The sequence below is a fragment of the Myxine glutinosa genome, chromosome 13 (genome assembly GCF_964187855.1).
Source record: "Myxine glutinosa chromosome 13, kmMyxGlut1.1, whole genome shotgun sequence".
NCBI lineage: Eukaryota > Metazoa > Chordata > Myxini > Myxiniformes > Myxinidae > Myxine > Myxine glutinosa.
Genome location: NC_136273.1, coordinates 98,215,500 through 98,335,049, shown reverse-complemented (window position 1 = coordinate 98,335,049; position 119,550 = coordinate 98,215,500). Strand labels below are relative to the sequence as shown.

The window sequence follows — 119,550 nt, the reverse complement described above, 5'->3', positions numbered from 1 at the left end:
CGAAGCAAATCCCACGAATGGCGAAGCAAATCCCACGAATGTCAAAGAAAATCCCGGAAAAGGCAAGGGAAATCCCGTGAATGTCGATGAAAATCCGTGAATGCATGCCGTGCCAGTTTCAATGGGGAAAAGGGAGACAGCCAATTGCACTAATAGATACTGTGGAGTGTTTTCATTCTGTGCAGTAACTCACGGGGATGACGTGTTATGCAGCTGGCGGAATATCCCGTGAAGCTCTCGATTATAGTGCGGCTAAAATTTGCAGCCATGAAAGCCATAAAAACGCAAAGCACAAAGCAGTGAATGTACAAGCAGGTCAAGCTCGTGGCTCGTAGAAGATGTTTGTTTTTGCGTATGTCCACCTGCTTTATGCATGGCTGGTGAAAGATGGGTTTATAAATGTGTCAAGCTAGCGGCTCGTGAAATATTTTTTTTGCACCCCTGAAAAACCGCGAATTTATGGGACACAGCCGCAAATAGAAAAAAAACCGCGAATTTGTGGGCCACAGCAGCAAATAGAAAAAACCACGAATTTGTGGGACACAGCCGCAAATAGAAAAAAACCCCGCGAATTTATGGGAAACAGCCGCAAATCGAAAAAAAAATCCGCTAATTTGTGGGACACAGCCGCAAATAGAAAATTAAACCGTGAATTTGTGGAACACAGCCGCAAATAGAAAAAAAACACAAATTTGTGGGATACAGCCGTAAATAGAAAAAACAGCGAATTTGTGGGACACAGCCGCAAATAGAAAAAAACCCGTGAATTTGTGGGGCACAGCAGCATATAGAAAAAAACCCCGTGAATTTGAGGGACACAGCCGCAAATAGAAAAAAACCCCGCCAATTTGTGGGACACAGCTGCAAATAGAAAAAAACAGCGAATTTGTGGGACACAGCCGCAAATAGAAAAAAACCCCTTGAATTTGTGGGGCACAGCTGCAAATAGAAAAAAAAAACCGTGAATTTGTGGGGCACAGCTGCAAATAGAAAAAAAACCCGTGAATTTGTGGGACAGAGCCTCAAATAGAAAAAAAAACACGAATTTGTGGGACACAGCCGCAAATAGAAAAAAAAACAAATTTGTGGGACACAGCCGCAAAGAGAAAAGAACCGCAAATTTGTGGGACACAGCCGTAAATAGAAAAAACCGTGAATTTGTGGGACACAGCCGCAAATAGAAAAAAAACAGTATTTGTGGGACACAGCCGCAAATAGAAAAAAAACGCGAATTTGTGGGACACAGCCGCAAATAGAAAAAAACCCCGCGAATTTGTGGGACACAGCTGCAAATAGAAAAAAAACCCGAATTCGTGGGACAGAGCCGCAAATAGAAAAAAACCCCACGAATTTATGGGAAACAGCCGCAAATCGAAAAAAAATCCGCTAATTTGTGGGACACAGCCGCAAATAGAAAATTAAACCGTGAATTTGTGGAACACAGCCGCAAATAGAAAAAAAACACAAATTTGTGGGACACAGCCGTAAATAGAAAAAACAGCGAATTTGTGGGACACAGCCGCAAATTGAAAAAAACCCGTGAATTTGTGGGGCACAGCAGCAAATAGAAAAAAAACGCGAATTTGTGGGACACAGCCGCAAATAGAAAAGAAACCCGCGAATTTGTGGGACACAGCTGCAAATAGAAAAAAAAAAACCGAATTCGTGGGACAGAGCCGCAAATAGAAAAAAACCCACGAATTTGTGGGATACAGCCGCAAATAGAAAAAACCCACGAATTTGTGAGGTACAGCCGCAAATAGAAAAAAAACCCGCGAATTTGTGGGACACAGCAGCAAATAGAAAAAAAACCACAAATTTGTGGGACACAGCCGCAAATAGAAAAAAACCAGCGAGTTTGTGGGGCACAGCTGAAAATAGAAAAAAAAACCGCGAATTTGTGGGGCATAGCCGCAAATCAAAAAAAAACCAGCGAATTTGTGGGGCACAGCTGCAAATAGAAAAAAAACCTGCGAATTTGTGGGACACAGCCGCAAATAGAAAAAAACTAGCGAATTTGTGGGGCACAGCCGCAAATAGAAAAAAACCGCGAATTTGTGGGACACAGCCGCAAATAGAAAAAAACCCGAATTTGTGGGACAGAGCAGCAAATAGAAAAAAACCCACGAATTTGTGGGATACAGCCGCAAATAGAAAAAGCCCGCGAATTTGTGCGGCACAGCCGCAAATAAAAAAACCCGCGAATTTGTGCGACACAGCTGCAAATAGAAAAAAAAACCAGCTAATTTGTGGGACACAGCCGCAAATAGAAAAAAAACCCGCAAATTTGTGGGACACTTTTCCGCGAATAGAGAAACAGGTCGCATTTTATCAACCGCGAATACGCGGAACCCGTGAATAGTGGAACCGCGAAAAGCGGGGTCCGACTAAATGAAAATATATGAATTGATGAAAATAAAAATACAATATCTTACATAGTGTTACTGCAAATTCTCTCACGTGAATGATTTGATAAAATCGATCTTCAGCAAGTTGGCCTCAGCACTAATTTTAGACATCTTTTTCAACAATAGAATCAATTTCTAGCACTTTTTGTTTATGAATACAATGTCTCTACCTGCATAGCATGGCTAAGCTGGCTAAATATGGACGTTTATTTTCCACTACAGGTATCAAGTCTCAAGGAAGGGCTAAATAGGGGTAGGTGGCAGGTGAGCAGACCGATCAAAACAAGACCGGACACACTCAAAACACAGAATGGGAATGGCACGCAGGGAAATTGATAGGTAGTCTATTATGGAGATGGAGGGGCTCATGGAAGGCATAGAAGACATAGATGAGACGTTAACAAACTGAAAACGAAGTAGCAGAGAACAGAAGGGATATTCGATGTACAAACTAATAAAGTCAGCAAATAAAAAATATATATCGTGCGTCGGAATAATGGTGGAGAGATATGACTTTCAATGAATGGAGGAAGCGAGCAAGATTGGCCGGACACAGAAAGAAGAAGAGGAACAAAGGACTTAAGGTCAGTGGAAAGGTATACAGTATTCTCATCTGGCTTATCTATTTTTGGTGCTGATAAGAGGTTCGCATCTTGCGGTGTAGCCTTTGTAATTCTGATGTGCAAGTTTTCTGCAAACGGTAGATTGTGATATTTTCACCGCTGCACTCTGGAGGTTGTTGGTGATGTCACTGACACAGTTGTTTGACGTTTTTTGTTCACAGCTCTGATGATTTGTCTGTCATCAACTGCAGTTATTTTCCTTGGCAGACCTGACCATTGTCTATTACGAAGTACACGAGTGGTTTCTTTCTTTTTCAAGATATTCCAAATTGTTGTATTTGCTATGCCCAATTGATTTTGCTTTGGTTCTAATTGAATTATGTTGTTTCAACTTTCAAATTGCTTGCTTTGCTCTCATCGACAGTTCTCTGCTCTTCATGTTGGTTTATGCCTGCTGACTCAAAAGGGAAAATCAAAAGCTAAAACCAAGACTAGACATTCACAGCTCTTTTATGTGTGAACAATCAATGCAATAAGAAACACATGAGTAACAAGAAACACCCGTCGGTCATCTGCTCCAATACTTATGCTTACCTAAAAGGGGGACTGAACATAAAAAGTGTTATTGTTCTACAAAGACACATCATATATATATACAAATACCAAGAAATAAAAGCTGACCTTCTGTACTATTGCCTTATATTCATCTTTTGATCTAATATCCAGATTTATTGAGTATATAGGAATAATAACAAATTTAACTTAACTGTTCCAATACTTGTGGACATAATTTACTAAAATAGGCTCGGTAATACTAACCCAAACAGGTTCAGATTTAGTCATCTCTGCATACATACATAACCTTAGTCTTTTCACGTTAATTAAGATAACGAGCTCTTAATTAAGATAACCAATGGCCTCAATCATGATGACACTATTATGATACTCAACACTATGATGCACAAACTTCAAAACGCTTGAATACCCACACAAATGATCCCCTTTACCTGGTGTTTCTTGATCACTTTCTTGTAACGCCTTCTTCATCCACTCGGTGAATGATGGAATTTTCTCTTCCTGTAGCAATCCTTCTTCCACTGCTTTCATCACCTCATCATTGCTTCTTTTTGCGTTCATGGTTTCAATCAATACATCCTTGTCTGTAGTTCTGCCCGAAAGCTCCAAAACTTCTTGGTGTTCAACCTTCAGATGATGGAAATAGGTTTCTTCACACTTTTGTCAAGAATGGGGTCAGATTTGACCGCAGGTTATTAACGTTTTTTAAGCGTGTTAATGCACGACTGGTACATTTTTAGATTGGAAAACATTCTGTTCCTGTGAGTTGAATGATACTTGTACAAATGTAGTGCAGCAAATATGTATTTTGCATTCACAGAGAGCAATAATTCACAAAATATAAAAATAATTCATGTGAATAATGTTCAGTAAAAGCTGAAAAAATATGTGACACATAATGTTAAAAGTCATGTGGTTGGAACAGAATTTTCTTCCTGAACTTCACTGCACTGAGAACACAATTTTATGGTTTTTTTGAACAGGGGAAATAGGGTCCCATGTAACACCATGGGAATATTACATTTTGGTTAAGGATGTCACATGACCTGTCCTTGCTGTCAAAACCAGTGAGGGCCAGGTGAGGTCGAGTGAAGTAACCCCCTTGAGAGTCATTTATACGAGGTCCGCATCAGCATGCTGGCATCATGGCACCCCTTTTATTCCTCCCCTCAGTGAAGAAGAGGGCCCGAGGTCTAAATGTCACAGCCGGTGTGAATGGCATCACAAGGGGGAGTAGCCCACAAACGGAATAAGGTCACTCGCCACACCGCTCGGGCATGTGTATTTTTTGGCAAACGCGGTTGTGTGACGGGTGGCATCCATGTGATTTTATATAGGTATATATGTATGTATGTATGTATATATATATATATATATATATATATATATATATATATATATATATATATGTTGATGATATGGAAAGTAAACGGACACTGAGCCATAAGAAGCATAAAATTCTTTGTTTAAAATCTCGAAGTTTCAGAAGATTACTATCTTCTGTGCTCAGAGGTAATGGCTGTAATTAAATCACCTGCACTTTAATATGTCCGACGTTTCGCTCACATTAGTGGATTGGGCATTTGCAGTTCCGTCAATGACCATGTACAGAAACATTACTGACTTTCTGGTGGGGAAAGCTGCAGTAAAGCAAGTCATTCACGAACCGACTGTCCATTCCTGACATTCAACTGAAGATAGCACAGAAAAGTCGAATTTACTGGTTCATGGTTTGGCATTCGCGGTTTTTTGTTTTTTATTTTTGTATACAAGATCGAGGCTCATGAAAGAGCTAACATTAATCACAGAAAAAATCAAACAGACACATAAAACATATAATAAGGGGAGCGGTAGACAAGATGGGGAGAGAGGGGGGAGCAAACAAGTACAACATTTGAGAGCAGGGACATCGGGAGATCTGTGGGAGGGAGAGGGCTTGGGGGGGAGGAGGGAGATGTATAAAACATATGGACACTACAAGGACTTCCAGGAAAGAAGTTGGAATTTCAAAAAAAGCGGATCTGGGGTGAATTAGCGGGGGTAGAAAAGATCAAGGTTTTTGATGGGGTAAGACAAGAGATGGTGGTGAACAGCTGTTTTAAAGACCTGTAGGGAGGAGTGGGATTGAAGAGAGTGGGGGAGTTTGTTCCAGAGGCAGGAGAAAAGAGGAATGAAAGAGTGAAGGTGAGCAGAGAGCCTTGATTTTCGCAGTTTAACCATGAGGGTTGCTGTAGGATCTTGTGTGAGCTGTAGGAATATTTGGGGGACAGAGCACAGAGAGAGCTGATGGGGGGGGGGGGGGTGGGGGGGGGCAAGGCCGGAGAGGAGTCGGTAGAAGACAGTAAGACCACCAACCTGCCTGCGGTGAGAGAGTGAAAGGCCCTCGGAGTTAGCTTCATCGTGGGAGATTCCAATGATTCTGAAAGCTTTGATTTCAACAGCGTGAAGCCGAGCTAGGTGTGAGGCAGGAGCACCAGCCCAGAGGGGAGAACAGTATTCCATTGAGCTGCAATTGAGCTGTTCCCGCATTGTCGGTTTGCTTTCAGGCTCCCACCCATGCTTAGCACAGTTACCACACAAGTGTATACATATATATATACGTATGCATCTACACATATATATGTAAAAGATAGCACAGTGAACAGTAAAACAAAGAAGTACAGATGCATCCAAAGTACACTGCCCTCATGCCAAATAATGAAATATCATCCAGCGCGGCATTGCCGGGGCGCCTCTGGCCTCCGGCAATACCACCTTGTAGCTCATAGAGACTGTATTTGGAGGGAAATGTGCACAATATTTGATTGATTAATTGCATAATTAAAATCAATAAATAATAATCAGAAAATATTTTCTGAATCAATTGGCTAATAGCATAACTAAACCACTGGTGCTTCATCCGAAGATGTAACTTTTGTAAATTAATTAAATAAGTCATTAATCGAAAACATTAAATAATTAATTGATTAATCAGTAAATAAAAAAAATACCCTTTACAGTCAAATCAAATCACTTGGTCATTGTCGTGTCCAAATATCAGCTTCCGATCTCAAAAGGTACCTGAGATATTGCTGCCCAGATCAGAAAGGAAATGAATAAGACTTAATTAATTGACAATAATTAAACAACTAATCAAATAATTGATTAATCAAAAAACAAAAAATAACGTTTTTGCCAAAGCACTTGCTAACCATTGTGTCAAAATTTCAGCTTTCGAGCTCAAAGGATGGCTGAGATATCGCCCGGACAAACAAGAAAACAAACAAACAACCAGAGTGAAAACTGAGTACTCCCTGTTGTAAAAACCAGAGTTACAACATTGTCTCAGATTTGTGAGTTTAATTCTGAATCAACCTCTAGCAATACCTGTAAGAAAACCAATAAGCAACATATTGTTGTGGATATGAGAATGGTTTTTTTTTGTTGTTGTTGTAGTGTAAATTGTTGTAAAATATCGCCCTCCTTACTCCAGTGTTGTATAAAGGTCAAAGGGCGTTCCCGTAGTTAGTTCCATAAAGCATACATGAAGGACACCATAATATCCCTGTTCAGTAGTTTATTTCCTTATTATGTGTATTAGGGTAAGGCCTTGTCTTCCATTAAGATGACACTCCATTGCACCAAGTGAAATAAGATAGATTCCCTTTCATGCCCCACTCCCACTCCCAAAACTTCTATTGCCAACTACAATAGCCGCCATTAAGCATGTGCTCAGCTCGGGGAAGAAGGGCGTGCCCACCCATCGTCATCAAGGGTGGAGTCAGAGGGCCTGTGCCCACCAATCAGGGCCGAAGCGAGCTCACCGAGGGGCGTGTCCTGAAGGCCGGCGGCTTGATCGCCTGAGGCGCTATAAAAGCGCGCGCGCAAGAACCGAGTGTGTGGTTGGACCAAGCAAGAGTTGAGTGGTTGGACCAAGCAAGAGTTGAGTGGTTGGACCAAGCAAGAGTTAAGTGGTTGGACTAAGTGAGAGTGGTTGGACTAAGCGAGAGTGGTTGGACTGAGCAGGAGTTGAGTACGAGAAGAGTTTAGTTGAGTTGAGAAGAGTTGAGTAAGGGATCCCGGAAAGAGCAGCTCCAGCCACCGCAAGTTCAGCCACCGCAAGTTCAGCCACAGCAGCTTCAGCCACAGCAGCAGCAGCCACAGCAGCTTCAGCCACAGCAGCAGCAGCCACAGCAGCTTCAGCCACAGCAGCTTCGGGGCCTTGACGGCAGTTTCGAACGGGGCCGCGAAGGAACGGCGGCTGCTAAACGCGCCAATCGAGAAAGGGGCGGCGGCTGCTAATCCCCGACCCGACCGTGCTGCGGGTCCAGCTGAACCTTCCTCCCCCTCCAGCCATCCACCTCCTGCCATTCCTATCATCATTCCCCGCGTGAGTCTGTCTTTGTTTGTTCTGTCCCTGGGTAATAATTAAGACTGTAGGTAAGCTAATAATTGCACTGTGTCTCTGATTCTTCTGTATATTATTTTATTATCCTTCCTTCTCCTTGGTTACTTTGAGCGTGTGAATAGTAGGAATAAATTTAGTCGTATTTCCAACCTTTTTGTCTTCTTCTTCTTCACATCCGTGTCGCCTTTGTCTTTTCCCTATTGAATACCTGTGGCGCGATCCGGCCAACGTTCGGGAATCGGGTTAGTCGGGGTAACTGTTAGGGCCGTGGGGCCATCCGCTCAGCAAACCAACATCTTATCCGCGGTCCGTAACAATTGGTGTCAGGAGTTGGGATTCGAACCTGGGACTAAATTTATTTAGCCCAAATTTTGGGGACACCAATTGTACTATTGGCAGTAACAATTGGTGTCGGGAGCGGGATCGGACCCGAAGCGCGCTTAACGCGCTCAAAATTACGAGCTGCCGAAATTTGTTTTGTTTTAAAAAACCCGAACTTTGAAATCGCACCATGGCTAGTCAAGGCGATTGGATGCCGGTGGGGGAACTAGAAGAGGGGTTAGGGGTAACCCAGGATCAGAGGGAAGAAATGGAGGAGAGCAAGGAGGAGGTGGTTGAGGAGGTGTCAGGCGTGCAAAGTGGCGTCCACGCGCACGTGGGTGTAGCGGCACCAAATTTAGCGGCGCCCATGACCGTAGCAGCACCGGTGGATTCGAACCTTTTTTTGCTACAAATGGGGGCCCTTATGGACAAAATGGGTGAGCGAATAAGGGACGAAGTGAGGGCTGATAGTGAAAAAATGGAAAACAGAATGATGGGGGCAATGAGGGGCGAAGCGAGGGGTACCAGTGCCCAAATTGGGAAGTTAGACAATAATTTTAAGGGGTTAGACAAGAAATTTGAGGAGTTAGACAAGAAATTTGAGGGGTTCGACAAGAAATTTGAGGGGTTAGACAATGGGATAGAAGGGGTGAAACATGGGTTAACGGGGGTGGAAAATAGAATGGCTGCCCAGGAGAATCAGATAGAGGGGGTGAAGAATGGGTTAATGGGGTTAGAAGATAGGATGGAAGACAAATTGCGGGAGAAAGGGGAGCAATCCGCCCGGGAAATCAAACGGATGGGGAACCAGATAGAGGAGGTGAAAATCGGGTTAGAAACCAAATTGGATGCTCAGAGGGATGAATTGGGACAGATGAGGGTGGCATCTACAAAAGAGATGGAGGAGATGAAGGAGGAGATACGACGAGGTGTAAGCGAGGCGGTCTCGGGGGTACGCGAGGAGGTCTCGGGGGTACGCGAGGAGGTCTCGGGGGTACGCGAGGAGGTCTCGGGGGTACGCGAGGAGGTAAAGCGAGGTGAGAAGCGTATGGAGAAAGAGGTGAGGAATAATACGGCTAGGTTACAGGGGGGAATAGAGGGTCTGACGCAGGAAATAGAGCAGCTGACGGTGGGACAAAAAGAACTAGTGGATCAAGTAGAAAAGAACACTGCGGTACTAGGAGGGTTAAAAGTGACACAGAGACATCAAGGACGACTTGATAGCGACGAAGAGGCAATGTCAGATGGTACGTGAGGGACTGACAACGAGGTTGGACGAGGTGACAGAAGTAATGGAGACGAAGGACCGAGAGGTGAGGACGCACATAGAAACGGTTAAAGTGGCGTTAGAGGACGAAATTGAGGAGACGCACCGGGAGATGAAGGAGGTAAAGGAAAAATTAGAGGAGGTGGAAGAAGGGGTGAGTGAAATTAAGAAGAGACGGAGGGAAACTAAAAAGGAGATAAGGGAGGAAGTAATGGAATTGGTACAAGGTCTGTGCTCGAATCATGAATATGTGCTTACTAACCAAATAAAGAGTTTGCAGGTGGCAGAGGAGGTGCGACGACGAGGTGCCAAGATGAGTGGCGATATATTCGGAAATGTATATGATGTGAGGGAAGCTTCAGTCGGCTTGGGGGTTGATTTGGATCCGGGTGTTCGTGAGAGGCCGTTGGTGAAGTGTGCGACAGGTACGGAGTGTGACGGAGGTGTGCGAAAATGTCCGACTCTGGGGTGTGTGAGGAAAAAGTGCATGCCGAGGAGTGAGTGTGCTGTCGAGAGTGAGTTGGTCGTAGCGCGTGTGCGAGGAGGCACATGGAAGCGCGGGATGGGGAGTGTTACAGAGGATGTAACGGATGCATGCACGCCTGTGGTGAGTGTTACGGAGGATGTAACAGGAGAGAGTGCGCAAGAGGATGCGCGAGAAAGGTGTGTAACGGACGGGTGCATGAGGAAAGAGTGCGCTGTCAAAAGTAAGGGTGAGTGCGCGACCGAGTGTGGAGGTGAGAGTAGTGAGAGTGGCACGGAGCGTGAGTTGGTGGTGGCAGGTGAGAGAGGATGTACACCTGGAATGGAGGGATGCACACCTGGAATGGTAGAGCGTGTGTGGGAATGCACACTTGAGTTAGTAGTGAGGCACGTGGTTGGGTGTGCAAGTGAGAGCACACCTGTGGTTGTCACAGAGGAGGTGACAGAGGAGGGGGCGCGAAGAGGTGTGTTGGTGAGGTGCGCGAACGACGAGTGTGTGCAAAGGTGTGCAGTGGTCAGGTGTGTGACCAAGTCTGTGAGCGGAATGAGTGTACCTCGGTGTGTAAGAGAAGGTGCAATGACAAATAGCATGGGGATGGCTGGATGTATGAGCAAGGAACGGGCTGCGGGGTGTAAGCATGCAGGTGAAGCATCGACGGTAACCGGGTTAGCGGTTAGAGCGACGTATAGCCGAATCGGGCCCTCGGTGCGCGCCGGGCAGCTTTGCGTGCCGTGGGGATCCGCGGCGGTTTCAAAAGAACCGCCGTGCGGGATCCACGCCGGGCCGCGCTTTGAACGGCCGCGTCCGTGCTCCACTAGGCGGAGCGGGCAGCCCAATAGGAAGGGTCGTCATGGCGACCCCTTTTTGTTGAGGCGTTCCGGCAGGTCAAGATCGGGCCATTGGACGGCTCTGTGCCGAGATGGTGCGTGGGATCTCGGGCCGGGTAAACCTCCTTCCCTTCACCGAGTGCCGGACGCATCCAGCCGCCGGCACCAAGCAACCCGCATTCATTGCTTGGCTGTGCGAAGCCGGGCTGTAGAAGTGAATTGGCGCACCGAGAGGCTCAATCGAGTAGACTGATGACGAGGATAGTGTTTTGGCCCCGAAATTAGAAAAACAAAATTTAAGGATTGGCAGATTGATGATTGGTAGAATGATTGGCAGATGATTGGCAAATTTTTGATTTGTTGAATTTGGACGAGCAAAATTGGTAGTGAAAGAGATACCCGATGTCGTGGGATGGCAACTCTGCCATCTCTCACAACGGGGGCAAAGGAGCACTAGACTTATGGGGTTTATGGCAGTGTAAGCTTGCCGAGGGAGGGTTTGGATAATGTGTAGGGACCTAGAAGATGACCTTAGGTAACGTTAAGATTAGGTAGTGACAATGATACCTGTAGTGGGGACGCAGGTAGATTAGTTTGGATGATAATGACGTGGTATGTGCTTAGTTTAAAGGGAAGACGGGGAGCACTAAGTTAGCAGGGCAACAGGTAGATTAGATGATGCCGTGTGAGTGTTGGAGGTGTATTCAGAAGTGTATTGTGAAAAGTGTATGGTTAAAAGGTGTGATTGCACAGGTGTGCAACTGGACAGGTGGATGGAGCAGTGTATGAGGGAGTGATGGTGATGTGTGTTGTGTTGACCAAATGGTCCAGGAAGGAAGGAGGGTGCAGGTGGCACCAGGTATGATTGCACAGGTGTGCAACTACAGGTGAATGGAGAATGGTTGTGTGAAATACATGGAGTGTGGAATACATGGAGTGTGAAATATATGGAGTATTGGAATGGATGGTCGTGGAGTGAGTATGGTGGAAACTATGGAGTGGAGTGGATGGTGCGAAGGTGTGAATGGGGGAAGGATGGACCCCCATCACGAATACCCGGGGAGGGTAGTGTAAGTGTTAGGTAGAGGGTATAGGTAAATTGTGGTTGGATATTGGCATCTATGGTGCGGGTGAAAGAATGGTATTTGGATGGGTGCATTAGTGTTGTGGAAATGGCTGGGCGTGTAGCCTGTTAGTGTGTGTAGTTGGTTTGGGCACTCCACCACTGTGAGGATGTCGGCCAGGTGAGGCCGCAGGTGGGCTCTGGGAGCCGTTAGAGTTGTTGTGGATGGGGCCCGAGGATCCGGAGGACGGACCCGGGTAGCCCAGTGCCAGAGGGCACCGAGGGGTGACAGAGCCAGGAGGGGCCTTCCCCAATTAGATAGGTTAGGGTGAGGAGCTAGGTAAGCTCGGGTGGCAACTGCAGTGGTGGAGGTGTGCAGGTGGGTAGACCTGCTGGGAGAGCTACACGCCCCAGTCCTGAAATTGTGCAAGGGCACAGGGAGATGAATCGGGGGAGTGAGACCCCAAATTGTGAAGCACCACAGTTTGGTCAATGGGAATTGGTTTTTAGAATCCATAGTGTAAGTTGGCCAATGGATTGGCAAGGAAAGACCCCGGGTAGTGTAAAGTGTGTTAATGTCATTTAGAGGATAGTTAGGATTAGGAATCTCCTCGCACCATCTACATCCACTCACCTGAGGTGACGTAACTCCGCACCATGCCATGTTTTATTATTTTTATGATGCAGATGTTCGGAATGTGAGATGCATCATGACGTGGGTGTGACATTGTGCTTGTTGTTCCATCTCTTCCTCCTTATGAGGATTGATGATGAATTTGGTGATGGCAAATTTTGAAGTAGAGGGAGTGAAGACGAATTTGGTATAGGGGGAAGATGTGACGGTAGCGACGAATTTGTAAATGTGTAGATTGTTGTACATATGGGGTAAGGGCAAGGGTAGTGTAGGTGACAGGGGGCGGTGACGTACGGTAGGGACGAGCTTTCTCACGTCGCTCTCCGTACGCACTTCGCCTTGCATTGCCTTGATTGATGTGTACCCTTGTGACCTTACCCCTCGCTCATCTGTCTTTTCCCCCTTTTGTCTCCCACATGAGGACCGGTGCGCCACTGGGCGCCGAGGGGAGCGTGCGTGAGTCCGCCATTGTGCGCCCGGAACTCCCAGAACCAGCTGTCTGCATCGATGTACCACCTTATGGACCACATGTCTGTGGCCGAGCACCATTTATGGACCCCATGGGTTGGGGCATGGCCCCTCTGCTGGAACCGGCCATGAAGGCCCAAAATCTTGCTGGCGGACCTTGGCCACAGGGCACCGATGCCCCACAGGTGAACCACACTAGTCGGCCCTGTGGGCCATAAATAAATAAATAAATTAAAATGTACACGTTGGGTGCATTTTTTATTGCAAATAGGCCGCCAGCAAAGAAGATGACAACAACAAGATAGTAATAGCCAGCAGAGGGAGCCGAAGAGCAAGAGACCACCAGCAGGGTTAGGGGTTGTTGGTTTATTTTTATTGATGAACAATGGTGACTGTGCACCGATTGGTGCGTTTTGGGTGCTTTCATGGTGCGTCGATGCAGAGCAGACTGTCTTCCCCCCCCCCCCCCCCCAGAAAGAACAATCACAGGTCCTGGGTTAGTTTTGTAAATAAAGTAACGTCATTGTAAATAATGCTCCCCACCGTCCATGTATAGTTTGAAGACCATTCCGCAATTCGGTTAGCTGTGGGCGTGAATCTGTTAGGCAGGGTGCAATGGAGCAGCGGGACATATTTATTTATGTTTTAAAACTGTCGCACTCAGGGTCAGGTTAAATGTAGAGGGAACTACACCTACGTGCCACACTAAAAGTTAAGGTAAGAGGCCCGGGACGTGCCTAAGAGGAGGAGGGTGCAGTGTTGTGGATATGAGAATGGTTTTTTTTTGTTGTTGTTGTAGTGTAAATTGTTGTAAAATATCGCCCTCCTTACTCCAGTGTTGTATAAAGGTCAAAGGGCGTTCCCGTAGTTAGTTCCATAAAGCATACATGAAGGACACCATAATATCCCTGTTCAGTAGTTTATTTCCTTATTATGTGTATTAGGGTAAGGCCTTGTTTTCCATTAAGATGACACTCCATTGCACCAAGTGAAATAAGATAGATTCCCTTTCATGCCCCATTCCCACTCCCAAAACTTCTATTGCCAACTACAATAGCCACCATTAAGCATGTGCTCAGCTCGGGGAAGAAGGGCGTGCCCACCCATTGTCATCAAGGGTGGAGTCAGAGGGCCTGTGCCCACCAATCAGGGCCGAAGCGAGCTCACCGAGGGGCGTGTCCTGAAGGCCGGCGGCTTGATCGCCTGAGGCGCTATAAAAGCGCGCGTGCAAGAACCGAGTGTGTGGTTGGACCAAGCAAGAGTTGAGTGGTTGGACCAAGCAAGAGTTGAGTGGTTGGACCAAGCAAGAGTTGAGTGGTTGGACTAAGTGAGAGTGGTTGGACTAAGCAAGAGTGGTTGGACTGAGCAGGAGTTGAGTACGAGAAGAGTCGAGTTGAGTTGAGAAGAGTTGAGTAAGGGATCCCGGAAAGAGCAGCTCCAGCCACCGCAAGTTCAGCCACAGCAGCTTCAGCCACAGCAGCAGCAGCCACAGCAGCTTCAGCCACAGCAGCTTCGGGGCCTTGACGGCAGTTTCGAACGGGGCCGTGAAGGAACGGCGGCTGCTAAACGCGCCGATCGAGAAAGGGGCGGCGGCTGCTAATCCCCGACCCGACCGTGCTGCGGGTCCAGCTGAACCTTCCTCCCCCTCCAGCCATCCACCTCCTGCCATTCCTATCATCATTCCCCACGTGAGTCTGTCTTTGTTTGTTCTGTCCCTGGGTAATAATTAAGACTGTAGGTAAGCTAATAATTGCACTGTGTCTCTGATTCTTCTGTATATTATTTTATTATCCTTCCTTCTCCTTGGTTACTTTGAGCGTGTAAATAGTAGGAATAAATTTAGTAGTATTTCCAACCTTTTTGTCTTCTTCTTCTTCTTCTTCTTCACATCCGTGTCGCCTTTGTCTTTTCCCTATTAAATACCTGTGGCACGATCCGGCCAACGTTCGGGAATCGGGTTAGTCGGGGTAACTGTTAGGGCCGTGGGGCCATCCGCTCGGCAAACCAACATCTTATCCGCGGTCCGTAACAATATAAATATTCAGCATTCATAGGAATCAGTAATGGATTTGCAACTTGCACAAGCAAGCCTGGAACAAAGGAGTAATACGCACCATCTAAGTATGCACAACATTACACACGAAAAATGTCAGGAATGATTGTAGCGGTCTGTCTGTCTGAGTTCTTATAACTGCCGCACAGCGGACAGAAGCCGCATAACACCTGGGTTCAAACTTAGGCACAATTTCATGACATTCTCCCCGGCGTTAAAACTACACTTCCCCTAGTGGCGGAGAACAAGCTAGCAAGCTATAGCAGCATAGAAACATCAGTTAGCAGCAGTCCATGTCATTCCCAGCCGAAGCGATCAGGGCGGCGAATTTGTCTTCCGGCACGCGTCCGATAGGCGTCAGGAGTTTCAACCACGAGACCGAATTCCCCCGCGTCGGAATAACCGCCTAACTCGGGTGACGGCGGTGGCTCCACAAAGCCATCTGGATTGGGCGCGTGTGGTGGTGGGGTTGACGGTGGATTCTCTATCATCGGATTAACCGGGCCGAAGTACAGCCCAACAGCATCCCCGCATGGGGCAAGATGGTGCACCGAGACTGTAGACTCACATCCATTTGGCAGCAGCACTCGGGCATGCTCAGAGTTGGCTTGGAGGATACGAACCTCGTCAACGAGAGGGTCATATTTACTTGAGCGAACTGCGCGTTTGAGGAAAGCCGGTCCAGGTTCAGCAAGCCAGCCCGGCAAAGGACGGATACCGCCAGAACAACGCGAAAAATGAAACATACGGTCGTGGGGAGTTTGATTAGTAGCGGTGCACAATAAAGTCCTGATCGAGCTTAGCGCCCTGGGTACCACCCAGGTCCATCGGTCCAGTCCTAGTCCGCGGGACTTAAGGCTCAGAGTAATGGCTTTCCATATAATGCCATTAAATCGTTCCATCTGTCCGTTCGCCTGTGGCCTATATGGAGTAGTATAGCTAGAAGCGATATTACGCTGGAGCAAGAAGGTTCTCACATCCTGGGACAAGAACACCACTCCACGATCGGTGTGCACATAGGCTGGATTCCCAAACATAGAAAACAAGTCCTGCAGACACCGGATAACCGTGGTAGCAGACATGTCGCCGCACGGGAAAGCAAAAGGGAATCTGGAGTACCCATCAACTCTCATGAGAAGATAACGAGAACTACCCGAAGCCGGTATTCCTGGACAAGGCGGTAGACACGAAGGCAGCAGGGGTCCTTTGAAGTCCATTGCCAATCACTCCCACGGCCGGATAGCCTGGACCAGCGTACCCATCCGAGGGTTGTAGAAGCGAGGTTTGAGTTCAGCACAAACGGAACAAGTGTGACATAGCTGACGAATGTCCTCAATGGAGTAGGGCAAATTACGACTGTGCACATAATGAGCTAAACGCGTCATGCCGGAATGGCACAATGTGTCATGAAGAATGCGCATGTCCTCAAAGGAGGTGAGACTTGCACACACCGCTGGCCGTGATAATGCATCCGCTGCGAGATTGTCCCGTCCAGGGCGATATCTGATAATGTAACAAACATCGGCCAACTCAATCCTCCAGCGAGTGATTTTCTCATTCTTAATGCGCTGAGCATGGCACGTGTCGTACATAAAAGCGACACTTTGTTGATCGGTAATGATCTTAAAACATTTGCCAAGCAAATATGGCTGCCAGCGCCTGATAGACTCAACGACGGCGTACACCTCCTTTTCAACAGACGAGTGTCATTTTTCTGCAGAGGAGAGAGTCCGTGAAAAGAAGGCCACAGGTCGCCCCCCTTGAGAGAGTGTGGTAGCTATCGCGTGGTCCGACGCATCGCTTTCCTAAACAAAGGACTTGTTTTCATCAATAGACGACACAGCGGCACCAGCTATGTCTGACTTCAGGCCATGGAAAGCGGCCTTAGCGGCGTGACTCATGGGGAACGCTTTGCAATCCACGAGTGGACAAAGCTTCTCAGAAAAATTTTGAACCCACTTTGAATAATGAGCAAAAAGCCCGAGAGCACGCTTCAAAGAAGCACGATCACGTGGCGGGGCCATGACGAGCAAGGGTCGCAGTCGCTCCTTGTCTGGGGTGATAGTGCCGTGGGTCACGGTGTACCCCAGGAGATCTATCGTTCGAGTGGAATAGCGACATTTAGCCTCGTTCATAGTCAGGCTGTACTTGTACGCAACCCCAAGGAAGCGCTTCAGATTAGTATCATGATGAGCTTGATTGTACCCACAAACCGTGAGATTATCCAAGTATGCAAAGACATCGGTTAAGCTCTCCTTAGCAATGATGTCATCCATGGCCCTTTGGAAGCAGGACCCCATTTGTGACCCCAAAAGGCAGAAGGGTGAACTGGTACAACCTCTGTCCGGATTCAAACCCGGTGTAGATGCGATCTGCCTCAGAGATTGGAATCTGATGATACGCGCTGCGGATATCTAAAGTACTATATACCGAGTACTGTGCCACCTGTCGGACCAGAGAATCCAATCCCGGGAGTGGGTAGGCGTCCAATTGGGTAAACCGATTAATCGTCTGCGAATAGTCGATGACCATGCGTTTGTGGTGAGTGTCGGTCTGAACCACCAAAACTTGGGCTCACCAAGGCGATCGACTAGGTTCGATTATGCCCTCCTTTAATAGCCGTGCACTCTCCTCAGCAATGAATTGCGAGTCAGCCCATGAATAGCGTCGCGATTTAACGGCAACCGGTATACAGTCAGGAGTCACATTGGGAAACAGCGACAGTGGTTCAATTTCCATCCTTGCAAGAGCACACACAGCAAGAGTATCATCCCCACCAAATTCCATTTCCAAACGATCATGCCGACGGAGAAAATCATGTCCGAGCAACACTTCAGCACATAACGCTGGTAAGACCATTAAGTGTACATCCGGAAACATTCAGTCATTAATCACAAGCTACAGCCGGCATTCCCCTCGAGCGCGTAGCCCTAGCCCTTGGGAAGCCATAAAAATTCGGCGTGTTGCCCCGAGAATCGGCCAGCTATGCTTCTGAACAAGTCGTAAATCGACATAGCTATCAGTAGAACCCGTGTCGATTAAGGCGTTCGCGTTCTGCCCCTCAATCATGATTGGAATAACAGCGTTGGACAGTACAGGTGTCCCGGTATTCGTCGAGTCATCCGAGGGGGCGCTCGAGCCACGCGCGTGGACCCGACGCCAGCTCGCTTCGATCGTGAAGCCGAATGTGCCCCAGGTGATGAAAGGATCCCAGTCAAGGGCGTTCGAGTCGAGTGCGGCGCCGATTGTCTCGTCGGCGAGTTCATCCTAGTCAAGGTCGCATGAGCTGCGCGGGGCCCACGCGGTGGGGAGGTGGGGGGGATGATCCCACTCAAGGCGACGTGGGGCGCCGATCGTCTCTCGGGCAGAGAGAGAATCACAGACAGAGTCGAGCGAGTTCGCCGGCCCCGTGACGAGCTACAAACCTTTGCAAAATGTCCTTTCCGAGAACACGAATGACACGTCGCTTCTCTGGCCGGATAAACTGACCTTGAATGATTCCGGTTCCCGCAGAAAAAGCACTTAGCGTTACTTCCGGCTGATGGAGCGGCAGCGTCTGTCACACTTGGGTCGAGATCCTCGAGAGTGTCCGTTGTCCCCGATTCCGGCGGAGGTGCAGCATCCGTTTGCTCCACGATCGTAGCTCTCTCCGGTCGTGTCGCGCCGGTTAAACCCGCAGTGACGTACGGTAGTTCGTACGCTTCCGCTGGTGCCTGTGCTTCTTGGTACACGAGCGATAATTTATGAGCTTTTTCCAGCATCAGATACGTTTCTTCAAGCAATCTCTGTCGTATGATAGGCGATTGAAGACCAGAAACAAATTAATCTCTCATCAAATCATCACATACTTGTTCGTGTGTCCGTGTTTTTCTGTCGTACAGTCCTTTGCTAATCGGCGAAGTTCCTGAACAAAGTGGTCGATGGTCTCCGAAGAGTCTTGTCGCCGAGACGCGAGCAGATATCGAGTATAGACCACGCTCTGAGCCTTGATGTAGATTCGTCGCAATTCTTCCTCAGCGGCGGCGTACGTGGCGCACTGGGATATGTACGTGTAAACTATATGCGACACGCGGGAATTCAACACAGCGAGCCTGGTTGCATCCGTGAGACCCTCCTGGACTCCCGGGTAGCTGGTCAGCAGACTTAGTCAATGCTGGAGCTGCGCAGATGCGTCCGGCACCTGAGGATCCGCTCTGAAGATCGGAACGTGTATCAGCTTATGAGTCATGGTGTTCCCGTTCAAGACAAGAGAAGATTCAGAATTAATTGTTGTAAAAACCAGAGTTACAACATTGTCTCAGATTTGTGAGTTTAATTCTGAATCGATCTCTAGCAATACCTGTAAGAAAACCAACAAGCAACAAATCAATATTCAGCATTCATAGGAATCAGTAATGGATTTGCAACTATCACAAGCAAACCTGGAACAAAGGAGTAATACGCACCATCTAAGTATGCACAACATTACACACGATAAATGTCACAGGAATGATTGTAGCGCTGTCTGTCTGAGTTCTTTTCACTTCGGCGCAGCGGACAGAAGCCGCATAACACCTGGGTTCAAACTTAGACACAATTTCATTACACTCCCTTTCAGCGTTCGTCATTGCCGAGCCCCCTTCGGTGCCCGGAAATGTCGTCATGCAGCACCTGGAGATGGCAGAGGAAAGGAGCGGTGTACAATAAATATATTTATCAAAGCCTGACGCTGAGAACACATAGTTCTCTTCCTTAGATGCGTTAAGTGTGGTGGTGATACTGCATCAAGTTCCGTTGGGGACAGTTTGCGTCATTGATTGATCCAAGTCCTTGTCAATCACAAAGCTCCCTGCATTCAAATTATTCTGCCGCTTTTGTTGATGTAATTGATTGCATAGTGCTTTGTATGTGGGACGCAAGTCGATGTGTCAGTTGATGGAGTTTTCAATGGAGTCACAAGCCTTGATAATCTCGCGGTTCACCCACAATGACCATGTGCCAAGAATAGTAATCCAATTCCATGGGAATGTGTGTAGAACATACTTGGCATCACGATGTTCACATGATATGTTATAGATGACGTTCCTTCTGTGAAATCGGTTCACATGGTCCTGAGGCTTTGACAGCTTTGCTCATAAGGATGCTAGTTACCCTGTGCTCGCGAAGTGAAAAGCAGTGCTAGGCATTCGGTTGCGTACGTGTGCCATGTGCCATACGTGTGCCGTACGTGTGCCGTATGTGTGCCGTACGTCTGCCGTGTCTGCATTTAAAAAAAATCAATTTCTCGGCAACCATTGGTCCGATTGACATGAAATTTTACCGTAGCAGCGCCTCTGCCTGTAGAATTTTTTTCTGATAATTATGATGTTATAGGTCACGTGGTACGGACGCCATCTTGGAAAAAAGTTACACCTCTATATCTCCCAAACCTCTTAATGGAAAAAATTGAAACATGGCTCATTGTCAAGTACTCACCATGGGGAATAAGATATGTTAATGATTATGTCATTGGTGCCTTCGTTATGACGTCATAATTCGACAAGGAGAACACTTGATCCGACCAGTATGTAGAAAAAAAATCCTCTGCAACTGTTAGTCCGATGAACACAAAATTTTCAGAATATGTGCAGCTCCTCCTGTGTAATTTTTTAATGATAATTATAACGTCATAGGTCACGTGGTACAGACGCCATCTTGAAAAAAAATCGAGAAAAGTTGCACCTCTATATCTCCGAAACCGCTCCATGGAAAAATGGAAACATGGCTCATTGTCAAGTACTCTAGCAATACCTAGGAAACATGGAGACAACGTCTCCAAATCTTATGCCCTTGGGGAATAAGATATGTTCATGATGTCATCTGTGCCTTCGTTATGACGTCATAATATGACAAGTACAACACTTATGCGATCATTGTGAATTTTTTTTCTCAGCAACTGTTGGTCCAATGAGCACGAAATTTTCACCATAGGAGCGCCTCCTCATGTAGAATATTTTAATGATAATTATGACGTCATAGGTCATGTGGTACAGGCGCCATCTTGGAAAAACCGAAAAATGTTGCACCTCTATATCTCCAAAACCACTGCATGGAAAAAATTGAAACATGGCTCATTGGAAAGAACTCCATGTGGGGAATAGGTGTTGTTAACTATGACATCATAATTCGACAGGGACAACGCTTCGTCTGATCAGTTTGAAATCTATTGAGCGTGATCTATGCAACAATTATATTAGAGAATATAAATGTATGATGTCATTGCTGACGTGGTCTGGGAGCCATATTGGATCAAAGAAAAAAAATGTTGAAAAACAGAAGAGGTGGCTCGCAACAAGTTGCCTGCACAGGGTAAGTATTCTATGAATACCATCTTTGTTTATCGATGTGGTTAATGTTGTACTGGTGTAGTGTGCAGTGGGTATGGTGGCGGTGGAGGGATTCATGTGGAGCATCTGGAGTCCCGTGGAGGCAAAGTCCCAGGCAAGAGACATGACACAATGGCCCTTCTTAGTCCATGTGTTTCCCAATCTGACCGCATCCCCACACCTCACCTCGTCTACTTCCAGACCAGGTGGAACTTTTGTATTTTACCAACAAATGCTTGCCGATGGGACATGCAGGTCAACGTCTATCTGAGTAATGGCACAACTCTGATGCAACACCCTGCCAGCGAAGCACCAATCTGACGGTTGATATTCGATTGGGAATTAAACCCAGATGAGACAGATTCAAGGTGAGTGTGCAGCCTCTGCCCCATCATGTCAGAATGGAATGAATGCAGGTGCAATAATGTTGATCTTTGACAAAACAATCATATTGAGAATCCAAAGTGTTTCTTGCCATTCCAGACAACATTCAAACCTTGGCCTTCAACGAATCGCTCTCAAATGGTCCAACACTCCGCCCTGTTGCCTCCACCTCCAACTCATCTGGTTTGAAGAATTTCATATTCTTCATCATAGCTGCATTCACAGAAGACAGTTAATCATTCGTGTAAAAAAAAAAGAACAAAAGAAAGAAAACCAAGCACGCACACACAAAATCGTAAACCAACGGTAAGGTAAACCAACGCACGACCTGAAATGCTGCTTTTCAGTAAAGATGGAGTGCAGGGTGACGTTGGCATTTGAAAAGTAACAGGAGACATAGTTGAGACCACCTGGGCACCAGATTCCATGTCCAGTGCGTTGTCTCTTTTTGTAGGAGTGCATGGAACATGTGTCACCACCAGCGATGGCAAGATCTGCCCATCGTCTCCAAATCCTTGTTCTGCTTTCAACTGAAGGAAAGGGGGGAAAATGCACGGACATATTTTTAAGATGAACTCTCTTTGTGTTTTTTTCACCTTTATAGCAAGTATGACCTGCCTTTTGTGCAAGTTCTACAACAGGGAGGTGGCAAAGGCAGTGTGCATGACATGTCACTTTCTCAGCACAAAGTTTTCCTTTTTATCCTTGAATTTTCAGCATGTCTGAAACTTGAATTATTCTGCTGTATTTATTTGGTGGAGAGAGGCTTGGCGGTTAGGGTGCCGGCTTGGGATCCAAGGATCCTGGGTTCGAATCCTGGTGTTGGCTTAGCGGTTCGGGTGCCGGCTTGGGATCCTAGGATCCTGGGTTTGAATCCTGATGTTGGTTAGCGGTTAGGGTGCGGGCTTGGGATCGAAGGATCCTGAGTTCGAATCCTGGTGTTGGCTTAGCGGTTAGGGTGCGGGCTTGGTATCCAAGGATCCTGGGTTTGAATCCTGGTGTTGGCTTAGCGGTTAGGGTGCGGGCTTGGGATACTAGGAGCTTGGGATCCTAGGATCCTGGGTTCGAATCCTGGTGTTGGCTTAACAGTTAGGGTGCGGGCTTGGGATCCGAGGATCCTGGGTTCGAATCCTGGTGTTGGCTTAGCGGTTAGGGTGCGGGCTTGGGATCCAAGGATCCTGGGCTTGAATCCTGGTGTTGGCTTAGCGGTTAGGGTGCAGGATTGGGATCCTCGGATCCTGGGTTCGAATCCTGGTGTTGGCTGAGCGGTTAGGGTGCCGGCTTGGGATCCAAGGATCCTGGGTTCGAATCCTGGTGTTGGCTTAGCGGTTAGGGTGCGGGCTTGGGATCCAAGGATCCTGGGTTTGAATCCTGGTGTTGGCTTAGCGGTTAGGGTGCGGGCTTGGGATACTAGGAGCTTGGGATCCTAGGATCCTGGGTTCGAATCCTGGTGTTGGCTTCGCGGTTAGGGTGCCGGCTTGGGATCCAAGGATCCTGGGGTTCGAATCCTGGTGTTGGCTTAGCGGTTAGGGTGCAGGCTTGGGATCCAAGGATCCTGGGCTTGAATCCTGGTGTTGGCTTAGCGGTTAGGGTGCGGGATTGGGATCCTAGGATCCTGGGTTCGAATCCTGGTGTTGGCTTAGCGGTTAGGGTGCCGGCTTGGGATCCAAGGATCCTGGGTTCGAATCCTGGTGTTGGCTTAGCGGTTATGGTGCCGGCTTGGGATCGTATGATCCTGGGTTTGAATCCTGGTGTTGGCTTAGCGGTTAGGGTGCCGGCTTGGGATCCTAGGATTCTAGGTTCGAATCCCGGTCATTCACTGAATTAACACCAGGGGGGTTGACTCAGCCTGTCAGTCTTCCGAGGTCGGGAAATTGAGTACCAGGTCACTGGTAATTCCCTGTGTGTCGCAAGAGGTGACCAACAGGGTTTGTGGCAGGAAGGCCATCCGGCCATAAAACATTGCTTCAAAAAGGGGACCACGGTGCCCAAAAAAGGCCAACCCCCACTCTGCGGTGGGGGGGGGGGGGGGGCGGGGAGGGAATGGCCTCTAAATGTTTTTAAAATTTATTTGGTGGAGAGGGGGGGGTGTGAGTGGGGGTGGTTTAATGCTACCTCCACGCTAGCTGTTCTGCCCGTTCTCTTCAACCTAAGTGAAACAAAGCTCCAGTATTGTAAGCGCTGTGATTCTCATCTCACCGGTAAGTGCTCTGCAGAGAGAGGAAATGGAGCATCACAGGCCATCCGATTTGAGATGTACGGGCACAGCAGACTTCCGAAGGTCAGGAAACGCCAGAGCAGGCAAAAGGATGGAAGAAACACGAGATAGGTAGTTGCTATGGTGTTCACACGATCAGGAAGTTCAGACAGTTCAATTACATCAAGGTAACAGAGAATTATATTCGTGCGTGCAAGAAAAAGTGCATGGACACCGTCGGTCTGGTCATTCCATTCATGGACAAGAGTGCTCATTTCCGAGGTGGAAGAGCTCAATTATGGAACTTCCCTTATTTTGTTTGCCATTCCCACTTGCAAATCCGTCTCCAGTCTGAACAGACCTGTTGTGACACCTGTTAAAAACCCACTACCGTTTGTATCTCTTACCAATAATGGCAGCTGCAGCCATCAATTCTCACTTCATGACTGCACTGGTTTGCAGCTGGGAGTATGAATACCCAAGTATTGTGGACCCAACAAACAGCCTCTTAAATGTACTACCAGAGGTAGCTTTGACAGTCACAGCCAAATTCCACAAGGTATCAGCACAAACATGGTGACGCAACAGGTATCCCAAGCCAAATTACCTCTGGTGCAGAAACTGCTGCTTCCTTCAAGGTGTTCAACTTGTCACCTGTGGCATACCACTGCAGGCCCCACAGCAATGTGGACATTTTTGCACAAACATTTATGTGGTGTCATTTATTGTGATAATTATATGATTATATTTGCTGCTCGTTTGCTTTTTATGCTTCCGCCGATGAAGTCGCCAGAAGCATTATGCTCTCAGGTTGTCCGTCCGGCTGTCTGTCCGTCTGTCTGTCCATGATAGGTTTTTCTTAACGTGATGCTGAAGGGATCTTAGTTAAACTTGGTGCAGGTATGTATAATGAGGTAGAGATTAGCTGATTAGATTTTGGGGTCACGAGGTCAATGCCATAGGTCAGAGGTCATGTTAGGTAAAAATCCTGTTACCACGATAACTTTTGAACCAGTGATGGGATTCTGACCAGATTTGGGAAACTTATGTAAAAAGATGTAAAGATGAACCGATTGTATTTTGGGGTCACGAGGTCAATGCCAAAGGTCAGAGGTCATGTTTGGTTAAAAAAAAAAAAAATCCTGTTACCACGATAACTTGTGAACCAGTGATGGGATTCCGACTAGATTTGGTAAACTTATGTAGAAAGATGTAAAGATGAACCGATTGTATTTTGGGGTCACGAGGTCAAAGGCCAAAGGTCAGAGATAATGTTAGGTAAACATCCAGGTACCGCGATAACTTGTGAACCAGTGATGGGATTCTGACCAAAGTTGGTACAGGTATGTATTAGGATGAAAAGATGAACATATTTGATTTTGGGGTCGAGGTCAAATGTCAAAGGTCAGAGGTCATGTTAGGTAAAAAATACTATTACCACGATAATTTGTGAACCAGTGATGGGATTCTGAGCAAATTTGGTACACTTATGTAGAATGATGTAAAGATGAACTGATTCGATTTTGGGGTCACGAGGTCAAAGGCCAAAAATCAGAGATCCTGTAAGGTAAACATCCAGTTACCATGATAACTTGTGAACCAGTGATGGGATTCTGACAAAAGTTGGTGCAATTATGTAGAAAGATGCAAAGATAAACCTATTTGAGTTTGGGGTCGAGGTCAAATGTCAAAGGTCAAAGTCTGTAATAGTCTATAACTTGAGAACGGCTGAAGGGATCTAATTCAAACTTGGTACACGTATGTATAACGATGTAAAGATGAACCGATTATATTTTGGGGTAATGAGGGCAAAGGTGAAAGGTCAGAGGTCATGTAAAGTAAAAAGTATGTTGCCATGCCAACTCGTGAACCAGTGATGGGATTTTGGACAAACTTGGTGTAAGTATTTATGATGCAAAGATGAACTGATTGGATTATGGCACCAAGAGATCAAAGGTCAGAGGTCAAGTCAGGTAAAAATGTGATAGCTTGTGAACAGCTGAAGGGATTTAAATAAAAACGTGGTACAGGTATTAAAATGATGTAATATTGTGGGCGGAGGCATATCGGTTGACGTCGTGATGTCGAAGAGTGTTGCTATTGTATTTTTTTTTTTTTTAACTTCGCACCTGCTTTGCAGCATCAGACCCAAACCACAGCTCTCCACCCTACCTTGGGCTAGATGTCGTACTTCTTCCATTACATCATTCTCCACCGTTTGCTTCCATCTGGCGATTGATCTACCCACTGGACCTTTACCATTCATCCTTTACCATTCAAAATTGAGATGCCTCAAAAATCAAGGCCTCCTAAGTTGAACAGAAATGAGCAACAGCGATATTACCAAAGGAAATGAGCAAGAAATCCAAGTCAAAGTAGTTGTGTCAGCAGAAAATATCCGATGGCAGAAAAATGTGTTACACGATTGGAACAAGATCACCCGTAGGGCGGGTACTCTGCTCGTATATATAATAATAATAATAATACTAATAATACTAATAATAATAATAACAAATAAGATAGTAAATATAAACGTAACACTGCAATCCCTTTGTCTTGATGACAAAGTTAATGGATTGAAGCGGTGTATGGTTGGTTCATTGTTGACTCAAAACATATAGAATAAACCAGTGTCTCAATGCAATCTCTTCACTTCCTTGGTGACAGACAACTTGGAGACTTGGAGTACTTCAAAATAATTTAATACTTACATTATTTGCTGACTGGTGTCCCCACCCAGGTCATACTGTCCTCTTCAACAAAAGAATCAAACAAGCCCGGCTACGCCGCTGTTAGACTTTCGGTGTTGTTTTTTTTTTAATATAGAGCCGAGGCTCATGGAAGAGCTATAAAATAATACACTGAACAGATCAGGACACAAAAGGACAAAGGGAACAGTTGAGAGGGGTGGGGGGGGGGGGGGGGACACCAACAGCAGAGCTGAAAGCCAGGATGGAGGCAGACTTGGACAAACACTGGGTGTGAGGAGGAATGAGGGGCAGGACTTGTCTCACTTGTGGTATGACTGGGCCCAATAAGCACATAGATAAGTAAGGAATCTACCGTTAGTTCATTGGTCCTCTGGGCATGTTACAAGTAAAGGATTAAGGGATGTGCTAATTTTATTGCTGTCGATTGTTATTTGCTTCATTATATTCCTGCCCCCGTGCACCATCTCTTTATAAAATCCACTTGGTCTCGGAGTGAATTTGAGTGGTTGTGATTGTGATTGCAATTGGCACACCTGCTGAAGGACAACTAGGATATGGGCCATCAGCAACCGTAACACGACCATGTTGTGTGCGTCGCGACTATTCTTGGTCATAATTAGACATCAGGCGCACAGCACCGATTAGCATGACGTATCTGCTGGCTTGGATGTGGTATCGTGGCAATAGACACGTGATCCGGCCCAGGGCGCCCAAATCAGCCAGCCAGTGTGGCCACTTTGGCGTGGCTCGCCGGGATTCGCACCAGTTGACTGGGACAACGTGATGGCTACAACAACAGCATACGCAACTAATGGGGATGCCTCTTCGCGGTGGTTGAACCACTCAACGCAAGTCAGGGTACAAATCTTCTCCATCATTCAGTGTCAGAGTGTCGATCGGTCCCCATGGACCGGCCCTTTCCCTCTTGTATCTCTCTCTAACTCTGTCATGGCCCTGACTTCTTGAAGGGGGAGAGGAGGTGTACACAATCCTGGATGTGAGGGATCTCTGAGTCACTCCTGAGAGATCGATCGGCTGTGTCTGTGCCGCGGGTTTGTTTGAGAGACCTGTCTGGAGCTATACAACAACTATAGCATATGCATGCATTTGGGGGCTACGCAACAACAACTATAGCCTATGCATGCATTTGGGGGCTATGCAACAACAACTATAGCATATGCATGCATTTGGGGGCTATGCAACAACTATAGCATATGCATGCATTTGGGGGCTATGCAACAACTACAGCATATGCATGCATTTGGGGGCTATGCAACAACAACTATAGCATATGCATGCATTTGGGGGCTAGGCAACAACAACTATGGCATATGCATGCATTTTGGGGCTATGCAACAACTATAGCATATGCATGCATTTGGGGGCTATGCAACAACTATAGCATATGCATGCATTTTGGGGTATGCAACAACTCTAGCATATGCATGCATTTGGGGGCTATGCAACAACTATAGCATATGCATACATTTGGGGGCTATGCAACAACTATAGCATATGCATACATTTGGGGGCTATGCAACAACTATAGCATATGCATACATTTGGGGGCTATGCAACAACTATAGCATATGCATGCATTTGGGGGCTATGCAACAACTATAGCATATGCATGCATTTGTAGGGAAAATGAAGAACTCACCAGATGACTGCAAGAACGAACTCGTGCTGTTCCATGACGTGTACATCATGCTAAAACAGTCCATTACATCGTGCTGAAATACATAGAAATCCATAAAAAAAACTGATGCCAATGTGATGTCTGAATTCGGCAAATTAACGAGTTTGCTTATGAAAACATACTCTTATGGCCTTAACTCTCACGTCAACACTATCTCTGCCATCTTTAATATAAACAAACAAGCCAGCAGGTTTTCACACTATTTAAGGAATATTAGACACTATATGTCTTTAAAAAGATCTAAGCCTCATTGATCCCGTCGCTCCATGGATGCATTACAGCGACAAACTAGAAAGCATCTGAACATACAAAGCCCGTCTACGTCCGCTTTGAATTCAGACTTCTTCCTTCACTTCTTCCTCTTCTTCGCATGCCAAACATGATGAAAACAGTGGAAAAAAATACAAAACAAATGACGATTCCGGGCAACTTTAACCTTTTGACCTCAAAATCAATACCGGTAGGCTTCATGACAATATGCAAACCCTGCTCAAATTTCAAGTCAATCGGATGAAATTAGACGATTTTATGCAACCTTGACCTTTGACCTTTGGATTTAAAAAAAACAATCAGCTTCTATCTTCTGATTGGTGAACCAATTCAGTGACCCAATATGCAAATTCTTAAAGGTACGTGGAATTAAAAAGTTTTTGACATGAATATATCGATTTTAAAGTAATAAACAAACTAGAACGACACTCTTCGACGTCACAAAATCAACCAATATGCCTCCGCCCACATTATTACATAATTATACATATTTGCACCAAGTTTGATTTAAATCCATTCAGCTGGTGTCAAGTATCAGGTTTTTACCTGACATGACCTCTGACCTCACCAAAATTACCTCAATCCTCACCTTTTATGCCAAAATATAATCAATTAATCTATGCATCATAATATATTGTTACTGATCGTGGTTTAGATGTTACGATGGGCCGAGCGGATGGTCCAACCGCGACCTAACAGGATCCCCAATTGGCCCGACTCCCCCAACGTTGACCAGATCGCACCACAGATATTCAATCGGGAAACCTCTAAAGCGACCGAAAGAGAAGGAAAAGAGAAGAAGACAGAGTACGGAGGAAGAACAGATTTATTATACACACACAAGCAAAAATAAATAGCGACCAAAATTATTTACAGCAATGGATGGAAGAAGCAGTCACACAGTGCATCGTTAGCTTATACTATTCAATTTACTTAACCCCAGGACAACGATTAGGACAGATGACGTTCACACTTACACGGGGGATATTGCAGGCAGGTATGGCTTGAGGTGGATTGCTGGAGAGGGAGGCAGGGTCGGAGGCAGCAGCTCTCAATTCCTCGCGTTTTTGGCGGGAAAACCCTCGGCCGCGTATCCGCTGCCGATGCTGTAGACGTCACACGCTGGCTCGGTCACACCTGTTCCTCTCCTTCTGGTGGAGCCGTCTCCCTCCTCTCAGCGCGTCTCTTTAAACCTTGTTTCCTCCCCAAGTATCTCTCCTTTTTGGGTTTGGAGCGTCTCTCGTCTCACAGCTCACAGCTCACTCACAGCTCCTCTCGCAGGTCACCTCTTCTCTCATCTCTTGAAGCAGTCCCTTCCAGTCGCTTTTATTACTCCGGGCGGAATCAAGCCGCCGGCTGCGAGGGCACGCCTACCGGGTCGCTAACCGCGGTGCTGGTTGGCTGTTAGGGCTGTCCGATTCCTCTTTTGATCATGACGACGTGCCACGCCTGTGAGTTGGCGGCTCCTACCCCCCTCTTCTCCGAGATTAGCACATGGGCAATGGCGGCTTGCAGGATTGAACACCACTCGCACCGCTTTTGAAAGGAACTTTGGAGAGCGGAGATGATTGGGGAAATTGAAAGGGCCTACGCTTATTTCGTTTGATACAATGCAGAGTCAATCTAGTGGGAAACACATATTTAGCCTACATAGAATAAGGAAATACACTATTTAAAAAGATATATCGTGGCCTGTGTGTAAGTTTCATGGAATTACCTAGGAGGACGGCTGCGACCATTATTTACATTACGAGGGTGTTACACACAACAAAACCATACTTTTCACATTCGTTACACTTCCTCCAAAATTGTTACACTTCTCAAAAACCGTTACACTTCTCAAATTCGTTACACTTCTCAAAACCGTTACACTGCTCAAATTCGTTACACTTCTCAAAACCGTTACAATATACTTATACCAAGTTTGTTCAAAATCCCATCACTTGTTCACAAGTTGCCACGGCAACATAATTGTTACTTCATATGACCTCTGACCTTTGAACTCCTGACCCCAAAATTTAACGAGTTCATGTTTACAACATTGTACATACCTGTACCAAGTTTGATTTAAACCCCTTCACCTGTTCTCAAGTTCAGAATTGCAACTGCAGAATTGCCGAACAGAAACAACAGTCCCAATGACTAAAAAGGTGTTCTTTGCTAAAAACGTTTCATTAAAAAACCGCGTCTCCGAGCAGTTCCCATGGAAGTATGAATTAAGTTAAAAACGATTATTAAGTTAAATAAATTAAAAAACTATCACAGAATGAGAATCACAGCCTCGCTTTAAAAAATGAATATATACACCGAGTTATAAAATTACACGATATGGTAAGTTTTGTCAGATTTCACTACATATTTGGAGATTATTTAGTCCACAGAATCCAATCCTCATATCCAAATCCAGATTTTGATGATATGCTTCAATTATGTAATGATTAATCGATCGTGTTTCCAAGGCAAGGCATGTTTGAGTAGGCCGAAACAAAATGGAGGCTTAAGAACCCAGCGAGGTGCAGTGGAATGACCAAGATGGCGGGCCGCATATTGGTAAGCCACCACATCGGGTTTTTTTCTGATGAGCACCTCGTTAATCATCTTCAAAAAGGGTGTTATAACAAACCCAAACACCCAGTTTTCATTATTGCAATATGTTGGAGGTCCAGGTGTATGCATGCAAAGTTTGGGGCGCTAGGTTTCATGGTTTTGGAGTTATGGAGGAGACAGATGGACAGATGGATGGACGGACAAACACTGCGTTTTATTATTATTATAGATATCTGTATCAAGTTTGAATTATATCACTTCAGCCATCTTCAAGTTATAGACCTATTACAAACATTGACCTCTTGACCCTAAAATCGAATCAGTTATTATTTATATCATAATACATACCTGCACCAAGTTTGAATTATATCACTTCAGCCGTTCTCATGTTATAGGCCTATTACAGACTTTGACCTTAGACCTCTTGACTCCAAAATCAAATACGTTCATCTTTTTCATCCTAATAGAGATTCCGCTTCCGGTCCCTCGAGCGACGGGGCTTGCTTTGATCTCTCCACGGCATCAAAGTTTGAGTGTTTTCCCGTTTGTTTCTTTGTCAAATTTCCGCTGCGTATTTTGTTGTGTATGTGTTATTGTGTGTTTCTATTTGGTTTTGGTTTTGTAGTTGTTGCAAATTTGTGTGTAATCAGTCGTTTCTTTGTCCGCGCCTCGTGCGGCCTGGTGTCTCGTGCAGCCTCCTCGTCTCGACTTGTGCCCCGCCCCCTATATTCTCGTTTGTTCTTTCACCTCTGCTCCTGCTTTCTCAAATCCACGTTCTCACTTAGAGACTTTTCCTGGATTGTTTTCATGGTTTTGTTTAAATATTTATTTAAATATGTTTAAACCGCAGCGGTGATCCCGCCCCCCCCCCCCCCACCCCAGGATTTCCATGTTTTAAACGTTTCCCAGTGTGTACCCTGCATAAGAATAGGTACGCCGTATCCCTGCGTGTCGTAGGAGGCGACTAAGAGGGTTGGCGTCAGGAAGGGCATCCGGCCATAAAAAACATTGCCTCAAAAAGAGAACCATGACAATTACAACTACATGTGGGCAGGGTACAGCCCGAAGTGGAGATCGGTTTCTGAGGTTTGGGACATGGAATGTAGGGACAATGACAGGGAGATCAGGAGAAGTGGTGGAAGTATTGGTCAGAAGAAGAGTGGACATATGTTGTGTGCAAGAGACGAGATGGAAGGGAAGTGGTGTGAGAATGGTGAAGGGTAGGCAGGGACAGAAATACAAGTTTGTGTGGCAAGGGTGCCCGGAGGGCGTGAATGGTGTTGGTGTCCTGTTTTCTGAGGAGTTTGTAGACAGTGTGGTGAGTGTGACTAGAGTGAGTGATAGGTTGATGATGGTGAAAATGATGATTGGAAAGCTCTTGGTGAACGTCATCTCGGGATATGCTCCGCAGGTTGGTCGGAGCGATGAAGAGAAGGACAAGTTCTGGTGTGCGATAGAGAAGCTGATGGAAAACGTGAAAGATGAGGAAGTTGTTGTGGTAGGAAGAGACCTAAATGGACATGTGGGAAGGAGTATGGACGGTTTTGAGGGAGTTCATGGGGGTTACGGATATGGTGTGAGAAATGGAGAAGGTGAAAGGATTTTGGAGTTTGCTGATGGAGCTGATTTGTTGATTTGTAATACTCAGTTCCAGAAAGAGGATAATAAGCTTGTTACATACACGTCAGGTGGGTCGACGACAACCGTTGACTACCTGATGGTGAGTAGGCGAGATAGGGGGCACCTCCGAGACACAAAGGTGATCCCGGGGGAGGAGGCTGTTTCACAGCACCACTTGGTTGTCTGCGACGTCAGGGTGAAAGGTGCGAGGAGAGCTCGGCGGGTGAAGTACCAACCGAGAATGAAGGTGTGGAGGTTGAAAGAGGTGACAGTAAGGGAGGCATTAAAAGAGAGGCTGAGTAGGGTCGAGGATGATGTGGTTGAGCTTGAAAGTGGTTGGATGTCAATGAAAGTTGTCTGTTGGGAGCCGTTGGTGAGGTATGTGGATGGACAAAAGGACCACCGAGGCACTCGGAAACATGGTGGTGGGATGATGAAGTTGGAAAGAGGATTGACGAGAAGAGGAAGAAGTTCAAGGAGTGGCAGAAGGCGAAGGGTACGGGAGCAGAAACAGCAGAGCATGAAAGTTATAAGGCAGCCAGGAAGGCTGCAAAGAAAGAGGTAGCAAAGGCGCAGGAGGCATGTAGGAAAATGTTCGGAGAACGCTTGGATTCGGAAGAGGGTCAGAAAGCAGTATTCAGGATTGCAAAGCAGATAGCGAAAGAGAGGTGTGATGTGATGGGGGTGAGCTGCTTGAAGGATGAAGTGGGACAAATCGTTGTCGACCCAGATGGAATTAAAGGAAGATGGAAAAGATATATGGAAATGCTGTTGAATACAGAGAATGAATGGGATGGCAACATAGAGAGTAACCCAGTTTTAGGACCGGCAGAGAAGATAACTGAGAAGGAAGTTGAGGAAGCGATAAAAGCAATGAAGGGTAGAAAAGCGGGAGGGCCGACGGGAGTTGTGGGAGATATGTTGAAGGCAGCAGGAAGTTGGGGTGTGAAGAGAATGACAGAGATCTGTAATCTGGTGGTGAAAGAAGGCCGCATTCCAGTGGATTGGGAACTGAGTACCCTCGTCCCTCTATACAAGGGGAAAGGTGACCCTCTGGAGTGTGGCTCATACCGAGCGATAAAGTTATTGGAGCATGGAATGAAGGTATTGGAAAGGGTGTTGGAGAGGAGGATAAGGAAGAAAGTGAAGATCGACGAAATGCAGTTTGGATTTATGCCAGGAAGAGGAACGACAGACGCACTTTTCATTGTGAGGCAGTTGCAGGAGAAGTACATGGAGAAGAGGAAGAAGTTGTTTCTTGGGTTTGTTGATCTGGAGAAAGCATTCGATCGGGTTCCACACAAAGTATTGACATGGGCATTGAGGAAGTTAGGAGTGGAGGAATGGTTGATCAGAGTAGTGATGGCAATGTACAAAAGAGCGCGCACAGCTGTAAGGACAAAGGACGGGAACAGTGGTGAGTTTGAGGTGAAGGTGGGAGTGCATCAGGGGTCGGTACTAAGTCCACTACTATTTGTAGCTGTGATGGAGGTGCTGGCTCAGAACGTAAAGGAGGGTTTACCGTGGGAGTTGTAGTATGCAGATGATCTGGTGTTGATTGCGGAAAGTATGGATGGACTGAAGGAAAAGATGAACACGTGGAAGGAATGTATGGAGACAAAAGGTCTGAAGGTGAATATCGGAAAGACGAAGGTGATGGCAAGTGGTAAAGCATGTGGTGAGGTGGAAAGAACTGGGAAGTGGCCCTGTGCTGTGTGTAGGAAGGGTGTCGGAGTGAACTCCATTCAGTGTACAATGTGCGCTGAGTGGGTTCATCAAAAATGTAGTGGTCTGAGAGGGTCATTAACCAGTGTGGCAGCTACATTCAAATGTAAGGTGTGCACAGAGGGAGCTGCAGATGGAGGAAATGTTGAGTTGGATCTTGGAGACGGCGTGAAGCTGGAATGTGTGAAAACATTTTGCTACCTCGGAGACATGCTGAATGGAGAAGGTGGATCGGACTCGGCAACGGTTGCTCGAGTGAGATGTGCATGGAAGAAGTTTCGGGAATTGAGTGGCGTGCTGATGATGAGGGGAGTGTCGTTGAAGCTGAAGGGAAAGGTGTATGCTGCATGTGTGAGAAGTGTTATGATTTATGGGAGCGAGACATGGGTAATGAACGTAGAGCAGCAACGAAGGTTGGAAAGGGTGGAAATGCGAATGGTTCGACGGATGTGCGGAGTATCGTTGAGAGAGAGGAAGACAAATGATGAATTGCGAAAGATGATGGGAATAGAGCCTGTGATTGATGCTGTGAAGAGGAACAGGTTGAGATGGTTTGGTCATGTGTTGAGGAAGGATGAAAGTGACTGGTTGAGAAGAGTGATGGAAATGAATGTAGAAGGAAGTAGAAGACGGGGAAGACCGAGAAAGACTTGGCTAAAGATGGTGGAAGAAGAAATGCGGGCAAGGGGGTTAACAAGGAGAGATGCAGAAAATAGGGCAAAATGGAGAAGATTGTCATGGGGACCGCAAGGCTAACCCCCGCTCTAGCAGGGAAAATGGCCTTTAAAATGCATGTTGTTGTTGCATGTTGTTTTCATCCTAATACATACAGTCACATGAAAAAGTAAGTACACGCCATGTAAAGTTTTGACTTTTTCAACATATTTCAACAAACAGCTATTTGATCTTCATTTCAACAATATTGATAGATAAAGGTGATATAATATAACAAATATCATGAAACATTTACATTTTGTAGTCCATTGTATAATTTAAATAAACATAAATGTAAATTTCGCATGTGGAAAAAGTAAGTACACCCCTACATTTATCACTACTTCAAAAACCTAAATTAGAATCAGGTGCACCAGCTCAGGTGCAAATGATTAGAACATCGTTAGAGAGGATCTTGGAGGAACCTGTCTTATTTAAACCTCAGACATTTAGTTTGGTTTGCTCTTTGTTGTTGAAGTGTGCGGCATCACCATGCCTAGATCAAAAGAGCTCTCTGAGGCTGAGCTCATGAGCTCATCTTGAGGGCAAGATAGAATCGATCACTGGGATGAAAGTTTTAAAAGTCTGACGTATCAAGCTCTCACTCGAGCCCATCATCGGAGACAGAATTAAACCAGATGGTATTCATAAAATACTTCGTCTGTGCAGTCAACTTGGTGCGAGCCAACTGTTCTGTTTTTGAAGGTTTTTTTTTTCTTTGATCCAATATGGCTGCCAGACCACGTGAGCGATGACATCATAAGTTTATATTTTCTAATATAATTGTTGCATAGATCACGCTCAACAAATTTCAAACTGATCAGACTAAGCGTTGTCCCAGTCGAATTATGCCGTCATAATTATGGCACCAATGACGTCATCGTTAACAACACCTATTCCCCTCCCCATATGAAGTTCTTTACAATGAGCCACGTTTCAATTTTTTCCATAGAGCTGTTTTGGAGATATAGAGGTGCAACGTTTTTCGGTTTTTCCAAGATGGTGACTGTACCACAAGACCTATGATGTCATGATTATCATTACGATATTCTATAGGAGGAGGCGCTTCTATAGTGAAAAATTCGTGTCAATCGGACCAACAGTTGCAGAACTCAGTGTTTGCACTGGGCTCCAAGGGACACCATGGTGTCCAGGTTCAGAAACCCACCAATCAGGGTGAAAGGGACGGAGTTACGGGCTCTATCAATCTGGAGCCAGGAGACCTCCAAGATTTACCCCCTCCCCCTTGGAGGGTGAACAAAGGGATTTTAAAAGATAAAAATATAGTCACGTGAAAAAGCTGAATGCCTCAAGTCTGTGTTTGCCTCTAAATCTTGTGTCCCAAACCCATCCCTCTCTGTACCCACTGTACCCAGTCGTACCCAGCTGCACCTGGACTCTGTGTCCTTTCCTCCTGACAAGGTGGAAAAGTTTCTGTCAACCCTCGACTCTGATTCTGCAACTGGACATGGCGGCATCAGCCCACGGGTCCTAAAATCCTGTTCTTCCGCTCTATCACACCCTCTCTCTGTTCTCTTCACCCTCTCTTTTGCTCAAGGTCATCTACCATCTGCTTGGAAATCAGCCAACATCACCGCCTTACACAAAAAATGTGCAAAAACAGATCCTTGCAACTCCAGCCCAATCAGCCTTCTCCCATTTATCAGCAAAGTCATGGAATCCATCATTGCTTCGGATATGAAATCTTTCCTCTTCTCCAATGGCTTGATCTCTGATCATCAATTTGGTTTCAGACCAGGTCACTCTACTCTGGACATGCTGCTTCTGCTGTCTCAACAATGGATGGAGGTCCTCAATGCCAAACAGGAAATTGGAGTTGTCTCCCTTGATATATCACGTGCCTTCGATATGGTCTAGCACCCAGCTCTGCTCACCAAACTCTCCTCCTTTGGTATCCATGGAAATCTCCACGCATGGCTGGCGGACTTCCTCTCTAGTCGCAGTCAACGTGTGGCCCTGAATGGGTTTCTCTCATATCCTCTTCCTGTTCAGGCTGGAGTTCCCCAAGGCAGTGTTCTGGGCCCTGTGCTTTTTCTGGTCTTCATCAATGATCTCTCTGACTCTCTTGAAAATCCTCTCTATCTCTTTGCTGATGACTCTACTCTCTGCCGCTCCATTCCTCATCCCTCAGATCAGCAGTCTGCAGCCTCCTCACTCTCTGCAGACCTGGACAAAATCACAGACTGGGAAAACAAGTGGAACATGTCTTTCAATCCTGACAAATCTCACACTCTTACGATGTCTCTCCGAAAAGACCGACTGGACAACCCTCCCATCCACTTTCGGAATAATCCTCTCCAAGAGGTTCTGTCACTCAAGCTTTTGGGTCTCACTATCTGCCATGATCTTTCCTGGGAAAACCACATTTCCAAGCTGGCCTTCAAAGCCAGTCGTCGACTGGGCATCCTCTGTCATGCGAAGTCCTTCCTTGGCACACCTGAGCTCCTCACAACATACAAGGCTTTCATCCGCAGCTCAATGGAGTACTCCTCTCCCCCTCTGGGCTGGTGCTCCTGCCTCACACCTAGCTCATCTTCACGCTGTTGAAACCAAAGCGTTCAGACTCATTGGAATCCCCCGCGATGAAGCTATCTCCGAGGGTCTTTCACTTACTCACCGCAGGCAGGTTGGTGGTCTTTCCATCTTCTATCGACTCCCCCCCCCCCAGCTCTCTCTGGGCTCTGTCCCCCAAATATTCCTACAGGTCGCACAAGATCTGCCTGCAACCTCTTATGGTTAAACTGCCAAAATCAAGACTCTCTGCTCACCTTCACTCCTTCACTCCTTCATTCCTCTTTTCTCCCGCCTCTGGAACAAACTCCCTCACCCTCTTCAATCCCACTCCTCCCTCCAGGTCTTTAAAACAGCTGTTCACCACCATCTCTTATGTTCCCCCATCCAAAACCTTGATGTTTTCTACCTCCGCTAATTTCACCCCAAATCCACTTTTTTGAAATACCAACTTCTTTCCTGGAAGTCCTTGGTGTCCTTGTGTTTTATACTTCTCCCACCCCCTCCCCCTTCCCACGCCTCCTCCCCCCAAGCCCTCTCCCTCCCACACATCTCCCGATGTCCCTGCTCTCAAATGTTGTGTTTGTGTGATTCCCCTTCTCTCCCCATCTTGTCTACCACTCCCTCTTTTTATTTATTTTGTTTGTCTGTTTGATTTTTTTGGGGGGGGATAAATGTTAGCTCTTTCACGAGCCTCGATTCTGTATTTTAAAAAAAACAAACAAAAAAAAAACGCGTACCTGGCTGGTATCAAACATACGGTATCAAACGCATACCTAGCTGGTATCAAACATACGGTATCAAACGCGTACCTCGCTGATATCAAACATACTGTATCAAGCGTGTACCTGGCTGGTGTCAAACATACGGTATCAAATGCGTACCTCGGTGGTATCAAACATACGGTATCAAACGTGTAGCTGGCTGTGCAACCTCGAGTAATCTTCACCTCCCGCCGTCTGCTCACGTCAGTCAACAAGGATGTGCGGCCCACCTCACAAATGAGCAAAGTTATCTATGAGTTTAAGTGCTGATGTGAAGCTCGGTACGTGGGCCGTACAACCTGAAGGTTTGCTGATCGTATCAAACATGTCCGGGTGTCCCCTTGGCGATTTTAGGAAATAACTTGGGAGTGAAGACTCAACCGGGACAAGCATGCAAGAACGTTCAGGGACTGTCGAACATTTCTTCTTCTTCTTCTGCCATTGCACTGCACTTGGATGCCAACCCTGATAGTGCAGACCAGTACAATGCAGATATGTTCAAGATATTGAGCCGAGGTCGGAGTACGTTACATCTACGTGTTGTCGCGTCCCCGGGGTTAAGACCCCTGGGTGACGGATGACCGAAACGAGCTTTACTCCGAGGCGTATTTCGAACTTGGCAGGATTGTCTTTGGCACGCGCAGGAAAGGCCCAAAGCCTTATCTGATTGGGAACACATGGGGTTAATCTGAACCCACAGAACAAAAACGAAACAAGATACACAAGTAAAATCCAACAAACATAAATTTATTTACAGTAATGTAAAAGACAACGAAAGGTGAGGTAAACTAAAATTCCCAGGATGAGGATCCTCCACTCCGACTCATATACAGACAAGGGAATCATAAAAGAAAAGAAAATAATGTTGGTCATGCAGCCACTTAGCTCTGGTCGCAATGCAGGGCTTGGAGGTCGTCGCCTCGAACCACCACGCGGGAAACGCACAAATGGTGCGGAGTCGCTTTTTCATCACACACTGACCTTGAGGTAATCCGTCAGGCAGCCCTCCTTCGCTAACAGGGCTCCGATGATCTCTCCGGCGCAGACAGACGAGCGCCCGTCGTCCTCCCACGCAAAACAACCAAGTGACCGCCACAATCAAGACCAGGACAAGAGCAGAAGGCAAACACAGCCGTTCTCTTGAAAGCCAGCACAAAAAGGGACTGTGACCGCCTCCAACGAACGCCAGGACCAGAAGAGGGGGGAAAATGTCGTCTCCTCTTGCTTTTTCTCAGAGCGTCCCCATGACATCATAGTCTTGACCAATCGCCCAGCGCCGTTGAATCGTCCCAAACAATCGTTCTTCGGGGCGTGGCCTCACAGCCATTCTTGACGCCTAATGACGAAGCTCGGGGCGTGGCCTGTCAATTCCGGTCCTCCGAGGCGGAGACTAGCCGTCCTGAGGGAATGTTCGGATGACGTCGGGATTTACTTGCCGATTGGCAAATGTGCTGGTCTATGGCGGCGTGGTTGGCTAATGGAGCCCATCGCCTGGCCAGCTGAGTTTTATAAGAACATTAGGGAAAAATCACAGGGAGGCAAAATACATACTGGGGATTATTAACCATAAGCCCTATAATTAATTAGCACAAAACTACCCTCCTTATGGCGACATGCAAACACTCTTAACCTGAATATTTACGCTGCTTATGTACAGTAAAACGGGCTTTCCACGAGTTACATGGTCCATACTAAAACCAACACATTCCTACTTTCCGAAGATATTTCATGCCGACCTCCACAAACGTAACAAACGCCCCCCCAACTCCCCTCAGAACCGTAGCTCTTGCAAAGTTCAATGCAGGCGTTTACCGTTTCAGCCTTAACACTCAACGAATCACACTTAATTAGCCTATGAAAGGTTAGGAGGGGCTGTGGGAAGCGACACTGCACAGATATATGTAGAGAGCGCACACACACACACACACACACACACACACACACACACACACACACACACACACACACACACACACACACACACACACACACACACACACACACACACACTATAACGATATGATCAGTCGCACAGTCGGCATTGAAAGAGACAACAAAAGAAGGGATGTATTTCAGCCACTGTCACTCACGTGAGAAGACCATTCCCACCTCGTTCTGTTCAGTTCAGGTGTGCATCAATGAGCACACCGTCACCATCACCTGGCACGAATGAGCACACCGTCACCATCACCTGGCATGAATGAGCACACCGTCACCATCACCTGGCACGAATGAGCACACCGTCACCATAATCTGGCACGAATGAGCAGACCGTCACCATCACCTGGCACGAATGAGCACACTGTCACCATCACCTGGCATGAATGAGCACACTGTCACCATCACCTGGCAAGAATGAGCACACCGTCACCATCACCTGGCACGAAAGAGCACACCGTCACCATCACCTGGCACGAATGAGCACACCGTCACCATCACCTGGCATGAATGAGCACACCGTCACCATCACCTGACACGAATGAGCACACCGTCACCATCACCTGGCACGAATGAGCACACCGTCACCATCACCTGACACGAATGAGCACACCGTCACCATCACCTGGCACGAATGAGCACACAGTCACCATCACCTGGCACGAATGAGCACACCGTCACCATCACCTGGCACGAATGAGCACACCGTCACCATCACCTGGCACGAATGATCACACCGTCACCATCACCTGACATGAATGAGCACACCGTCACCATCACCTGGCACGAATGAGCACACCGTCACCATCACCTGGCACCAATGAGCACACCGTCACCATCGCCTGACACGAATGAGCACACAGTCACCATCACCTGGCACGAATGAGCACACCGTCACCATCACCTGGCACGAATGATCACACCGTCACCATCACCGGACACGAATGAGCACACAGTCACCATCACCTGGCACGAATGAGCACACCGTCACCATCACCTGGCACGAATGATCACACCGTCACCATCACCTGACACGAATGAGTACACCGTTACCATCACCTGACACGAATGAGCAGACCGTCACCATCACCTGACACGAATGAGCACACCGTCACCATCACCTGGCACGAATGAGCACACCGTCACCATCACCTGACACGAGCCAGTACCGGTAACAGGAGTGTTGAGGCGTCAATGAGTCAAATTTAACGTTTGTAACGTGTCAGACTCGGACGCTTTCCCAATGGATTCCCATGAGTAAATCAGCCGAATATGTTGACTAAATGACCGACTCACTGGTGCTATGAGGTGTTCACGCAGGTGAGCACAAGACACCTGTGAATTTGGGCCAATTTCCTGGTTCGAACTCACAAGTATCGAAGAGCATCGGCCCCAAAGTAAAACAAATCGTCCATCAGGCCAAGGTAAAAAATAAACAAACAATAGGAAATAAACAAACAATATGAAATAAAGAAACAATAGGAAATAAGGAAACAATAGGAAATAAACAAACAATAGGAAATAAACAAGCAATAGGAAATAAACAAACAATAAGAAATAAACAAACAAAAGGATGTAAATAAACAATAGGAAATAAACAAAATATAGGAAATAAACAAACAATAGGAAATAAACAAACAATAAGAAATAAACAAACAAAAGGATGTAAATAAACAATAGGAAATAAACAAAATATAGGAAATAAACAAACAATAGGAAATAAACAAAATATAGGAAATAAACAAACAATAGGAAATAAACAAACAATAGGAAATAAACAAACAACAGGGAATAAACAAACAATAAGAAATAAACAAACAAAAGGATATAAATAAACATTAGGAAATAAACAAAATATAGGAAATAAACAAACAATAGGAAATAAACAAAATATAGGAAATAAACAAACAATAGGAAATAAATAAACAATAGGAAATAAACAAACAATAGGAAATAAACAAACAATAGGAAATAAACAAACAATAGGAAATAAACAAACAATTGGAAATCAACAAACAATAGGAAATAAACAAACAATAGGAAATAAATAAACAATAGGAAATAAACAAACAATAGGAAATAAACAAACAACAGGGAATAAACAAACAATAAGAAATAAACAAACAAAAGGATATAAATAAACAATAGGAAATAAACAAAATATAGGAAATAAATAAACAATAGGAAATAAGCAAAATATAGGAAATAAACAAACAATAGGAAATAAATAAACAATAGGAAATAAACAAAATATAGGAAATAAACAAACAATAGGAAATAAACACAATAGGAAATAAACAAAATATAGGACATAAACAAGCAATAAGAAATAAACAAAAAAGGATATAAACAAACAATAGGAAATAAACAAAATATAGGAAATAAACAAACAAGAGGAAAAAAACAAAATATAGGAAATAAACAAACAATAGGAAATAAATAAACAATAGGAAATAAACAAACAATAGGAAATAAACAAACAATAGGAAATAAATAAACAATAGGAAATAAACAAATCGCGAGATCTTGGAGACAACGTCACGGATTTTCGAAGCTCCACACGGTCTGCACGTTTTCAAAGTTAAGTCTGTTCACAATTGTATTTTGTCGAAACTGTATTTACCATGTTCACCATGTGAACCTAAAGTGTTGTCCCTTGGAAGTTGCATGGTGTTTATCTTTCATAAATTAATCGTTTTCTCTTTGCCGTGCCGCGTGTGAGGCCTTGCAGCCTTAGGCTTCCCCCATCGAAGTTTGTTCCTTCCTTCGCTGGCTTTGCAAGGTTTTTTGATTTTCCCTTCTCCCCCAAACTTCACCGAACATCAACTCTTTGTCTGACGTTGTAACCCCCCCCCCCCCCCCCCCTAAAAAAAAAACCAAAAAAAAAACCTTTATTTCCCTTTCTCCTCGTGTGCTTTTGTCCCATCGTGTGCTTTTGCCTCTGCCCAAGTGCGCTGTCTCGCCCCACCCCCATTATCCCTTTGCCTTCCACCTTTTGCCCTGTTAAAGTGACTCGTGGTTGTCCCTCTAGGCTCCCTCTTCCCATTGGTATTTTTGTGAATATAAGATTGTTCTTCACGGTTCTGTTTAAATATGTTTAAACTTTCCCCTGGAGTGTTTTATTCAGTGGTTTATTACAACACGCTGTTTTTCTTCCTATTTAAAAGGCTCCTTTCAATTTCCTCTTCAACTCATTCCATTTCAAAAAAATATTCAATCTCTTATAATTCTTTCTCACTGCATGCTCTAAATTCTCATTCATTCCACCCCTCCTCCATCGTTCTTAAACGGATCGCTAACTTGAAATTCACAACAAACCCAATTTGTTATAAATGTTCATCTTTCATTAATCATCCACTTTCTAAACTCCCCCCTTGCCCCTCCCCTCCAAATCTCCCCCCTTGCCCCTCCCCTCCTAAACTCCCCCTTGCCCCTCCCCTCCTAAACTCCCCCCTTGCCCCTCCACTCCTAAACTCCCCCCTTGCCCTTCCCCTCCGAAACTCCCCCCTTGTCCCTTCCATTCAAAACGCCCCCGCAACCCCTCCCCTTCAAATCTCCCCCCCAACCATCCATCCCAAATTCTCCCTCAAAGCTACCTCCTCCCCACTTCGTCTCCCTTCTATCTCATACCTCCACCTCCCCCAACCTTCTACTTTCCTCTGCCCCCCCCACCCCCTCAAACAACCCCTCACTGTGCCTCATCCCATCACCATCAAACCTTTCGTCCTCCTCATCCTTCCCTTTCTTGTAACTCTTCTGTAATCTCTGACACACAATCAACTGCTCTTCCTACCTCCCCCTCTCATCCTTCATCTGACCCTACCCCTCCCCTCCCCTGTCCTGCACCCAATGCTCCCCCTCTCTCCTCATTAACGGTATGGACCTCAAACATCCGGGGCCTTCGCTCAAACCTGATTGATCTCTCCATTCAGGTTGCTTCTGACAATCCAGACTTGATCTGCTTAACAGAAACTTTCCTCCTTCAAGATGTCTCTGATTCCTCAATATCTCTTCCTGGTTACTCCCTCCTCCGGTATGATAGACCTGAGCCTCGTCCTGGTGGTGGGGTGGCTATCTTTATCAAAAACTCTCTTCCTCGTTCTCCTTGCAATTCCCTCTCTCCACCCCACCCCCAGGAGTACCTCTGGCTGCGGCTTCCTCTCCGCTCCCACCTTTTGTTCATATGTGTTCTGTACCATCCTCCAAACAGTGATGACTCCATTTACATTTCGCTGTCGGACAACATGGACCAACTTCTATCAACTCATCCAAACTCTCTCTTCCTCATATGTGGCGACTTCAACTGTCACCATGCCATCTGGCTGGGTGTGGGTTCATCTCTCACCAGCCATGGCACCTCAGCAAAGGACTTCTGCGACTCATTGGGACTGACACAATGTCAATTTCCCGACCCGGATCTCAGTCAATGGAGTATCTTCTCTTCTGGACTTGGTTATGACTAACTTCCCTGCAAATGTCTGCTGCTCTTCTTCTGCTCCAATCAGTTCTTCTGATCATGTGCTTGTTAAAGTGGACATCTCTCTGGCCATTCTCAGCGCCGACGAGTCTGGCATTTCACTCAGGCTGACTGGCTCGGGCTGCAAGCAGCCATCAATCACCTGGACTGGTCTCCCATCTCTACTGCCTCTGACATCAATTCTTCCTGGGAATTCTTCCAAAGCAAACTGCTCTCTCTCATGCACAGATATATCCCATCTCGTCTTCAGTTGTCTTACCCTTCCTCCCGTCCATGGTACACTGAATCTTGTGGTGAGGCAGTTGCCCTGAAACAACTTGCCTTTGCCTCTTGGAAGGCTAATCCAACTGAAGGCAATCTCAGTTCCTTCCACCTAGCTCAGAACAAGTGTGTGTCTACCCTCAGGAGTGCCAGGAAGCACTATCTCTCAACACTCAAGATTGAACTCTCAAACCTGTCTCCTTCCTCCAAATCCTGGTGGCGTCTGGTCAAATCCGTTTTTGGTGTTTGTTCCCCCTCCATCCCCTCCCTTACCTCAAATGGCTACACAGTTAAAACCGCAAGTGACCAAGCCGAATGCCTCAACTCTGTGTTTGCCTCAAAATCTTGTTTCCCAAACCCATCACTCTCTGTTCCCACCTTTCCCAGTCGAACTCAACTGCTCCTGGACACAGTGTCCTTCTCTCCTGACAAGGTGGAGAAGTTTTTGTCAAACCGCGACTCTGATTCTACAACTGGATCAGACGGCATCAGCCCACAGGTCCTAAAATCCTGCTCTGCCGCTCTATCTCAGCCTCTCTCTGTTCTTTTCACCCTCTCTTTTGCTCAAGGTCATCTGCCAGCATCTTGGAAATCAGCAAACATTACCGCTTTACACAAAAAATGTGCAAAAACAGATCCTTGCAACTACAGACCAATCAGCCTGCTTCCAATTATCAGCAAAGTCATGGAATCCATCATTGCTTAGGATATCAAATCCTTCCTCTTCTCCAATGGCTTGATCTCTGATCATCAATTTGGATTCAGACCAGGTCATTCTACTCTGGGCATGTTGCTTCTTCTGTCTCAACAATGGATGGAGGTCCTCAATGCCAAACAGGAAATCAGAGCTGTCACTTGACATATCACGTGCCTTCGATACGGTCTGGCACCCAGCTCTGCTCACCAAACTCTCTTCCTATGGTATCCATGGAAATCTCCACTCATGGCTTGCGGACTTCCTCTCTGGTCGTCGGCAACGTGTGGCCTTGAATGGATTTCTCTCATCTCCCCTTCCTGTTCTGGCTGGAGTTCCCCAAGGTCGTGTTCTGGGCCCTGTGCTATTTCTGGTCTTCATCAATGATCTCCCCGACTCTCTGGAAAATCCTCTCTATCTCTTTGCTGATGACTCCACTATCTGCCGCTCCATTCCTCATCCCTCAGATCGGCAGTCTGCAGCCCCCTCACTCTCTGTAGACCTGGACAAAATCACAGACTGGTCAAACAAGTGGAACATGTCTTTCAATCCTGACAAATCTCACACTCTTACAATGTCTCTCCGAATGGACCAACTGGAAAACCCTCCCATCTACTTTCTCAACAATCCTCTCCAAGAAGTTCTGTTGCTCAAGCTTTTGGGTCTCACTATCTGCCATGATCTTTCTTGGGAAAACCACATTTCCAAGCTGGCCTCCAAAGCCAGTCGCCGACTGAGCATCCTCCATCGTGCGAAGTCCTTCCTTGGCACACCTGAGCTCCTCACCACATACAAGGCTTTCATCCACAGCTCAATGGAATACTGTTCCCCCCTCTGGGCTGGTGCTCCTGCCTCACACCTAGCTCGTCTTCACGCTGTTGAAACCAAAGCATTCAGAATCATTTGAATCTCCCGCGATGAAGCAAACTCCAAGGGTCTTTCACTCACTCACCGCAGGCAGGTTGCTGGTCTTTCTGTCTTCTACCGACTCCTCTCCGGCCTTGCTCCCCCAGCTCTCTCTGTGCTCTGTCCCCCTAATATTCCTTCAGGTCGCACAAGATCTGCCTGCAACGCTCTTATGGTTAAACTGCCAAAATCTCGGCTATCTGCTCACCTTCACTCTTTCATTCCTCTTTTCTCCCCCCTCTGGAACAAACTCCCTCACTCCCTTCAATCCCACTCCTACCTCCAGGTCTTTAAAACAGCTGTTCACAACCATCTCTTATCTTCCCCCATCCAAAACCTTGATCTTTTCTGCCCCCACTAATTCACCCCAGATACACTTTTTTTTTTGGAAATTCCAACTTCTTTCCTGGAAGTCCTTGCAGTGTTCATATGTTTTATACTTCTCCCACCTCCCCCCAAGCCCTCCCCCTCCCACATTTCTCCCAATGTCCCTGCTCTCAAATGTTGTGTTTGTGTCCTTCCCTCTCTCTCCCCATCTTGTCTACCGCTCCGCTTGTTTTTTGTGTTTTGTGTGTCGGTTTCACTTTTTGTGTGATTAATGTTCGCTCTTTCACGAGCCTCGATCTTGTATACAAAAAATATTTTAAAAAATAATAATAGGAAATAAACAAAATACAGGAAAAAACAAACTATAAGAAATAAACAAACAAAAGGATATAAAGAAACAATAGGAAATAAACATAATATAGGAAATAAACATAATATAGGAAATAAACAAACAACAGGAAATAAACAAACAATAGGAAATAAACAAACAATAGGAAATAAACAAAATATAGGAAATAAACAAAATATAGGAAATAAATAAATAGGAAATAAACAAACAATAGGAAATAAATACAATATAGGAAATAAACACACAATAGGAAATAAACAAAATATAGGAAATAAACAAACAATAGGAAATAAACAAACAATAGGAAATAAACAAACAATAGGAAATAAACAAAATATAGGAAATAAACAAAATATAGGAAATAAATAAATAGGAAATAAACAAACAATAGGAAATAAATACAATATAGGAAATAAACACACAATAGGAAATAAACAAAATATAGGAAATAAACAAACAATAGGAAATAAACAAAATATAGGAAATAAACAAACAATAGAAAATAACCAAAATATAGGAAATAAATAAACAACAGGAAATAAACAAACAATAGGCACATTTAGTCCATAACATCGGGACAAAGTCCCCGAGCAACACCCAATCGTTTTAGGCTATGAGTATGCGTGTCAGTTACACCTTGAATATCACCTGAAACATCAAACAGTATCTTACCTGTCTCTCGCATTGACAACGACTCCTTTCAATGGAAACAAAATGCAAACCGTCCGTGATGTTTGTAACAAGACAAGGTTTTTAACAGTCGTTCAAAGACGACGGGGAAACGACGTTTCAGCCTCGGAGTTCAAAGGGATTTTAAAAAAAACCTGAAAACCACCGATGATCACTATCGGCGACTACACCGCGAAAGTGAACATTAAACGCGATGGGAAAACATTCAAAATCAGCATTAAAAACACGAATCAGCACAATACCATCTGGGAATGAATTAAAACGACGAAGTTCAGGTTCAGAAACGAGTCACAGTGAACACTGAAGACGTCACATGTCAACGGATTGAGGTTAATAAACAGGTCCCAGTGAAGATGTCACATGTCAGCCAAATGAGGATAGTAAACAAGTCACAGTGAAGAAGTTACATGTCAGCCAAATGAGGATAGTAAACAAGTCACAGTGAAGAAGTTACATGTCAGCCAAATGAGGATAGTAAACAAGTCAGAGAGAAGATGTCACATGTCAGCCAAATGAGGATAGTAAACAAGTCCCAGTGAAGATGTTACATGTCAACCAAATGAGGATAGTAAACAAGTCCCAGTGAAGATGTTTACATGTCAGCCAAATGAGGATAGTAAACAAGTCACAGTGAAGATGTTACATGTCAGCCAAATGAGGATAGTAAACAAGTCACAGTGAAGATGTTACATGTCAGCCAAATGAGGATAGTAAACAAGTCCCAGTGAAGATGTCACATGTCAGCCAAATGAGGATAGTAAACAAGTCACAGTGAAGATGTTACATGTCAGCCAAATGAGGATAGTAAACAAGTCACAGTGAAGATGTTACATGTCAGCCAAATGAGGATAGTAAACAAGTCACAGTGAAGATGTTACATGTCAGCCAAATGAGGATAGTAAACAAGTCACAGTGAAGATGTTACATGTCAACCAAATGAGGATAGTAAACAAGTCACAGTGAAGATGTTACATGTCAGCCAAATGAGGATAGTAAACAAGTCACAGTGAAGACGTCACATGTCAGCCAAATGAGGATAGTAAACAAGTCACAGTGAAGATGTCACATGTCAGCCAAATGAGGATAGTAAACAAGTCACAGTGAAGATGTTACATGTCAGCCAAATGAGGATAGTAAACAAGTCACAGTGAAGATGTTACATGTCAACCAAATGAGGATAGTAAACAAGTCACAGTGAAGATGTTACATGTCAGCCAAATGAGGATAGTAAACAAGTCACAGTGAAGATGTTACATGTCAACCAAATGAGGATAGTAAACAAGTCACAGTGAAGATGTTACATGTCAGCCAAATGAGGATAGTAAACAAGTCACAGTGAAGATGTTACATGTCAGCCAAATGAGGATAGTAAACAAGTCACAGTGAAGATGTTACATGTCAGCCAAATGAGGATAGTAAACAAGTCACAGTGAAGATGTTACATGTCAGCCAAAGAGGATAGTAAACAAGTCACAGTGAAGATGTTACATGTCAGCCAAATGAGGACAGTAAACAAGTCACAGTGAAGACGTCACATGTCAGCCAAATGAGGATAGTAAACAAGTCACAGTGAAGAAGTCACATGTCAGCCAAATGAGGATCGTAAACAAGTCACAGTGAAGACGTCACATGTCAGCCAAATGAGGATAGTAAACAAGTCACAGTGAAGTCGTTACATGTCAGCCAAATGAGGATAGTAAACAAGTCACAGTGAAGATGTTACATGTCAGCCAAATGAGGATAGTAAACAAGTCACAGTGAAGATGTTACATGTCAGCCAAATGAGGATAGTAAACAAGTCACAGTGAAGATGTTACATGTCAGCCAAATGAGGATAGTAAACAAGTCACAGTGAAGATGTTACATGTCAGCCAAATGAGGATAGTAAACAAGTCACAGTGAAGACGTCACATGTCAGCCAAATGAGGATAGTAAACAAGTCACAGTGAAGACGTCACATGTCAGCCAAATGAGGATCGTAAACAAGTCACAGTGAAGACGTCACATGTCAGCCAAATGAGGATAGTAAAGTCACAGTGAAGCCATCACATGTCAGCCAAATGAGGATAGTAAACAAGTCACAGTGAAGACGTCACATGTCAGCCAAATGAGGATAGTAAACAAGTCACAGTGAAGATGTCACATGTCACCCAAATGAGGATAGTAAACAAGTCACAGTGAAGACGTCACCTGTCAGCCAAATGAGGATAGTAAACAAGTCACAGTGAAGATGTTACATGTCAGCCAAATGAGGATAGTAAACAAGTCACAGTGAAGATGTTACATGTCAGCCAAATGAGGATAGTAAACAAGTCAAAGAGAAGATGTTACATGTCAGCCAAATGAGGATAGTAAACAAGTCAAAGAGAAGATGTTACATGTCAGCCAAATGAGGATAGTAAACAAGTCAAAGAGAAGATGTTACATGTCAGCCAAATGAGGATAGTAAACAAGTCACAGAGAAGATGTCACATGTCAACAATGAGGATAGTAAACAAGTCAGAGAGAAGATGTCACATGTCAGCCAAATGAGGATAGTAAACAAGTCACAGTGAAGTGGTCACATGTCAGCCAAATGAGGATAGTAAACAAGTCAAAGAGAAGATGTTACATGACAGCCAAATGAGGATCGTAAACAAGTCAAAGAGAAGATGTTACATGTCAGCCAAATGAGGATAGTAAACAAGTCACAGTGAAGATGTCACATGCCAGCCAAATGAGGATAGTAAACAAGTCACAGTGAAGATGTCACATGCCAGCCAAATGAGGATAGTAAACAAGTCACAGTGAAGATGTTACATGTCAGCCAAATGACGATAGTAAACAAGTCACAGTGAAGACGTCACATGTCAGCCAAATGAGGATAGTAAACAAGTCAAAGAGAAGATGTTACATGTCAGCCAAATGAGGATAGTAAACAAGTCAAAGAGAAGATGTTACATGTCAGCCAAATGAGGATAGTAAACAAGTCAAAGAGAAGATGTCACATGTCAGCCAAATGAGGATAGTCAACAAGGCAAAGAGAAGATGTTACATGTCAGGTAAATGAGGATAGTAAACAAGTCATAGAGAAGATGTCACATGTCAGCCAATTGAGGTTAATAAAGAAGTCCCAGTGAAGATGTCACATGTCAGCCAATTGAGGTTAATAAACAAGTCCCAGTGAAGATGTCACATGTCAGTCAATTGAGGTTAATAAACAAGTCCCAGTGAAGATGTCACATGTCAGTCAATTGAGGTTAATAAACAAGTCCCAGTGAAGATGTCACATGTCAGTCAATTGAGGTTAATAAACAAGTCCCAGTGAAGATGTCACATGTCAGCCAATTGAGGTTAATAAACAAGTCCCAGTGAAGATGTCACATGTCAGTCAATTGAGGTTAATAAATAAACAAGTCAGGTTCACGATGTTAACAAATATAATTTCGTTCAAAATTTTGGTAGATTAGCAAAACTATACATTTTTGGAATATTCAGAGCATGAGGAATCCAAAAGTTAATGTTTACATTTGCCCAGACACCTTTGCGAAAATGACACTCAGGACAGTGATGAAGATAGTCAGGTTCACGATGTTAACAAATAGAATTTCGTTCAAAATTTTGGGATGAGCAAACCTGTACATTTTTGGAATCTTCAGAGCATGGAGAATCTGAAAATCAATGTTGGCATTTTAGGCTATGAGCCAGACCCCCCAAATTGACCGGTCGGTACCATACAGATGGAGTAAGGCTCATTGTGATTTTTAGCAAGATATATGTCCCTAGATATGAAAAAAAAGTGATAGCAGTGTATAACTCTCGGCCATCTCTGTGTTATCACCCGAAATATTATCATACGCCCGCTTCCCTTCGCCAAAAAATGTGATATTTGCTAAAATTGGAATAAATATGTTTTTAAGGACCACAGAGTGCCGAGATCGAGATCGAGATCGAGATCGAGATCGTATTTGTTCGAGAGATCATGATAAACCTAGAGTGTGGAGCAAGTTTGCATGCATTGTGAAATATAATGTAGCTGATGTTACAAACCTACTTTAGGATACTAGCTAATACCAAAAATTACACCGAGATACCAAAAGTAGGAGACGAATAAACCTAAAATGTTCAAAAGCTATGTTTCGTTCCACAATATCAAAATTAGGGGGTATGGTTGAACATATTTTGAACTTTGCCAAAATATGTGCCCCAAACAACCACCATATTACAAAGTAATGATATATTCCAATGCAGTGGTTCCTTGCGAAGATTTTGAGGGGTCAAATGTTACTCTGGGAGTTTTCATTTTTAAAATATTGACAAAAATGTACAATGTGAATTCTGAACTCGAAGCGATTTCGACCACTTTTTCACGAAATTTAACATATTTTTTGTCATTATATCAATATTTTGATAAATAACCCCCACAAATGTTCTATATTTCTATTACTATATTAGTTGGCATCCAGTATGCAAATTATTGGCACTCTGTGGTCCTTAAAAACATATTTATTCCAATTTTAGCAAATATCACATTTTTTGGCGAAGCGAAGCGGGCGTATAATAATATTTCGGGTGATAACACAGAGATGGCCGAGAGTTATACACTGCTATCACTTTTTTTTCATATCTAGGGACATATATCTTGCTAAAAATCACAATGAGCCTCACTCCATCTGTGTGGTACCGACCAACCCCCTTGGCTCATGGCCTATTTGCACAGACACCTGCATGGCCGCCATTTTGGATTTTGAAAATGGCCGCCATAAAATACATATTTTGCGCGATCTCGGCTTCTAGTCAACCTAGAGACTTAATTAAATATGCTAATCCTATGTTTTCTGGGTCAAGGAATCCAATAAAGGCCTCAAAGTAGTGCTCAGGATTATAGAAAAGCAACAAACAAAGGTAATTGAAAACCATTGTCTTTATATTTGTGATATAACTGTATTACATAATACATGATATTGCAAGTCCTTTGAAGTTATAGGTTGTTATAGGAAGTTATAGGTAGTATCAGATTGAACTATAAGTCCTATACACAGGATCTACGAGGTCTATACCATTCAGAAATATGCTTTTACACATCTTCATCACTGTCCAGAGTGTCATTTTCGCAAAGGTGTCTACGCAAATGTAAACATTAATTTTTGGATTCCGCATGCTCTGAATATTCCAAAAATGTATAGTTTTGCTAATCGACCAAAATTTTGAACGAAAAAACATCGTGAACCTGACTATAAGTCACAGTAAAGATGTCACATGTCAGCCAAATGAGGATAGTAAACAAGTCATAGAGAAGATGTTACATGTCAGCCAAATGAGGATAGTAAACAAGTCAAAGAGAAGATGTTACATGTCAGCCAAGTGAGGTTAATAAACAAGTCACAGTGAAGATGTCACATGTCAGCCAATTGAGGATAGTAAACAAGTCCCAGTGAAGATGTTACATGTCAGCCAATTGAGGATAGTAAACAAGTCCCAGTGAAGATGTTACATGTCAGCCAAGTGAGGTTAATAAACAAGTCACAGTGAAGATGTCACATGTCAGCCAATTGAGGATAGTAAACAAGTCCCAGTGAAGATGTTACATGTCAGCCAATTGAGGTGAATAAACAAGTCACAGCAAAGATATCACATGTCAGCCAAATGAGGTAAATAAACAAGTCACAGCAAAGATGTCACATGTCAGCCAATTGAGGACAGTAAACGAGTCACAGTGAAGATGTCACATGTCAGCCAATTGAGGACAGTAAACGAGTCACAGTGAAGATGTCACATGTCAGCCAATTGAGGATAGTAAACAAGTCCCAGTGAAGATGTCACATGTCAGCCAATTGAGGTGAATAAACAAGTCACAGCAAAGATATCACATGTCAGCCAAATGAGGTAAATAAACAAGTCACAGCAAAGATGTCACATGTCAGCCAATTGAGGACAGTAAACGAGTCACAGTGAAGATGTCACATGTCAGCCAATTGAGGACAGTAAACGAGTCACAGTGAAGATGTCACATGTCAGCCAATTGAGGACAGTAAACGAGTCACAGTGAAGATGTCACATGTCAGCCAATTGAGGTAAATAAACTAGGCTCAGGGAAGTTGTTTATTCGACTTTTGCAAATGCGATTGATGGATTTCTGCTCTCCCTCTTGGCTGGATCCCTTGCCTCACATCGACGCCATGAAAACCAAGGCCTACAACATTTTTGGAAACTCCCACGATGAAGCTGAGTCTATAGGGCTCCCAAGTTCCCATCACAGTCAAGTCGGTAGTCTCTCTGTCTTCGACCATCTCCTTTCTGGTCTTGCACCCTCTGCTCTTTCTGTGATTCTCCCTCCCTTCCCGTCCCCATCATATTATTCCAGGGCACACATTTTCCACCATCAATCCCCTCCTGGTGAAACTACCGAAATCTAGAATCACTGCTCACCTCCACTCATGCGTTCCTCTTTTTCCCATTTGTGGGACCAACTTCCACGTCATCTTCAATCTCATTCTTTCCTCCAGGTCTTCAAGACAGCTGTTCACCACCATCTCAGATCATCCTCCATTTAAAACTATGATATTTTGTTCCACCATTAACCACCCTCCCCGAACATCCAAGCCCTATTTCCAAATTTCCATTTTTTCCTCCACAAGAGCCTTCCTCTGTTTTATCCCTCAACCCCACTGTTGGTATGTTTCCCCCTTTCTTTTTGTCATTCCTTTTGTTCTGCTGTGTCACGATCCATATTTTCGAGCTCCTGCATGAGCCTCGACTTTGCAGCCCATCCTCATTTCCCTTCCCAACTTCGACATGAACGAGGAAAGTGACATGTTCCTTGCGGGCAAAGGACTGGCTTGCTGGTGAATGCGTGGCATCGATGTGGTTCGAATTATAGAAAGAGCAATGCACATTACAGACGTTGAGCACGAACCTCAATGGTGGATTTCAAAACAAAGTGGAGGAAGTGACCAAAAGTGCTTAAACAAAAACAAAAACAAAACTTTATTGTAAAAAGCTCATGTTTCAGCAGGACAATACAGGAATGAATTTGTGTCATCTGTTGAAGATAATGTACAGAGTATCCAATCCATAATGCTGGCTCAAGGTTAACCGACACTTTTTGTTTTAGGTAACTTGAAAGATGTCGAAGTGATGTATGAGGTTCCCCAAGAATTGCTCCTACCTATATTGAGATGTCCTCTTGCGGCGAATGATGTATTAATGGCGGTCGCATGTCAGTGCTTACGATAGGTACACAGCCATGTCAGAATACCTGCTTTCCCACTCTCATCGCTTTGAAACTCCATATATTGAAGAGATGAAAGTCACATTACGACAAAACTGGCCTTAACTTCCCATCGCAACTGCTTTCTGATCAAATGGAGCTTTTTGGAGGGGGAGGAGAGGATGGACTCTCTCTTCCCCACCACCTCCATCGTGCTTACTTTGAATTTGATGTGAGATTCCATTTTGGCTTCCACACTTCCAATACTGACACGCAGTTCTGCTGTACCTTGATGCAGTCAGTGGTTATCAAAGAAATGGCCTTCTGGAACAGACCATATTTGCATGTCACAAAACATGCTTGCCCGCACACATTTGCATCCATTTTGAATCTTTTACGTCATTCAAACACGTTTCTGTATCATGGCGGACATGCACGGCTTAAAGATATGTTGACACTTTTATTCACCCAAAAACTTCATTTCACATCACCGCCATCTTAGCAATTCCCAGAATTCTTTGCACAGCTGTGAAATCATTTTCTACAAGAATTGCTTGATGTTGCGAAAAACACTCCACAGCCATTCAGTGCTTTGTCATTCTTTTACATTTTGCAGAAAAACTGCAGGTTAACATCGAGGCGCTCATATTTGAATACAAATGTCAAAACCAAAAAATGTTGTTCCCCAAAATGCCACCTGGCAAAAATGCATGCCTTCTGGTCACTCAACTTATTCTCCACATTCTTTTTCAATCTCTCCTGTTCCAGAAGCAAATGCATCCTCATTTCCAATCCCATCGTCCCCCTCATCCTCCTCCTTCCCCTCATACTGCTCACATGAATATTCTTCTCCCTCATCATACTCTTCCCTTCCCTCGTCTTCCTCTTCTTCCTCCTCATCATCCTCATCCTCTTCCTCATTTTTCATGCCCGACTCGACTGCAGACTTTGCGGTCCTCTGTCTATCTCCTGTGCTGCAGTCAGCATCGACGACACCGCACATCTCTTCTTGGAATGATTCTTCACCATGATCAGCACCATCTTTGCCAATTCCCCTGGTCTTGGCTTCCTCGGCTTCCTCAACATCATCCATCTCAGCCCAAGGGTCTTCACCCTGTTGGAGAATATACATCCGATCAAGTCATCACAAAGTAACATTACAGCTTATTCATGTCACAGAGTCATTCCTCAAGTATTCAAATCTCTCGGAATGATGAAAAAGGTCAGGTTAGCATCTAACTACCAATAACAACACCATGCCCTCCGATCTAAGAGAAAGACTCCGATTCAAGTTTGCCACATTTAATGAGGTTGATAACATTATTTAAACCAAACCCACAATGAACGACAGGCAATAAGTACTTGACCACACCAAACTGACACGATATATATCCATTAGGGTGGGCCAAGCAAATTGATGTACGTACGTTCTTGAACTTCTCGTACAGACACTTGTAACGCATATTTGTGATCATGAACTGAGCGACATTTTCAACGTAGCGAGAGGCATTGTCCCAAAAAACCTGTGAAAAGACAAATCATGGTTGAGGACATCATCACAAGTGGATCAAATTTTAGAGCTTGACAAAACAATTTAACCACCATGTGTACTCGGGGCTGGTGAGTGTGCTCATATATCATCATATAGCTTAATATTGCGTAATGATGAGCAGAACGGAAACAGGACAGGAGAGGGGAAAAAAAAATGTAGAAGAGAAACATGTTCTAAGTAGTAAAATAGAGGGTTGGTGCCTGGGGGCCTGGGCTCCCCACTGCCTATTTAATTTTGGCTCCTCATTATGGGGTGGTGCTGGATGAGGAGGGGCACGGATGGGGGAAGGGTGTGGGAGGATGGGGGCGAGATACCTTAACGGTACGCTTATTTGCATCTGAGCTGTCTCACCTTGGGTTCGAATTTTGAACCTGCTATACGCCGTCACCCTGGTGTTTCACGTGCAGGGCAATGCTTCAACGTGCACATCATCCATTGGAAGGACGTTGGGTTTGGAATACCTGTCTGACAGCACTGGTTGTAAGTGGGCACGAGTAATGGCCAAATTCCAAATTCCGGTCCAGCCGCCGGTTTGTGAAAGACTTTGGCCAAAATATATCCCAGCCAACTCCTTGGAAGTATAAGTAATTGGGACCAATAGAGCAGCAGCAGTAACAGCAGTAGTAGTAGTAGTAACAGCAGTAGTAGTAGTAGTAACAGCAGTAGTAGTAGTAGCAGCAGCAGTAGTAGTAGTAGTAGTAGCAGTAGTAGTAGTAGTAACAGCAGTAGTAGTAGTAGTAGTAGTAGCAGTAGTAGTAGGAGCAGTAGTAGTAGCAGTAGTAGTAGCAGCAGTAGTAGTAGGAGTAGGAGTAGTAGCAGCAGTAGTAGCAGCAGCAATCGTAGCAGCAGTAGTAATCGGAGGAGTAGGAGTAGTAGCAGCAGTAGTAGTAGCAGCAGTAGTAGTAGGAGCAGTAGTAGTAGGAGCAGTAGTAGTAGCAGCAGTAGTAGAAGTAGTCCATAGGGTGGTGCTCCTGCTTCTCATGTCCTCCTTGAGGCTGTGCATTCTAAGGCCTTCTATGTCATTGGCATGTTACGACAGGAGGATGGGTCTTGGTCTGCTTCTCACTCAACACAACAGGTTGTTGGCATTGCAGTTTTTTTATCATGCATTTCCTGATATAGCTACTCCCACTGTATCACCTTTCCAACTAATTCCTGCCTACTGCAGGTCGCACACACTATTTTAACAGAAAGTGCTCTTCCCTTGTTATGGTCTGCTATCGCCTAAGCTTAAAGCTCATCTACATTCATTAATTCCCCTCTTCCTCAATTAAATTCCCTCCTGCGGAACCATCCATTGCCTCGTGCTCTTTCCTCCAAGCCTTCAGGTCGACGAACCACCACCAACCATCTCAAGGTATCTTCCCTTACTTCCTCTGAGCTTTACAACATCCACTGCGATACTGTCCACCTTTCACCTTGAATGACAACTTGTACTGTGGTACTTCCATGTCCACCTGCTTCATCTACACCCAACTCTATCTGCTCTGCTCTTCTATTCTATTACTCTCAACGGATGGATGTTTTTTTAACCTAAAAACCTATTAACTTGGTGCTGACATCCCAATTTCCCAGTCGGGAATGAATCTAGACAGTTGATTGGCTGATATAAAACCTGTTGGTAATCTAGACCCAATTGAGTCCGTAAACTGCTTGTAGAGTCCTGCAGCTATGTAAACTGTTTCTTCACCCGGTGTTTCGTTGACGTGGAAATGGGCAAAGAAGCATTTGCTTGGACTTCAAAGCGGCAAACCCATGCATGTCAAGGAGAGACATCGCCAATTACTTTTAATATTTTGATCAGTTTCGTTGCAATGGATATATTAATGTTCTTGAGGTAATTAACGGAAGACCATATAACAATAACAATCCTGCGATTATTGGTATCAACCAAGACGACAATAATCCCATGACAGTTAACCTTGAAAAACCACCCAGCGGAATATCATGAGGCATCTGGCATGGCAAACGCTCGACAACAGTCCTCTCGACTGGGTGAAATGGAATAAAAGTTGGAAATAAACGTAGGTGTCATCTTACTATAATTCACCAAATGTCCGTCCGTCCGTCTGTCTGTCTGTCTGTCTGTCTGTCTGTCCGTCCATTCGAAGGTACCGCAAAAACCGCTGAACCAATCGCAACGATATTTTGGGTGGGTAATCCTGGGATCTCCAGGAGTAAAATAGGCTATTTAGTTTTCCCAATTTCAGCTTTAGTCTCCAGCATTCTTAGGTTTGGACTCCCGCATAACATTCGCGTTCGCATAACGTTCATTGTGACGATGTTGTTTTCCCGGGTGCCGCACAAACGGCTGCACCGATCGCTGCACGGCTGCACCGTTCGGACTCGGTGACCTCGGACAAAGACCTTTTCTAAGGACACGGGTTGAATCCCTGCTTGAGAGAATTCCAACCCCCTCCCCGCCATCACGGCCGTCTCTCCAACTCACAATCCCACGAGATATGCGGAAAGGACGACCCAAAACCAATATAAACATCATTCGCATATAAACATCATTAAAAGTAGAAAATGACCTCGGCCAAAGTTCAAACGACGTTTATTCTCTACATGAGAGAATTCCACATAGCTATTTGGGCAGTGTATACGCGAACAGATCGCTGTCTCCATCGATCTTCCCAAGGCCGTAACACCTATCGGCTCAAAATCCTATTAACTCTTGATTTGGTACAGTTACATGTATCGGGAATTTGGTACACGTATCGGGAGTACATTCGACATAGCGATTGTGAACGTGACAGCTCTGAGGCATCTTTCGCTTCGCATCGCAGTGACGGTGAGCACAAATATGGCGGCTGTAAGATTAAAATCTGGCTTCAAGCCCCTCACCACCGAAAGCCTTCAACCAGACATATTAACACGCTCCTCCCCCTTCATTCCCGTTCTTCAAAGCAAAGCGGTAAAAATTGTTGTATCGCCATTGTTGATGACGAGCAACGGTACTCGCCCTAAGGGCGGGGCTTCATTTGGGAGGCGCGATTTATTTTAACGTCCGTTAAATATCACATGCAAATCATCAAAATCGAAACTATATTTAGAATTTCAATAAAAAGACCACATCACTCTGATTTGATGATTTGCGTGTGATATGACAACGGATATTTATATGAATCGTTTAAAATAAAATAAAAACCCTTCAATTTCTGATATTTTGCCTTTTCATTTGGGCCTCCCAATTGAAGCCCCGTCCATAGGGTGGGTACCGTTGCTAGTAAGCAGAATTGCAAGACATCCATATTATATTCTCCGTCGGTGATATGTCTGTCCGGGGTTGTGGCTACACCCTGTCTGGGAGGGGCTTCAAAAACAAATATCCACCAGCCCATAGGGTGGGTACCGTTGCTAGTAAGCAGAATTGCAAGACATCCATATTATATTCTCCGTCGGTGATATGTCTGTCCGGGGTTGTGGCTACACCCTGTCTGGGAGGGGCTTCAAAAACAAATATCCACCATTTTATTTACTCGCATAACTTTGAGGCCTCTTTTGTTCGGCCCGCGGTTCGTCTTGCTCTCTCTCACAGTTTTATTTCAACTCTAATTCGATATCTCATTTCATTTTTCGCAGTCGCTAACATGGTTTTAGACTCGGTTGAAAAAACCGGGAATAAAATTCGATGAAAGTTACCGTTTATAGAACGAAATGCATTTTCAAAGGCCTGTAATATAAAGGCCATTCATTGAGTCTCCCTCATGGCTTTATCACGACTAATTCACCATCTGATTTCATTTTTAATCGATGGTCTTGGACTCGGTTTCAGCACTAATTGAGAAAATTCGTGCACACACGGGAAATTGCTGGGACAAGAAATTCGCCGCACGGTACATAATACACCGCCTAAAATAAGACAGGAAAATGCCGATATATTAAAAATTCGCCGCGGACTTTCCCATTTGATGACAGTCATCACAAAAAGTCAATGTGGGGAGAGGGGCAGAGCTTTGTTCACGTATCGCCACAGACGGTAAATTGCCGACATATTTATTCGTTCTAATTTCATTCATCATTATGATACAGAAGTAAAGGTTATCCTGTTTAAACACTCAATTCATTTCATCGATGTTTTTTTGTTTTTTTTTCGCATGACTTTTCAAGGCTGAATCGTGTTCACGTCCATGATTAAGAAAGAAACTCAATTTCACGTGTGCATGGACATGCATGCAATTCACAGATGTGAAACAAATAAATAAACACAAATGGGAAATTGCCAGATATTTTTTCGTTCCTATTTTATAAGCTATGTGCACATACACATTAAATAAATTTATTTGAAATCTTTAATTTTAAAAATGTAATTTTGTATGCTGCAACGAAAAGAGTAACTTTGGTTTTCCCTGGACAGAAAGGTGTAAGGTAATGTTCTTACACACCGTCCAAAAGACTTTTTCCCAGGGACGTTTCCATTTGAGCTGTATTCTTTATATAGTCGGAATATTTTATTCTTTACACGTCGTCACAATAAAAAGTTACAATTCGGTACTCTGCACGTGGGGAGAGGGGCGTAACATCGTTTACGTGTCGCCACTTAATCGTGGTAACAATTACGCGTCGTGTTTGTACATGCTATTTCCAAAATGAATAAAATAATGAGGGAACAGAACGAGACCGCCAATGAACGTTAACCCAGACTTGCACGGGATGCTGAGCAAAAAAGACGTTGGAGGGTAATGTGTGCTCAGCAAACATATAGAAGAGCAGCTGTAATGAATCCGGATGAAGTATCGGAAAATATTGTTGAAGATCATCATTGTGGTGCAAGTCCGATGACGTCACCACCATGCGTGTATTGTTCTGCGAAACATTTCACTAATGAATGAACAGGACAAGGGGGCGGATTTACACTATGTTGCTCCAAGAGAAAAGTTAAATTACCTCTAACATTTGCCATACCTGCTCGATTGGAACAACTGCCGGAGTGAGTGGTGGAGAGGAGTAAAGGGAAGAGAAGAGTGGTGAGAAGTTGGAAGGGAGTGAGGGGGGAGGAGTAAAGGGAAGATAGGAGTCAGGAAGAGTTGGAAAGGAGTGAGGGGAGAGGAGTAAAGGAAAGAGGAGTGCAGAGGAGTTGGAAGGGAGTGAGGGGAGAGGAGTAAAGGGAAGAGAGGAGTGGGGAGGGGTTGGAAGGGAGTGAGAGGAGAGCAGTAAAGCAAAGAGAGTGGGGAGGAGTTAGAAGGGAGTGAGGGAAGAGCAGTAAAGTAAAGAGAGTGGGGAGGAGTTGAAAGGGAGTGAGGGGAGAGCAGTGAAGCGAAGAGAGGAGTGGGGAGGAGTTGGAAAGGAGTGAGGAGTTGTAAAGGAGTGAGGGGAGAGGAATAAAGGGAAGAGGAGTAAGGAGGAGTTGGAGAGGATTGAGGGGAGAGGAGTGGGGTGACAGGGGAGAGTAGGGGGTGGTAGGGTGGGCTCGATGAATGAGGGGGAGAGGAGATGAGTGAGGGGTAACACGTTATCAGAAGTAAATACATTGTGTAGATTACATCATTTGTGGATCTGATAAATTGCCAATGACCATTTTGTAAAACTGAATGTGCAGCATCAAACTCAAGATGTCCAAATGCATGCCCGTGGGATTCCCACGGGTGACCCCACTCGTCTATCTGCATTATAAAAGGAGCCGTGTTTGTCTGTCTGTTTGTTTGTTTGTCAAGTTATAACTTGAGAACGGATTAACGGATTTCAATAAATCCAACTATGGTGGATTCGGGTAACTCCCAGGAGTATTTTTGATTCAAATTTTTTTTTCCATGGGTATATGAAGCCTGGTGTTGGCTTAGCGGTTAGGGTGCCGGCTTGGGATCCCAGGATCCTGGGTTCGAATCCCGATCGATCGCTGAATTAACGCCAGGGGGGTTGACAGCCTGTCATCCTTCCGAGGTCGGCAAATTTGAGTACCAGCTTGCTGGGATGAATGATCACGGTGTGTACCCCGATTTAGAATCGGTACACCGTATCCCTGCGCATCGTAAGAGGCGACCAAGGGTTGGCGTCAGGAAGGGCATCCGGCCATAAAAACATTGCCTCAAACAGGGAACCATGATTGTCATGGGGCCCGCAAGGCTAACCCCCGCTCCAGCGGGGAAAATGGCCTTAAAACGATCATTAATTTCATTCATTTTATGGGTATATGGACACGCGTGTCAAAACTGCAAATGCCAACATGTGACCTTGGTTATCCCTGCATGGAGAGCAGGATCTCCCAGGAATCCTTTTCTTTTTCTTTTTTTTCTTCCCCCATAGATTAGCCATCGCAGCAAAGATTGGTATTTCCGTCAGCGAAGCGACAGGTCTTATATTCTAGTTGTTAATTATACGAGTAACTACAAAGTTTGGTGACAATGGATAAAACGGTAAGAAACGACACGGCATCCATGACATGCAAACACACCATATAATTTATATTACTTTTTGGAAAATCAGTGAAATAAAGAAAGCATTTTAGAAGAGGCTAAGGGTGTCTGACGACTGCGAATTTTAAGCTATTTTGCAAAATAATTAATGAACAATTGCACAAACAAACTTGAGGCAGTTCTTGAACAATCCTTTTCTGTGAAGTCAAGGTGTACCAGAAATGCCCCAAAGCATCGATATCGAGAGCCTTGCCTCGTGGAGTTCTTCATGTCCATGGTCCTTGAGATGAACTTCCACTTCAAGCATGGAACTGGGCAGGAACACCCTGCAAGCATTACACTTGACCACCAGCATTCGTGTCATGCAATCTGGCAGCTCAATGCCTGCGCGCGCACGCATACACACACACACACACACACGAGCACACACTTAATCCTTAACCTACACCCTGCGATATTAAATAAGGCAATTATCCATGTATGTACAGTAAGTCCTCGCTTATCAAAGCCCAAACCTTCTGTAATGAGTTCCAAGAGACCCGCCAGACCTTCGCCAATCACACCTCATCTCAAGAAACAATGAAAGACTGTTACATTAGAGGTGAAATTGAATATAATTAAAAGACATGAGAGTGGTGAAGGAACAACGGAAATTGGCCACACATATGTGATCGCTGCACGACTGTGCATTCAATCGTGAAAAGTTTGGCAAAAATCAAGGAAATATCGGAGAACGACCAGTTTGAATGCTAGGAGACTAACCAGAGTGAGACACAGTGCCCTGCAGAACATGGACCGTTATTAAGTACATATATATATATATGTACTTACTTTTTCCACATGCGAAATTTGCATTTATGTTAATTTAAATTATACAATGGACTACATAGTGGGGCGGCTTAGCCCAAATATTCAAAAGAATTGTGCATTTTGTGATACAAGCACCAAATTTGGCACAAATGTACATTAATATGTTGCGAACATTTTCAGATATTGGGCCACTTGAAATTCCGTAATTGTTTTTTTCAAATTTTTTCAAATTTCGTAATTTCAAATTTTTCGGGTGACACCGTCACAATTTCGGTCTTCGAGGCCGGCCGATAGGCAAAGTGTGACCGGAAGGGACGAGGTTCTCCTGACCACGTGGCCCTCGATCTGGGAAGCGAGAGGCGTTCCATTAGTGGACGCGCCCCTCACGCCCGACTTTTGGGCGGCCCCGGCAGGCTGTTTGTTTTGACGTTCCGTGACAGGCCCCGCACCCCCACCTCCGGGCCGACCGGAAGCTTGTGCTGAGTACATCATACCTGAACAACTCAGTGAGGCAGAACACAGCAGTGCACACCAGGGTGACCCCTTCAGTGCATAAACCAATTAACCTGTCCACTGCAGGGCATATAGAAATGAAGTTATTTTCTGCATATAATAATAATATAAGTTCAGTTCTATGTAAAAATTTCTGTTATCACCACTACCACTACAACTACCACTACTACAAGCTTTGTCTGGAATTTTGTGGACTAACAGACAAACAGACATACAGACAAGCTGGGATCAAAACATTACCTCCTTCCACCATTGAGTGTAGAGGTAAACATCATGGAAATTATATCATGCCCTAGATTTAATTCATGCTTACCCGTGTATTTGCTTCACTGGTTCACAAGGTCTTTTGCATACATGTAATTCAGACTCTCGTCTTCATTGCTGACCACACAATGTTCGCAACATATTAATGTACATTTGTGCCAAATTTGGTGCTTGTATCACAAAATGCACAATTCTTTTGAATATTTGGGCTAAGCCGCCCCACTATATCGGCCGGCCTCGAAGACCGAAATTGTGACGGTGTCACCCGAAAAATTTGAAATTACGAAATTTGAAAAAATTTGAAAAAAAAAATTACGGAATTTCAAGTGGCCCAATATCTGAAAATGTTCGCAACATATTAATGTACATTTGTGCCAAATTTGGTGCTTGTATCACAAAATGCACAACAGGTTTGCTATGCTGCTACACTAACAAAATGTAAATGTTTCATGATATTTGTTATATTGTATCACCTTTATCTATCAATATTGTTGAAATGGAGATCAAATAGCTGTATGTTGAAATATGTTGAAAAAGTCAAAACTTTACATGGGGTGTACTTACTTTTTCACGTGACTGTATATATATATATATTGTTACGGATTCGTCACTTCCGCTGTTTTGGTTTTCCTCCACTTGAAAGATTTCTGATTCTATGTACTATTATTGTCTTCCAAAGGTTTATTGTTTATGAACAGTTATTAAAAGTTAAAAAGGTTAACTTAAAATGATACAGGAACCCGAACCGGAAGACAATGAGGAAGAGGAGGAGGCGGTGAGAAAAAGTCGGAGAAGAAGCTGGTTGCTTTGCGTTCTGGATCGACCCGTTGTCGAGCAAGAGACACGAGTGAACTTTGGGGTTTCCTGGAAAGGGATTCAGCGATAGAGTTGTTATCGATGTGACTGATCAAACCTGCGTGTCAGGTTGGCGTTGGATTCGGAGGAACCATCGTCATGTGATTACGTCTCAAGTACGAGCCGTCCGCCATTTTGACTCATGCGCTTCGCGCGTCGAGCAAACTTTCCTTGCTTCGTCAACCGTTTCCACCGCGTTCAGACGTATCTGTGGTGTGTGTGTGCACCGAGGCTTCTGACGATTACTATGCGGCTCGCCGACCGTGAAGTGAAAGTTCGTACCTGGAGGGGGCCTTTGGATTTCCCAGTCGCCATGAGTGCGCCTTTGTGCCACTTTAACCACATGACCCTTTTCTCCGCTTTGGGTCGCGTGCGCCTTGGTGACGTTTTGGGTGGCGTGTCTGTGCCTGCCCTCGGAACGAGATTCTGGTTTAGAGTCGACATCGTTCCGTTGATCACTGGAGGGGACCAACTCTGAGCTCGAAGACGGGAATATAGAGACATTGGGGAAGGTTCTTTCCACTCACTTGGAACACTGTGAGTTACTTTATGCATGCTCGCTGATGGAATAGAGAGTGCACTCTTAATTGTCATTTGTGGTAATGTTATTCCTGTGTGATTTATGATATATTATTGGTTTGTTCGTAATCATTCGTGTTGGTTCCTTATTGATTTCGACACGGAAATATATATTTTTCTGCCGTGATTCCTCCCGGGGTTCGGAGGTATACCGAGACCAGGAGGTCGGGGAGGAACACGTAACAGAATTGGGGGCTCGTCCAATCGACTCGTGGGCTCGAAATTGGGTCTGCGTCCGGGATCTAAAAATCCCCTAAATTTAGTCCGGGAAAGAATTCCCTAACATTCCCAGAATTCCCAAATTTGGAACTTGTTCCAACATTCCCAATTTTTTCCAAAAACAAACAAAAAATTTTTTTTGTTTTTTTTAAATTTCTTGTGTGAAGGTTAACAGGATTAACAATAGTCACCATGGAGTTTGACGCAGAGAAGTTTGCAGTGACCCCTAGTGAAGCACAGTTCAGAGCATTAGTAAAATCGGGCCTCTTGAAATTGGCCAAACATTTTAGCTTGGAGGTCCGAACTAATATGAGGAAGGCAGAGATGCAGACAGTGGTGATACAATCTATGGTGCGATTAGGAGCATGGGAAGAGGTAGCCTGGGATTGGTTACCCGAGGAACAAGAAAATGTGGAGCTCCAAAAAATGGAGATGCAATTGCAGAGCGAGGAAAGAAGAGCAACACAGGAAAGAGAACTCCAGGAAAGGTTAAAAGCAGAGGAAAGGAAAGCAGAAAAGGAAAGAGCAGAACAGGAAAGAGAACTCCAGGAAAGGTTGGAAGAGAAAAAAGCAGAGGAAAGAGCAGAGGAAAGGAGAGTTGAAAGAGAACTCGAGGAAAGAAGAGCAGCACAGGAAAGAGAACTCCAAGAAAGGTTAGAAGAGAAAAAAGCACAAGAAAGAGCAGAGGAAAGGAGAGTTGAAAGAGAACTCGAGGAAAGAAGAGCAGCACAGGAAAGAGAACTCCAAGAAAGGTTAGAGGAGAAAAAAGCAGAGGAGAGAAAAGCCGAAAGGGAGTTAAGGGACCGTGAAATGGCGCTTCAGCAGGAAATTAGACTCAAGGAGCTGGATGTAATGAGAGAACGGGGAGAGGTACCATCCATGCCGACTGGTTCGACACCGAGTCAGAACACCTGGGATGTTGGCAGACATGTGAGGCTTGGTTCCACCCTTCAATCAAAAGGAGGTAGCCAATTTCTTTTCACACTTTGAGAAGGTGGCTCAACTGCTAAACTGGCCTGAGGAGTCCTGGACCATATTAGTGCAAAGTGTTCTGGTGGGTAAAGCTCAAGATATTTATTCGGCTTTACCGATTGAGCAATGTGCAGATTATGAGATAGTGAAGAAAACCATTCTCAAAGCCTATGAATTGGTACCTGAAGCTTACCGGCAAAAATTCCGGAACGCCAGGAAGAGGGAGAATGAGACCCATGTGGAGTTTGCCAGAATGCAAGAAACCATGTTTGATCGGTGGTGTGATTCAAAAGGAGTTGGGAAAGACTTCGAACTACTGCGACAAATGATCCTGGTGGAGGAATTCCAACAGTGTGTCCACGAGGACATTAAAGTTAATCTGGAGGAAAGGAAAGTACCAAAGCTGTATGAGGCGGCAGCCATGGCTGATGACTATGCCATAACCCACAGGTTGGGGTTCCGCAAACCTAACTTCTCGCCTAGACCTAGCCAGGAGAGCTATGGTACATCAGGGGCAGAGAACGAAAATTCAGGGGGGCGACCTCGAGATGAATATGAGGACCACTCTGATACCACGACTTCTAGGAGTCCGAAGACAGCAGCTCCAAGGCAGGCTTACCCTCCGGGGGGCTCGAGACAAACCACGAGGTTCTCCTCCGGGCCTACTTGCGCTTTTTGCCATAAACCTGGACATTTGATGTCCCACTGTTATGCTCTGGGAAAGGAAAATCAGGAGCGGAGTTTGACTAGTACCACTCCGAATGCAATGGCAAATGTGAGTGGTCGCCCTCAAAAGGGTTGCCAACCATTTATTTCAGAGGGGTTTGTGTCACTGGATGGAGCCTCGACTAACCGGAGACCTGTTAGGGTATTGAGGGACAATGGAGCACATCAATCTTTAATGCTTGAAGGCATCTTGCCATTGTCAGAAGAGACGGCAACTGGTGATAGTGTTCGTTTCCAGGGGATTGGTGGCTGTGTTAGAGCTCCACTTCATGCCATCCATTTGGAGTCCGATGTGGTGTCAGGACCGGTCACCATAGGTTTACAAGCCACTCTTCCTGTAGAGGGAGTATCTGTTGTTATCGGGAATGATTTGGCCGGTGGTCAAGTTTATGGTAACCCGATGGTTGTTAGAAAGCCCAGTAGGGAAAAAAACACCACACCAGTTAGGGATGGCGACAAATTTAGCAAGTTATTTGTAGGTGGACTAAACTTCAAAACAAAGGAAGATGTTCTGGAGTCTGCCTTCAGCAAATATGGACTGCTTTTGGAAGTGCTGCTGATAAAAGATAGGGAGACACAAAAGTCAAGAGGGTTTGGCTTTGTCACGTTTGAAAACTCAGAGGACGTCAGAGATGCAGAAAAGGATCTGAATAGCAAGGAGTTGGAGGGTCGGACCATAGCAGTAGGGAAAGCATTTCCTAGGTGTCGTGGGGGCTACGGAAGAGGACAACGGAATAGTAGTTTTGGTGGTGGCCGCAATCGATATAATTATGGAGGCTCCCAGAGTTTCGGCAGTTCCCGAAGGAAGGATTATCCGAGTAGTGGCCGAGAAGGAGACCGCTATTCATGTGACTACAGTCACACACGGTCCCACCGTAATTATTATGAAAGTTCGGAAAAGTTGAAGCACTGAATGCTGCGGAGCGCCGAGCCAAGATTCCTACACGGATTAACCATGAACGTCACGTTCCTAAAGGCGTCCATGTAGTGAACTTCCCTACACGGATTAACCGTGAACTCCATGTTCCTAAAGGCGTCCATGTAGTGAACTTTCCTGCACGGACTAACCGTGAACTCCACGTTCCTAAAGGCGTCCATGTAGTGAACTTTCCTGCACGGACTAACCGTGAACTCCACGCTCCTAAAGGCGTCCATGTAGTGAATACTTCCAGGCCTCACCACCCAACCACCAGGGAACCTGGCTTTCGGCTCGGCCTCCGGGGGAAAGTGCTGTAGATTTGCTTGACCTTGGGATTTTTGATCACTACCCCTTAACCTTCATGCAAAAGAAACTAAAAGTGAAAAATCAGAGGTTGATGAGATGGAGTTTGGCTTTGCAGGAGTTCAACTTGGAAATTGAACACGTAAAGGGCAGGGACAATGTCGTTCCTGATGCTTTGTCCAGAGTGAGTTAACTTTGGAAATCTCTGTGGGTTGTGTGAAATTTTGTTGCTTTATATTTAGGGGAATGTTGAATATTGTTGCCCATGGGAATTGATGATTTGGGTTGGGAATTTACTTTTGCTTGTTTAAAGAGTTTGTATGCAAAGAAAGTATTTGCTGTGTTCAAACTTTCTTTCTTGAAGGGGGGAAAGTGTTACAGATTCGTCACTTCCGCTGTTGTGGTTTTCCTCCACTTGAACGATTTCTGATTCCATGTACTATTATTGTCTTCCAAAGGTTTATTGTTTATGAACAGTTATTAAAAGTTAAAAAGGTTAACTTAAAATGATACAGGAACCCGAACCGGAAGACAATGAGGAAGAGGAGGAGGCGGTGAGAAAAAGTCGGAGAAGAAGCTGGTTGCTTTGCGTTCTGGATCGACCGTTGTCGAGCAAGAGACACGAGTGAACTTTGGGGTTTCCTGGAAAGGGATTCCGCGAGAGAGTTATTATCGCTGTGACTGATCAAACCTGCGTGTCAGGTTGGCGTTGGATTCGGAGGAACCATCGTCGTGTGATTACGTCTCAAGTACGAGCCGTCCGCCATTTTGACTCATGCGCTTCGCGCGTCGAGCAAACTTTCCTTGCTTCGTCAACCGTTTCCACCGCGTTCAGACGTATCTGTGGTGTGTGTGTGCACCGAGGCTTCTGACGATTATTTTGCGGCTCGCCGACCGTGAACAGTGAAAGTTCGTACCTGGAGGGGGCCTTTTGATTTCCCAGTCGCCGTGAGTGTGCCTCTGTGCCACTTTAACCACGTGACCCTTTTCTCCGCTTTGGGTCGCGTGCGCCTTGGTGCCGTTTTGGGCGGCGTGTCTGTGCCTGACCTCGGAACGAGATTCTGGTTTAGAGTCGACATCGTTCCGTTGATCACAGGAGGGGACCAACTCTGAGCTCGAAGACGGGAATATAGAGACATTGGGGAAGGTTCTTTCCACTCACTTGGAACACTGTGAGTTACTTTATGCATGCTAGCTGATGGAACAGAGAGTGCACTTTTAATTGTCATTTGTGGTAATGTTATTCCTGTGTGATTTATAATATATTATTGGTTTGTTCGTAATCATTCGTGTTGTATCGGTCCGTGCACGTGGATTATGTCCCAATAAGGTAACCGTTACACATGTATGTATTTAACCAAAGAAGCACACTAACCTTATGACATGACAATGACGTCATGCACATAAATTATGCCAACACATCACCTCCAAACGAGGAGGTATCCGCGTGGTACTCAAGTCTTTGCAGACTGAGTTTAAAGCTCTATGGTCACAGGCAACACTTGTTGCTAACAGGTTGTGCAGCAATTGCTGGGGTGAGGCTCAATCTGTGCCTTGCTTCCTAGTCAAGTTAGGGGGTTTAATTTGTGTATATTAGCGGCTTAGATTGGTCACAAATAAACAATTTGCAGTATGATGTCCTGATGAGGGAAAAATAAGCTCTCGTCGGGACAGCATGGTGTTGAAGTCATGGGGACTCACTCCTATGGAGGAGCGGTCCAACTGTATGACCATGCATTCTGGCCCGTCTGGGTCAGGATGCATGTGTTTTGATTGACCATGTGCTTCAGCCTTTGGGTTGAGGTGCATGTGTATGCCAATGGGACAGTCTTGATAGACGTTGTGCCTTGGCTGTGGGGTCAAGGTACATGTCCAAGGATGTCAATGTTTGATTTTTTCAACCTTTTTTATTATAAAAAAGGCAGGCCTCATAAGGCCCATAATGAGGGTGAAATCTCGATCGACATCTCTACCTTTGTCTATTTTTGACTGCATGAAGAGAGATTATAGGGAGGGGCGTAGGATTGGTAAGGGGTGCATCAGAGGGAGATGGAATGTTAGAGTCAACCAGAGTGGAATTAGAGGAGAAAAGAGACCCAAAAAGAGTTGCTTTATCAGCGGAGAGACAGCTATAGTATCATCAGAACAGAAAAGGGAAGCAAAGGCAGAGCGACAGAAGTTGCTGGCGATAGTTTTAGCCAAGGACCAGAAAGATCTATTAGTGGAAGAAGATGAGAGGTTGTCACATTTCTTTTGGATAAAGGAATGCTTCTCCTCACGAATAACATGTTTGCAATGATTTCTGGCAGGGATGAAAGCTGAATGTGAGTCAGAGGAAGAAGAGTTTTTGCATGTTCGATATGCCGCATCCCTTGCACGAATGGCTGCAGAGCAGGAATTATTGAACCAAGCGTTGGTGGGAGAGGTAAACTTGAAAGAGAAGGAGATTTTTGCCTCCATTCCTGCAACAATAACCTCAGCTATACATTCAGCAGAGATAGAGGCACGGACGAGGAAGTCTTTCTTTCCAGGGAAAATCAGGAAAGAAGTTTCGTAAACCAGTCCAGTCAACACTATTTAAATGCAAATACTGGCCTTTAGTCGGAGCAGTCGGAGGAGAAGTGATGGGGAAGTGATGTTCACACGATTTTGGTCAGAAGAACCAATTGGAGGTGAAATTGTGTAGCTGTAACGCAACAGATTGGAAGTGAAGAACAAATACAAAGTATTGGAAGCGTGGTCATGATGCTCTGGGTTATGGGTAGGATGGGTGATAATTTGTTGCAAACCATTGAGAATGGAAAATGTAAGAGCTTCAACTCCTCCAACATCCGTGTGGGAAGATTTCAACCACTCCCTGTGGTGTACATTGAAGTCTCCGAAATAGAGGAATCCTGCTTGAGGGTGTTCGGATGTCATGGCCTCATGGCATGAATTAAAATAGTGAAAGAAAGATATAAAGTTTGTTGAATTGGGAGAGCAGTAAGTGAAGCAGAGAAAAATAGTGATGGTCGGGAGACAAATGTTCAGCCAGATGACGTCAAGGTTTGGAGATTTGAGGTCCACAAGGTGCCACAGCAGGTGTGTTGATGTTGGAGTCGATAAAAACTCCTCCTTTGAAGCAGTATTGTGAGTGAAAGTTGTAGTTTGAAATGTTAAAGGAGTCAAGAAGAACAACATGTGACAATTGGGTCTCAGAGAAGCAAGATATTAGGAGAGGTGCTTGCTATATGGTGTTCAACAGAGGAAAGATTTGAAGAAAGCCCACAAATGTAGGTGAAATTAATTGAAAAAGTCACGTTGATTCAACAGGTAAGGGTCTTGGGAGAGACCGACACTGCCACTGCTTGAGCCCTCCCTCTCGTTGGCAGCAGAGACGAGCAGGTCACCGGAGATTCTTCACACCCCATTATGCTGGGAACTAGGGGCCATTGCTTTTTCAGACCTTTTCATATTTAATTGGACGTTTCTGAGGAATTGAGGAAAGATAAATAAAAGAGAGAGAATGTAAAGGTGAGGAGTTAAAATGAGTAAGCAAAGTGGATGATGAAAAATGTAATGTATGGTGTTTGCAAGAAAGAGAGATTAAAGCGAGCCCACCAAAGCCATCAAAGCACGACCCGCAACACCTCTCCATAGTGGTCCTCATGGTGCACCATGTCACGTACCCATGAGTAACCACCTCGGACCCTCAGAGGTCTCAGCCCTTCTGGGGTCCAGTGACCCACAGGCCCAAGACTCTATTCTTAGATAATCTCTGTCATCCCCCATAAACGTAACACAATATATTCATATTCAAACATACTCACATAAATACGTACATACAATCATACATACATAAAAAACTGCGTACCGTATTTGTGCATAAAACATAATATAAAGACATTGTGCATAAAACAGTGTATTTGTCTGTCCTCCTTCATAAAAACGATTTGAATCGGGTTTTAAAGGCCAATCTTTTAACGGACTGTGTGTTCACTGTGCTTCACCTGCAGAAACCAAAGCTTTAAGAATCATTGGTATCGGCTGTGATGAAGCCGATTCTGAGGGCCTTTCACTCGCTCACCGCATCCAGGTTGGTGGTCTTTCTGTCTTCTACAGAGTCCTCTACAGCCGAGCTACCCCAGGTCTGTGCTCTGTCCCGCAAATATTCCTTCAGGACACACAAGATCTCTGCTCACCTTCACTCTTTTATTCCTCTTTTCTCCCACCTCTGGTACAAACTCCGACACTCTCTTCAATCCCTCTCTTCCCTCCAGGTCTTTAAAACAGCTGTTCACAACCATCTCTTATCTCCCCCACCCAAAACCTTGATCATTTCTACCCCTGTTGAAACACCCAAATCCACCTCTTTCAATCTCCGACTTCTTTCCTGAAATTACTGGTGGTGTTAATTTGCTTTGTACCGCGTACCATGCCCCCCTCCACCTTCCCCCCCCCCCTTTCCCTCACCCGCTCCCTTCCACAGATCTAACGATGTCCCTGGTCTCTACTGTTGTTGTGCTTGTGTGCTTTTCCCTCTCTCCCCCTCTTATCTCCCGCTCCCTTTATTGTATGTTTTATGCATCCGTGTATGTTTTCGTGTTTAATGCATCAGCTCTTACACGAGCCTTGATTCTGTATTCAAAAAATATATATGTGACTGGCTCTGGCAAAAGAAGACACTTGGGGGCAAAAATTAAAAGAGATTTTTATATCATCTGATTCCTCATGCTTTTCTCTTTCATTTGATATATACATTATGTTAATTGGATGAAAATTAACGAAGTTATGGTATTTTAATGACAATTATATTTTCGTTTAAACAATGGAGAGAATTAGGTTAAAAGTTCACAATACAGTTCACACACGCACAAAGCACACGTAGAGCTTTTCATTCATACCAAACACGTGTCAGGGATTTACTTCGAATTACGATGTATGGCTTGTAGTAAAACATCGAAATTTTGCGATCTTCATGTCTTTTTGACCGAGGAATCGTGACTTTCCGAGCACATTTTGAGAATGACATTTTAGATTCTTCGTCGAATTTCACAACTTTTCTGCTGTTTCTTGGAAAAATGTTTTGGTGCATAATAATCTGTAGAGTTACTCTTTCTATCCATATAAAAATCTAAATTTGGTTCCTCTGGTCATATTTTGACTCTTCGGCTTTTTCTCGCAAAGAGAAATGCCCCCAAATGTCTGCTTTTGCCAGAGCCAGTTATATATATCTACTATATAAGAGAGCCGTTGGTCTCTGTGTGTGTCTATCTGTCTGTCTATGTGTGTCGCCATTCTTCTCAGAGATGGCTGAACGGATCTTCGTAAAACTTTCAGAGGTTCATCAGTGAGTGCTTGGGGGTGTTTTAGGCAGAAAGTTAGTTAAAAAAAAAAAAAAGCTGAATTTTTTTTTTTTATTAAACAAAAATAAATAAATAAAAAGCGCTGGAGTGCCGAAGCCTTTTTTATTAATGACAGTTATATGCAAGTACACAATCGGATTAATAAATACAAAACAATCACCAGACATTTGAACACAAATAATAAAACAATTCCGGAAGCGGTCAAAGTTGGTGGAAAGGCTTCTTCTTCTTCTTCTTGAACGTTGGTGGAACTTCACTCAAAAACGTGATGAACAGCACATTGAGCACAATATATTCAACCAAAAGGTAAAATAATTATTTGATATTTGTGATTGATTCTAATTTGGATGTAATTGCTTTTCCATCATATTTGCCCTCATTTCAAATATGTTGATGTTTCTTTTTCGCTTGAGCAACACCGGGAACTCCAGCTATAAACACTTATATACTTTACAAATACAAATACAAATACAACTTTGTCTGGGGGGTAACAAAGGCTAAGTGGCCACAGCCTCATTCGGGGGTATGGGGGAACTGGAGAGGGGCATAAATTCTCAATATAAATGTGTACTGTGTAGTGCCACCTGGTGATGGTGGCAGAGGGTATTACAATTTCCTTTTTTACCTGGGCAACACTGAGGTAATGAAGCACTCTTTGCATGGGTAAATATTTCCTCCTTCCCTCGCCCCCCTCCCCCAAAACAGAGGGGCCTGTCAAAGCCACCCCTCCTCCCCCCCCACCCCCCAAACGATATATATGTAGTATATCTTTCCCCTCCCCCTCCCTCATCCCCGCCTCCCCTACCCCTTCCACTTCCTCAGTTCGGAGAGGGGCAGAACATGGACTGCACATAAATAAAGAGTTCGTACTGCTCACCAATACTTGTATTATTATTATTATTATAATTACTATTGTGGGAAAGTTCTCACCAGCAAAAGGATCGTTTGGCGCAAAGGGTATGCCATTCAATTCCTCCCAGACTTGTCTTCTCTTTGTAACGTTCCCCATTTTGTGCATCACAACATCCTGTAAAATAAAACACTTAAACAAATGCAATCTGAAAGCACCCAAAAGGTCAATAAAAACGACTACTTCTTGAATGGCTCAAATTCAAAAACATAATGGGATCGGCCTGGGAATATTTTGGTCAAGGTCTTTCATGAATGCGCAGGCCCAGACCTGATGTCCAAATGAAGGTGATGTAAACATGTAATTTGTGCAGGGTGCCGGCGATAGCTCACCTACTATTCTGGGATCTTCAGCATTTAAAAAAAACCAAATAATGGCCATCCGAGGGATGACAAACTAATAAATAAAAGCAACAAATGCCAGCAGATGGGACACCGAGTTTAATGACCATCCGAGGGACGGCACACTCAGTGATGCAATAATTCTTTGCCCATGAAACAGGAGGGTGACAGTTTGTGACAAAATCAAGATTGAAACCCAGAACAGACAGACAGGGGTGAGTGCGCATACCTCTTGCGTTTACTGGCACACCTAATTAAGCAACAAAAACTTCCCAATTATATGCAAACATGCATCATTTGAATATATTTGTGTCAAAGACAGTGCAACTCAGAACTCCAGCAGTTCGTCAAATTTGTTGCTGCACGATAACACAAGAGCTCTTACAAACCTCCATCATCTATAACCCATTATTTTATCTACAAGGCAAATCTTTCAAAAATACACTCAACATTCTTCATTTTTTTTTAAACTCAATTACCAAGTTAAATATGCATAATTTGTGATCTTAAAAAGCAAATAGCAGTTTCTATTTTTTACAATTCCTCAAAAAGCTCAGCCAGACACCAAACCACACTGGTATCTCAGTTACATTAAAATTACCATTGTATTGTTATGAAAATGCTGACAATTGTATATTTTTGATATGCTAATCCATTAACAGTGTAAATGTTACATTATTGGGCCATAGTTGTCGACCGTGTGTCCTCCCAACCCTTCATTCTTACCAGCATCCCTCGTTTGTCCATCTCCATATATTTTGCCCTTCGGCCCTGCTGCTGGTGTTTCCCCTTCTGTTTTTGCTGTTCTTTTTGTTCTGATCCATTCTGTGTTCTTATAGCTCCTCCACAAGCCTCGACTTTGAAGAAAAAGAAAAAAAAAATCGACATGTACATGAAACTTTGTTGGAACTTTCAATAGCAACGATTGCAGCGGTGTGGCTGTATTGCCAAAAATAAGGACAATAATGATTGCAGCTGTGATGAATATTCAATTCACTGTTCCACATGTAGATTCTGGATTATTATTGGTACTTGGAACCTCGAACCCTTTGGTATTCCAAAATTAATGATCAGTTGTTTAATTGGAACTATTACGGAACTTGATCATACCCAAAATTCTTCTGGAGATTTAACAACCTGCTTCAGGAATACAGCATTAAAAGTTACAACCAAGTGAAGAACTTTCAATATGGCGCAGTACACTTTTTGGAGGAATATTGCTGCTAAGAATAAATAAATACAGTGCATTCAGAAAGTATTCAGACCCCTTCACTTTTTTCACATTTTGTTATGTTGCACCCTTATGCTGAAATCGTTTAAATTCATTTTTTCCCTCATCAATCTACACTCAATACCCCATAATGACAAAGAGAAAACAGGATTTTAGAAAGTTTTGCAAATTTATTAAAAAGAAAAAACTGATCTGTGGAGATGGGAGAAACTTCCAGAAGGACAACCATCACTGCAACACTCCACCGATCTGGGCTTTATGGCAGAGTGGCCAGACGGCAGCCAAACAGTTCAATCTTGGTTTCATCAGACCACAGAATCTTGTTTCTCACAGTCTGAGAGCCCTTCAGATGCTTTTTTGCAAACTCCAAGCGGCTTTCATGTGTCTTTCACTAAGGAGAGGCTTCCGTCTGGTCACTCTGTCATAAAGCCCAGATCGGTGGAGTGTTGTAGTGATGATTGTCCTTCTGGAAGTTTCTCCCATCTCAACACAGGATCTCTGGAGCTCAGCCAGAGTGACCATCGGGTTCTTGGTCACCTCTCTTACCAAGGCCGTTCTCCCTCGATTGCTCAGTTTGGCCGGGTGGCCAGCTCTAGGAAGAGTCCTGGTTGTTCCAAACTTCTTCCATTTAAGAATTATGGAGGCCACTGTGCTCTTGGGAACCTTCAATGCAGCAGAGATTTTTTTTGTCGGCTTCCCCAGATCTGTGCCTCGACACAATCCTGTCTCTGAGCTCTGCAGGCAGTTCCTCCGACCTCATGGCTTGGTTTTTGCTCTGATATACATTGTCACCTGTGAGACCTTATATTTACAACAACAACAACATGCATTTTAAGGCCATTTTCCCCGCTAGAGCGGGGGTTAGCCTTGCGGTCCCCATGACAATCTTCTCCATTTTGCCCTATTTTCTGCATCTCTCCTTGTTAACCCCCTTGCCCGCATTTCTTCTTCCACCATCTTTAGCCAAGTCTTTCTCGGTCTTCCCCGTCCTCTACTTCCTTCTACATTAATTTCCAACACTCTTCTCAACCAGTCACTTTCATCCTTCCTCAACACATGACCAAACCATCTCAACCTGTTCCTCTTCACAGCATCAATCACAGGCAATATCCCATCATCTTTCGCAATTCATCATTTGTCTTCCTCTCTCTCAACGATACTCTGCACATCCATCGAACCATTCGCATTTCCACCCTTTCCAGCCTTCGTTGCTGTTCTACGTTCATTACCCATGTCTCGCTCCCATAAATCATAACACTTCTCACACATGCAGCATACACCTTTCCCTTCAGCTTCAGCGACACTCTCCTCCTCATCAGCACGCCACTCAGTTCCCGAAACTTCTTCCATGCACATCTCACTCGAGCAACCGTTGCCGAGTCTGATCCACCTTCTCCATTCAGCATGTCTCCGAGGTAGCAAAATGTTTTCACACCTTCCAGCTTCACGCCGTCTCCAAGATCCAACTCAACATTTCCTCCATCTGCAGCTCCCTCTGTGCACACCTTATATTTGAATGTCGCTGCCACACAGGTAAATGACCCTCTCAGACCACTACATTTTTGATGAACCCACTCAGCGCACATTGTACATTGAATGGAGTTCACTCCGACACCCTTCCTGCACACAGCACATGGCCACTTCCCAGATCTTTCCACCTCACCACATGCTTTACCACTTGCCATCACCTTCGTCTTTCCGATATTCACCTTCAGACCTTTTGTCTCCATACATTCCTTCCACTTGTTCATCTTTTCCTTCAGTCCATCCATACTTTCCGCAATCAACACCAGATAATCTGCATACAACAACCCCCACGGTAAACCCTCCTTTACGTTCTGAGCCAGCACCTCCATCACAGCTACAAATAGTAGTGGACTTAGTACCGACCCCTGATGCACTCCCACCTTCACCTCAAACTCACCACTGTTCCCATCCTTCGTCCTTACAGCTGTGCGCGCTCTTTTGTACATTGCCATCACTACTCTGATGAACCACTCCTCCACTCCTAACTTCCTCAATGCCCATGTCAATACTTTGCGTGGAACCCTATCGAATGCTTTCTCCAGATCAACAAACCCAAAAAACAACTTCTTCCTCTTCTCCATGTACTTCTCCTGCAACTGCCTCACAATGAAAAGCGCATCTGTCGTTCCTCTTCCTGGCATAAATCCAAACTGCATTTCGTCGATCTTCACTTTCTTCCTTATCCTCCTCTCCAACTCCCTTTCCAATACCTTCATTCCATGCTCCAATAACTTTATCGCTCGGTATGAGCCACACTCCAGAGGGTCACCTTTCCCCTTGTATAGAGGGACGAGGGTACTCAGTTCCCAATCCACTGGAATGCGGCCTTCTTTCACCACCAGATTACAGATCTCTGTCATTCTCTTCACACCCCAACTTCCTGCTGCCTTCAACATATCTCCCACAACTCCCGTCGGCCCTCCCGCTTTTCCACTCTTCATTGCTTTTATCGCTTCCTCAACTTCCTTCTCAGTTATCGTCTCTGCCGGTCCTAAAACTGGGTTACTCTCTATGTTGCCATCCCATTCATTCTCTGTATTCAACAGCATTTCCATATATCTTTTCCATCTTCCTTTAATTCCATCTGGGTCGACAACAATTTGTCCCACTTCATCCTTCAAGCAACTCACCCCCATCACATCACACCTCTCTTTCGCTATGTGCTTTGCAATCCTGAATACTGCTTTCTGACCCTCTTCCGAATCCAAGCGTTCTCCGAACATTTTCCTACATGCCTCCTGCGCCTTTGCTACCTCTTTCTTTGCAGCCTTCCTGGCTGCCTTATAACTTTCATGCTCTGCTGTTTCTGCTCCCGTACCCTTCGCCTTCTGTCACTCCTTGAACTTCTTCCTCTTCTCGTCAATCCTCTTTCCAACTTCATCATCCCACCACCATGTTTCCGAGTGCCTCGGTGGTCCTTTTGTCCATCCACATACCTCACCAACGGCTCCCAACAAACTAGCTTTCATTGACATCCAACCACTTTCAAGCTCAACCACATCATCCTCTACCCTACTCAGCCTCTCTTTTAATGCCTCCCTTACTGTCACCTCTTTCAACCTCCACACCTTCATTCTTGGTTGGTACTTCACCCGCCGAGCTCTCCTCGCACCTTTCATCCTTATGTCGCAGACAACCAAGTGGTGCTGTGAAACAGCCTCCTCCCCCGGGATCACCTTTGTGTCCCGGAGGTGCCCCCTATCTCGCCTACGCACCATCAGGTAGTCAACGGTTGTCGTCGACCCACCTGACATGTATGTAACAAGCTTATTATCCTCTTTCTGGAACTGAGTATTACAAATCAACAAATCAGCTCCATCAGCAAACTCCAAAATCCTTTCACCTTCTCCATTTCTCACACCATATCCGTAACCCCCATGAACTCCCTCAAAACCATCCATACGCCTTCCCACATGTCCATTCAGGTCTCCTCCCACCACAACAACTTCCTCATCTTTCACGTTTTCCATCAGCTTCTCTATCGCACACCAGAACTTGTCCTTCTCTTCATCGCTTCGACCAGCCTGCGGAGCATATCCCGAGATGACATTCACCAAGAGCTTTCCAATCATCATTTTCACCATCATCAACCTATCACTCACTCTAGTCACACTCACCACACTGTCTACAAACTCCTCAGAAAACAGGACACCAACACCATTCACGCCCTCCGGGCACCCTTGCCACACAAACTTGTATTTCTGTCCCTGCCTACCCATCACCATTCTCACACCACTTCCCTTCCATCTCGTCTCTTGCACACAACATATGTCCACTCTTCTTCTGACCAATACTTCCACCACTTCTCCTGATCTCCCTGTCATTGTCCCTACATTCCATGTCCCAAACCTCAGAAACCGATCTCCACTTCGGGCTGCACCCTGCTCATATGTAGTTGTAATTGTCATGGTTCTCTTTTTGAGGCAATGTTTTTATGGCCGGATGCCCTTCCTGACGCCAACCCTCTTAGTCGTCTCTTACGACACGCAGGGATACGGTGTACCTATTCTGACCAGGGTACACACTGGGAAAACACACCAGATATAGACAGGTGTGTGACTTTCCAAATCATGTCCAATAAATTGAATTTACCACAGGTGGACTCTAATCAAGGTGTAGAAACATCTCAAAGATGATCAAGAGAAATGAGAGGCACCTGAGCAAAATTTCAAGTGTCATAGCAAAGGGTATGAATACTTATGTCAATGTGATATTTCATTTTTTTCTTTTTAATAAAACTGCAAAACTTTCTCAAATCCTGTTTTCTCTTTGTCATTATGGGTTATTGAGTGTAGATTGATGAGGGAAAAATGAATTTAAACGATTTCAGCATAAAGCTGCAACATAACAAAATGTGAAAAAAGTGAAGCAGGTCTGAATACTTTCAGAATGTACTGTATACTGTACATATTGTACACATTAGTACAATATTTATCATAATCATCCCATCCTCAAAATGACCAATGGAGTACTGTATATGAGATTTTAACTTGGTATGCCAGCATCATGGGCTACATGTTAGAAGGGAAAAACACACATGCGCCCCCCCACACGCGCGCACCACCACACGTGCACGCGCGCCCCCCACACATACACGCGCGCCCCCCACACATGCACGCGCGCCCCCCACACATGCCCATGCGCCACCCACACGCACCCCCCACACATGCGCGCCACCACACACGCGCGCCACCACACACGCCTGCACGCGTGCCACCACACACACGCACTTGCGCCCCCCACGCACGCGCACCACCACACATGCACGCGCATCCCACACACCCACGCCACCACATGCACACCCCCCCCCCCCACCCCCCACACACGCACCCCCAACACACGCACGCCCCCACACACACGCTGCACACACACAAACGCCGCACACACACACACACACACGCCGCACACACACACACACACACGCCGCACACACACACACACACACGCCGCACACACACACACACACACACGCCGCACACACACACACACACACGCCGCACACACACACACACACGCCGCACACACACACACACACGCCGCACACACACACACACACACACACACACACACACACACACACGCCGCACACACAAACACACACACCCAATGAAGAATGAAAGTGGGTGAAATATTTTTCTCCCACCAGTAACACGTCAATTGGTTTTAGCCCTATCTCTCAATGGTGAAGAAACACTTTAAAATTTCGACTAGCCGGATCTGAAGCTTCACCAAAATCCAATCATTTCATCCTTGTAACATACGCTACCTCTTTGCCAAATTTCGTCCGAATCCGTCCACAACTTTTCGAGATATTTTGTTCACAAACAAACGGACAAACAGTGGTGAAAACATAACATCCATCGACCTTCGGTGGCGGAGGTAATAAATATGATTATTAACAAAACATACAAATGCATATTTTATTTCAAAATACACGTAGTTATACATTTTCCTTGTGTGTCTGACTATTGTGAGCATCTCATTCGGACAACCTTTGAACATTGCACGAAAATGACCCTTCGAGGGTTTACACCTCGTTTATGAAGCACATTTTTTACTTCTCACCACACTTACATGGAGAAATGGTGCAAGGGCCTTCTCATGCGGGAATAAGTCCACTACGGCCTTCAGCACCTTGTTGTGGTCAACGCTCTCCACGTGATGCTGCATTTCATCTTCCACGAAAGTGTTGAAGCGGCAAATAGTGCACGTGTACTTATAGCTGCATACAATCAACAACATCATCAGACAGTGTACAAACTAATGTACAATTGTTATATGATCTTAATCAAAAAGAATATTCAAACTCATTGGAGAGTGGATGTCATAGAATTTAACGTTTATCGACCAGAAATCAGGTACGGTCGTGTTCTCCATTTGGATCTCAAGGTCTGACCATATCAAGTGAAAATCACATGAGGATTTGTGAGCGACGCAAAAGTGACATATTTCAGGTTTTTTACCCCATTAATGGAGAAAGCATTCGATAGGGTTCCACGCGAAGTATTGACATGGGCATTGAGGAAGTTAGGAGTGGAGGAATGGTTGATCAGAGTAGTGATGGCAATGTACAAAAGAGCGCGCACAGCTGTAAGGACGAAGGACGGGAACAGTGGTGAGTTTGAAGTGAAGGTGGGATTGCATCAGGGGTCGGTACTAAGTCCACTACTATTTGTAGCTGTGATGGAGGTGCTGGCTCAGAATGTAAAGGAGGGTTTACCGTGGGAGTTGTTGTATGCAGATGATCTGGTGTTGATTGCGGAAAGTATGGATGGACTGAAGGAAAAGATGAACAAGTGGAAGGAATGTATGGAGACAAAAGGTCTGAAGGTGAATATCGGAAAGACGAAGGTGATGGCAAGTGGTAAAGCATGTGGTGAGGTGGAAAGAACTGGGAAGTGGCCCTGTGCTGTGTGTAGGAAGGGTGTCGGAGTGAACTCCATTCAATGTACAATGTGCGCTGAGTGGGTTCATCAAAAATGTAATGGTCTGAGAGGGTCATTAACCAGTGTGGCAGCTACATTCAAATGTAAGGTGTGCACAGAGGGAGCTGCAGATGGAGGAAATGTTGAGTTGGATCTTGGAGACGGCGTGAAGCTGGAAGGTGTGAAAACATTTTGCTACCTCGGAGACATGCTGAATGGAGAAGGTGGATCAGACTCGGCAACGGTTGCTAGAGTGAGATGTGCATGGAAGAAGTTTCAGGAACTGAGTGGCGTGCTGATGATGAGGGGAGTGTCGTTGAAGCGGAAGGGAAAGGTGTATGCTGCATGTGTGAGAAGTGTTATGATTTATGGGAACGAGACATGGGCAATGAACGTAGAGCAGCAACGAAGGTTGGAAAGGGTGGAAATGCGAATGGTTCGACGGCTGTGTGGAGTATCGTTGAGAGAGAGGAAGACAAATGATGAATTGCGAAAGATGATGGGAATAGAGCCTGTGATTGATGCTGTGAAGAGGAACAGGTTGAGATGGTTTGGTCGTGTGTTGAGGAAGGATGAAAGTGACTGGTTGAGAAGAGTGATGGAAATGAATGTAGAAGGAAGTAGAGGACGGGGACGACCGAGAAAGACTTGGTGAAAGATGGTGGAAGAAGAAATGCGGGCAAGGGGGTTAACAAGGAGAGATGCAGAAAATAGGGCAAAATGGAGAAGATTGTCATGGGGACCGCAAGGCTAACCCCCGCTCTAGTAGGGAAAATGGCCTTTAAAATGCATGTTGTTGTTGTTGTACCCCATTAATGAGCTGTAGGCCCAACTGATTCTCCTCCACCCCAGCGAAACCCTCAACTTCTACCTTGCCTACAAAATGTCACATCCCAATAAGGAACATCCACCACAACTCAATGGGTGATATGGCAGAAATAGAATACGTCACCATGGCGGTCTCCATCCGTCAGATACTTTCATTTATTTTTTGCGAAAAGTCCTGATATGTCCTTGAGGAGTTTTGGCAAACTTTAAGGAAGGAAAATTAACTGCACACTTGGCACGAGCATGCCCGTGTAAATGTTTTCCTGTCAATAAAAATCATTGAAATGTTTACCTCGTTCTTTTTTTTGTGTCCGTGGCTTCAGTTTACATCAGTTTACCAATGTCCGTTCTCGTGACTTCTTTGTAACTGTCGGTTTTACACACATTCAGGTCCATCAGCACTGCTCTGGGCTTTGCTCGACACTTCAACAATACTACTTCCAAGGGCCAAAATTGTTATTGGGATTATTGGTTCCAAAACTCAGCTTCACATATCACAAACTGTGCAATGAAAAGTTCATAAATAACATTTTCCAATGCTGCATCCCATATGCATAAAAAAAATCATTGGAAAAGGTCATCCAAAATGTATTTCGTGTTTTAATCCCTATTCGAGCCTTTTTGGAATTATTTTTCAATACGACGGTTTCTTTACACTTTGACTTTCAGAAATAATTAAACTCTTGATCGCTCAGTCATTTTCCAGGTCAGTTGCAATTTAAATGTCGCTCTACGACACTATCCCATATATCTATCCGCTGGTTGCATTAATTTCCTGAGGCGCAGCTGCCGCTGATGCAATGCCTCTCTATTAGTCATCTGGTACTCATTTTGCCGACCTCAGAAGGATGACAGACTAAGTCAACCCACCTGGTGTTAATTCAATCGCTTGACCAGACCTCAAACTCAGGAAACTAAGACCTCATGCCAACCACCTTAACCGTTAAGCCAACACCAGCCTAATAAAGCAAGTTACTGCACATCATTACCATAAAAACAAAATACCATCCCAGTCTTATTTGACACAAAAATGCTATTCCTTAATCTAGTAGGGAGGCCAACCCAAGATTTGAGGCTTAAAAATCGTTCTGATTGCAATCTTTGTTAAAAGCGGGCAACCATGTCGTATTCACTACTTAGGGGGTTGCAAACGATATGCAGGTGTCTGCCACCTCAAATTCGACTGAGAAATAGATTTTTGGGGGCCCGACTTAATTGAGCAATTTATCTGAAGACTGTGCAGTATTCCCCAGCCTCATAACAGTGTTGATTGGGCCAGAAAATATTTGTTCATGAAAGCATCGAAAGTACTGGAGGCACTTCCTCCTACCAAAGATGCTCTTGAACTCTATAATGCAAGATCCAACCACCAAGCCAAGGTGGGGTACCAGTCTAAGGAACAGGTTATGGATATTGATTCACAGTTGGCAACAGGGGGGCGGAAGGTAAAAGGTGAATCAATTGAACTGGTATGGACACGTCTCCCATCTGTACCCGAGGCAACCGATCTCATGAGGCTGCAAGACTAAATGTCGTACTGCTGCATGCAAATGCTCAGAGTGGACATATCTGCATCCAGGCGAGTGCATGCAATGCCAAGGAATGCTGCAACGCAGCTGGACAGGTTGTCGAGACAATTTTCATTGCCATTTCTGTAATGTGCAATGATTGTTGCATCATATTCCATTCTTGTCGGTGCCATTTAATTACCGGAGAATATGCACCAATATATGACATACCTTGTCCTCTACCGACAAAGATGATGTAATCTGCACTTTTAATTCCTCATCCATTCGAGGCAATAATTATTCCTGATGACATTTTTGTGCAGCGTTCTATTTGAATGTAGTTTTACCTGGATTTACGAGAAATTTGTCATGTGATATTATTTGATTCAGTTCAGATTAATTGAGGATCAAGGGTTTATGAGGTCATGAGGTACATTCTAATTTATGTTTGGGAATCAGATGGACATGGAATTGCAGTCGTTTTATTGATCAGGTCACTTGAAAATCAATGAAAATCAATAATTAATGTACCCAAATTTTGTCCCTAATGACCTCTGAATGACCTGTTGCACAATGGTTAACATACATGCATATACATATACATATACATACAACTGTGGCTCTATATGACTGAAGAATTCCTTTTGATGCATTTTATAATACAGGTATACACCCAAGTAGTTTTGAATTTGTTCAGTTACAATGTCTCTGCAATAGCATCTTCAATGCAATAATATTGTTACATTTCGGAGGGGAGGGAAGAATGACCTTAGAATAGATACAACTGCATAGAGCAGCATGGTCTGTGTGCGAGTAGTTAGCAAACCTCGATGTAATACGCAGGGACACGTCAGCTTAAGGATTGTCTTGTTTGAATGTGTACCATACAGAGGGTGGTGTGTTGTAATGTACAGCGAGGGATTACGTTAATGAAATGTGTGTACAGGCCTGTAAACATCTACCGGGAGCACTGGGAGACATTGCGAGAGAGAGGTGGAGCAAAGGGAAAAATTGATGTGGCAGACACCTGGATCATTTAATTAACCCTAGTTTACACAATTTACACCTTTAAAACTACTTTTAACATCCAAATGCCATGCGTATATTTTTAGAAGCAGTTAGCCTCCCTACTAATCTGGGTTTCCCAAGAAAAAAGGCTTGGTGTTCCAATAAATTACCCAAAACCATTTTTCAAGTTGATCCTCCTCTTCATGTCACCTGTTGGAGGAATAAAAGGAAAAAGATGCATTAAAAGCATATTCCAGATTAGGTTGAAAGGCACAGATACAAGTGCTCGAGTGAATCACATTGTGCGCTGTTGTGACGGTCTCACTAGTTATTTGACTTCATTGTCATCAATGGTGTCATTCTGCCATTTAACATGTTTGCTGACAAACTACTGTAAACATCCTCATCACTGTCACTGTCATTGTGCTGTTGTCCCCCCACCAAACAAACTTACCATGTTCATTTCTCGCAGCCTTTTTTCGACGTCCCACTTGTCCAATTTTCTTCCTTTTCATTGGTGGTTCCTGGCGACCTTTCATGCCAAGACCCCACCACCATGGCCCAGATTCTGGACCCCAAGGATGACCCTACCACGAAAACAAAACATCAAGACACGATCAAATCTAAACCTCCTCGTGAAAGCAATAATGGCTTTCGCTTTATATCTCCAGATGAGATAATTGACCAGACCAGCATATGCACACACCCAGGTTTGTTGCAAACCATGACAGGTGGGGGGTTTCAGAAGGTGAGATTAAGCTCAAAGCAGGTCTCCACTAAAGTTTTTGTTTCATCAGATCAACTAATCATTTGTTTCGATTTAAGGATAGCAGCATTTTCAGATTATATTCCATGTATATTTGTTTAAAGGACTCTTTTCAGTACTCCATGATTGTTGTTTTTTGATCATTTCAGTCGCGACAAATGTTATTACCTGTGGCACCGAAGATGGACGCAGGTTATGTATTCACTCCTGTTTGTGAGCAGCATATCTCTAAAAGTTATGGACTGATTGGGAAGAAACTTGGTGGCCAGGTTGGGTGTGTGACTCGGACGAGTTGATTCGATTTTGGTGGAGATCCAGATCCGATAATTAAGTGATTCTTCAGCATCGATAGATAGGGCCAAAATGATATTTCAAAACGTTGTCGACTGTTTATGACAAAACTAGGTGGATGAGTTGGGTAGGTGACAAGAACAAGCCGATTGGATTTTGATTCAGGTTCGAATGCAGATCCGGCCTATCATTGGGATACAAAACATAAACTGTCAAGTCTGGCGGGGGTATGCGCGCTACCGAGTGCCGTTCTACCAGTTGGTTATGAGGCCTATTTTATTGAGTTTACCAGTGCTCTTCACTTTGTTTTTAGCTCACCTGCAACGAAGTTCAGGGGAGCTTATGTGATGGCGTGTCGTCCGTCCGTCCGTCAACACTTGATACTTCTTCTCTGAAACTGCTCATGGGATTGCAGTTTCCCAAATTTGGGAAACTTTGGCACAAATTTTGGCACAAATTATATTTGTTGCGCTGTGACGTGTCACTAAAGTATGTTCACGGCATTAAAAAATAAATAAATAAATAAAAATAATAATAATAATAATAATAATAATAATAATAAATAAATAAATTTTAAAAATCCGTGTTTGGGGAGGTTTACCGGGGGTCAAAGTGGGTCCAGGTTTGACCCCTCCAAAATAGGGATTTGCTATTTCCTCTGAAAACTACAAACACGATTTCAATGAAACATTACCACAACCTTCATCACCTGTGATCTACCCAAGATTGTTCACGGCACCAAGAAAATTGATGTCTAAGGTGCAGTAATCGTGCAGTCTAAGGTGCAGGATACCTTTAGTGGGTGCAGTATACCGTTTATTCCACCAGGTGAGCGCCGGGGGTATTGCCCCTATGTTTAATTTCCAAGTACAGTACTTGATCATTTTATTCGTCCCCTACCGGTGTACACCGGAGGGGACTATAGGTTTGCACGCCGTCCCTCCGTCCGTCAGTCTGTCAGTCTGTCAGTCCGTCACGCAAATAACAGTTTTCCGGACTTTATTTGTAAACGCTTAATGCTAATGATTTCAAACTTGGTACATGGTTTCCTCATGATAAGTTACAGGTCAAGTTCGAACTTCACGACGTTTCGATCATTTTTGACAAAGTTATGGCACTTTGAACTTTGGTAATTCTGATAATTCTGATGATCCTTAACTCAGTGCCATTTTAAGTTTTAATTTCCTTTAAAAACCAATAATAGGATCGATTGAGATAAAATTTTCACCATATGATGGACTCAGTCTGTAGAATATTTTGACGGTAATTATGACGTCACAGGTCACGTGGTTCGACCGCCATATTGTTTTTCATGAAAACACAAAAACCCCTTTTTCTCTGCAACGGCTGAACAGATCGAGGCCAAACTTTGCAGGCAGAATCGCATACCCATGACGAACAAAAGTCACCGAGCATGACGTCATGCATCACATGGTTTCAGAATTATGACGTTTTAAAGCATGAACCTTTAAAACCGAGCTCCTCCCTCATCTTTGATCCAATCGAGGGGAAACTTCACAGATCTGTTCAGCACTAAAATGTCCTTTTGGAATTTGCGATAGGGCACGTGGTTTGGCAGATATCGTTAATTAAACGAATTTTTTTTTTTTTTTAAATGGATATCTCTTGTTTATTCTCGAGTTCTCGTCAAGCCGCACTGCACGTCCTCAGCCTCGTCTCGTGAACGTCAACAGCGCGACACAGCGCGCGCTTTCCGGAGGGGCGGAGGCAAGCCGAGCAACATATATATACACACATCGATCATTGATCGTGAACCGGAAAATATAATAAATTACTGATGGTTTCAGAGTTATGACGTTTTTAAGCATGAACCTTTAAAACCGAGCCCCTCCCTCATTTTTGATCCAATCGAGGGGAAACTTCACAAATCTGTTCAGCATATCAGTCCACGAAAATGTCCTTTTGGAATTTGCGATAGGGCACGTGGTTTGGCAGATATCGTTAATTAAACGAAAATATTTTTTAAAATGGATATCTCTTGAATCGCTAGTACCTCATTCCGTGAGTTGGTAATAATTTATATAATTCACACAGTGCAATACGTGCAGGCCGCTGCACGGAGCGACCTTGCGGGCTCATCAACGAGGCGAGGCGTGACACACGTGTCTCAGCATACCTCAGATCAAGTTTGAAAACCAGCATCAACCGTGCATAAATTTGCATATTCGATCATTTTTGACAAAGTTATGGCACTTTGAACTTTGGTAGGGGACATGTATTGCAGCGCAATACTCAGAATGCTTGTTTATTTCTGCTTTGTTTAAACTCGACGTCATTGTGTTTAGATACTTCAATTAGCAAATCTGTGTGTTCTTTTGTTAAGAGACTGGATAGCATCCTGACCCTATCCGTCAAGAGCAAAGCAACAATTTGGAAGGCTGTTCTTAGGACATACATTTTTGTGGATGGTGAAAGACACACGAGTTTCATCCTCAAGGGAGTTCAATGCAAATTAGAGCACATCTGAAGATGGAAGCAAAATAGTTGCAAGCTTTGTGGAGAGACTTCAGCTTCCCATGAGTGGGGTTACTGTATATGTCTGGAAATGAAGAGACGATGGACCGATCAGCCGAAGAGATGATGGACCGGTCAGCCGAAGAGACGATGGACCGGTCAGCCAAAAGAGACGATGGACCGGTCAGCCGAAGAGACGATGGACCGGTCAGCCGAAGAGACGGTGGACCGGTCAGCCGAAGAGACGGTGGACCGGTCAGCCGAAGAGACGGTGGACCGGTCAGCCGAAGAGACGGTGGACCGGTCAGCCGAAGAGACGGTGGACCGGTCAGCCGAAGAGACGATGGACCGGTCAGCCGAAGAGACGATGGACCGGTCAGCCGAAGAGACGATGGACCGGTCAGCCGAAGAGACGATGGACCGGTCAGCCGAAGAGACGATGGACCGGTCAGCCGAAGAGACGATGGACCGGTCAGCCGAAGAGACGATGGACCGGTCAGCCGAAGAGACGATGGACCGGTCAGCCGAAGAGACGATGGACCGGTCAGCCGAAGAGACGATGGACCGGTCAGCCGAAGAGACGATGGACCGGTCAGCCGAAGAGACGATGGACCGGTCAGCCGAAGAGACGATGGACCGGTCAGCCGAAGAGACGATGGACCGGTCAGCCCAAGAGACGGTGGACCGGTCAGCCGAAGAGATGGTGAACCGGTCAGCCTAAGAGATGGTGAACCAGTCAGCTGAAAAGCATTAATTACCAAATATTGCAGCACCTTGGCGAATCCCTGAACACTACCAGCTGATAAACAGATACTTTCAAGTCTGTGCGATCTGAGGAACCAAGTAGAGCAGAGGAAGAGCAGAAAATATTGGACGGAAAGCTAAACATGATGGGCTGAATTTATGAAAGGCTCTAAAGCAAGCGTCTTACTAACACACGCCTAACCCTCACACGTGACAAAATCATCGCTGGACACGCACAGCTAATCACTTGTCCAGATAGCAATTTACGAAGGGAGATAAACAGCCGATTAGTTGTGCGTGCCGAAACAGCTGATTAATTATTTTGCGCGCCTAAATTACGATTTAATGCCTTTTAAACATTTATTTTGCTCGGCACGCCATATAAGAGGTTACCGAGCAATTCACCCAATTCGCATTGGCCTCGTGGATGTCAATGTTTAGTTTGTGTGTTCCAACAACGGCAACATGTTCGGACAGAAAAGAGGGGACAATTTTTCATTCGAGTAACGAATGGGTTTAATCGAAGTAATCAAGGTTCATCAAGGAACAATCCAAGACAGGAGAAGCCAAACAAATTTTATAGTGTCGTACATCTCCAGAGGATTGCATCCATCCTCGAAGATTCTCAATGCACATTGGCGAACTGCCCTATTGCTATCCTCTGCCGCCTCCTCTTGAGCTAATTCAAGCACTCCCAACGCATCCATATTCACCGTCCCATGTGAAGTACCAATTATAAGCCATGCAATTCTTGCTTTGAGGCTTTAAACACACTTTAAAACATGCCCTCACCGACGTATAGAAGTTTCTTTGTTATTTAAGTGCCTGTGATTAGGTTTTGATCTACATTAGATAATCACTATTTGGTGAATGGCGACTAACTTTTAACAGGTGATCATTGCATGCTTAGCGATTCTACACGCGTCTAACTCTTAAACGCCTTTCGAAAATTCGGCCTGATAACATTAAAGAGAGAGTGGATGTCAGTATGGGAAATATAGGTGGGGGATCTAACAGATTGGGTGGGGATAGAAGTGTCACCAAAGGCCTTGGCTGCATTTCCAACAGGGAAGACGAGACAGCATTTACATCTCCCTCTCCACAAACATGGACCATTGTATAACCACTCATCCCAACTGCCTTCCTCATATGCAGTGATTTCAACTGCCACCATTCCAATAGGCTGGGTGTTGGTGCCTCTTCAACAAGACAGGGCATTGCAGCAAAGAACTTCCGACTCCATCGGCCTTACCCAATCAATGAACTGTCTGACCAGGATTTCTCCCAATTGCACATCCTTCCATCTGGACTTGGCAATGACAAATTTTCTGACCAATGTCTCCTGTTCCTCTTCTGCTCCAATAGGTAAATATCTGATGATGTGCTTGCCAGAGTCAACATGTCTCTGACTATTGTCTGCCTCAGCGCAGTAGAGTCTGGTGTTGCTCACTGGCAGGGACTGCAAGCTGCCCTCTCATGTCAAGGACTGGTCCTTCATTTCCACCTCTCCAGATACTAATACTGCCTGAGAATACTTTCACACAAACTTTCCCTTCTGTACAGATTTATATAATTTAGTATGCAGTTATCATACTTGTCCTCCCAAAAAGCCTGGTGTTGGCTTCGCGGTTAGGGTGCCAGCTTGGGATCCAAGGATCCTGGGTTCGAATCCCGGTCGATCGCTGAATTAATGTCAGGGGGGTTGACTCAGCCTGTCATCCTTCCGAGGTCGGCAAATTGAGTGCCAGTTCACTGGTAATTCCCTGTGTGTCGCAAGAGGCGACTAACAGGGTTGGTGGCAGGAAGGGCATTCGGCCATAAAACTGCTTCGAAAAGGGAACCACAGTGCCCGAAAAAGGCCAACCCCTGTTCTGCGGGGAAAAATGGCCTCAAAAGGTGGTTCATACTTATCCTCTCACCCCTAGTACAGGGAGTTACCTTCAAAACAATTTGCTCATGAGAAAACCACATGCCTCAATTGTGTGTTTGCTTCCAAATCTTGTGTACCCAAATCCATCACTGCCCATGCCAACCTTACCCTCCTAATACCCAACTTCCCCTGGATAGTGTTTTTCCCACTTGAGAAGGTGGAGAGATTTCTGGCAAACCTCGACGACAATTCTGTGACAGGCCGAGATGGTATCAGTGCATGTTTTAAATACGTGCCCTGCATCTCTTGTTCATCCTCTTTCTGCTCTGTTCACACAATAATTCTCTCAAGGGCGGTTTTCATCTTCCTGGAAGTTAGCAAACATCACTGCGATACAAAAGCAGTGTAAAAATGGATCCTCTTGACGACAGGCCAATTCACTTGCTTCCAATTAAAAGAAAAGTCATGGAATCTGCTTCCTCCACTCTTCCTGATTTACTCCACTCCCATATTCAGCGTATAGCTCTTAACGGGATGCTCTCATCTCTCCGCATCCAAGCTGGAATGCCCCCAAGGCAGTGTCTTGGGCCCAGTCTTGTTCCTCATATTCATGATAAATGATCTTTCTGATTCCCTGGAAAATCCTGCTCTTTGCTGACAATTCCAATTTGCCTATTGTTTCTCATTCTTCAGACAGGCAGGCAGCAGCCTCTTCCCTCTCTGCATGCAGACATTGGCAGAATCAGTACCTGGTCCAACACTTGGATTATGTCTTTCCACCCAGAACAATCCCACACACTCATCCTGTCTCTTCAAAAAGATCATCTGGCAATCCCTCCAATCTACCCCCTGAACAAACCAATTGAAGAGGTTGCCATTCAAACGTTTGGGCCTCACCATTAGCCATGATCTTCGTTGGGCAGACCGTATTTACAAGATGGCTTCCAAAGTGAGCCGCTAACTGGGCATCCTACGTTGTGCAAGGTCTTTCTTTGGCGAATGTGAATGTTCGACAACCTACAAAACCTTCATTTACAGCTTCATAGGGTACAGACAGCTCTCCCGTTTGGGGTAGCACCCCTCTCTCACACCTTGCCCTTATTGATGCCGTGGAAGAGCAAAGCCAGCAAATTCATTGGGATCTCTTGGGACAAAGCCGAGTGTCATGACGCACATAACCCTCTTCTTGTTTAAGGGGTGTTGCAAAATAAATGATACTTTTTTCCCCAAAGATGAAATGAAGTTTCAATCGGATGAAAATCCAACCAAAGGCTTTATTTCATTCAAAAATTAAAAACTCACGTTTAATACGCATCAGTATGTCCACCATTAGCTTCAGAAACCATTTGAAGTCGACTTTGAAAAGATTTCAGCAAAGACACGAACATTAGTCGCAAATATGATGGAGACAACACGCAGGCAACGTGCATGACACGTCATGATGACGCAGGTGAAATTTGAATTTAAAAAAATCGCGGACATGTGGACAATACAATCTGGGGGGTAAAAGTATCATTTATTTTGCAACACCCGATAACTCCCAAAATCCGGGTTCACTGGTCACCTCCACCCATTTGTTCCTCTTTTCTCTCACTCATGGAATCATCTTCCCCAGTCTGTTCAGTCCCATTCTTTCCTCCAGGGCTTCAAGGCAGCTCTCCACCGCTACCTCAAGTCATCCCCCACCCTTAGTCATGATCCCTTCTACCCCACATTTTCCCATTTCACTTTTCCAGGTTATCATGATTTTTCCTGTCCCTCACCTCATCTCGTTTGTTAGTTGTCGGTTGGTTTGTTCCTCTTCTTTCATCCCTGCTTTCCCCTACTTCTTGCTGTGTTTAATTCAGCCTGTGTGCAGCTTACTCACCCTGAAGCATCCTTCTCTCTCCCCCCTTGATCTCGCTCTAATCTCTATTCTGTTGTTGGTGTTTCCTCCGTTCCATTTTGTTCCCTTTGCTCTTCTCTAGCTCTTTCACGAGCCTCAATATGAATGAATGAATGAATGATCGTTTTAAGGCCATTTTCCCCGCTAGAGCGGGGGTTCGCCTTGCGGGCCCCATGACAATCATGGTTCCCTGTTTTGAGGCAATGTTTTTATGGCTGGATGCCCTTCCTGACGCCAACCCTTGGTCGCCTCTTACGATCCGCAGGGATACGGTGCACCTATTAATAAACCGGGGTACACACCGGGATCATTCATCCCAGCAAGCTGGTACTCAATTTGCCGACCTCGGAAGGATGACAGGCTGAGTCAACCCCGCTGGCGTTAATTCAGCGATCGACCGGGATTCGAACCCAGGATCCTCGGATACCAAGCCGGCACCCTAACCGCTAAGCCAACACCAGGCTTGTTGTATACAACAATAATCATGTATACAATACCATGGACAATGGATGTGAGGACCAAGATGAAGCCAGATAAAATGGATTTAATTATCTTAATCTTCATAACCAGAAGTCTTCATCAGTACAATGAAATACATCTACAGTTTGAGTTTCAAACCTATGTGCGTAGGATTGCACGGGCCATTTTTCCATGTCCTATGCATTTCAAAGCACAATTTCACGTGCATTTTGGTGCATAATATAGAAACAGCCATGAGGTATCATTTCAGTCAACATGATATTAAATATCAACTCAAAATGCAACAACATATATGATCACTATACTGCATACGTTTCAATCATATAATCACTTCTATGATTCTGCTCAATCCAGTCATAATCGCTCCAACCTTCATGTAAATACATTTGCAGCACTGACCCAACCCCATATCCACTTACCCCCTGGGCACGGAAGTGTGGGGGTGGAGGCTCTATGTCAAATGGACCAGGAAAGCCACTTCTTCCCATGGACCATGGTGGAGGTTTCTTGAAACGGCCTTCGTTGGGACCCATAAGTGGGCGAGGATATCGTCCACTTCTCCCATGTGGCTCAAAACCTGGACCCAAGTCTTGCTGGCCAAAATTACCAGGAAAATCCCCACGTTGTCTCCTGAATCCATGTTTATTTGATGCAGACCTAGTACAAGAGTTTAACAAAGGCAATTAGCATGTAACATTTTATTCTAAAACTTGTAAAATCAGCCCATAATGCATCTTGCCAAAAAATGCACTTCAGATCATTCGATGTAACATGGCGGTAAGACTAATGAGGTAAGGGAAACATAATTGGTTGAAACTACATTTTTTTTATTCTGGTATCATGTAATGTGCTATATTGTTGTGAGATTGCCTTTAAATGGGGTAACTTTGCATAGTATAGCGAGTTATTTCCCATATTGCATGTATTGGAATGAGCACGAGGTAATTTAATTGCGATATGGAATATGCGTCGTTTTGTGTGGAGAAAGCTGTTGTCAACCTTGCCTACATGCGTCTAAAACCGCTTTCCCTTGACATCATTTTAATGTTCTTACCTTTGTAATCTGTCCTAAATGTTATTACAAGTGTGCTCACAGGCCGCCGGCAGGTTCAGGCGGGAAAATGCCTGACCACGAACCCTGGCAGTGAGCACTATCTGGGTAAAAAGTAAGTGAGCACCATCTGGGTAAAAGGTAAGGGATTCACCCTGCCCATGGACCATGCGAGGGACCAATACCGGCCGAGCGGGGAGAAGCTAAGTGCACCACAGATACCGACCGGTGGGAGCCAAAGCTACAAACAAGTATGGTGGGAGAAACACAGAGAGAACTTAGCCACCTGTGCGTGAGAGACATCTGGGTTCCTCCACAGGACAAGCAGTTGCTGCCACGGCTTACAGCCATGCACGCACCACCCCCAGCAAGCCATGCCCACCCCGCCCACCCCACCCACCCCCTCATGCTAGCTCCGGTGAGCAGCCTGAGACTGTTCCTGAACAAGCCGTGTCTCCACTTGGTACTCGCTGCATAATGCCGGGCGGATACAGCCACTGGTATTCAGTCATGTCTGACTCTATCTCTTGTCTAACTAGTGAGGAGCATTTGAGGCCTTAAAGTTGAGCTTATTTTAAGTTTCCCCTTCGTTCGTTGACTCGAGGGCGCATATTTGGGGTAAGGGAAAGGGTTATTGCACTGTGTTGCTTCTTTTTGTATTCTCGTCCCCTTTGCTCGTGTCGTGGATTTTTAATTAATTTAATATTAGCCTTCAATGATTTGACAAGACTCAAGAGAATTAAATGTCCAAACTCGTTTCCGAAGACAATATACTGATTTAATGACACATGCGAGTTCTTGATTCACTGGTACCAAAGGCATTTACTGAAAACACTTCCATTCGAGTTACACATACACGAATAAAACGAAATCACTACTCTACATTCAACAAAGGTCAACACTACATTTAATACATTACAACTGAACCAAGAGCTGCACGATCGTCAGCAGCATGGCTATTTATGGTCAAAGAACAAAGAGGGGGGGGTCAGGTAAGGTTCAAAAAGATAGCAAGCATTGCATGAGTCTCCAACTCCTTGGGTCAGCTCTTTTCTTTCTTCATATCCAACTCTCCCAGCCATAAAATGTCGTCATCGAGAAAACAGAGATTTCTAACATCTTACAAAATAAACAAAGCCTTCTGCTTCTAATAGATAATATGCCTTAACGTGACTGAGGACATCGGTTCTTTCTCAATCTCGAAGAGAACAACAGGGTCGGAGAAAGTTTATACATCATTCTTATGAGTTCTATGTATTAAATCTTTCAAATAAATATGGGTATATAGGTGTATGAAAGGTCGTATCATATATAAATATACTATTTATACAATATCAGGCTGACAAGGGACTTTAACACTGATTAATATATGTATCCATTAAGTTTACGTGTTTGCAATGGCAAGGTCAAGGCTCAGGGAAATCCACTTGATTCACACAAATTACGTACGCAAATTAATTTTCTTTTTCTACACTCGTTTCAATACACTTTAAAACAACTTGGTCTCTGGGTGCATTCAAGTGTCTCTGATCGCTATTAGAATTACTGTATACACATCCGTTGAAGGACAGATCAGGTACATAGCACCCAATACAAAGTCCATGCCTGCGGTTATTTTGATTAATTATTATTTTGCTCCCTCGTCAATAGAGTAATGGACACAGAGCACCAAACAGCGCAACACATCGATTGGCTTGGTGGTTCCATTGGAGTACGACATCAAGGAAAACAGGCCTGTGATCCAACTCGGAAGGGACCAAATCAATTGGTGGTCGTGGCTGCTTTGACAGGGTTTGTCGGGATTCGGAACGGGCAACTGGTCTGACCCAATGGCTGTAACAACACATGCAATGTCGACTTTGCAAAGTGTTAAACTCCCCCTCCCTCACACCTTGCCCCTTAAAAATATGAAAATAATTCTAATGCAGCTGAATAACTGTTAGAGCTTTCTGGGGTTTTTTATATTTTGCTTATGGAAAAAGTCCCAAAATGAAATAATTTCCTAGTTCTGTGCAATTATTGCTTTGCTGATCATGAACCATAAGGAAACCGATACATGACCCACCAGCCTCACCCTGCATTGCCCTGATTGCCCTTGAAGCCGGAGCTATGACGGGAGCTCCCACGGCTGTCAGGATGAGAATTCTTCCTCTTCCTCACGTTTGAATCTTCACCAGATTGGCCACTTGAGTTGTTCTTCTGTCCAGATTTACTCTGGGAACTTGACTGAGAAGCAACCTTCTTTGGGGGAGAACCTGAGTCCTTATCCTGGGAAGATGTTGATATGTCTGTAAAGAAACAAAGTGCAATCCAGCTTGATAAAGTGCTTCTTCCATGAGGAAAGCAATAAAAACTATAACGGCAGCCTGAACAGTTTATGTCCTGTATTCCACGGATAGGCCGGATATGGACAGTAACCAAAATCTAATCAGCTTGTTGTTGTCATCTATTCAACTCATCCACAAAGTTTTGTCATGACTTGTCCAAAAACGTTTGACATATCGTGCCATATATAATTTTTTGCCCTATCACAGATTGGTGACGAATCGCTTCAAAAAAACTCTCGTATCCAGATCCACATCATCATCAAAATCGAATCGATTTGTCCTGGTCACACACCCAACCTGTCCACCAAGTTTCGTCCAAATCTGTCATTACATTTCGAGATATCCTGCTCACAGACAAACAAACAACCCGATGAAAACATAACATGCAGGAAACTTTTTATGAAAGCTTTCCAGCTACATTTTGTAAATAAACTTCAAGATTAAATTTTACCATGGAATACATTCAGGGGCATGTGTCAAGGTACGTAATCGGTTTCTGCTACTTTTTCAGCACCCATCAGCAATTTCCGACCAAGGGAGATAACTTCGACTGACTGACTGACTGACACATACGCATACGCATACGCATACGCACGACCTAATGATCCCATTTAGCGTTAACAAAGGAAAAAAAACCATGGTGATCAGATACCGCATGTAGGTACAAAAAAAAGAAAGAAAAAGTGCATTGCTAATTGGAGTGGCAGTACCTAGAGATGTTTTTTGTTTTTGTTCATGGATCCAGGCACTGACGACATAGCCCTCATCGAGGCCTGGCCTTAAAGAAAAGAGAAGAAAAGTGTATGATGTTTGTTTGTGAGAAAGGTTGAAGCTCGCCCGGTAGCTACAACGTTGGCTCGTATATCAAGAAGATGACCAAACGCCAAGATATAAAAAAAATAAAGTAAAAAGATCTTGGAACTGAAGGGCTTCGATTTCTTTTTCTTGGAACAGAAATTGGACCAGTGATTGTTGCAGCAATGGGGATGATAAACAAGAACCTTGCACAGTGCATTGTGATTGGTCATGCACTCCTTACTGAAATCTCTCAACCACTTCAGGAAGGCCATCCAACAAATGTGAGAAAGAGCAACAAAAGAGTGAAGGTGGGTGGAAAGCCTGGATTTTTTGAGCTTAGCTGGAAGGGGGTTACTGAAAGAACGCATGCATCTTGGAGGAGTTGAGGAAAGTCAAAGGGTTAAGAGAGCACAGGTAGCTTGACCATGGGAGAGGCAGTAAATAAAAATAAAACCAGAGAGATCACTGACCTGTCTGCAATAAGAGAGCAACAGGCCTTGCGTTTTAGCCTAATTACAGGAGATGTGAACAATGTTGAGAGCTTTAGATTCCACAGAATCCAGAAAGACAAATATAATGCTGGAGTACCAGCCCAAAGGGGAACACAGTACTCCACTTAGCAACAAAAAAGTCATTATAGGCTTGTACAGACAAGTGGGTCTTGTACAGACGAGGCATTGTTGTTGTTGATCCTACGTGACATTGGAAACGATCTTCAAAATCAATGACATTGAAAACAATCTTCAAAATCAATGACATTGGAAACGATCTTCAAAATCAATGATATTGGGAATGATCTTCAAAATCAATGACATTGGGAAACAATCTTCAAAATCAGCACGATAATTGCAAACATTATTTAACCAGACTTTGTGGTGTAATGGGTAGAGTGTCCTTTCCGAGTTTAGAAGGTCGGTGATTCAAAGTTCAAACCCCAGCCGAGTTGTACCAAAGATGTTAAAAATGGTACGTGCTGCTTCCTTGGTTGACGCTCAGCATTTAAAAGGTTACAAGAGCATGGGCAATCCCCGTAGGTTGGCATAGGAGGAAAATTCCTCCTCAGGTAATGCCTCGTTGAGTATGGTAAAAGCGGTGCCATTGTGATGTTTCTGGTACCTAGAGAAGTGACAGCACTTCCCCAAAGCTCAGTTGTTGTTTGTCCCATTCAACAGCCTTGTTTGTGCACGTATGAAGTATGTGTATGTGTATGTGTGCATTCCTTTGTCACTTCCTCTTTATCCAACTGTGGAATCACCTTCCTGCATCTATCTGATCATTTTCATCCCTGCACTGCTTCAAGGTTGGAGCTCATTTCCATCTCATGTTTCAAATTATTGTCTTTTTGATTCCTGCAAACCTCCTGCCATACCCCCCACCATTTCTTACATCAATGTCTGAATGTCCAATCACTGTCCATTTGTCCCCTTCCATCCTTTTGGAGTTGGTCAAAACCTCCTCGAACTTCCTATTGTTTTGCTCCTCAATGACCTCGACTTTGCATTAAAATTAACTTGTGTGCAGGTTTGCGAGCCTTACCCAAGTTCTCTGAGCTTGGATCGCCATCAGCTTTGGGTGTAGACATCGCTTGCGTAGAGAGGGAGGAGGTTGCATCACTAGAATCACCAACTGCAAAACAACGTTCAACAAGATGAATGGGAACAAACAGAAGCTCTCCAATAATTACCTTTGAAAAGCAAAGCTTTGTTCATACAATTTTCATCAGGGCAATTTACCGAGTGGTTACCTCTAAAATGTATAGGATTTTACAAAAGTCAATAGAACAGGTAAACTATATTACACAGGAACATACTGTGAACTCATACCAATCCAAATTCATCGAAAGGGAGAATGGGTTAGTGTAGATATGGTAAAGGATATTTTGGAGACTGACTGTGCATGTTTCGTGTTTCTGGGGATTTTAATATAATTAGTAATAGTGAAATTAGGGATCTGATGAAAATGGGAGCCAAATATCGGTGTTACGGATTCGGCCCTCATGATTGTTGTTATGATTATTGTTGTTGGTTCTAAGTATTCTGGTGATTGTGGTTGAAGGGAAAGGGTTTTTATAGTTAAAAGGTTTAAAAGCGCTCATGATAAAATAATACCGGAAATGGCACAGTGGGCCGGAAGAGGTCGAGGGAAGAAGAGGACGGGAGAAAAAGGAAAAAGGAGGTGTTCTGATGAAGCTCCGCACCTGGCGTGGGCGAGCTTCCATGGCGAGAGAACTTTGAGTCCGGGAAGGGAATCTTGAGCGATTGGTGATCGCTGGAATTGTGGAAAAGCCTGCGAAGCCAGGTACAGGTGTGATTCCGGAGAATCTTCGCCTAGCAGGACGGCTCGAGGACGAGCCAGCCGCCATTACCGGGACCTCACGCGTCATTCGCGGAACCTTGGTTAGCCGCATCCGCAGGTCCCGCCATCCGGTGATTTACCGAAATAGGTGTGTGCACTCGAGCGGCGTCGGAAGATTGCCCTGCGGTTCGTTGACTGAACGGGGAAGGTGCACATCTGGATCGCTTATTTGGGATTCCCTGTCCACGGTCAGGTTGCTGTTGGATTAGACCACGTGACGGTCCATGCCTTGCCTACACCGCCGTACTCACCTCTTCGCGTCTTCGCCTCATCTCCGTTGAGTTATAGAGACATTGAAGGGTTGGGCTCCATTCACTGGGAGCGCGGATCACTGCCGAGCTGCTGCTGAGCTGGGACTGGGATCTGTGAGTTTATCTTACTTACTCCTCAGTCACATTTGCTCTACGGCTAGGATACGGCGGCCGTACCCCCCCTAAATTGACAGAAACGTGCGGCGGCCGCAGAGTTTCTGAGGTGGCCTCAGGGTGGCCCTAGGGCGTATGGCTATCTTTTACAGGCCGTATGGGTCGCCGTGGAATTATAGCGCGGAGTTATAACTTTTTTCATTTCTAGGTTGGCCGTAGCAATTCGACAAGCCGTAGCCATGACAACTGTAAGTGCTGTTATACATATGAAAAAGAACTGGTATATATACCCACTCGTTACCGTCCGTCTGGCCGCACGTTCGCCTTAGGGCCCCACTGCGGTCGCCTTGCGGGCACCTTGAGGCTACCTTGCGTCTGCCTTGAAAATTCTATGGCCACCACAGGGACGCCCTAAGGTCACCGTGCGACATCAAATCAAAGACCGTACGGCACCCCCACGTTTTCGGTCTCCACAATTTCTAAATACCCCGTGCGGCTACCCGAAAAATAAAAACACGTGACTGCTACATTGTGTGACTGTGGAAATACTGCGGCCGCCCTATAATTGCTAGTGGCCGTAGATTTTTTAGACCCGACGGCCGCCGAGCCAAATGTGACTGAAGCATTAATAAGGTGGTACCATCTTGAGATTAATTGTATGACTGATTGCTTTCATTGTTGTATGGTTTCCTGTGTGCTTTTAATACAATCTGTTCATTTATAACCTTTGGGTGTGGTTCCACTATTGATTTGTTTTTGACACAGGATAACATATTTTTTTCTGCCGGGGCTCCTCGCGGGGTTCGGAGGTTTACCGAGACCAGGAGATCGGTGAGGACCCCGTAACAGAAATTGGGGGCTCGTCCAATTCACTTGTGGGCTCGAAATTGGGTCTGCGCCCGGGATCTAAAATTTCCTAAATCTAGTCCGGGAAAGAATTCCTTAACATTCCCAGAATTCCCAAATTTGGAACTTTTTCCAGCATTCCCAAATTTTTCCAAAAACACACAAAAAATTTTTTTAAAATTGATTGTGTGAAGGTTAACAGGTGTTAAGAGTAGTCACCATGGAGTTTGACGCAGATAAGTTTACAGTGACCCCTAGTGAAGCACAGTTCAGAGCGTTAGTAAAATTGGACCTCTTGAAATTGGCCAAACATTTTAGCTTGGAGGTCCGAACTAATATGAAGAAGGCAAAGTTGCAGACAGTGGTGATACAATCTATGGTGGGATTAGGAGCATGGGAAGAGGTAGCCTGGGATTGGTTACCCGAGGAACAAGAAAATGTGGAGCTCCAAAAAATGGAGATGCAATTGCAGAGCGAGGAAAGAAGAGCAACACAGGAAAGAGAACTCCAGGAAAGGTTAAAAGCAGAGGAAAGGAAAAGGAAAGAGCAGAACAGGAAAGAGAACTCCAGGAAAGGTTAGAAGAGAAAAAAAAGCAGAGGAAAGGAAAGTTGAAAGAGAACTCCAGGAAATGTTAGAAAATAAAAAAGCAAAAGAAAGAGCAGAGGAAAGGAGAGTTGAAAGAGAACTCCAGGAAAGGTTAGAGAAAAAAGCAGAGGAGAGAAAAGCCGAAAGGGAGTTAAGGGACCGTGAAATGGCGCTTCAGCAGGAAATTAGACTCAAGGAGCTGGATGTAATGAAAGAACGGGGAGAGGTGCCATCCATGCCGACTGGTTCGACACCGAGTCAGAACACCTGGGATGTTGGCAGACATGTGAGGCTGGTTCCACCCTTAAATGAAAAGGAGGTAGCCAAGTTTTTTTCCACACTTTGAGAAAGTGGCTCGACTGTTAAACTGGCCTGAGGAGTACTGGTCCATACTAGTGCAAAGTGTTCTGGTGGGTAAAGCTCAAGATATTTATTCGGCTTTACCGATGGACCAATGTGCAGATTATGAGGTATTGAAGAAACACATTCTCAAAGCCTATGAATTGGTCCCGGAAGCTTACCGGCAAAAATTCCGGCATGCCAGGAGGAGGGAGAGTGAGACCCATGTGGAATTTGCCAGAGGGAAGGAAACCATGTTTGATAGGTGGTATGATTCAAAAGGAGTTGGGAAAGACTTCGAACTATTGCGACAATTGATCCTGGTGGAGGAATTCCAACAGTGTGTCCACTAGGACATTAAAGTTCATCTGGAGGAAAGGAAAGTACCAAAGCTGTATGAGGCAGCCACCATGGCAGATGACTATGCCTTAACACACAGGATGGGGTTCCACAAACCGAACTTCTCGCCCAGACCTAGCCAGGGGAGCTATGGTGCATCGGGGGCGGAGAATGAAGATCCATGGGGGGGCCTCGGGATGAAAATGAGGTCCACTTTGACACCACGACTTCTAGAAATCAGAAGACTGCGGTTCCAAGACAGACCTATCGTCCGAGGGGCTCGAGGCAGACCACGAGGTTCTCCTCCGGGCCTACTTGCACTTTTTGCCATAAACCTGGACACTGGATGTCCAACTGTTATGCTCTGGGAAAGGAAAATCAGGAGCGGAGTCCGACTAGTACGACTCCAAATGCGATGGCCATTGTGAGAAATCGCCCTCAAAAGGGTGACCAACCATTTATTTCCGAGGGGTTTGTGTCACTGGATGGAGCCTCGACAAACCGGAGGCCGGTTAGGATATTGAGGGACACAGGAGCACATCAATCTTTAATGCATGAAAGCATCTTGCCATGGTCCGAGGAGACGGCAACTGGGGATAGTGTTCGTTTACAGGGGATTGGTGGCTGTGTTGGTGCTCCACTTCATGTCATCCATTTGGAGTCCGATTTGGTGTCAGGACCGGTCACCGTCAGTTTACAAGCCACGCTTCCTGCAGAGGGAGTATCGTTTATCGGGAACGATTTGGCCGGTGGTCAAGTTTATGGTAACCCGATGGTTGTTAAAAAGCCCAGTAGGGAAGATAACACCACACCAGTTAGGGATGGCGAAAAGTTTAGCAAGTTATTTGTAGGTGGACTGAACTTCAAAACAAAGGAAGATGTTTTGGAGTCTGCCTTCAGCAACTATGGACCGCTTTTGGAAGTGCTGCTGATAAAAGACAGGGAGACACAAAAGTCAAGAGGGTTTGGCTTTGTCACGTTTGAAAACTCAAAGGACGCCAGAGAGGCAGAAAAGGATCTGAATAGCAAGGAGTTGAAGGGTCGGACCATCACAGTAGGGAAGGCATTTCCTAGGGGTCGAGGGGGCTACAGAGGAGGACCACGGAGTAGTAGTGGTGGTGGCCGCAAGCGATATTATTATGGAGGCTTCCAGAGTTATGACAGCTCCCGAAGGAAGGATTATCAGAGCAGTGGCCGAGAAGGAGACCGCCAGTCAGGTGACTACTGTGACAAGTGGTCCCACCGTAATTATTAGGAGTCCGGAAAAGTTGAAGCACTGAATGCTGCGGAGCCGCCGAGCCAAGATTCCTGCACGGACTAACCGTGAACTCCACGTTCCTAAAGGCGTCCATGTAGTGAACTTTCCTCCCCGGACTAACCGTGAACTACACGTTCCTAAAGGCGTCCATGTAGTGAATACTTCCAGGCCTCACCACCCAACCACCATGGAACCTGGCTTTCAGCTCGGCCTCCCGGGGAAAGTGCTATAGATTTGCTGGCCTTTGGGTTTTTGATCACAACCCCTTAACCTTCATTCAAGAGAAACTAGAAGTAAAAATCAGAGGGGCAGGGACAATGTCGTTGTGGACGCTTGGTCCAGAGGGAATTCACTTTGGAAAGCTCTGGGGGTTGTGTAAAATTTTGTTGCTTTATTTTTGGGGAAGGTTGAATATTGTTGCCCATGGGGATTGCTGATTTGGGTTGTGGATTTACTTTTGCTTGTGAAAGAGGGCATGCAAAGAAAGTTTTCGCTGTGTTCAAACTTTCTTTCTTGAGGGGGGAAAGTGTTACGGATTCGGCCCTAATGATTGTTGTTATGATTATTGTTGTTGGTTCTAAGTATTCTGGTGATTGTGGTTGAAGGGAAAGGGTTATTATAGTTAAAAGGTTTAAAAGCGCTCATGATAAAATAATACCGGAAATGGCATAGTGGGCCGGAAGAGGTCGAGGGAAGAAGAGGACGGGAGAAAAAGGAAAAAGGAGGTGTTCTGATGAAAAGGAGGTGTCCAGTAACTCGACCTTGGAGCTGCATTGGGTCTTCAATCGTAGATTCTGTCTCCAATTTTATTAACAGAATGTGCAACAAGTTTAAGTTATCTGTAACCAGTTTCAATCCATGGTTTAACAGAATTGTAGAAGTCCTGGAAAATAGGATTGAGGTTTTTAGTAGTCGGGGCTTGCTTTCATTGGGTTGGTCTAAACCAGTGTTGAACAAGCCGAGTGTTCGTAAAGATATTCGGAATCTGCATGATAGATACGTCATAGCTCCAGGGGATAAGGCTGCTAATAATTTTGTTGTGGTTTGTAAAACGTTTTATGTGGAGGTTTTATTAAGAGAGTTAGGCATTGATCCAGTGACTTTCACTGGTATAGGAAATAGCACATATGATATGTTCCTTGTCATAAGTCCCTCCAGGATATTATCTCTGAGCATCAGGAAGTTAATAAGTTCAGTATTAAATATAAAGAGGCGAATCTTTGTATTCCTCGGCTTTTCTGGATTCCCAACTTCATAAGAACCCATACAAGTTTAGGTTTATAGCTGGTGCCAGGCAATGTACCACCAAACATTTATCCGTTATAGTTAACTCGGGCTTACAAGTTGTTGGGGAACAGTTCAGGAAACATTGTTTGGCAATTGAAGAGAATTCTGGTGTTAACTCTTTTTGGAGCATCAAGTCTACTTTGGAGTTCTTGGAGAGGATTTAATGCCTCAATATCAAGTCAGTTGACGTTTGTTGATTTTCCAACTTTATATATGGATTTTGATTGAGCACTCGTAAGGGATTCACTCTTCAAAGTAATTGACAAGGTTTTTAGCTCTTTTAATAAGTTTTTATGTGTCAGGTTTGATAGAACATTCTTTTCTAAAAATAAATACTCAACTTTTCATTGTTTTGATAAGCAGAAGTTTAAGGATGCTGTTAATTTTATTTTATTTTATACTTTTGCGTCCTTTTGTGGGATAATGTTTCAACAGGTTAAGGGTATTCCCATGGGTGGGAATTGCAGCCCCCGACTAGTGCCCATACTACTAGCGGACATTTTTCTTAATTTCTGTGAATTTTCATTTATTTCATGAAGAAAAAATTCGGATTAGCGGGACAGACGGACGGACAACCCGAAAACATAATACCTGCAGTGACTTCGTCAGCGGAGGCATAAAAAACCCCAGCCAACTTGAGCTGCACAGCATCCTTATCCTCCCATCCAGAACCCTCTCCAGTACCTTCATGACATGACTAAGGAGTGCTATGCACCTGTACTTCACGGATCTTGAACATCCCCTTCCCCTTCCATATTGGCATAATTTACCTTATCCTCCACCCCTCTAGAATTGACCCATCTCATATATATATATATATATATATATATATATATATATATATATATATATATATATATATATATATATATATATATATATATATATATTGTTACAGACGCGGCTTTTAGATGTTATATTGACCGAGCGGTGGTGTATTTAACCGCGTCCGAACAGTTACTCCCCGATTAAAACCCGATTTCACCCGACGTTGACCAGATCGCCCCACGGATATTCAATCGGGAAATCTCTAAAGCGATCGCAAGAGAATGAAAAAGAAGAAGAAGAATACGGAGGAAGAACAGATTTATTATACACACACAAGCAAAGGATGGAAGAAACAGTGACACAGCGAATCCTTAACTTACACTATTCATTTTTACTTAGCCCCAAGACAAACGAGCAGGACAGGACGTTCACACTTACGCAGGGGATAATGCAGGCAGGTAAGGCTTGAGATGGAGGCAAGGTCGGGAGGCCGCCGGTCGCAATTCCTCGCGGTTTTGGCGGGAAACCCTCCGTCGCGTATCCACTGCGGGAGACGCCACGCGCTGGTTCGGCACACCTGCTCCTCTTCTTGGGGCGGGGCCGTCTCCCTCCTTTCAGCGCGTCTCTCCAAAGCTGGTCTCCTTGCCGAGTACCTCTCCTCTTTGGCTTGGAGCGTTTCGCATCTCACCGCCTCTCTTTGGTGCAGCCTCGTTGCTCCTCTCCAGCTCATCTCTCAAAGCAGTCCCCTGCAGGCGCTTTTATCACCTCGGGCGAAATCAAGCCGCCGACTCCGAGGGCACGCCTACCGGGTCACTCACCGCGGTGTTGATTGGCTGTTAGGGCCGGTTCACTCCTTCCCTCTTCTGACGAGGTGGAGACACGCCTTTCTTCTCCAACCTTACCTCGTGGCCAATGGTGGTTGAAGAGAAAAACCGACCAAAATGCGGAAGGCAAATGGAAGGGAGGGTTTGGGGAAATTGGAAGGGCCTACGCTTATTTTGTTTGATACAATGCAAAGTCAATCTAGTGGGAAAACACATACTTAGCCTACATGGAATAAGGAAATACACTATTTAAAAGATATATCGTGACCTGCGTGTATATTCCATGCAATTAACTAGGACGCTGACTGCGACCATTATTTACATTAACAGGGTGGTACCGTACGTTTGTAACGTTCACATTGTAACGTTTTCACATTCGTTACACTTCCTCCAAAATTGTTACACTTCTCAAAAAACCGTTACACTTCTCAAATTCGTTACACACTTCTCAAAATCGTTACACTGCACCCCCCTTTCTTCAGGTCCGTCCTCGGACCTATTAAACTTTAACTTAGTGTGGCACGTAGGTGTAATTCCCTCTACAATTAACCTGACCCTGAGTGTGACAATTTTAAAACACAAATAAGTATGTCCCCCTATTGCATTGCATCCTGTCTAACAGACTCAAGCCCACAGCTAACCGAATTACGGGATTATTCTCAAACTATACATTTACGGTGGGGAGCATTATTTACAATGACGTGATTTCTTATTTACAACGCAACCCAGGACCTGTGTTTTTTTTTTTTTCTTTTTTTTTCTTTTTAGGGAACAAGAAAAAGAAATTCCTGTTGGGAGGGAGGAGACAGCACGCATTGCATCGATGCACCAGTACCAGTACCACCAAAGCACCCAAAAGCACCAAACACCACAAAGCACCCAAAAGCACCAACCAGTGCGCAGTCACCATGGCTCATAATAAACACAACAAAAGAACTGGTGGTGGTCTTCTCTTTCTCTGCTGGGCCGATGTTCTTCCCGACGTCTTCTGGCTTCATGCGGCCTATTTGGACATAATAAAAAGCACAACTTGTGTCCATTTTTATTTAGGGCCTCAGGGGCCAACTAAGGGTGGTCCATCTGTTTGGCAGAGGTGCCACCTTACCGAGGTCCGCAAGCAAGATTCCCTGGCCACTATGGCCGGTTTCCAACAGAGGTGCCCTGCCCCAGAACCTGGGGTCCATCAAGTGGTACTTGGCCGCAGAACAGCGGTCCATAAAGTGGTACATCAACGCAATGCATGCTGGTTCTGGGAATCTCGGGCGCACAATGGCCACCTCACGCACGCTCCCATCGGCACCCAATGGCGCACAGGTCATGTGGGAGACAAAAGAAAGACAATTGAGCGAGGGGTAAGGTCACAAGGGTACACGTCAATAAGGCAATGCAAGGTGAAATGCGTACGGAGGCCGAAGTGAGAAAGCTCGTCCCTACCGTACGTCACCCCCCTGTCACCTACCCTACCCTTGTTCTCACCCCATATGTACAAAAATCTACACATTTACAAATTCGTCACTACTGTCACGTCTTCCCCATATTTCCCCTATACCAAATTCGTCCCCACAATCCCTTTACTTCAAAATTTGCCATCACCAAATTCATCATCAATCCTCATAAGGAGGCAGAGATGGAACATCAAAGCACAATGTCACACCCACGTCATGATGCGTCTCACAATCCAAACATTTGCATCATAAAAAATTATCAAAACATGGCATGGTGTGGAGTACCTGTCACCTCAGGTGAGTGGATGCAGATGGTGCGAGGAGATCCTTCATCCTACCTATCCTCTAAATGACTTTAACACACTTTACACTACCCGGGGTCTTTCCCTGCCAATCCATTGGCCAACTTACACTACGGGTTCTAATAACCAATTCCCATTGGCCAAACTGTGGTGCTCCTCAATTTTGGGGTCTCACTCCCCCGATTCATCTCCCGGTGCTCTAGCACAATTTCTGGGCTGCGACGTGTACCTCTCCCAACAGGTCTACCCACCTGCACACCTCCACCACTGTAGTTGCCACCCGAGCTTACCTAGCTCCTCACCCTAACCTAACTAACTGGGGACAGCCCCTCTCCTGGCTCTGTCACCCCTTGGTGCCCTCTGGCACTGGGCTACCCGGGTCCGTCCTCCGGATCCTCGGGCCCCATCCACAACAACTACTACCGGCTCCCAGAGCCCACCTGCGGCCTCGCCTGGCCGACATCCTTACAGTGGTGGAGTGCCCAAACCAACTACACACACTAACAGGCTACACGCCCAGCCATTTCCACAACACCAACGCACCCATCCACATACCATTCTGTCACCCGCACCACAGATGCCAATATCCAACCACAATTTACCTGTACCCTCTACCTAACACTTACACTACCCGCCCCGGGTATCCGTGATGGGGGTCCACTCTTCCCCCATTCACACCTTCGCACCATCCACTCCACTCCACAATTTCCACCATACCCACTCCACGACCATCCATTGGCCAATACTCCATACCATTTATTCCATACACCTGTCCTCCATTCACCTGTCGTTGCACACCTGTGCAATCTCACCTGGTGCCACCTGCACCCTCCTCCTCTTTCTGGACCAGTTGGTCAACGCAACACACATCACCATCACTCACTCATACACTGCTCCACACACCTGTTCAGTTGCACACCTGTGCAATCACACCTGTTCCATTCTCACCTGTCCAATCCTCACACACACGGCATCATCTCAGCTAACTTCTCCCCTCTGAAACTTGCGCTTCCCAGTCGTCCCTTTAAACTATTGCGCTCCCACGTCATTATAATCCACACTAATCTACCTGCGTCCCCACTACAGGTATCAGTCACTAACTAAACTTAACGTTACCTAATGTCAATCTCTTCTGGATCCCTATCATTATCCAAGCCCTCCCTGGCTCGGTTGTCATAGCCACCCCATAAACTATTGCGCATTTGCCCCCACTCTGTGAGGGATGGTGGATTTGCCATCCCACCACATCGGGGGTCTCTCACTATCAATTTTGTTCGTCCAGATTCCACAAGTCAAAAATTTTCTATTTACTGCCAATTCTATTCACTTTTCTAAATTTTGTATCAAATCACTACTATCACTATCACCATCACCCGTCTACTTATTAGGTCCTCTCGGTGCGCCAATTCACATCTACAGCCCGGCTTCGTACAGCCAAGCAATGAACGCGGGTTCTTTTGTGCCAGCGGCTGGATACGTCCCGCATTCGGGGCAGGGACGGAGGCTTACCCGGGCCGAGATCCCATGCACCACCTCGGCGTGAAGCCATCCAATGTCCCGATCTCGACCTGCCGGCACGTCTCAATAGAAAGTGGTTGCCATGACGACCCTTCCTATCGGGCTGCCCGCTCCGCCTAGTGGAGCCCGGACGCGGCCGCTCCACGCGAGGCCCAGCGTGGATCGCGCACGGCGGTCCTTTCGAACCCGCCGTGGCTCGGATCTCCGCTGGTTCTCGCGGCACGCGAAGCCCGGCACGCACCGAGGGCCCGATCCGGCTAAAAGTCGACCTAACCTTTAACCCGGTTACCGTCGACGCTTCACCTGCAGGCTTACATGCATACGCTACCTCTTTCTTGCTCATACATGCAGCCGTTCCCATTCTCCTCGTACCTTTTCTTTCACACCTCGGTACACTCACTCCGCTCACCGACTTGGTCACACACCTGACCACCGAACACTTTGGCACACATTCGTCGCTCGCACACCTCACTAACACACCTCTTCGCGCCCCCTCCTCGGTCACTTCCTCTGTGACAATCACAGGTGTGCTCTCATTCGCACACCCATCCACGTGCCTCACTACCAACTCAAATGTGCCTTCCCACACACGCTCTACCATCCCAGGTGTGCTTCCTTCCATTCCAGGTGTACATCCTCGCTCACCTGTCACAACCAACTCACGCTCCGTTTCACTCTCACTACTCTCACCTCCACTCTCGGTCGCGCACTCACCCTTACTCTCGACAGCACACTCTTTCCTCATGCACCCGTCCGTTACACACCTTTCTCGCGCGTCCTCCCACGCACACTTTTTCGTTACTTCCTCCGTAACACTCACCACACCGCGCTTCCCTGTGCTCCCTCGCACACGCGCTTCGACCAACTCACTCTTGACGGCACACTCACTCCTCGGCGTGCACTTTTTCCTCACACACCCCATGGTCGGACATTCTCGCACACCTCTTTTTTTCGCACACCAGACCTGTCGCACACTTCACCAACGGCCTCTCACGAACACCCGGATCCAAACCAATCCCCAAGCCGACTGAAGCTTTCCTCACATCATATACATTGCCACTCACCTCCGTACTTCGTCTCACCTCCTCTGCCACCTGCAAACTTTTTATTTGGTTAGTGAGCATCACATCATGATTTGAACACAGACCTTGTACATATTCCATGACTTCCTCCTTTATCTCCCTCTTAGTTTCTGTCCGTCCCTTCTTAATTTCACTCACCTCTTCTCCCACTTCCTCTAATTTTTGTTTAACCTCTTTTATTTCTCGGTGCGTCTCCTCAAGTTCGTCCTCTAAGGCTACCGTGACCGTTTCTACGTGCGTCCTTACCTCCCGGTCCTTCGTCTCCATTGCTTCTGTCACCTCTTCCACCCTCATTGTCAGTTCCTCCCGTACCATCTGACATTGCCTCTGCGTCGCTATTAATTCGTTTTTAATTTCTTTTTGTGTCGCCTTTAACCCTCCGAGTACCGCAGTGTTCTTTTGAACCTGCTCCACTAACTTAGTTTGTCCCTCTGTCAGCTGTTCTACTCCTTTCGTCAGATCTTCTATTCCCCCCTGTAACTTTGCCGTATTATTTCTCACCTCTTTCTCTATACGCTTTTCGCCTCGCTTTACCTCCTCGCGCAGCCCCGAAACCTCCTCACTTACCCCTCTTCTGATCTCCTCTCCCATCACTTGCATCTCCTGCCCAGATGCCACCCTCATCTGCTCCATTTCCTCCCTGTGAGCATCCAGTTTGGTTTCTACCCCCATTCTGACCCCCTCTATCTGCTGCCCCATTTGGTTAACTTCCCTTTCCGCTTGGTCCCTCATGTCCCTCAATTTGCCTTCCATACTGTTTTCTAACCCCTCTAACCCACTTTTCACTCCCTCTATCTGATTCTCCTGGGCAGCCATTCTATTTTCTACCCCCTCTAACCCCTTTTGCATCCCTTCCATTTGATTTTCTTGAGCGGCCATTCTGTTTTCTACCCCCATTAACCCATTTCTCACCCCCTCTAACTGATTCTCCTGGGCAGCCATTCTGTTTTCCACACCCGTTAACCCATTCTTTACCTCTTTTATCCCGTTGTCTAACCCCTCAAAATTTTTGTCGAACTTCCCAAATTTCTTGTCTAACTCCTCACCGGTACCCCTCGCTTCGTCCCTCATTACCCCCATTTGGTTTCCCATTACCCCCATCTTGGCTTCTAGCCTGTCCATAAGGGCCCCCATTTTTCTGCTTTCCATTTTCTCACTATCGTTATTTTTCTGCATTTCCACCATGAATTGGGTCATGAAGGCTTGCATTTGGGTCGCGCTCATTGGTTCCGCGACCGTGGCCCCCTCAACCACGTGCGCGAGGGCGCCATTTTGTGCGTCTGAAACCTCCGCAACCACATTGCCATTTTTCTCCTCCTCCCTTTCCTCCACATACATTTCCCCGAGGTCCTGGGTCGATTCCACCCTGTCTATCTCTCCCACCGACATCCGATCGCCTTGATTGTCCATGGCGCGATCTCAAAATTCGGGTTTTGCTTTATAAAACAAAATAAATTTCGGCAGCTTGTAATTTTGAGCGCGTTAAGCGCGCTTCGGGTCCGATTTCGGGTCCGATCTCCCTCCTCGACACCAATTGTTACTCTAATAGTACAATTGGTGTTCCAAAATTTGGGCCTAACAAATTTAGTCCCAGGTTCGAATCCAACTCCTCGACACCAATTGTTACAGACGCGGCTTTTAGATGTTATATTGACCGAGCGGTGGTGTATTTAACCGCGTCCGAACAGTTACTCCCCGATTAAAACCCGATTTCACCCGACGTTGACCCAGATCGCCCCACGGATATTCAATCGGGAAATCTCTAAAGCGATCGCAAGAGAATGAAAAAGAAGAAGAAGAATACGGAGGAAGAACAGATTTATTATACACACACAAGCAAAGGATGGAAGAAACAGTGACACAGCGAATCCTTAACTTACACTATTCATTTTTACTTAGCCCCAAGACAAACGAGCAGGACAGGACGTTCACACTTACGCAGGGGATAATGCAGGCAGGTAAGGCTTGAGATGGAGGCAAGGTCGGGAGGCCGCCGGTCGCAATTCCTCGCGGTTTTGGCGGGAAACCCTCCGTCGCGTATCCACTGCGGGAGACGCCACGCGCTGGTTCGGCACACCTGCTCCTCTTCTTGGGGCGGGGCCGTCTCCCTCCTTTCAGCGCGTCTCTCCAAAGCTGGTCTCCTTGCCGAGTACCTCTCCTCTTTGGCTTGGGAGCGTTTCGCATCTCACCGCCTCTCTTTGGTGCAGCCTCGTTGCTCCTCTCCAGCTCATCTCTCAAAGCAGTCCCCTGCAGGCGCTTTTATCACCTCGGGCGAAATCAAGCCGCCGACTCCGAGGGCACGCCTACCGGGTCACTCACCGCGGTGTTGATTGGCTGTTAGGGCCGGTTCACTCCTTCCCTCTTCTGACGAGGTGGAGACACGCCTTTCTTCTCCAACCTTCTCCAACCTTCTCCAACTTCTCCAATTGGCCTCGTGGCCAATGGTGGTTGAAGAGAAAAACCGACCAAAATGCGGAAGGCAAATGGAAGGGAGGGTTTGGGGAAATTGGAAGGGCCTACGCTTATTTTGTTTGATACAATGCAAAGTCAATCTAGTGGGAAAACACATACTTAGCCTACATGGAATAAGGAAATACACTATTTAAAAGATATATCGTGACCTGCGTGTATATTCCATGCAATTAACTAGGACGCTGACTGCGACCATTATTTACATTAACAGGGTGGTACCGTACGTTTGTAACGTTCACATTGTAACGTTTTCACATTCGTTACACTTCCTCCAAAATTGTTACACTTCTCAAAAAACCGTTACACTTCTCAAATTCGTTACACACTTCTCAAAATCGTTACAATATATATATATATATATATATATATATATATATATATATATATATATATATATATATATATAAATATATAAATATATAAATATATATATATATATATATATATATAAATATATAAATATATATATATATATAAATATATAAATATATAAATATATATATATATATATATATATATATATAAATATATATATATATATATATATATATATATATATATATATATATATATATATATATATATATATATATATATATATTGTTGCGGATATGGGATTTGGCCTCCATCCATATCCGCTTGTAAATATTCCCCTATTTCCCCAATACTTCCCAACTATCCCCAATCCCCCATTCCCTAGTCCCATTGTCTGTAAACAACACTCTGTAGCCCCGACCTTCCCCTATTTCCCCCATTAAATGTCGCATCCAGGTTCAACGCATCTCACGTAGACAACTATAGGACATCTTGCTAGTTATTCTTAGTCTATGTCAGTTAAGGACTCGTTTCCATTAATTCTGACTCTTCGTTGCACCAGAATGTGATTGTATGGCACCGTTAGAAAGTTTAGGACCTCCCAATACCTCCCCGCAGCTCTTCCTCATGGTACAACAACAACAACAACAACAACAACAGCGGCGGCGGCGCGGGGAGTGTGCGTCCTCACTCCGGCTTGGTTAGCAGCCATTGAACATGTGCTCCGACGGGGTTACCACGCAGGGGCTCGCTGTCAGCTCCTCGTCAAGGGCGGAGCCCGGTAACCCCGCCGCACCCAATAGGAGCGGCGGACCGATTCCATCTGGGGCGGAGCTAACGAGCCGAGGGCGTGTCACTCCCCGCTGGACATGCGCAGGAAGAGGGAGGTGACGTCAGATGCGCCTCAGCTTGGAGAGAAAAGGACGCCACCTCCGAGCGCGACAATACCTCCCCGCATCTCTGGACCGGACCGTGTTGATTCTGCCCCTGAGCCAAGGTGCACCTTGAGCTATCGACTGCCTGTCCTTCCCTGCCATCAATCCCCGTGTAAGTCAGTCTTGTCCCGTTTGTCTGTGGTCTGTCGGGGATAGATAAGACTGTGTCTAAGTGCCCATCTTTTCTGTGCTTTACCTCTTACCGTGTAATCTACCCGTTTCTGCATCACCAATATTATATCCTCCTCCGGAGGTCTTGAGAACTGTACCCCTTGTGTCGTTGCATTTATCCCAGCCGTTGTGTCCTTTCCTTCATTGATTTAGCGTAGCGCGATTCGGCCAACGTTCGAGTGGAATCGGGTGGGATAGGGTTCTAATCGGGGAGTAACTGTGCGGACGCGGTAATACCAAACCGCTCGGTAAACTAACATCTAACACCGCGTCTGTAACAATATATATATACATAAACTGCTTCCTCCACCTGACTCCCACTTCTCCCGCTGCAATAACCATCTCTGTACACACCTCTTCAATACCTGGTGCCCTTTTTCAAAAACCGAACCACCTAATTTTAACCACATTTAAATAATGGTAGCACAGGATCACAATAGCTGCATAGGATACACAAGGTACACTCGGGTTCACCTGTACCATTTAGGAACTGGTGTTCACCTGTACTGCTTAAGAGCTAGTGTTCACCTGTACCGCTTAGGAGCTAGTGCGCACATGTAACGCAAAAGAGCTAGTGTTCACCTGTACCGCTTAAGAGCTCGGGTTCACCTGTACCGCTTAAGAGCTAGTGTTCACCTGTACCGCTTAAGAGCTAGTGTTCACCTGTACCGCTTAGGAGCTAGCGCGCACATGTAACGCTTAAGAGCTAGTGTTCACCAGTACCGCTTAAGAGCTAGTGTTCACCTGTACCGCTTAAGAGCTAGTGTTCACCTGTACCGCTTAAGAGCTAGTGTTCACCTGTACCGCTTAAGAGCTAGTGTTCACCTGTACCGCTTAAGAGCTAGTGTTCACCTGTACCGCTTAAGAGCTAGTGTTCACCTGTACCGCTTAAGAGCTAGTGTTCACCTGTACCGCTTAAGAGCTAGTGTTCACCTGTACCGCTTAAGAGCTAGTGTTCACCTGTACCGCTTAAGAGCTAGTGTTCACCTGTACCGCTTAAGAGCTAGTGTTCACCTGTACCGCTTAAGAGCTCGTGTTCACCTGTACCGCTTAAGAGCTAGTGTTCACCTGTACCGCTTAGGAGCTCGTGCGCACATGTAATGCTTAAGAGCTAGTGTTCACCTGTACCGCTTAAGAGCTCGTGTTCACCTGTACCGCTTAAGAGCTAGTGTTCACCTGTGCTGTACCGCTTAGGAGCTAGTGCGCACATGTAACGCTTAAGAGCTAGTGTTCACCTGTACCGCTTAGGATCTAGTGTTCACCTGTACCGCTTAAGAGCTAGTGTTCACCTGTACCGCTTAAGAGCTAGTGTTCACCTGTACCGCTTAAGAGCTAGTGTTCACCTGTACCGCTTAAGAGCTAGTGTTCACCTGTACCGCTTAAGAGCTAGTGTTCACCTGTACCGCTTAAGAGCTAGTGTTCACCTGTACCGCTTAAGAGCTAGTGTTCACCTGTACCGCTTAAGAGCTAGTGTTCACCTGTACCGCTTAAGAGCTAGTGTTCACTTGTACCGCTTAAGAGCTAGTGTTCACCTGTACCGCTTAAGAGCTAGTGTTCACCTGTACCGCTTAGGAGCTAGTGCGCACATGTAACGCTTAAGAGCTAGTGTTCACCTGTACCGCTTAAGAGCTCGTGTTCACCTGTACCGCTTAAGAGCTAGTGTTCACCTGTACCGCTTAAGAGCTAGTGTTCACCTGTACCGCTTAAGAGCTAGTGTTCACCTGTACCGCTTAAAAGCTAGTGTTCACCTGTACCGCTTAGGATCTAGTGTTCACCTGTACCGCTTAGGATCTAGTGTTCACCTGTACTCGAGTGTATCAAACACCGGTTTGTTCAGTTTCCGCGGTACAGGTACCCATGGTAGTGCGTTCAGTATTAATGGCCACAGTACACGTAATTAGCTCTTCCATGCGAATCTGAAGTGAACCGAGACCAGTTTGTTTGTTTGTTTGTTTGTTTGTTTTCCATTCTCAACGTTCACGTCATGAATACATTTGATTTGTTTTACCAAGAACCAGGCCCGGGCTTATCGAACAGGCGGCAAGTTTAATGTTACCTTAGTCCATTGGCATTACTCCATGTTTTGCGCTCCAGACATAAACAAAATTACCCTTCGGAACTGCAAGGTCGAAACCTCATTTGTCTGGAAATTTCACAAACCAATCCATTTTTTATAAATCGCAATAACGTCACAAAACGTCATTAAAATCGCCGAGCCGCATGAATACCTTCAGAATCCTCCTGCTCCTTGGACGCCATGTCCGAATTAGCCGTAAAAATGACAAGGCCACAGGTTGATGACGTAAATGGTGGTAAAAGTCAATTTCCTTCTTTCATGCAATAATTGCCGGCGACTGCAAAATTTATTCTTAAATATTCCCTCTAAATAACATGAAATACCCTTTTTCCCACCTACTCAAGGATAATTAATTCACCTGAGAGGTTACGATCTCGTGGAATTACAGCCGTGCATTACTCCGTCATGGTCATGACGACTGCACATTCGTTTCAGTGAGCCTGATTTAACGAGTAAACAAAACCATCACAAGTTATGACAATGTAATAAAGACACAACA

The 119,550-nt window shown here is 45.0% G+C and overlaps 2 protein-coding genes across 6 annotated transcripts in view; both read right to left on the bottom strand.

The window, feature by feature from the left end:
- Nucleotides 1–48,235, bottom strand: part of LOC137439138 (SUN domain-containing ossification factor) — a 115,221-nt gene extending 66,986 nt beyond the window's left edge. For 2 of the 5 annotated variants that reach the window (XM_068134855.2, XM_068134859.2), the window contains exons 1-6: nucleotides 40,649–40,749; nucleotides 28,348–28,420; nucleotides 23,979–24,051; nucleotides 22,105–22,309; nucleotides 21,892–21,992; nucleotides 3,979–4,174 (exon numbers count right to left, since the gene is read on the bottom strand). In XM_068134855.2, the coding sequence (XP_067990956.2) occupies nucleotides 3,979–4,174; nucleotides 21,892–21,992; nucleotides 22,105–22,309; nucleotides 23,979–24,051; nucleotides 28,348–28,382 (610 nt within the window). In that variant the 5' untranslated portion in view covers nucleotides 28,383–28,420; nucleotides 40,649–40,749. Of the gene's footprint in view, nucleotides 1–3,978; nucleotides 4,175–21,891; nucleotides 21,993–22,104; nucleotides 22,310–23,978; nucleotides 24,052–28,347; nucleotides 28,421–40,648; nucleotides 40,750–48,182 lie in introns of those variants that run through there. The other 3 variants (XM_068134856.2, XM_068134857.2, XM_078767809.1) reach the window with 3 other exon arrangements.
- Nucleotides 48,236–55,829: 7,594 nt separating this feature from the next.
- Nucleotides 55,830–119,316, bottom strand: LOC137439137 (uncharacterized). Its single transcript, XM_068134854.2, has 11 exons — nucleotides 119,203–119,316; nucleotides 101,304–101,393; nucleotides 98,717–98,930; nucleotides 96,011–96,248; nucleotides 87,535–87,667; nucleotides 87,251–87,290; nucleotides 82,886–83,033; nucleotides 75,733–75,829; nucleotides 63,551–63,681; nucleotides 56,817–56,912; nucleotides 55,830–56,503 (listed from the first exon to the last, which is right to left on the bottom strand). Exons 1-11 carry the CDS (start codon nucleotides 119,231–119,233, stop codon nucleotides 56,120–56,122), a joined length of 1,602 nt encoding a protein of 533 aa, XP_067990955.2. The 5' UTR covers nucleotides 119,234–119,316; the 3' UTR covers nucleotides 55,830–56,119.
- Nucleotides 119,317–119,550: the final 234 nt, after the last annotated feature.

What these genes read in the sequence shown, in the direction of transcription:
- LOC137439137 (XM_068134854.2), bottom strand. Translation starts at nt 119,233, where the DNA reads ATGGCGTCCAAGGAGCAGGAGGATTCTGAAG. An exon ending in GGCTGCGAGAAATGAACATG is followed by an intron (nt 87,291 to 87,534) that starts GTAAGTTTGTTT and finishes TTCCTCCAACAG; the next exon opens with GTGACATGAAGAGGAGGATC. An exon ending in CCCTTGCACCATTTCTCCAT is followed by an intron (nt 75,830 to 82,885) that starts GTAAGTGTGGTG and finishes TTTATTTTACAG; the next exon opens with GATGTTGTGATGCACAAAAT.